The sequence below is a fragment of the Peromyscus maniculatus genome, chromosome 8 (assembly GCF_049852395.1).
Source record: "Peromyscus maniculatus bairdii isolate BWxNUB_F1_BW_parent chromosome 8, HU_Pman_BW_mat_3.1, whole genome shotgun sequence".
Taxonomy (NCBI): domain Eukaryota; kingdom Metazoa; phylum Chordata; class Mammalia; order Rodentia; family Cricetidae; genus Peromyscus; species Peromyscus maniculatus.
Window position 1 is genome coordinate 68,336,578 of NC_134859.1, and position 143,367 is coordinate 68,479,944.

General features: G+C 51.1%; 1 protein-coding gene across 1 annotated transcript; it reads left to right on the forward strand.

Moving 5' to 3' along the window:
- The first annotated feature begins 56,385 nt into the window (after positions 1-56,385).
- On the forward strand, positions 56,386-112,006 carry Tmem132e (transmembrane protein 132E). Its single transcript, XM_006990066.4, has 9 exons — positions 56,386-57,174; positions 99,494-100,424; positions 102,051-102,197; positions 102,437-102,629; positions 103,348-103,491; positions 105,977-106,182; positions 108,086-108,374; positions 109,054-109,245; positions 109,926-112,006. The coding sequence occupies exons 1-9, from the start codon at positions 57,108-57,110 to the stop codon at positions 110,976-110,978; spliced, it is 3,222 nt and encodes a 1,073-aa protein (XP_006990128.2). The 5' UTR covers positions 56,386-57,107; the 3' UTR covers positions 110,979-112,006.
- Positions 112,007-143,367: the final 31,361 nt, after the last annotated feature.

A 143,367-nucleotide genomic window follows, 5' to 3' on the forward strand; every position in this document is an offset into this window, starting at 1 on the left:
ATCTCAGCATCCTGGAACTGTCTTCAAAAGCAAATCCCACTGGAGCCCTAGCCCACAGCATGCTGCCCTCATGCCTTCAAGCTGGAGAGACATCAGTGGCCAGCTCGTCCCCTGGGTAAGGGGCCCTCGGAGAGTGGCTAGCCCTCACGGAGCTCTCGGTGCACAGGACCAGTGACTCCTGTATCCTGGAGAGGTCTGGGGACAGGGGAGTGGGGAAAAGGAGAGCCACAGCGTGCCTACGGATGGACGACAGCAGGCAGGCTGCTTCAGAGTAGAAATGAACCGGTTCTGTCTCTGCCCCCTTAGGAGCATGCCATGGTTCACCCACTGCAGAATCCCCAGCCATTCCTTCCCCGGAGTCCAGCTCTGTCCTCAGTTCTGCCCAATGGCTCTGTGTCAGACTCTGGACATGCCACCTCCAGAGTATCTGAGTCCATCAGCAGAGCGAGGCAGGGCTAGACTCAAGCTCCACAGAGCAGACTCTTACCCCATGTGCCTCCCAGCTTGCCTCTTCTCTTTGGATAGAACCCCCTGAACCACGAGCTTAAACAGATCACCCTCTTAGAAGTGCTTGCCTCACATACTTGCCACCGTGATATGAAGTCTGACTGTCACACTTGCTGGGCCCCTTGCACTGGGGTCGGGGTATACTCCCGAGCAAGCTTCACCTCCACCCTGATTGTACACCCATTGGCTGTGTGGCCACCTGGCCTGTGATTTTGCTAATTCCTAGCTGACTATACCGAGTCCCAGAAGAGAAAATGAAATTTCCCAGAAGTCAGCTGTTCTTGCTGTGGGCCCCACAGCAAGAAGGGACCCCAGAGCTCTCATGGTGCCATGGCCAGCATTCTCATTTCTCACCCCTTTCCCATCATGCTCTCCTCCACCAGCTCCTTTCCAGATCATCCCTCAACTGCCTCTTGCCTGACGTCTAGTCACTGAGTGGCCTTGAGTAAGTCGCTCTGCCTCTCTGGATCATTCCTGGTTCCTTATCTGCAAACAGAAGGCTAGCCCCAGGACTGCAAGAGGCACCCTGAGGTAAAGAGTAGATGGGAAACTCCAGGGAAGAGCCTCAGCAGTGCAGAACAAGGGCCCTACCAGGCACCCATGTACCTGCATGACTTAATCCTCCTCACCACCCCACACTGAGCTCTCTACCAAGGAACAGAGCAGAGCAGAGCTCACAACTGCCCTGAGCTCCAGTCTTAAGAGTGTGAGCCAGAAGAACCTGGGACAGTGGTAACGCAGCCACTTAATGGCACAGATGGGGAAACTGAGGCCCGGAGAATATTAAGAGCCACTATTTGTTGGGCACTTTCTAGGATTCCTGAAATCCTAGGGAGTACCCTGCTTTAAAGAGGAAACTAAGGCTCAGAGACTCCATTGACTGATTCCAGGCCGCGTGGCTATCGGGAATCACAATCAAAATGGAGGCTAAGCTTCCTCCAGAGTACTTGCCCACGCCTCCGCTCAGTGATTGTGACAGCCAGACTTTATGTCACAGTGACAAGCACTGGAGAGAACAACTTCAAAGGGGGATTACCTATTTGAGCTCACAGTTTTAGAGGGCTCTGTCCATGGTGGTGGTATCAGAACAGGCAAGGTAGAGCAAAACCTCATGACAGCCAGGAAGCAGAGCCAGAGAGAAAAGGAGAAGAGGACAAGCTACCTCAAAGGCACACCCACTGTGACTCTCCTCCAACAATTCTCTCACCTGCTAAGAATGCCATCCCCCATGAACCTGGCAGTGGCTAATACAGGGGTAAAGCACTTCCCCAAAGCTCCAACCCACCTTTGAATCCTGCTCTTTGGAAACCAAATCTTCAATGCATGAGCCTTTTGAGAGGACACTTCATATTCAAATCACAGTAGGCCAGTAGACCACAAGCCAATGCCTTTCCACCCTAGGCTGCCCCACACTAAAGGACAGACTGACCCTGAGAGCAGAGAGGCTGGAGGATGATCGAGGGTGGTGGTCTCATCCTGTGTGGACAGCACAGGACTTCTAGCTCTGTGTCAGAAAGAGGGTCTTGGGTCGGAAGAGGTCTAGAGGGGTGGTACTAGACAAAACAAGAAGATCAGGAGGTTCTGAAAATGAAGGAGCAGAAGAAAAGGAGTCAGGGAGTCCACTCCATCTCAGTCACTATGTTAGCTTTTGAGTAAGGTTCTGGGCACCCATGAGGGGTGGAGAGCAGGGGGGCAGGAAGGTAGCTTTCCTTGGGGACTCTTGATCTAGGAGACAAAGAACTGAGGCACATGGAAGTACTGAGCACTCACCCCAGTGCCAACCACCATGCACAGACCAGACACCAGACCCATTTCTTGAGCCCAGGACCTCATGATCTATAAAAAGCCCTCCGATTCTAACATGAGAGCTATGGGCTCAAAGTGAAGAGCCTGGGTTTCCTATGGCTCGCTTGTGATTTGGGGCAAGCCATTTGACCTTTCTTGGCTGACACCAGCTGGGAAGATGCTGGGAAGGGCTTGGTGAAGACGAGGTCACTGGAGGGGAAGGACTGAGCTCAGGACAGGAATGGCTGAGATGGAGACTCTTGCTGCTTTTTCCACGGTGCTGGATGCCAACACTTGCTAGCACCAACCCACTGTTAAGTGACCCAGTCAGGTCCAATTACCAGGTGCTGAGTGTCCAGATCCAGAGAGGAGACAGAAGGTCTGTTTTCCTGCTCTCATCAGGCAGAACAGGAAAGGAGTTTATTTCTAGCCCCATGCCTCAGGAAGAGCAGTTACACATCAAAGTATATCTACAAAGGCGGCTCAAGGTGGCCCAGAGACTGTAATCAAACCTCTAAAACCAAGATGAAGACTTTGCAGTGGAAGAGATGTCTTGGAGCCTATGAACCCTGCTCCTTGCTCAGTCTCAGGCTCCTCCCACTGTCTCTGCCTGTCTTTGTGTGCTTCAAGTCCTGCCTCTTGGACCTGTCCATCTGCCTCTCACCCAAGTGCCTTGTACTAGACACCACTGATTTGACACCAGAAGTAGAGATGGTTTCAGAGCCATCAGGAGGATACATCAAGGGCACACCTAACACCCAAGGACAAATGCCTTTCGATGGTCATGGGGCTTCTTCTGCAATGCAGATCTACTGGGCGGTCATGAGCCCCTACAAGCCAACTTCAGCGCACACTCTACTGCTGGCCAGACAGGAGCCAATATGGCTTTCCAAAGCTCTACCCTGCTTCTGAAGCCCCCACCGCCACATCCCCTCCTTCCACCACCTCCACACTCAAGTGAACTCTTCCATCCAATGGCCCTTCTTCTCTGGGAGCCCCATGTTGTCCCAGTGGAACACCCCCTGCCCCCATCCTCACAGTCCTGAGCCTCAGGAAGAATTGAATCTCCACTTCATTATGTGGCTACCAGCAGCTCTCCCCAGGCACGGCCATTTCTGAATCTGTTCCCTGACCACCCCTGGGAAGGATCACACTGTTTAGTAGAGCTGGGTGTGCCCAGGCTCTGCATCTCTGACAGGCTCCCGGGGATGAAGGAGCTTCTACACACTTACAAGGCCAAGTTTTGCAAGTACTTGCTTGTCATTTAGCAAACTGCCTTGGTTCCAGGTGAGGCTTGGGATGCAGCCACAAGGGGCCCAGGAGACTCCCGCTGCTTGATGCTTCTCTTCCCCAGCATGTTTTCCCAAGGTATTCACCTATCTTCTTAGGAGAGACATCCCGCAACCCCCGCCTTCCTATGAAGATCTGCTCACAAAGAACCCCAATGAAGATCTCACGGGTTCCTCTTCCCAGTAAGTGTCAGCTTTAAGAATAAAAGACAGGAGGAGACAGTGTATCCGAAAGGATGGTCCCTGGGGGTGGGGAGTGTGGAAAGACTGGCCTCCCATCTTTCACTCTAGCAAATGCAAGTTGGGGGCAAAGCCAGCCACTAGGGTCTGCACTGGGTCCCTGCTCACTCTGAGCTCTGGTGTCCCCATTCTTAGGTCCAAATTGTTGCCAGCCTTTGGGAAACCCATGAGAAAGGTCCTTAATGGAGTCCTGCCTCTGGGTGCCAGCCACCACTGTGACCCCTCTGGGAGTCCAGGACATTCCCGGGGACCTAATGGTGCCTGGGAATCCTCTCTGAGGTATAGTAAGCAGTTGGAGAGAGACAGGAACAAAGGAGGGCCTGAGGGCACAAAGAGAGGAGGGCCTGGGGTCGAAGAGCTAAAGTGGCCACAGAGAAGCACTCCACTTGCAAGCTAAATAGAGTCGCTTTATCAGGGAACAAGGTGCAGAGTGCCATAAAAATTAAAGTAATTTACTATAGCTGCCATTCTGCTCTGTTTGGGTTATGCTCAAGCCACAGCCTGGAGGGAGCGAAGTCAAGAGCATTCGTGAGGCATACAGGGCCTAGGCAGGATATGGTTGGTGTGCGTCCACCCTAGAGCAACCATCCTGCCTCCATGAAAATCAAACAGGCCCTGGTGGGCCATTTCAATGACCAGAGAGCCAGGGCAGTGGCTCCCTCTGTTGGGTGAAGCTGGACAAAGCTTAGCCTGAGAAGGAGGACCTACCCAGGCCAGGGCATGAGGCTCTGCCTCAGCTCATCCCCTACCCTTTCCATACAGACAGCATTGGGAGTCGAGGCTGGACTCAGAGACCACAGCAGAGTAGGAACATCCAAAGAGATGAGGGTTTGAATCCTTCCTGGTCTCACCAGAGAACCAGGACAAGTTACACTAACTTTCTAAAGCTTGTTCTTTTGGTTTTGTCTGTTAAATGGGGATAATTCCTCTCGACCAATGTTATTGTTTGCATCACAGGAGATTATGTCTGGTATCTGCCCCCCTGGAGGCTCAGCAGTAGTAGAAAGTCCAGGTCTATGGCAATGAGCTGTGACTGCCAACTTGCAATAACCTGGAATCACCTGTGAAGAGACTCAGTGAGGGAATTGTCTACCTTGGGTTGGTCCTGTGAGCATGGCTGTGGGAGACTGTCTTAACTGAGTTCATTGATGTGGGAAGATATGGTCCACTGTGGGTGACTCCATTCCCTAGGCAAGGAGCCCTGAGCTGTGTAAGAGTGGAGAAACAGAGCTGAGCAGAGATGGGCACGTGTGCATTCATCCCTCTCTGCTCTTGACTGTGGATATTCTGTGACTATCTCTTCTAAGTTTCTGCCTTGACTTCCCCCACAATGATGGAATATAAGCCAGAATCATAAGCAGAAACAAGCACTTTCCTCTCCTAAGTCGCTCTTTGCTGAGACGTTTTTCTTTTTAATCACGGAAATAGAAATAAGACTAGGACGAGGCCCCAAAGACAGAGCCAGGTGCCCTGTTAACAGCAGTGACAATAACAGCAACTGTGGGCATCCCCAACTGTCCATAGGCACCCAACTGTCTCATGTAGGCTTTAGAACGGTACCAAACCATGTGCAGCCAAAGAGGAAGTACAGAGGCTGAGCCACAAGCCTCAGGTCACACAACAGGGGGCCAGAGTTTGCCTAGATCCACAGTCTATGTTCTTAGCTGTTTCCTGTGGTGATATTTTATTTCTATGTTAATAAATGAAGTTGCCTGGAGACCAGAGGTCAAATAGCCATAAACAGAAGTCAGGGGGTGGTAGCACATGCCCTTAATCCAATCACATGGCAGGCAGAGTCTCTGTGTGGTCAAGCCAAGCTGGTGACACGAGCCTTTAATCCCAGTACCAACCATAGAGACCTGGAGGTCTGTATAGATAGGCAGTGACGAGGAAGTCATGTGGCTGGGCTTAGAGCCAATGAGAAGGCAGAACAGGAAGGCAATAAAAGCACAGTTTAGACTGGAAGAAGCTCTCTCTGTGGAAGCTAGTGTATGGTGGTAAGCTAAGGCTAGTCATGGCTATTCGCTCTGATCTCTTCAGCTATTACCTTTGTATTTGGCTCTGTGTTTCTTATTTAATAAGACTGTTTAGAAATTCATCTACAGTTTCCCTATGAAATAAACCCTTCCTGAGAAGCGTCCCCCATGGGCTCATGCACGTGAACTCTTGTCCCCAGCTGGTGGCAGCAGTTGCGGGGAGACACTTTAGGACACAGGCTTTGTGGGAGGAAGCACATCACTAGAGGAGCTTGGGGTATAAATCCTCTCTCCACGTCTGCTTCTCTCCTGGCTTCCTATGTGTGGTTGAGACTTGATGGCTCAGCGTCTGCTCCTGTTGTTTTCGGCCATGCTTCCCTGCCAAGATGGATTCTTATCCCTCTGGAACCATAAGCAAAAAAAAAAAAAAAAAAAAAAAAAAAAACCAAAACCTCTTTCTTATGTAAGTTGTTTTGGTTATGGTGTTTTATCACAGTGGTGGAAAAGTAACTGATATAGCCTAGAAAATAGCATTCAAAATTCCAGTCTCATCTCTGTCACTGGTAAGTCATGGAACAAAAACAACTAATGCTCTACCTAGGCCTCAGTTTCCCCACTCTCAACAAGCGGTGGCGGGGGGGGGGGGGGGGGGGGGGGGGGCGCGGGGGAGTGGACAAGTATCTCTAAAGGACAAATCTCTGATGTTGACTCATGTATTGACGGGGAGAGGCAGAGTCAAGGTGACCAGGAGGAAGAGGAGATTCGGGTCTCTCCAAAGGGGAGCGGCAAACACACGCTCTTGCATCTGGACCCTTAGCAGTCTAGATGCCCATCCCCAAGACTGCTTCAGCCTAAGGAAAGGAGAACAGCTTGAGAGGCAGCATCGGGGGGGGGGGGGGGGGACCCACAAGGAGACTAGTTCCCATTACATTTCCACTGGCCTGAGAAAGACAGAGGAACTGTCTCAGAAGGACAAAGATGGCCCTGAATTTGAAAAAAGGAGGAACACCGCTCAGCCCTGCCCCTGCAACTGATATGATCTAAAAAGTGGATGGAGCGAGGTTCTGAAGAAACCATAGCGTGCAGCAAGAGGAAGGTCCTTGGCTCCCCCTCCACCCTCAAAACCTACCTCAGTACTTGTCAACTTCTTAGGGCCTCAGGGATGGTGGCTTCTAAGTCGCATGTAGAGAATGGAGCAGTGTCTAGCCTGTGGTGGGGGAGGGGAGGGGACTCTGCAGTCATCCCCAGTCTCTGTCCCCATAAACTCCTAGTCTCCATGTGGCAGTGACCACGCCCACTTCTCAGGCTTGCCATAAGACTTGCTGTGGAGGCTATCACTCACAGCGTTCAGTCAGCTGTGCTCCAAGTATCCCCTCCCTCCGGGCTCTCAGTCTTGCGTCTATAAAAGGGAGAGTTAATAGCTTTCACTCCTCTCAGGTGCTGAGGGGACTGAGGGAGGCGATTAAGGCAATGGCAGGCAGCTCTCGGTGTGGCCAACACCTGTGCTCCCTGCCTGCCTGCTCAGCTTAGAGTCCGGTGAGTTTCTTGTAAGATTGAGCATCTGTGAGTTTGTGGAATGAATGTGGGCATGTTCCCATTACACAGATGGTGACAGTGAGTCCTAAACTCCAGGATTGCATGTCTAGTCCACTTCAGAACTCGAAGGGCTGAGAACACTGCAAAGTCAGCTGATGGGGTTGATAACATCCAACCACTCAGGGTCACCTTGACAGGCAGCCAGACATCTTCCCAGGAGCCAAGTAGGAGCAAGGTCCCTCTTAGCAACCAAATGTTATCACTGCACCGGGACAGGGGCCTTCCTTCCTCTCCCAGCTCCGCGGTTATGACCAGCTCAGCAGGAGAGTGGAGGGAGGAGTTCCGGCCAGGGAGGAGGCTGTAGATCTCTGCCTCCCATGTGGCATCGCTACAGTGGCTGCTGAGAGTCATTGGAGGCCTAACTCCCTGCAGATCAGCAAGCCCATAGATCTCTGTCAGAGACTCCGGCTCAAGGGCAGCACCATAAATCCAGCGTGGGAGAAAGCGACTGAGCCAGTACGCCAGGCACTCCCCCAGCGAGCAGGTTTCCTGGAGCTGGCCACTCTGTACAGGGTGGCCCTGGAGTGTGGTTCACAGAGCATGTTGTTCTGAGATCTGCTTCCTATCCATCAACAACCACAGAGGATTGTGTCCTCCTGCTCTGCCGGGGCTGAGACAATCGCTTGCTTCTCACCTGCCCCGGAAACCAGGAGTTTAATTCTCCCTCAGAAACGAGAGTGCACTTGCTTCTTGGATGCTTCTGTGGCTGCCCAGCTGAATATATCAGCTCAGCCAGCTTTTCTGGGCCCTGCTGCAGAAAGGAGAAAGCAGTGCCCAGCTGGTTGCAGGGCAGGAGGGGAGCCCCAGGCGGGAAAGGGTGGAGGCGGGGCCATAGATTTCTCATCCAGCAGGCTGCCTGAGCTGGAACATGCTGGCTAGGCCACGCTCTCCATATAAACATTTAGCCAGGCAGCAAATAAGTCAGAGTCAGCTCTCAATCTGTTTCGTATGCCTAATGAACAGACAAGATCCTACCCTGAGCACTCGTGCATTCCTGTGAAGGAGATCAGCCACGTCAAGGTCAACACAGAGAGAAGCTAGAGTATCGCAGACAAGTATGGCTGTGGGGAGCCTTGGAAGCATGCTGGAGGAGAGAGTAGCCGGTGGCAGGGCACTGTGTATTCGTATTCGGAGGGGTCAGGGAGGTGGCACTGAAGATGAGCTCTCAGTGCTGCAGGGGAGCAGCCACCCAAGGGGATAAAGGAACAGAGCCGATGTGCAAAGCGCTAAGGAGGAAGGAGCTTATCGTGGAGGACACAACAGAGGTGGAGGTTGCTGGAGTCACGAGTTTGGTGATTAGGACAAGAGGCTGAAAAAGTAGACAGGGTAGTTCATATACAGCATCATAGACTATAGACTGTGGTAAGTCATATGGATGGAATTGGAATGGGAAACCCCTGAAAGTTCTGGGTTGGGGAACACCATCTGTTTTAAACCAGATGCAGGTTCCTCCAGTATTTAAATTTTTTTTTAATTTTTAAAATTTCTGTATATGTATGCTTGTGTGTGCATGCATGTGTGCACACATGGAGGCCAGAAATGGGTATCAGATCCCCTGGAACTGGAGTTACATACAAAACTGCATTGTAGATCACATCTGTAACCCCAAGTGATGAAATCAGGAGATTCCTAGGGTCTCACTGGCTAGCCAGTCTAGCCAAATTAGTGAGCTCCAGGTTCAGCAAGATACCCTTTCTCAATAAACTAAGGTAGGCTGATTGAGGAAGACGCCAGAGTCAACCTTTGGCCCCCCATAAGCACACAGACATGAACACACACCTCATATATCACATATGCACAACACAACACAATTTTTTTTGAAAGATAAGACATGAAGGGCAGTGGTGGCACATGCCTTTAATTCCTGCACTTAGGAGGCAGAAGCAGGCAGATCCCTGTGAGTTCAAGGCCAGCCAGGTCTATAAAGCAAATTCCAGGACAGCCAGGGCTCTGTTACCCAGAGAAACCCTGTCTTAAGCCAGAAAGCCATTAGGCATGGTAGTATATGCCTGTAATCCTAGCACACGGGAGGCTGAGGCAAGAAGATCATAAGTTTAAGGCCACCAGCACCAGCTTGGGCTATAGAGTAAGACCTTGCCTCAAGGGAAAAAAAAAAAAAAAGAGAAAAGAACAACAAAAATTGGACAGAGTCAATACCATTCCCAACACCCAGTTGTGGTTAATATTGGTTATCAATGGGATCTAGAACCAAGAGAACAGTCTCTGAGCACATGTATTTTCTAGATTGAATTCACTGAGATGGGAAGACCCACCCTAAATATGGTGGCACTGTTCCAGAGGCTGAGATCCCAGACAATAAAAAAGGCGACATGGAGCTGAGCATGAGCCAGCATTCATTGCCCTCTCCTTCCGGACTACAGATGTGAATGCAGACAAGATGTGACTCATGACCTCATGCCCTACCCCCACCAGGATGGACTGTATCTCCTTAACCTGTGAGCCAATAAATCCTTCCTTAAGTTGTCTTTGTCGGGTACTTTACACAACTATGAGAAGAGTAATGAATATAGGCAAACCAGCTCAGACCCAGGCTACCATGGGCTTCCCAGTCCACAGCACTGGACTTCCAGGGAACAGAGGGCACATGACACGGGGCGTCTTTCTACTCGGGCTCTGCAACATGTGGCTTGCAAGTCCTGTGTCTGTCGATGCTCCACACCCACCCTCCATTCCCACGGTTCTGGGTGTGGCCAGCATGAGCTCATCTATCCCTGGCAATCCTGAGGCCATGGCTGAGTTCTGTAAGATTTCCCTACAGGAACATGATTCCTTGATGGGTTCCCAGCAGCCTGGGAGACCTGGAGCTGCTGACTGTTTAACAAAACCGTTAAATAGAGCGGGGAGTCTGTAAGGCTGTACTGAGTGCGTTAGCTGCGAAAAATTCCCCTTTAAAGTTTGCTTCCACCAGGAGCAGGAGAGATGGCTGGGCTGTTAAAGCGCATACTGATAACGTTCTTGGTAGTGGAGCAGAGTCTGAGTCCCAGCACCCACATCTGGGGCCTCACAATTGCCTATAACCCCAGCCACAGGTGACTTAGCAACTCTGGCCTCTTTAAACACCTGCTTACACATATGCACATACAACATACCTACGCACACACAAGCGCACAATAATAAAATAATTATTTTATTATTAATACAAAATAATAAAAATAAATCTTTTTTTTTTTTTTTTAAACCCACACATTTAAAAATCACCACAGCAATCTAAACATGCTACTCCCATAACGGCCCAGCTTATGATGTGAGATTCAGAAGATCCTCCCATGGCCTTCACAGGCTCTATGCTAGCCCACCCCATTTCTGCCTAAATCCTCAAGAGATGTGGCAAATCCTACTCCAGGGCCACAATGTTCTAAAGCAAACAGGCAGATCGTTTTTCCCATGTGCGTTGATAATTCAGGCTTCACACTAAGTTTTCAAACTGGATTGAAACTGGATTGGCTTGCTGGGCCAAAGTGGAAACGTCTCCCTCCAATAGACTTTAAAGGAAGCTTCTCTTAATTAATTTCCTTTGAACACAACACAAAGGTCTCACTTGACAGCAAGGCTGCTTCTTCCCATCTTGAAACTGCTTCCCATTTTGTCACTTTGGAAATAAGATCTCAACTACACAGATCTGAAGGGTCACGAGCTTGGCTGTTTCTCCCCTCCAGGCCTTGTGGCGTCTCATCATCTGGTCTGAAGAATGGCACAGCCTGACCTGGGGATCAAGGTCACAGAACAAAGGGAAACCAGAGTCACTGTGGGAACTAGCATCTTCTAGTGTGGTCCTGGCAAGGTGCCGGCCTCAGTTTTCTGGTCTCTGAGATGGGAATGATGAGGGCAGCAGCTCCTTGATGAGGCTGCTCTGAGAATTCAGTGAGATGGTGGATGTCACCTGGCCACCACCTGGTCACCACAGCACATGTTCCTGACTCTAACGAAGGTGGTGATGAGAACTATGCCAGTTTGGGTTGGAATACAAAACATTGCCCACAGGCTTTGGTACCCAACTGGTAGCATTGGTTTTGGAGAATGAGACCCTTAGGACATGGGGGTCCAGCTATACATAAAGGCCCAAAGGGCAAAACTCCCTCCAAAGTAATTGAAGCTCACAGAAGTTGGCTACAGAACACTGGATCAAATATTTCCACTTTCTCTTTAACAAAAGGACCAGTAAGGGGACCAGAGCCACAGCAGAGAAATATTGTTTCCTCAGTCATTGTTTTAATCTCATCAGGAAGTCAGGGGTTGCGGTCTGTTTCTGGGAGGCACAAGGGGTGTCTCAGCAACACCAGCTCAGTGCTGACTGGAAGGGAAGGGGACACTCAGGACAAGCCCTCAGGAGCCATCTCCACTCTCCACATCACTCCCCTGTGGGGCAGTTGGAGGGCTGAGTGTGAGCCCCCAGCACACCGGAAGTGAGAACAGGCTGTGAGCTCCTGCCTCATCCATCTGAGGAGCCTGCGATTTAATCTGCAAGTGACAGGTTGCTGCAGCTTTGAGTCACAGGGGGCCATTCTCTTGTTTGTTTATTTCCCTTTGGAAGCCTGTCTGCTCAATAATTCAATTCAACAAGCCCTGCTTAAGCCCGACCTCATTCTATGGGTTGTGCAGGGCACTGGAGGGGATGGGAAAATAAACAGAAATAAGATCTTGTTCCTGCTCTCAGGGAACTTCCTGTCTTGCCCAGGAGGAAGTTAGAAAACCATCCAGAGCCCTACTCCCCAGGGGAAGAGGATGGCCAGGATCAGAAAAGCAAAACCGACTGTTCCAAGGGCCTGGGTTTGCTCATGGGATCCTGACGTCTGGAACTCAAGTCTGTCTGCTCTAGGACAGGGTTAAAAAATTCCCCTTTTTTTTAAGAAACAAAGAAAATAAAAACAAATATTCTGCAAGGTGTATGATTGACACAGAGAGGCATGAGAGATACTCATGTGGGCCCCTGAGAGGTACCTGCTTCCTCTCTTTCTCCATCTCTGTACATTCAGAAGCCTGGTGCCAAGCAAGTCCAGGTCAGTGCTGTAACTGAGGCACCCAGGCCAGGAGAAAGTCTGCAACCTCCAGGGCAGGAGCCTGGAGACAGGCTTGGAACTCATTCTCTACAACCTGAAGAGAATACACCCCATCCTCCTTCCAAAGCCTTGGTTTCCCCACCTGTACAATGAGCTGCTAAGATGTCAGGGATGAGCTCCCAGTTCTGTTCCTGGTTGTCTTGAGGGTTCCCCCAAGGCCTCAGCATGGTGAGGCTCACTCCACCCCCACCAAAGTCAGCATGGCTCAGCTCTTATCTATATACGCCTAGTCTCTGCTTAATGTTTCTCTTTGAAGTCAGGGTTTTGAGGTTAAAAATAAATGGAGAATTACTATATTGGCTGTCCTCTGGGGCCTGCTTTTGGCTCTGACATTCTATTTCCCGTCCTTGAATCTATTTCTTGAGTGCATACTGGAAGGCAGACCTGATGCTGGCCAGTAGGGTTAGACTGATGACCACGCTCCAGGATGACCTCTCTAGCCCTCCTCACAACACCAATGTGAGAAAGATGCCGCTGTTCAAGGTGGCTCCCCTCAGAGAAGCTACTGGGAAGTATACCAAGGCAGGAGAGCTCCTGAGAGCCTTCAGTTAGCCCCAGGCAGCATAGCGTCCAAACCATTTCTGAGAAATGGCCCATTGAGACAACTCCTTCAAAACTGAGAGACCACCATTATCCCCCCCATCCCAATCCAGCAGCATGGTCATAAGGACACAAAGACGCTGTGAGTTGTTTTGGTTTAAATATGAAATGTCCTTCACAGGCTCACATTTTGAATATTTGATCCCCAGCTGGTGGCTCCATTTGAAAAAGCTATGGAAACTTGGGGAGGTAGACTCACTGGTCCTGGGAGATATGTTATCTGTAGCCACTCCTAGCCTCACTCTGTGCCTTCTGGTTTAGAATGTTGTGAACAGCCTCTGCTATGTCCCCTCTCCCCACCACCACCACCCCCGCCCCCTGCCAGGGCCATGAATTGAGCAGCTCCACTGTGCCCTTCCCACCCTCCAAAACCATGAGCCAGAATCAACCTCTCCTGCTGTGGGATCATCCTCCTGTACACTGTAAAGATTTGTCACTTGAATCAGTTTAATAAAATGCTGATTGGCCAGTAGCCAGGCAGGAAGTATAGGCAGGGCAACCAAAATAAGGATGATGGGAAGGAGAAGGGCAGAGTCAGAAGTCACTAGCCAGACACAGAGGGAGCAGGAGATGAATATGCCATGCTAATACAGCTACCACCATGTAGCAGAGCATAAGTAGGGAATATGGGTTAACTTAAGATTTAAGAGCTAGTTAGTAATAAGCCTGAGCTATTGGCCGAACATTTATAATTCATATAATGCTGTGGATGTTGCTCTGTATAAATAAAATGCTGATTGGCCAGTAGTTAGGTAGGAAGTATAGGTGGGACAAGCACAGAAGAGAATTCTGGCAACAGGAAGGCTGAGTCAGGAGACGCTGCCTGCTGCCATGAGTACCAACATGTAAGATACTGGTAAGCCATGAGCCATGTGGCAAGGTATAGATTTATAGAAATGGGTTCATTTAAGATGTAAGAACTAGATAGCTAGAAGCCTGAGCCATTAGGCCAAACAGTTTAAATAATATAAGAGTCTGTGTGTTTATTTTGTAAGTGGGCTGTTGGACTGCCGGGGCTTGGCGGGACCCAGAGAGAAACTCTCCAGCTACAATATAAGCCTCTGTGTGTTAATTTGGGAAGCAACTGCTAGGTATTTGGGAGTTGCTGTCAGGACAGAAACTTCCCCCTACACTCTTCCTTTGAGTTGTTCCCACCAAGAATTATCTCACTACACAGGGATAACTAATGTAGGCTCCCATTCCCATGTGTGGTACCATTGTAACCTTGTCCTTCTCATTCCCATTGCACAGTTGAAAAACAGAGACTCGGAACTACATTGCAATCTGCTCAAGTTCAAGTAGTTGAGCCTTCTTCCTCCTTTCCCCGAGCTGGAGAGCCTCTACAACAGTGGTTCTCAACCTTCCTAACACTGCGACCCTTTAATACTTTTTCTCATGTTGTGGTGACCCCCAACCATAAAATTATTTTCATCACCACTTCATAACTGCAATTTTGCTATTGTTATGAATCAAATATAAGCATCTGCTAGAAGGCTATCTGATATGTCACTCAACCCCCTAAAGGGGCCATGATCCACATGTTGAGAACCACTGCTCTATAATCTTTCCTAAATATCATCGTGTCTCTCCTACACTCTGCCATGGTCTAAGGAATGGGTTATTGGTCCAAGGTGGGGCCAGAGTGTTACCAAAGAGTCAGCATCCTTTTGAAGCCAGCAAGGTCACAGCAGCAGAAATCCAAAGAGGTTGAACATTTTATCTCCCTTTAGAATTCCCTGAGTCTTGAGGAGCTTTGGATGAACTTGCTTCTCTACCTGAGCTGTCTGTAAGAGGCTCAAGTGAGCTGAACTGCCAGGAAGAGACATTCTCCCACCTTTCCAGGTGTCTGCAAACAATGTGGTAAGTGAGCTTCAGGGTTCCAGATTCCATTATCTGAAGTGGGATTATGGTTACACATCTGTCTTTGAGTCATTCCTGCTTCTACAAATAACCCCAATAAAGACTCACTGGTTCGCAAAAAGAAAAAAGAAAGAAAAAGAAACCCAAAGGGGAACCTTTGAGAAGTGAGACTGAGGTCTCCATCAGCCATGCTTTCCTGTTATTTCTGCATCCTATACCAGCCAGGGCAGTATAGGATGTGGAGCATCCCTACAGTCAGCAGATCGAGGTGACTCTCTATGGCTTTGCAAATCACTAGAGCTAAGAGGGAGGGGTGTGTTGGCTGGAAAAGATCCACGTTGCTTGCCCACTGCCCTTTTATAGTACCCCACAGATGTAAGGAGCCTGCAGACCCTCCTTGCAGAGGCCCCTAAAAAATGTCTAATAATTAGCAATCCAACTGGCAGGAGTGTTGATTCTGGGTCCTCCATTTGTTAGCAACTTGGCCTGTAGTAAACTGTCATGTCTCAGTCTCAGTCTCTTCCATGGAATAATGGATAATAGTACATGACAAGACTGCTCCCTTCTTTCAAAGATTGCTGTGTGATTTTAATTCTAGTTTCTGTTTAATTCTAGTTTCTGGTTTCTGCTGTGTCACATATGCTCACAGCTGGAGTCACAGGGCTGTAAGGGACATCCCATCTTTTCTCTAAGATGAACACTTTGAACAGCTTCGTTAGGACATAGCCCACATATCACACAAATCTCCCACTTACAATGCATGGTTCAGTGGCTTTTAGTGTATCCTCAGACTTTCCCATTCATCACTGCCATCAGTTCCAGATCACTGTCATGACTCCCATAGAAATCCTCACATCCTTCGCTATCAATTCCCAGCTCCTCATCCCCTTACTCCCAGGCCAGCCCTGACCTATTGGCTTCCACAGAGCAACCTGCTTTTGTCTCTACAGACATGCTTATTCTGAACCATCATATTGTGGAGAGGGGGATGGTAGTGGTCGGCAAAACAGCTTGACCATACAGCTGCCATGACAGGCTTAGAGGCCCAGACACAGCTTCTGGCAGGCAGCACCTGGACCCAGGAAAAGCCATAAGCTGACCCCACCCAGTGGGGCCTACCTGGCCCCGGGGGAAATACCTGACATTCCAAACATTCTCTATAACCTAGACAAATATTAGCCAATCAGGGTCCTGAGCCCTGGAAATTCCCTCACCCCAACCTCTGCTATGATGAAAAAAAACCTCACCCTGCCTGGGCTCCAGACTCTCTGCTCTCACCACTGCATTGGACAAAGTCCAAGCTCTGAGCTTGAAAATAAGGGTTCTTTGCTTTTACACACAAGATTTGGTCTCTGTAGTGGTCTTTTGGGGGTCCCCATGGCCTGGGCATAACAATATAAATGGTACCATATAGTATATGAGCCTTTATGACTGGCTTCTCTCCTTTAGAATAACATTTTCAAGCTTCACCTATATCATACCTGGCATGAAACAGCTATACAGTATTTTACTATACTCCTTCAGTTGATAGATATTTGGGTTATTTTCATTTTCTTTCTTTCTGTGTATACATCTTCATGGGGGCTGTGTGTGTGTGTGTGTGTGTGTGTGTGTGTGTGTGTGTGTGCGCCTGCGGAGGCCCCAAGTTAATGTTCAGTGCCTTCCTCTATTGTTTATTGTTGTAAGGCAGGGTCTCTCACTGAACCCAGAGCTTGTCAATTGGGCTGGACTGGCTGACTAGTGAGCCTCAAGGATCCTCCTTTCTCTGCCTCCTCCACTCTGGGGATATAAACACATGCCATCAAACCAACTTATCTTGGGACCAAAGCAAGTCTTTATGTGTGTGGGGCAGGCACTCCACCGAATGAGCCATCATCCCAGCCCTTATTCCTGCCTTTGACTATCATGAATAAGGAAATGTAAATATACATGCACAAGTCTTTGTGGAGACCTGTGCCGTCATTTCTCTTAAGTGTGCACCTAGGCATAGAATTGTGGGGTGAACCATGTGAGGAACTGCCTGTGTTTTCTAAAGCATCTGTGCTATCCCACAGCCTCACCCCCAACCCTGCAGTCTCTAGCTTCACTCAGAAGGCATCTCACATGTGGTCAAAAGTAATACCACTTCCTCTTTCCTTTGTTCACAGATCTGTGCCCTTAACCCCAAGCTTTTGTTACTGTTTCATGAAATTTCTCTTGCTGCTCTTGCTCTAGATCCAGGGCAGAGCTCCTTTTCCTGGTTTATGTCACATAGTGTACAGAAGGTTCTCCCATCAAAACACTCCTTGGCACTGAGGGATCATCCTAAGGGCCACAGGACACCTCACTGGCTTGTCCTTTAAAGAGATCGGGGACCTTCTCTTGTGTTAGACACACTTCACACCCCATTGCAAACTGCTGACATCCTGCTCAGCTGTATAGTCCAGGAGCTCTTGGAAGCTCACATCCAATCAAGGAGATGTTGATGGCTTGGCACTGGGGTTACACCTTGGGTCCTGGGCATCTTGACCAGTATCCAGACTCGGTCAATAAGGCTCACCAAGCAGAGTTAGAGCACCCTTCTTGATATGGAATCCAAGCCGTGGATGTCTAAGGCTCCTCAGAACACAACAGCAGGCTGTAGAATGCTCTACAATGCAAGCCAGGGAAGATGTGAGTGATTGATGCCAATGAGAACACTGGGAATGGATTGGGAGACTCGCTCGAGGCTAGCCTTTCCCTGGCTTTGGACCCTCTTGTCTTTGGCTTTGGATCCTCTTATTTTTGGCTGAATGCTCTCTGTAGCTTGCCCAAATCTCTCAGAAGACCTCCTATGTCAGAGTCAGTTTTCTTAGAGATAACTGTGGTTAAAAACCCAACTCAAGAGAGCGGAAGCTGAAGGAGACTTCACTGATTCCTTTGATAGAGAAGTTGGCGTGGGAGCAGGGGAAACCAGTTAAGTCCCTTTCATACGAATGTGTGGCTCTGTCTGTTCTTCCTTCCTGCTGAGACAGGCTCTCTGAGGAGCCAGATAGGTGTGACAAAATAATAAGGATAGTTTTAGATTTAAATGCATCCAGTTCAGTCATCTCCAAGGAAAGGGACAGTATTCTGCCTGACTGTCTGGAGACAGACTCTCAGGCTTGGATGCTAACAGTTTTATCCCACCCTAAGCTTGAAACGAGTCCATAATCCTGGGCTTAACATTCCTTTCAATCTTCATGGAATAGAAGAGGGTAACTTCCACAGAGGTGGGGAGCTGTGTCCCCAAGCAGGAGAGCCTACTGAGTGGATAGACCCAACAAGGCTCCAAGATGTAGCTTGCCAACCTTCCCAAGAAGCATCCCAGGGCTCCCAGAGCCTGCCTCGGTGGCTTTTTGCAGCGTCTACCTTTTCTGTTTGCTGAATGCCCAGGACCTACCAGGTACCCCCACGGGTCTCCCCCTCACACCAACGCTCCAAGACAGGTCCTAGCACCACATTCTATAGAAAATGAACCGGAACTCAGAGAGGCCAAGTAGGTTACCCAAATCCACCAAACTAGAAAGTAGCAGAGTTGAGGTTCAAATTATAAATCCAAGTGGTACATCATCTCTCCTCCTCCTCCACAGTCTTGCTGGAGACCGCCAGCCAGCTGGCATTGCACTTTATCTGTCTGTACAAGTGCGTTCTCTGGGCTTGCTGACAGAGACTGGAAGTTTCTGAAGGAGGCTCTTCTGCTTCTCTGTTCCCTACCATCCTTTGGCGGGCAGGCTCTCCCTGGAAAGAGGCTGAAGCATTTGTTAGAAGGCTAATGAGCTCATACACCTGCCATTCAGTCTCCACACCTGAGAAGGCTCTGAAGGCTTGTGCAGAGGAACCGTCTCCCACCTCACAGGCTGGCAGGTGTCCCCACCAGTGTGAATGGCTTATGGGCAACAGTCCACTCCTGCAGAATAGACTCACTCAGGGTGTCTCTGGCCACCAATGGCCGTGTCCTTGGACTCTGTGCTGACAAAATGGCAGCGCAGGAGGCTTTATTTCCAAGTCTCATCAGGCAACATAAACGCCAAGCTGACTTGGTTGGAATCCCCGCTGCCCTACTTAGCAACTCTAGAAGCCTCTGTGCCTCAGTTTCCTTGTGCCTCATATTCCATCACGATGTAGCAGGAATAGTAGATCAATTCATGTAAAGTAATTCAAACAACAGTCCACATATGCCAGCTGTTATCATCCCAGGGGCACACTTGATAGAAATGTAAACACCAAATGATGGCTCAAATGTCTGCAGAAGACCCCAAAGGATTTCTAGAGGTGGATTCTGGACAAAGGCCACCTAAAAGTTCACGGAATTGACCATGAAATCCCCATATCCGTATATCCATTGTTTTTGGAGGCAGGACCTTTGGGGAGTAACAGAATTCAAAGATGTCATGAGGATGGTGGGGTTCAAACCGTGGCCTTTGGTGGCTTTAGTCCAAGGCTTTCTCTCCCTGTTCAAGGTCCTTCACTGTGTTGTGCCGCAAGAAGTTCCTTCCCAGAAGCCAACAGATGCCAAGGCCATGGTCTTGAACTTCACGGGTTCCAGAACTATTAGCTAAATAAACTTCTGGTCTTAATTACCTATGCCCTGATATTTTATGATAGCAACAGAAAATGAGCCGGAGCATACAGTAAGCTGGACCTTTGGGAGTCCTTAAGGAGGTGGGACTATTAAAACCAAGCTCAGGAAATGGAGCTCAGCCTAAGATTCCCTCGTTAGCACCCCGGCCAGCACTGCCATCATCATCGTTGTCGTCATCACCACCACCATCATCATCGTCAACACTTTGGTATTTAACGTTTGATTGCATATGGCAACTGACAAGACTTCAGGCATGTGTCACTTAGCAATGTGGATCTGGGAAATGTGTCATCAGGTAATTTTGCTGTGGGAATACTGGAGTGTACTTGCACCAAGGAAGGAGGCCTTGACATCCCCAAGAGATACAAAATTTTATGCAATAAAATCTTTAGTCTGTTGCATGTGAGGTCTGCATGTGAAGTCCGACACTGACCAAAACTTTGTTATGTGATACTTGACTGTGCCTGCAAATAATTCTGTGGTTCCTGTGCTTGCCTGGGGACAGATTATTCTCTATGATTTTTTTTTGCTCTCAACTCAGGCTGATTCCATTTTCCACCCAGTGATGTCTACAGATAATGTAGTCCCAGCTAGAAGGATGTCACCAGGAGTGAACAGAGGCTGGGGGTGCTGCTGAATGCCTTACAATGCACAGGACAGACAGCCCATGACAAAGAATGATCTGGTTTAAAATGTCCCCAGGTATGCAGCAAGAAACCCTGCCCCACACCTCTGCTATTTAAAGCATGACTTGGGTTCGGCCTGACCCAGGCACTTGCTTCTCAGGTTTATCAAGTAAAACTATCTATTGGAGAAACATGGCTTAAAATGATTCAGGCACTGTGAATACACAGAGGCTAGACTGAGCTATGAGCCACATAAACCAAATGAAAGGCATGGCACTTTTGAAAGGGAAAGATAGAGGGATCCATGGGATTAAGACTTACGGATACCTCTTAAGGTCCACATACACCATGTGAGGCACTTTATAAGATGATCTCCCATTTAATGTTAATCTTAATGGACAACCTGACAGAATCTAGAATTGCCTAGGAGACAAGCCTCTTAGCATCCCTGTGAAGAATTATCTAGATCAGGTTAGCCCTTGGGCATTGCATACCCGTGAAGGAGTTTCTAGAGTAAGTTGGGAAGACCCACCTAAACTACAGACAATACCATTCCATGGGTCAAAGGTCGCAGAAGTAATAAAAAGGAGAAAGCAAGCTGAGCATGGACTTTCATGCTTCTCCACTTCCTGACTATGAATACAATGTGAGCGGCTACCTCATATTCCCACTGTGACCTCCCCATCATGATGGACTGTACTCCCAAACTGTGGACCCAAGTAAATGGTCCCTTCCTTAGGTAGTATGGTCAGGTATTTTTGGAACAATAACAGAACAGGAGAAGTAGCTAATGTGTTTATCTCCAAAACCACTCTAGCTTTTGATTCTTAGACAGATAAAGTAAGGACCAGGCATGTAAGCATCAGTGACATTGGCAGGTAATGGACACATGTGGTGCTTCCAGAATCTACCTAATGCCACAGGAACTGAACCACATCAAGAGCAGTGACATAATGGGCCTTCTGGGAAACTTTGCCAGTGGCTGGCACCTGACCTGAGCATCTAGTTTTCCACCCAACTAGAGGCAGATCGTTTTCAGATGTGCAAAGAGTGCACTTTCCTTCTTTGCTTTCTCTTAGGAGATCAATAAACACCTTGTTTCGCCTTTCACAGAAGTCGTGTGAATTCTCTGCTATCAGCATTTGTCTCCTTTTATTAAGAGGCGCTTTCTGAGGTTAACAATAAAGTTTAGAAACATTGGCTCTTTACGATCCAAAATCTTAATGATGACATCACAGGGGTATAGTAACATAATACATATCATTTATTAAGCACCTATGGTTGGCGACACTCTCTGTGTCAGCACCTCCAATTGCCCCCACAAGGACTCTGATTTTTTTTTTTTTTTTTTGAGAACCAAGGCACAGGTGTGATCAGGCTTGAGCATAAGGCCTACCAGGCTCTATCCTGCGTCTTAGTCACAGAAGTTCTCGATACCCCCTGGAATGCCAGCATGCTCCATCATAAGCCCTCAAACATCCCATCCTGTCCTACTACTCCCTGTGTGTCAATCTGTTCCCCAGCTCTCCTCTCTCCCATCAGTAGGGCCTGCTTTCTTCCACTCCCACCTTCCCAAGCTTAGAAGCATGGCATAAGGAGCTCATGCTAGAAGTGGTTGCCTAGTGACCTGGCTCTAGGGTCAGCAGACCCTTTCTCAAAAGGGAGAAGTCTTCACTATACTCTGCTATTATTGTTCCCAAAGCTGCCATAGATAATATGTGGATAAATGCACATGGTTTTGTTCCAATAAAGCTTTATTGACATACATATATATATATATAATGATCTGGTTTAAAATGTCCCCAGTTATGCAGCTTTTTTGGGCAGCTTTGACTCCCAAGTAGAAGTTGGCCAAACCCTGACCTACATGATCTCTGGGGTCTCTCACATCCTTGATGCTCTGGAACTTCTGTATGGCTAGAAGTAGGAAAATGGTGGTTTGAGGAAGGATCCCAATAGTTGGCAAGGTTTCACTCAGCCCAAGCAGGGCCCTGATTCTTTATTGAAATTTGCAAACACATCCTAGAGAAGATACAGGAGTGATGAGCCTATGTGCACCCACCAGCCAGCTCCAATAACCATCACCATTCTTGTCAGCCCATGTCATCTGTCCCCTGACACACATCTCTTTGTTTCTGAAATACTTTAAAGCGCATCTAGACATCCTATTATTCCACCCATAAATACTTCAGTATATCTCTCTAACAGAGAAGGATTTTTTTTTTACAAAACAGCCTCAAAACCATTATCACCCTAACAAAACGAGGCATCACTCCTTATTAGTGTCTACTACCTTGCATGAGTTTAAATTCCCCTAATTGTCTCTAAAATTGCTCTCTTTTTTTAAGCTGGTGGTTTAAATCAGGATCCAAATAAAATCTACATGTTGTATTCACACAGCTTCTAAATTTTTGAATTAGTTGTCAACATGTGCAAATCTAGATTTCACATAAACACAGAGTTTCAAGCCTCTCTTGAGAAATAAAATCCTGGAAGAGCTGGTTTCTTTGCAGCCTCGGTCTCCAGGGCAGCCATGCTAGGCAGCCAGTGCCCATTGCAGTCCAAGCTGTAGACCCTGTGAGGCCTGGGAAAGCTATGAATGCCATCTACAACAGAATAGTAAATGGATCTAGCATCAAGAGGTAATTTGGAGAGTATTTTTGGTAACACAGTTGAGCACTTCTCTAGCATGAACTCTGTAACTGGTAACATTGTAATACAAGGTTAAAAGGTTAGGTGCCCCTAAAGATGTCCTCATCTTGGGACACAGTCTCTGAAGACATTAGGTGTGTGATTCCTGCTCTGGACATTCTGGGCTCCTCTATCTTGCAACAGAATTACCCGGGCCAGTTTGCAGTTCGTTTCCTCTCATCCATCCCCAGCCTCCCTCCCCATTCTTTTTCTTCCATCAAAGCAAAATCTCTACCTGTTTTTAGGAGGGCAGGGGCAGAAAGCAGGGGAATTACCTAGAGATGCAGAATGGCCTCCAGCTGGACACTGGGAGAGTTCCCCCCCTTCCCCTCTCCCTCCCCAACCAGATGCTTTAGTGCCTGATTCTCTCAGAGTCCAGAAGTTCAGGCAGAGGGAGAAGGTGCCTGCTTCACATCCCCTATGCGGCCTTGCCTTTCGATTTGTTTGTTTGGTTGGGTTTGTTTGCTTGCTTTTGGGGGGTGGTGATGCTTGGGGATTTTATTTGTGTATTTGTTTATTTTGTGGTGCTGTGGTTTTTACCCAGGGCCCTACACATACTAGGCAAGCACTTGACCACTGAGTTATAACTCCAGCCCATTAAAAAACAAACAAACAAAAGAAGATTGGGGGCCAGGGTGGGGGCAGCAAGATGGTTCTGTGAGTAAAGGTGCTTATAGCCAAACCAGCCAACTTGAGTTTGATTTTCGGGACCCATATGATAGGAGAATAAACTCCTGCAAGTTGTCCTCTGACCTCCATATGTGCACCATGGCACACATGAGTTCGAGGCCAGCCTGGTCTACAAAGTGAGTTCCAGAGAACTTGTCTTGAATGCCTTGGTCATGGGTGTCTCTCCCCAGAAATAAAAACCCTAACTAAGACAAGGAGCTTGGAAGGGACCAAGAGCAAAGCCAGTAGAAATCACTGAGACTGGACAGCGCATGCTGGCATTCCCTCTCCAGTTCCAGGGCCTTCCTCTTCCAAATGTGGGTGCAACTCTAGCTCCTGGTGTTCTTGACTGGCCCTGTCTGCCTATGCCCCGATGTGGTCTATGGACAACATCTCCCAGGGCAGGCAAGGTGCTGGGGAATGCTACAGCTGGCTCTGAGCCCATGCCCTGTGCCAGAATGTAGGACAGGTGTAGGCTGCTGGTGGTGCAGCAGCCCACCCTGGGGTGTTCAGTCACGCAGAGGAGCCCAGCTGCAGGGAAACCAGGTGGCCCGGTGGAGGAGTCAAATGTGTAAACAAGCAATTACAATAACTGTGACAAATGCTAAAATAGAAGCAGGCACCTTGGGGACACAGGACGTATCTATTTGCTTACCCAGTTATAGGCGCCCCCATCTTGTTCCAAAAATGATTTGAAAAGGCCAGTAGAGCGCGAAGTGAGAATGACGTAGATAAGGACAGGGAAATGATGGAGGCGGGACATGACGAGAGCGTGCCCAAGTTAGCACGCAAAATATTTGCCAAGAGTTCCGAGGCTTCTGCTAGAAGAAGTCAGCCACGTATTTGCACGGGAGCTTCCTAGTAGTAGTCAACGCAAAGGAAGAAATCGTTGGAGTTGTAAAATGTACAGATTTCCTGAAGAGAAAGCACAGGGGTAACTCAAGGTACACAAGCCATCCCTGAACTGGGACTCCAGAGAATTTCCACTTCACCCACATCCGCATAAAATCCTCTAGGGCTAGAGAAATGGAGGAAGACTTCCTGTGGGGTTTTCTGTACAATACTTGTAAACTTCAAATTGTTCAAAAATTTAATGTTTAAGTCTCCATTTTGGAAGTCAACCATGGTTCCAGGTACTCCCAGAATGACTTGCCTCACACAGGACAGTACTATTTCAAATTGTGCCTTCTGGAGCACCATATACACAGCACAGAGGTTCTCTGCAAACGTCAGCTGATGGACATTTAACCTTGGGTGGTCAAATTGGACAGATGAGCAACAGCTAGAAAGAAAGAGAGATGCTGGCTCAGAGCTGAGGGTTCATCCGACAGACAACCATGGCCCCTTAGGGGCATCTTAACCTGTGTCAACTGGCTAAAGTTACTTGACAATTTCATCTCTGCCTTTTGGCTTCTGTCTGTGTCTTGTCCCTGGGCAGAGACAAAATCACAGGAGAGAATTCAGAGAAACTTTGGTGGCAAGGTATGGGAGGACCATTTTGAAGAAGCCATTGAATTTTAACCTCCTTTTTCCTTTTTCCAAAACTATTAACGTAAAAATGACACAATTTTTCCAGTAAAAGCATAACGCACCATTGTGAACGTTATTCAGGACTCCTGACTTTAAGTCCCAAAGGAACGCTGGGCAACAGAAGACAGAGAAGAGGTGCCTCACTTCATCCTGAACCCTTCCACACGCCCACAGCTTTACTTCAGTCGCTGGTCCCCACACCAACCCAACAAACACAACCTTACTCAGGGCTGGACCTCACAGGACATCACAGAGTTCTTGAACAAGACTCTAGGGGTAAAAATATGTTTTTGTGAAGACACTGTACCATTTAACTCTACTTTTATAACATGAACAAATCAATCGACCTGAGATTTCAGCCACTTCCCACCTCTCAAAAAAAAAAAAAGAAAGAAAAGAAAAGAAAAATCATCCATGAGCAATGGGATGAATGAGTGATGATCTCCACCCCAAGCACCATGGGATCTACAGCATGCCTTGGGGCCAGGAGCATCTGCTCTGACTGACAGGATAAAGGAGGCCTCTCCAGGGGGGCTGACTATGCAGGCACCCTCAGGCAGACAGATTTTGGTTGTAAGGCCAAGGCAGCTTCCAAGTATCCCACAGTTGAGGATATTCTTGGAAGTGAAATGAGCTAGTCACCAAAGAACCCTCAAGTCCCCTTTGCATTTGTCCAAAGAGAAGCTGAAAGTGCTGCCGGGTTCACTGTATCCCACTACCGACTTTCATCTCAACTCCCAGTGTCAGGAATGGGGCAGAACACCTAAACACAGCAAAGATGGACTTTGGTAGGGAAGGGTAATAGGAGGACTCTGGGTCAAGTACTCTGCCTGCTTCCTATGGAAGAGGGTGCTGGGAACCCTTCCAGATGAACGGTAAGCCAAGAACCCCACCCAACCAGCTCACCGAGACCACTAACAACACCATCCTTGAGCCAAAACACCCAGCCCAAGATATTCATTTCTAACTGAGGGTCAGATCTGAAGAGATAGTTCTAACATCCGGCATTTCCATAGGAAGCACCAAGAACTTGTCCAGCACGGAAGTGCTCAGTGAGCCAGTGGCAAAGCCAGAGGCTGCAGTCTGGTAGCAGCTGCATGGGAACAGCTGGCCTCTGACCCCTGACCTTGCATCCTGCTGACTTTGGTCTCATTGCATCTTTCCAGATGCCTAAGGACAGCTGGTCAACAAAAGGTGAAAGATCATAAGAGTGACACTAATGCTCTCCTCAGCACAACTCAGGAAGCTAGAGGCACTATGAGCACTGAGATGATGGAGAGATGCTGGGAATAAACAAAGTGTAATCTCCAGGGTGAGGGAAAGCTGGACATGGAATCAAAAGAAAGGCTCCTCTATTTACCATTCCATCAATCTCAGTGTTGTTGTTATTCACACTATTGAAGAACTGGATTTTGTAGCAGATGTTTCTAAGAGTCAGACAACTGAGTAAGTTAAGTGACAATATAATATGCAAGAAAACTCCTGGGTACCAGATCCATCACAGGCAATAACATACATCTTCACCGAAACACACTGTGGTACGTCCATACACAGAACAGTTTTCAGCCTTTAAAAATTCGAGAAATTCTGACCCGGGTTTCAACCTTGAGGATATTCTAGGAAGTGAAATGAGCTAGTCACAAAAGGACCAAGCCTAGATGAGGTACTTAGCACAGTCATCATAAAGGAAGTGGAATGGTGTTTGTCAGGCTTGGAGGGAGGGCGATGAGGAGTCCTTGTTAAATGAGTGTGGCTTTCATTTGGGGAAAATGAGAAAGTTCTGGAGGTGGATGGTAGTGATGGTTGTACTTTGCACACTTAGAAGTGATTTATGGTCTGGGAATGTGGCGAAAATAAAAGTAATAAAAAATTTAGGCTTCCAGGATGATTCAGAGGGTAAAGGTGCTTGCTGCCAAGCTTGAAGACCTGCAGGAACCACACGGAAGAAGGAGAGAACTGACTGCTGCAAGTTGCCTTCTGATCTCTACACTCTTGTTGAGGCAAACGTGCACAAACACTTGCCCATGTACGCACACAAACAGAAACTGTTTAAAAGAAAGGAATTATTTGAAAGTCAAATTCTGTGTTATGTGTCTCTTACCACAATGAATATATATCTGAATATATATGTATACATATATGGCGAATCCATTTACAGTCAAGTAAGGCTAGGAAGTGAACCATAAACTTCAGAGTTAGCCAGATGTAGGTATGGATCTCAGCTGCTGGAACATTCTTTGGCAACCATAACTTCTCTTCTGTGACTGGAAGGGACAAGGAGGACTGTTTCAGAGTATAGATTACTGTGGTCATTCTGCAGACATATCAGCTCTTTGAGGTGGATAGAAAGGTACCAGGAAATCAGGCCTCGGAGAGGCTGTGTGATGTGTCTAAGCGGTATAGACACACCGGTAAGTGGTATGCCAGGGCTCAAAATGTCAGTGTACATCCACGTATACAGCAGGGCTCTGAGTCTGCATGCTATAACCCGCCAGGCACCCCATGAAGCACATCAGACTCTTACCTTAGATCTGAAGATTGGGAGGACACAAGCCCAGATGCCTGCTTTAGGGACTCCCCTTCAGGTGCTGATATAAAACGCGTTGTTTTTGAGACTGTTACCCAGCCTCTCCCAGTTTACTGCCTCTTTTATGTTTACAAGTCCTATGAATGTGCGATTGAAATAGACCAAAAAATGTGTCTCAAGAATCTTACGTGCTTGGAAAACCAAAGCAAGATGCCCTGGGTGAAGGGAGAAACCATTCCAGAAGCTGAAGTCTGAATTATGGGGACCGAGTTAAAAGCTCCATTCTAAAGGGATGTCCGGAGTCACAGCAAGCAGATGAGGTAAGGTATCACTATGAAGAGACGGATAAGGAAGTTCAGCCCAAGACAGCCACCCTACAGCTCCCAGATACCAGGGATCCTACCAGCGCAGCACACAGAGCCCCCACCCTAGGGCTCCACTCACTCAGAGTGCTGTGGGTTGGCACCAAGTCATGCAGTGTGCCAGGCTCCCTCCCTCCTCTGCATTCTGTGGATTTCTAAAGAGATGGAAAATGGTGGGGCGCTGAGGAGGATGTTGACAGAGAGTATGGGAAACAGCCGAACTTTCCTGAAACCTGGAGCCCAGGCTGTAGAAGGAAGGTGGAAGAGAACCACTTTGCTAGGTCCTCATCCCATTGGCTTCCTTAATCCTCAGCATCTCCTGTGTAAATGACAAGGAGAGAAGCTGGAAGAGAGTTAACTCATCCACGGTCACATAGCTAATTGGAGTAGGGCAAGAGCAGTGATGATCGCCAGCCCCTCCCCTCTGCATTGAGCACCTGGGAGGACCCTGAGTAGATTTAGACATGAGTTTATCCAGGACAAACCTGTCTGAAAGAGCCATTTAGGGCACATGGGAAAAGTTAATTCAGCCATGGAAACCTTAGGAATGGAAGCGGGTAAGGGGATGACTGCCGAGCCTCCACAGTGAAAACCGGAAGAGTGAGCTGACCCACCTCCTCATCCTAGGTCCTGGGTCTCTGTCCTTCCAGGTCTTGGAGATCCATGAACAGGCTGTACCCTGGGTCGTAGACATCCTGAAGATGGCATCACTGGGGCCTTTGGGGATGAGGAGGGGAGAATTAGCTTGACTGAGAGCTAGAAGGACTGAATTCTAGTCTTCTCTTGGTCATATTGAACCCGACAGTGGGCACATGACCTCCTCCAGCCAGTACGTAACGTCTCTCAGCACAATGAGGCTGGCCCAGGTGCTGTTTCAAGTCTTTTCTTTCTCTAATGCGCTTGGGTTTGCTGTTGGAGTCTGCTCACTTGTGTCAGAGAAGCTGGACTCAGCCCACTTTACAGGACAAATTCCTTAGCCTGGGGCTTCTGGTGGTTTCTGCCTACCTCTGCTAGTTACACAAAAGGGCTCTGGCCTTGTCAACAGATGGAAGAAGAAGAAGGAATGGGGGCAGAATCATCTCACCTTCTCCCTTCCTTGTGTCTCCCCACCTTCCTGAATTTTTTTTTAAGTGCCTTTACTCAGAATTCATCAAAGATTCATCAGGCTTAGGATTGGCACAAACATCTGTGGGAGGGGCAGTGCCCAGGAGTGAGGCAGAAGAACAGAAGGCTGCAGGGCTGGAGGGGCACCAGGAGAGGCACTGGGGCTCTGCCAAGGCCTCATCATCAACCTCTGAGGCCCACTAGGTGAGAGGGCCTGAAGACAGGGACGAGGCCTGCCTCCGCAGAGGGAGTCCCAGCCACCAGCCCTCCCTTCTTGGAAGCAGGAAGATCAGTGAGGTAATGGGTGGCCCATACTCTACAAGGTAGTGATTAAAACTAATGGAAGGGGGTGTTGAGGGTATAGCTCAGTGGCAGAGAGCTTGGCTAATATATATAAACTTCCGGGGTTCATCCCCAGCATCTATCTCAAACCAGACCTGGTGTCTATACACTTGTGATCCCAGCACTCTGGAGGTGGAGGAGAGAGGGTCAGAACTTCAAGGTCATTCTTGGTTACATAGGGATTGGGGATATGTAAGACTGCCTGGGATATGTAATACTGTCTCGAAAGAAATGGTTCTACAAGAAGGGGACTAAGTGCATCTGTCCCTGGCAATGGCCTCTAAGAGCCATGAGAGGGTCCATCAGAGCTCCCTCTCCTGGGTTCCAGCAGCTCCCATTACCGGCTGTCTCTTGGCTGCTGCTGAAAATTCTGTTTAAAACAAAGAGAATGGTTCGCTTTTAAAGCTCATAAGTCACCGGAGAGTCCACCCCTTTAGTTAGCAAAAGAGGAGACTGAGGCCTGGAGGAGAGAGCGATCGTAGCTGCTCAGAACAGAACTGGAACACAGGGCTCTATCTCTTAGGTGGGGACTGGTCTTCCTCTCCATGGCTGCACCTTTGTCCCAGGATTGTTTGACCCAGGCAACCAAGAGCTGCTGGCCCTACCACCAGAGGGTTTTACATCAGTGTAGCCAGATTGGAGGTGTAAAGGGCATTTTGTCTGCCCTCCAGGTCACAATGTTCTGGCTCAGATATTTCTATGGAACACAGTGGTGTCCCCCAGCCTCCAGTGGCAGCTCTCAGAGCACTGGTCCAAACTGGTCCAACTCTGATTTTTAGATGAGGGACCTGAAGCTCAGGCAAGTCTTGAATGACATCGGCACCGGGTGCCAGGTTGGATCTTCTTCCATCTCATCGCTGCACCTGGCCATATCCTGCCACAGAAATGTCACTGCCACTGCCACCTTCTCCTGGAGGTGTGACGGGTAGGAAGGAGGGGACCCTCTGCTTCACAGAGAATTTGCTACCTTTCAACAGCATGACACCCACAGAGGACCACAGCAAGGCAATAGACCATGATCATCACATTTTAATAATCACCCAGAGTTTGTTTAGCAAACAATCGTGGCCAGCAATAAAACCAAATTAAAAGCCCAACCCAGAAGATTGAGTTAAGCTCCCTGGATAGAAATAGAAGAGCTGAGGGAGGGGAGAAGAGAGAGGGGGGAGGACCAGGAGATGGTCAAGGATGACCTTAGGGGCAGGCTGGGGCCATGGTGTACTGTACCCTCACACTATGAGCCAGCAGGTCCCCACCCAGCTCTACTCCCAGCCCTAGAGGCACAAGTCTTATTTTCCTGTCTCAGGAGGATTTCTCAATGATCCTGGTGGAAGAAACAACTAAGACTCCAAAACTCTCACCCTACTGGCAGGGCCTTCCAGTCAGTCTGTGCCTTCTGTCTCTGACTTCTAGCAGATAATCAGCTTAATGAATGAATGAACAAATGTAAATGAGTGAATGAATGAGTTAAATAAAAGAATAAATAAATGGATGTAAACAAATCAGTGAATGAGTGAGTGAATATAAATGAGTGGGTGAATAAGTGACGGAGCATAAACAAATGCTACCCCATCCATTTATTCATTGTTTAAGGATTTTTTCCCCCTACTTTAAATGTGTATCAAGTACCTACAGTGCCTGGGGTAAGTCAGAGGCAAAATCCTTGCTGTCTAGGAAGTGAATGCCAAGGGGACAAATGTCACATGATTCTGGTTCCTGTGATATCTGCTCAGGGTTCCCACCGGGGCCCAGGTAGATGAAGGGCAGGAGTCACAGAGGCCTCTAGGAGGAAGTGTCTTGAAGCCGAAGTTAGGTCCTGAGGGGTGATGGAGACTGACAGAGCCTGGCCCTGGGCAGTGGTGAGTGACAGTGACAGGAGGGCAGTATGTCCACCTCAAGGAGCAACACGTGTAAAACGAAGCACCGAGGGGGCTGATGTGTTTAAAGACTGCGGAGAGTTTGGTGGGAGTGGAGACCAGAACTAGGCTGGAGGAATAAGGGGGGACGAGGGAAAGGGGGGCCCTGACTTTTGCAGGGCTGTTTGAACCATGCTGAAGACTTTGGACTTCATTCTGAGGTAGAGACTCCATGGTGAAGGTTCGGGTAGAGGGTGACGTGGTTGCAGTGTAGCTGTGATGGCTAAGCTTGATTGCCAACTTGACCAGCTTCAGGAATGCCTGAGAGACACGCCTCTGGACATGTCGGCAAAGGGGTTTCTGCAGAGGTTTAATAGAGAAGGAAAGACTCACCCTGCAAACAGGCAGAACCATCCAATGGGCTGGTGTTCTTGACTGACAAGAGCAAAGGAAGAATGAAGCTGAATACCAGCATCCATCTCTGCTTCCAAGTATGGATATGATGTGACCCATCACTTCTCGCTGACCTCTGCCCCAGTGTACTGTACCCTCACACTATGGGCCCAAACCAGCCCTTCCTGTCTTAAGCCGTTTTTGTCAGGGATTTGGTCACAGTGATAAGAAAAATAAGATAAGCAGAAATACACAGGAGTGGATCCCTGCTGTGATGAGCCTGACCATGCGGCTAGCAGGACCTTGGAATTGGTTTGTGGGAGGAATGCTGAAGAGTTTGGAGCTGCATGCTAGAGCAGCCCTAGAATGCAGGAGTCTTCAGTGTTGGGGTCAGCAAACATCATGTCTGCAGCTGTGCTGAGGTGCAGAGCTCAGAGGCCCTGCTATCCTTTGGTTTCCAACTGCGGGCAGGAGAGATAGGAAAGAATGCGGTGTCGGTAGATCAGACCACCAACTCTGCCTCTTCTAGCATGAGCTGTGCAACACCCTGGCCCTCTCTGAGCATCAGGAAAGAAATGGGCTGAAATGATGGACTAAATAAGAATACATGCATGAAAGGATGGAATGACAGCTTCTTATTTGCACTGTTACAGCTTTCTGGTCTGCACCTGCTCCATTGCAGAAGTATGTCTGGTCAGTGTTTGCTGATCCTATACCATGGGATTATGTAGATGATGCTGGCCTGAGGGAAGATGGACAGAAACAGTGCCCGACACTCTCCAGTAGATCTTCTTTCCTGCCAATGTTCCCACCCATACTCGCTCACCTCCTCCACTCTGAGACCCACCCAGACACTACCTCTTCACTGCTCAGAAAACTCAGCAGCCGCTCTGAGATGACACCGATACCACCTCTTCTGAAAGGTTCTGCTCAGCCTCTGTATGCAATACTACTCCCTGCTCTGCACACTCAATTCCCCCTTCCCTCTAAAGCAGATCCTGTGCCCAGCATCACACCCTGGCACACAGTAGGACCACATAATACATCAGTTAAAGTGTTGACCAATAGTGGTCGAGTAACCTACAAAAAGATACTTACTGTTCCTTGGGAGGCAAAGTCAAACGGGAAGACACAGGGTTGGAATCAGCCCAGGGAGGCCAGCCTCGTCCTCAAGTTCTGAGTGCTGGAGCAAGGAGAAAGGGGCTGGGTTTCCTCCAACCAGAGAGGAAGGATGATGAGGCTCCCACTGAGGAAGTATCTGGGAGAAACCATTTGTAATAGGGCACAAAGAAATTGCTGAAGGGGTGAGGATAGCCAGACCAGCGAGGCTAGGCAGCAGCCATTCCTCTAAAGCAAGGGTGTGGGTCTTTAACAAATGGAGCTAACATCCAACAGCTCTTCGCTGAGCTCCAGAACAGAAGTAATCTCTGGGTTTGCAGTTAATTTGTTCTTTTAATGGACCCATCTTGTTATCAGCTACTAAAATGGGCTCGCCCATTAGCTGCTGGCACCCAGAGAGGTTGCCGATTTCCAAGGCCCTCAGCTTTAACAAGGGTGCACACATATGTGTGGAGGCACTGGAGGAAGCAGGGCTATTCACTCACAAGTACTAGCTACACACACACACACACACACACACACACACACACACACACACACAGAGAGAGAGAGAGAGAGAGAGAGAGAGAGAGAGAGAGACAGAGACAGAGACAGAGAGAGAGACAGAGAGAGAGACAGAGAGAGAGACAGAGAGACAGAGACAGAGAGAGACAGAGACAGAGAGACAGACAGAGACAGAGACATCAGAAATACGGGAGCAGAGACTCAAGCTCAAGACATTTGAATACAAACCCCACTAAAGTCCTCAGAGATGGGCAGAAGGGAACCGATGACTCCTGTATTCAGAGACACGAGGAGCCAAAAACAGCCCTTGAGAACAATGAATCCAATCCTCTTTTCCCCTAATTTTTTAAACTGGTGTGTAGGGGTGTGTGCATATGTATGTATGACATATGCAAATACACATGGTGGCGCACGTATTTGTGCATGCATGCACATGGAAGTCAGAGATGAATATCAGGTGTCACCTTTGGTTATGCTCCACTTTACTTTTTGTGTGTGCGCATTAGTCATTTATTTTTATGTTATAAGCCGCTAGTAGCAAGTTTGGCCAGATATAGAGGTATGAAGAGATTATAGCAAGGCTTTCTTCCTTTCTCCAAAGAGAAGTTTTAATTCATTGGGAGAAGAAAAGGCTGGGGATAATGGAGAAGGAGAAAATGCTGCAGTGATTTCTTTCTTTTTTTTTTAATTTCTTTTTATTTATTCTGTGTGTCTTTCACATCATGCATCTTGATCCCATTCATTTCCCCAATCCCTTTGCATCCATCCTCCACCCCTGCAACACTCCCTCCCCTCCCCACCCTGCAAATAAAACAAAATTTAAGAGAAAAAAAGGAAAAAAATAAATATCTCACCACGGAGGCTGCAGTATGACACAGTGAGTCACACAGTTAACCCCTTTGTTCATATATCTTTACTTGCAAGTGTTCATGGCAAAGGGTTCGAGGTCTCTGGTTGCTACTACACTATCGATGCTGGGCTCTCACTGGGACTCTGCTTGGATATCCTGTTGTTGCCCCGTGCTGTGATCTTTTGCTGACCTGGAGCTCACTAACTGGCTAGCTTAGCTGGCCAGTGAGGTCCTGGAGGAATCCTGTTGCTGCCTCCCAGCACAGTACTGCATGACCGGCACATACTGCCATGCTGGCTTTTTACGTGGGTGCTGAAGATCCGAACTCAGGCCCTCATGCTGTATGGCAAGCACTCCCCCACTGAGCCATTTCCCCAGTCCCATCCCAAGTCTGTCTTGTGACAAATAGAAGGAAACCCCAGAGAAGGAAAGTGAAGATCCTGAGGCTACACAGCACTTTAATGCACAATTAGACCCAGAACCGGATTCTCCTGAGCCCAGTCCCAGGAGTCCCCAAAATGTGAACAGTAAAGGCAGGTTCCAGAACCCCAGAGATGGGGCATTCACACTCCCCTGGGGCCTCACGCTGGCTGGCTGGCGTTTTCTGTTTTCCCACTGGCCTCCTCACACAAACCTATCCGCAGCATCACAGCTCAGCTCATGGCAGTCACACTCCTGACAGGTGTGCAGTACTTTACAGTTTAGAAACTGCTGTGCTTCGTTAATATTTAGTCTCAAAGGTAGACAGAGCCAGTGTTATTTTAATCTCCATTTTCCAGATACAGAATCCAAGGTTCAGACCGGCTCGAGTTGAGGATTTGCCCAAGCTCATAGCAAGGAAAGCTAAAGCCAACATCCAAAACCAGACAGTCCCAATCCAAGTCCCAGCTCTCCCCAGTACTGCCTTGTGGTGGGGTGCTGACCCCCCAAATTCATTCCCCCAGGTAGCAATCAAAAACACAAAGCACCAAAAAACACACACATATACTTCCCCCTACACACACGTGCATGTTGAAAAAATGAGCAGGGTTGAAAAGTGTCCGCAAGCAGATGCCTCCCTGCCTCATACTCCCTCCGCCACCCAGCCAAGGCTGGCTCAAATCTGCCTACACTCTGGGCACTTAATAAGCAAAAACATCAACTCACTCAATCAATAAGCTCAGCTGTCGACAGCAAGCGAGAGCTGAGCACTCCTAAGAGCTAATAATGCTTTGAGATATAAACATGGCCATTAGCCTGGCTCCCACCCTGCCAGGCAGCCTAGCCACTCTGGCCAGAGGCATTTGCAGCCAGAGGCTGTGGCATTTTATGGTTGGCTGAACCCACTCAGCCTGCCCAGACCAAAATGGTACTCCCACCCCCCTTTCCTGAAATCCTCAGGTTCCTTGCCCGTGACCCAAGGAGGAACCCAGCTGAATCTCTCCAAAACATACAGAAACCCCAATGGTCACATCTCTGGGATTCCACACTGAACGACCATGCTGGCTTTACAACCACATAGTGCCACCCTCACGGGGCTGCCAGTGGGGGAAGTGGCACACACAGTCCTTGGGGAAACTGTCTCCAGAGAGGTCAGGCCATCTATCTATATTTGAACCTAACTATTTACTAGCTGTGGGGCTTTAGGTAAGTGACTTAATTGCTCTGTGCTTTAGCTGAATTATCTGTAATTGTAATTTCTGTGCCAGACAGATTTCCTCTCCTTCTTGAGGCAGGAGAGTGATCCCTAGGGCCATGTTCACAGGTGAGAGGAACCAGCAGAGCTGAAAGAGGAGTGAGCCAGTGAGTGGTGTCTGTACCCTTGCCTCCCATGCTCCCTTGAGGGCATACCTGCTTCTAGCCCTCTTCTGCAGTGACATCAAGCCTCAGAGCTCTGTTTAGCTGGGCCAAATAAGGATGTGAGGGATCAGCAAGCCTGCATGGCACAGGATGACAGTGACCCACCAAGACTCCAGCCCTTGCTGAGGGCAGACACCAGATCCCATTCTGGATCCCGAATCTGAGATCTGTCGGCTCCTGCCTTTGAAAGTGTCTCAGGCTCCCACGGGGAGTTGCAACATTGAAGGGTTGCTGCTACAACATGGAGAATTAGCCGCCCCCCCCGGGGGGGGGGAGGGACGGCGGCACATACTCCCCTAGCTTCCCAGGGCGGGGGATTTGTCTTTTTAGCAAGTAGAATTATTTGAATGTGATGTCAAAACAAAAGTCTTTTTTCTTCTTCTCTGAAATCTCATAGAGTTTTTATCATCCCAGTGATATCTCCTGCCTGCCCACTGCCTGTGTGTCTGCCTGTCTCTCTGCCTCTGTCACTGTCTCTGTGTCTCTTCTCGATGTCTCTCTACACCTCTATGGCTTGGGGTTCTTTGTCACTACTCACCTTTGTCTCTTTATAATTTTATCTGTCCTTCATCTTTCATTCTGCATGCGTGTGTCCATGCGTTCTGGGGAGGGGGGACAGACAGACAGAGACAGGGAGAGATTCCATCATATTCCCCAGGCTTTGTGCCTGTCAGGAGCAGGGTTCAGTCAGGACCATGGACAGAGTCTCGGGGGCTGGAGGGACCTCCTGCTCTGAGCCAAGGAGGGCAGTCCTTAGATTGGCTCCCCGGATCAATACAGGTGGAAGAGGGCTCTCAGTGGATGTGATTGGGGGAAACTGAGGACAGAATGAAGGTGAGACGATTGTGAAGGTGCCAGGCCAGGCGTGTGCCTCTTTGGTACACCGTGTATCCTGGGTGAGACAGTGAGTTGAAGTAATTTTGAGTATGCTTGTGAGGTGAGTGAGCTGTGAGTGCCCAGGACTGATGAGACAGGCATGAAGGCAGGCAAGTGGGCACCAGTTAGAAGAGCACAAGGCTAGCTTCAGGCATCCTGGCATTCTGCTCCCTGTGAACTCCTGGGAGGCCAGAAGAAGCCCTGAGGCTACCAAGCCCAAGGAACAGTAAGAAAGCCAAGCCCTTGGGACTCTATACATGGATCAGAGATGGGGAGGGAAGCAGGCTGTTCCACCAGGTTTGTGAGTAAATATCCAGAGGACTATCTCTATGTCAGTAAAACTCAGAGCATCTGCTAGGCATGGTCTGCAGGGAAAGGTGCAGTTGAACTAGGCCAGCAGAGAAGGCTGGTGAGTCTTCCCACTCATGCTCTCCCAGCCCACGGAGCACCAGCATCCTGATGCTTTGAGTTAGTTCCAGGGTGCACAGCCCACTGGCACACATGCTCGCAGATCAGCATATGGAGACTTAACTAGACACATACACACGGCTCATTGGTTCCTAAACATATGAAGCCACACACACAGTACCTGGACACATACCGCAGGCACACACCCAGCACTAGCAGATCGTTGGGGATGGGGAGGTGGCTCAGTGGGTATAGTGCCGGCTGCACAACACGAGGACCCAAGTTCAGATCTCTGGAACCGTACAAAAGCCAGGAACAACAGTGTGCATATATAATCCCGGCTTGGAAGACAAGGCTCTGTGGAGACAGTCAGAACCCTGGAGCTCACTGGCCATGCTAATCTAATGCGTGTGCTTCAAGCTCAGTGAGCGACTGTCTCAAAAAAACAAGGTGAGGAGGAACCAACAGCAACCTCTGTCCTCCATACATGTATGCATGGGTGAGCATATCCACTTACACATATACACACACCCACATGAGCACATACATATGCCACACATACACAAAAAGGCAAGTGACAGGCTGCATGCCTACACACACACACACACATACACACACACACATACACACACACACACACACACACACACACACACACACACACACACACATACACCAGCCACACTGCCACCATACCCATATCAATAGAAACAGACTCATATCAATAGAAACATCCACAGTGGCCTCCACAACGCACATGATGACAACTGGCTCACATAGCACCACCAACAAGTGTATGCAAGAATTGTGTGGAAGCCCTCAGAGACCAGTCACTGTAGATGAAACAATATCACATACACAGGGAGTGTGCAAGATCTCATACAAGAACCAAATATGCACTGCAAATAGCACATCACCTAAACACTGAAACTGGGGCATGAAAATGTTAGCCTACTTGCCTGGGGTTGCCCAGCAGGTAAGAAGGAAACAGGAGTTGGTTCCAGAGTCCTTAAGTTACAATGTTATACTCAGACACCCTGGCCACCTGCCCCCAACAACTTCTATCTAGACTCCAGGACCCTCTAGTCACATTACGGTTTGTCTTTAGGACTCCTACTCTCTCCATCCACAGGAGCCTTTTTTCTGATGGTAGCAGGAACTCTTCTCAGGCATGGATTTTTCTTAGATATCTGTGAAGTGGGAATGACTGTGTGACCCTCACAGGAGCTGGTGCAAGCATAGACATCTGCAAGAGCAGTGACTGGCTTTAGAAAAACTAAGGCAGCTCTCCACAGATGCTGATAGCAGCATCAGGGGCCTGGGTCACTCACTGAAGCTTTGGCTGTCAGGTTCCCTGCTCAGAACACCACCTGAGCCTCTGCTTTGCCTTGCTGGGAATGTTTAAAGACCCAGAGTCCTAAATAACATGCTCACGGATGGGGCAGCCTGGGAGCCATCAAGACAGAATCGCAGAAGCAAACTAGCCTGTGATTTTTCTGGCAATTAAAAACAAGTTACATCTTGGTCAGGATCGGCTGTGTTACACTGCAGTAACAAATAAACACCCCAAATCTCTGTGACTGAAGTCTACGCTGTCTTGCTCACCTCACACTTCCATCCCTTGGCAGCAAGGTACACCCCCCAAGATCATCTGTAGGCCCCAGAAAGATGGAGCAGTGAGGAGCAGTGATCCTGCATGTCACCAGGCCCGTGTGTGTGTGTGTGTGTGTGTGTGTGTGTGTGTGTGTGTGTGTGTGTGTGTGTGTGTGTGCTAACCAGCCCAAGCCTAACTCATCTTCTCTCTTACCCCACATGGTCTTCCCACATTCACAATGTCTACATATGAGCATTTGAAGCTGTGCATACATTCAACACAACTTCAATGCCTCCCTCTGGAGTAGGCACTGTTCCAGGAGCTGGGGATACTGAGATGAAAGGCCTGGTCTCTGCCTTTGGCAAGTTCTCAGTGTCAGGTGGAAGGCAGAGGAGGACCAGGCCCTGTGGGCAATTGCAGGGGTGTGTGAGAACAGAGCAGTGATGAGCCCTGCAAGTTAGGCAGAGGTAATTACGAAAACTCTCTGGGGAGGCAATCCAATGAAGGACAGGTCTTAGAATAGGTGGGAGGGGTACACCACGTGAGGAACAGCAACTAACAGCTTCCTGCAATACAGTCAGAAAGAACTCTCTTTCCAAGGAGCCAGGGACTCTACAGGGGTCCCTAGCAAAGACCAGTGAGAGACCCTTTACCAGGCCAGGCTGCTTCTGCTTCCTCTCAGCTACAGCCTAGTCCCAACATTGACGCCCAAAGCCCACCCTCTCTTCATCCTTCCAGTCTCTTCTATAAACTCTCCTCCTCCTGCAGCCAAGGGTCACCAGCCTTGAGTCAAGTCCACCCCGGGGCCAGCAGCCTCCTCTAGGAGGCTCATGGCTGCCTGTTACAGTGGGGTTAGCAGAGCTGCGGGGGCGGGGTGGGGTTGATGAACCCTATACCTTCCAATGTGTGCTGTAGCAGGTGGCTAAGGTACCAGAGGAAGCCCTTGGACTTCCTTCCGAAGAGAGTGAAAGCCACTGTTCCTAAACAGGGGAAGGAACAGACAACAGGAAGATATACGTGCTTGGCAGTGTGGGCTTTATCTGGGAATACGGAAGCAATCCTGGAAACCAGGCACTCTGGAGCAAGAAAGAAAGGGCTCATCCTACTTCCTAGCTTCACAGAAGGCAATGCTCACCCATCCTCCACCTCCTCCTGTGGACAGGGGCAGGAGCCTTACTTGAGGTCACTGTTGGAGGACCCTAGGTGAGCTTGGACCCAATCTCTAATCTACTGTGGCTGAGCCTCTGTCACTGGAGGTGAACAAAGAGCCATGACAGAAGGAGAGGGTCAGTTTCCAAGAATGCTCCCATCATGGTGGCCTGATGGATGCAGCTGAAACCCGGAGCCCCACTTCCCTTCACCCCACATTTTCCCAAACATCCTGCATGGAACTGGCAAGCTCACTGCTAGGAGGACCAGGCAACAGGGAAGCCTGGGAAGTCATGAGGTGGGGGAGACAGGATTCTGAAAGAGGCCCTGACATCCTCCCCAGCACCTTAACAAAAGTACTCTGAAGCCCACAGCTCAATCGTGGAGATCCACAGATACCCACAAACCACAGTCACTGCCGTCTCAGCCCAAGCCCTTCATAAACACCGTGAGACCACAAGGCTGTTTTAGTTTTAGTCTGTTTGTTTCTAGATTTCCTTTCCTCCCTTCCTTCCTTTCTTTTTCAAACAGGGCCTAATGTAGCCTGGACTGGCTTTCCAATCGCACACTGTGGCTGAGGATGATCCTGAACTTCTGACCATCCTGCCTCCATCTCCTGAGTGCTGGGATTACAGGAATAAGCCACCATACCTGGTTTAAGGAACGCTGGGATTCACCCAGGGCTTTGTTCATGGTAGGTGAGCACTCTACTGACTGAGCTGCAGCTCTATCCCCACAGCTGACTCTTTCTAGCTAGTTCTCCCCTGATCAAGCAAGGCAGGGTCCTGAGTCAAGGCCATCATCCACAACACAGAACAGTACCCGCCAGTCCCGTTTGCACACTCCTGTCCCTCTCTGGACCTCTGCCTCTTCCATCTCCTCCCTGGCAGGTGGGAGCTCCCTCGCTGCTCTCCATCCTGATCTCTGTCTATTTATTCCACTCTGTATCTGCCTGGATGTTAATGAGCCTTCTGTCTGGGTCTTCCCAGTTCTCTCTCTAGGTTCCTGCCTTGGTCTCCAAGTGTCCACATCTGTGCCTCTTTTTCTATCTTGTTCCCTGTTTCTATGACTCTTTCTGTGGCTCTGTCATAGACTAGACAATGAGAAAAGGCACAGCTTTACTGGGCCCAGACTTGCACTGTGAGGATGAGGAACTGGGGCCAAAGAATGAAAAAGACCTCACTTGCTTGTGAGCACACACATTGTTTCATTCAGCTATGGTTGAAAAGTGTTCTTATTTTCCCCAAACTAGGATTTTCTCATTAGTTTGTGCTGCTTCCTGGGAGAAGGAAGAGAAGCAGGGTGAGAAGGACGATGGTGAGCCCACAGCAGTGAGGCCCAGGAGGTCGAGCTCCAGACCAGCAGGGAAGGAGGCAACTCTAGAGATAGCTTATCCACCAACATGCTGTTTAGCCTTGAACATATCGCTTACCATCTTTGAACTTGTTTCTTCTTCTGTGAAATGAAGATGACATGATGGGAGCATCCCTGCCTGCTTTGCAAACCTCTGGGTGATTTCTTATTTGAGGATGAATATGGAGATGCTTTCAGATAAAAAACATAAGCCATCATGCAGGAATAGAGAACAGAGAAAGGAGAGTGACAGACGCCAGTGAGGGTGAACGAGGATGGTGGTGGTGATGGTGGTGATGGTGGTGGTGGTGGTGGTGGTGGTGGTAGTGGTGGTGGTGAATATAATGATGCTAACAATATTGGCTATGGTGATGATGGTGGTAGTGGTGTGATGATGGTGGTGGTGGTGATGATGATGGTGGTTATGGTGATAAAGGTAACCATGGTGATTATGATGGTAGTGTTAATGATGGTGATGGTATGGCAATATGACAATCATGGTAGTGGTGGCATGATGATAGTGATGGTGGTGGTGATGTGATGATAATGGTGGTAGTTATGGTGATGCGGACAGTGACGGTAATGATGATGGTGAGGCAGTCATCATGGTGACTGTGGTAATATTGGTAGTGGTGAAGGTAACACTGATGGTGGTAGCAATGGGGATGCTGTCACTGTTGGTGTTGGTGTTTACAATAACACAGTAAATCCCTGAACAAAGCACCAGTACTGAGCCAAGAAATAGTGGATATGCTTAGGGAACAGCAATTCCTCCACCACACATTGGCAACATTCCACCTGTCTGGACCAACCCAGGCCTCCCATTCCCCTCACAGCACCCCAGAGCTCAGAGCATGATTCTAGCCCCCCTGACCCATCTCCTCCAAGCTCTTCCCTGAAGGGGCTACCCTGTATCAAACTTGTATGTGTTCCTGCCTCTGCATCCTTAGCACCCTGCCCCGACTAACCCTGCACTCGACACACACTTATACACCCTTGTTCTTCTCCTCAACTCACTCTTACCCAGGCAAGAAACATGAGCACACTTACTACAGCTCTTGGTCCCTAGGAGCACCCCACAGTCCCTGCCTAGGCTTCAGTATACTCAGCTCCACGCACAGCCAGCTTCTCAAGAGGCAGCAGAACATGGCCCAGCTACTGCCACAGCAGCTCTGTCTCCGTCCTTGGGACAGGGTGATACCAAGCCAAACTCTCTGCCTCGGTTTCCCCCCATGGGAGTTACTTCTTTGTCTCTGGGACCTATGAGAAAAGTTTTCTGTAGAGCATAGATAAGGCAACATCAGCTGCTTAAGCCTTGCAGCCACCCAGCCAATCCTGATTGGGCTGCAGCCGGAGCAGAGAGGCTGTGGACAGACAGTGAGCCTTCTGTGACAAGAAACAGCCAGTTCCTCTTCTCTTCGCTCAACACAGAACCAACCAGGGGACCCAGGAGGATAAGAGGGAGGAAGGAAACAGAACAGCTAGACAACCAAAGGTCAAGTGCAGAGTCTCCCCTCTGTGCCTCCGGTCAGCCAATGACCATGGCAGAAGTCTATTGGGTAGCCTTTCTGCAGAAGCAGGCAGAGCCTGGGAGCCCCTTTCTACCCTGGCCTCCCCCAGGTCCTCCCCAGCTTCCCCCTAACTCCTCCCCTGCAGTGACCCTGTGGTTGACAGGACCTCTGGGGAATCAATCACACCAGCCGAGCAATCCCCAGCCTCTGACATTCCAATTAAACACTTCCCTCTGACCTTGGTTGCACCATCCTGTCTTACAATAACATCATCTGTCTTTGCTGGATGGATGGACAGATAGACGGGCAGACGGACAGACAGACAGATGGAGCCCAGGAGGCAGACAGAGGGGCCAGCAACCACACTGCCCCAGAGCCGGTCTCAGCACCCTGAGAACACATTTCAATCACAGGGAATTGCAGTATGCTCCAGGAGAGAGCCGTCAGCCTCCTCAGGGACAGGCATCCATCTCTGTGGAGGAGACAAACAGCCTTGGTCCCTGCCAAAGGGCACCCCACATTTATCCCACAGCCCATCCCATCAGTCATCTGTCACCGCTAACCTGAAAGTCTGGAATCCAGGTGGCAAGTGCAGGGAAGAGACGCCAAGGGCACGGGCTGATGGCCCCTGGCAAGTGGCCCTTGCCTGATAGGGGACATTCAGCCCTTCTAGAAGGCAATCTGAGAATGGAGAGAGGCCTCTGCCTCAGGACTCCAAACTGTAAGGGAGGCAGCCACATCAGGGAGGTGTTCCACCCCCGGGTACCTGCTTTCTGATGGAGAATCATCCTTGACTTGTAGAGAGCCCAGACTGAGAGATATGAGATATAAGTCCCTCTGCCAAGCACAGATGCAAAGTGCCTGCCTTTGGGATGCTGCCCCTGAAGGAGAGGCATGACCTCTGCCAGTCATGAGCAACCTTCCTGCATCCACTGGGGACCTGGAGACCCAGAGCAGCCTTTGTGATCTTTGCCCTTGGGCCAGCCTGACCTGAGTTCACATTCCTGTGTGTTCTTAAATCAGGCATCCACCCTCTATGGGTCTCCTTTTTTTACCTGAGGTGAATAAGACCTGCCTGGAGGCATGGGGGAGAAAAGCCGAGCAGACTACCTGGAACATGGGAGATCCTCGGTGGAAAACGACAGTTCTGGGTCAGGCTAATTCACAGGACTAGATTTCCAGGAATGGATTAGATGCCTCGGAGGAACCCCAAAGATTATCTGGGGGCCCAGACTGCAGGGTTGGAGACAAGACATATGATCAATCAGCCTCACATTTAAACATTAGACTCCATTATCCCAGGAGCAACCAAAAAGTTGCCTTATTCACCCCCACCTCCAAAGAACCGCTTCTGAGCTGGCGCTGTTTCCTCTGCGGTTATTTTTAGTTTGTTTTCCCAGTAATGATTCTTTTGGGTGAATTTCAGGGTTGTAGCTGTGTGCTCTCTGGGAGACGGGAGCCGTATCCATACAAAGAGAAGAAGGAAAAGGGAGGCTGTTATTCATAGTAATTCAACTAGATTTGTAAAGTTATTATTAAGCATTTGTCACCACAAAAGTCACTTTGATTTGGCTTTCCTTCGAGCTGTTCTCCCAGCCCAATTTTGTTTCTTTGCCTTACATGGGAGGCCCAGAGAGCGCAGAGGCCTGTCCAATACACCCAGACGAATCCTTGCAGGAGGGCAGAGGGCAGGATAGGCCCCTGAGGCCTTGTGTCTAGGTGAGCCTGGTGTAGAAGATGAACCAGCTCTGGCAAGCTATACAGAGCACCAGGGCCACTACCACAACACACTGCCACGCTAAGGGGAGTGCTGCCGATAGTCCCAGGGGACAATGCAGAACTGGGCAGAGACACAGTAAGGAAGGTGTCCGAGGTCGCACAGATAGCAAGCTAAGATTTGAACTTGGTAACCTGGATCCAGAGCTTGAGTTCAAATTGCACAGTCAACAGTGTCTCAGAACCATTGAGATGCCCCGGTGAGACAGGGCTGAGGTAGAAATGGGGCCCCTGGGACCACGGATACCTTTTTTTGCTATGTCCCTGAGCTTAGAATATGGATGGCTTCATCTGGCCCAAGAAAGCAGTGGGGCCTCCAAAGGAGGGTATCTGCAGGGTCCTTGTCCTCTCTGAGTTTTGGGGGGACCACTGAGGTCCCATCTCTCTCCTTCTGGAGGACTGTGAAGTGGGCTTGAGGTGTCCCAGGGGGTTCAGCTTCTGAAGTATTTATAATCAGATGTATTCTGAGCAAAAATGCTTTATTGGGGAGCCAACAGACTCGGGGTTTGAGCCCCGGCTCTGCCACTTCTAGCTATTGCAACCTAGAGCACATGGCTCTGTCCCCCTGAGCTCGGCCACCTCTTGTCTAAGTGGGGATGGTAGGTGCATGACACCCGGCGTCTAGAGACGATGCAAAGGAGTGACAGATAAAGTGCCAAACAAGGTGCCAAGCGCTTGCATCTAAACTGTTGCCTCGTGTGCCCTTCATTCATTCGCCATTCATTCATTCATTCATGCACTCATTTGATTAGTAGATGCTTAGAACCACGGCTCTACATATGAAACTGGATTCAGAGTTATGAGAGGTCCAAAGGCAGATGAAACATAGCTTTTGTCTTGAAGGGTTTTACAAGAGAATACAGGAAACTAAGATAGAGGCTGGGTGAATTCTAACTAGGGGATGGGGACTAAATCTATCTAGGGTGGAAGAAACAGCCTTTTCAGAAAAGCCACCAGAGATGGGGAGAACACAATAGTGGCCAAGCAAGGAGAGGGTGGCCAGTTGGAGGTGGGCTGTCCAGCCCTAAATGCGAGGCAGAAATTAATCCTACAGGCAAGAGGGAGCCACAGATGTCACCCAGCACAAGTAAGCCGTAGGAATGTGAGAATTAAGATGTAGGAAGGAGGTTGGGAACCTGAAGCAAGAATGTCTACCTCAGGGGAGCAGGAAGGAGATTCTGGGTTCCACTTCAGGTCTGAACCCAGACCCTCTCTGAAAGCAGGAGAGGTATCTGCAGCTCCGAGGCTTATCTTCCCCCTCCTAGCATACGAGTCCTCTAATGGCTGTCTAGACATACAGTCTGCAGTGAGGGAGCTTCTTCCCAGTCCTACTTCTGCAGCAGCCCAGGCTGAAATTCTCTCTCAAGGCAGGAAGACTTGGCTGTGCCAACCCCAGAGCCAGGGGGTGCTGGATGGACAGCCGCTTGAGACACAGGAGCAACGGAGGTTATGGTGAAACCCGAGACTCCTGCTCTTCCTCTCTCAGGATTAACCGCTACTTAGCTGCTGGGCTGGGATACGGACAGGTGTGTTTTCTGTCTCTCTGTTACACACACACACACACACACACACACACACACACACACACACACACACACGGTGTTCTCTCTGTGCGTCTCTGTCTCTTTCTCTTATACACACAGTGTTCTCTGCATGTGTCTCCTCTCTGTCCCCCTATACACACAGTGTTGTCTATCTCTGTTTTACACACACACACACACACACACACACACACACACACACACACACACACGACCACCACTTTGCCTTGGAACTAAATGAGGCTGTGCAGAGTGGGAAGGAAAGGGGGAGCCCGGAGTCCAGCCTGCCTGGCCCAAATCCAAATCCTTTCTTGGCTGGGAGCCCAGGGTGGTCCCGTGGAAGGGAGGAAGGGAGGGGACAACCAGGCATGGAATGGGGCTGGAAGGAGTGAATGTGAAGAGAAGAACAAAGTGAAGATTCTGGGAAAATGTGAGCCCCAGGGTCTTTAAACAGATGGTTCTGGGGGTACCTCATTTTGCAAAGAGGATATATGTGCTATATATTGAGGGTGGATGCATGCACACATGTTCACACATGTCACGTTGGTGCTATGTAAGCGTCCTGATGCCTTTGTCCTTCTTCGTGAAGTTCCACGTGACTGAATGTGATCATTCCAACTGTACAGTTCTCATAGGCACACACTTGTAGCAGAAATCTTAAAAGTTCTTATTAATAAAATCAAACCCGAGGCGAGTTATTGGGGTCCATACTGGTAGATCAGAGAGACAGAATAAGCCACAGCTATCTCACCTCCGCCGGATCCTCAGCTGGTCTTGTCTCCTCAGACTGGAGGCTTCTGTGTCCTCATCCCAATGGCTCTCAGCTGAACTCTGCTCAAAAGCCTGAATGCTTAACCAGCCAAAATCTTAACCAGCCAAATGCCTAACCAGCTAAAATGCCTTTAGTTTCTGGTCCTCATGCCTTATATATCTTTTTGCTTTCTACCACCACTCCCTGGGATTAAAGGCTGGCTTTCTGGGATTAAAGGCGTGTCACCATGCTTGGCTATTTCCAATGTGGCCTTGAACTCACAGAGATCCAGAGGGATTTCTGTCTCTGGAATGCTAGGATTAAAGGTGTGAGTGCCACCATTTTCTAGCCTTTGTATCTAGTGGCTGTCTGTTCTCTGACCCCAGATAAATTTATTAAGGTACACAATATTTTGGTGACACAATACCACCACATCTCCTCTCTTTTTGTCTAAAATTAAAAAAGCTTATAACTAATACAAGAAAAACTATCTTCAATAAGTATATGTAATATACAGTCAAGATTACATCAACAATGTCTAGTCCATTAACATTTGACAGATCCAGACAAAAAACTCCATTATATATATTAACAATGTCCAGTCCAGTAACATCTGATAAACTCAGACCAAAAAGTTTTCATTTTCTTATTTAAAACAAGTAGTTCCTTTTTAAAAGTAGATTCCATAATCTCCCCTTTTATCTTATCATATCCATATTTTCTCTTTTTTCTTTTCATAATAGATTCAGTAGTCTACCTTTTGTCATTTTTATATCTTCCCCTTTTTCTTCAGTGTAGATTCAATGATCTACCTATTTATCCTATTATTTCTTTATCTTTTTTCTCAGAGTAGATTCGATGATCTATCTCATATCTATATTCTCTTTTTATCTTTTTTCTCAGAGTAGATTCAATGATCTATCTCATATCTATATTCTCTTTTTCTTTTTGCTTTCTAGGGGTGAAGATATCTTTAGGGAATCTTGAAAAGAAAATTTTTGGGTTAATCATCAAGTCCTGTATCATTTGTCCAGTCTCTGCATAATAGGAAAGTTCAGGGCTTGTTTCACGTCCTTGTTCGAGTAGTCTGTCAGGCTGGATCATCTCAACTAGTCCTCTCGAAATTGTCCTGACCAGTTTGTAGTCCAAAGTCGATTTTTCCATGGTGTTAATTGGCTTAATGGCTTTATCATAGTCCATGTGGAATCATCGTTGTAGGATCCTGTCATCTGCATGCAGACTTTTTTTTTTTTTTTTTTTTTTTTTTTTTTTTGCCTCCTCTGTGGTTTGGAGCAATCATAGTCCGATAAATGTCTGTCTCTCGGAACCATGAACATTCTTCCCTAGAACAGAAAATCTTCACAACAATTTCTCCCCACCATTTGTCTTGCCAAGCTTTTCCAAACTGACCTTTGCCGATGCTTTCTTGTAACACGATGGTCCTGGCAATTCTTCTCTGAACCAGCAGCAGTAAACCCTTCGTCCCAGGTAGCAGCATCACCGCAGTCACCAACATGATGAGAAGGAGCTGGCAACGTGGAGCAGTAGCCACTGCTTCCATGGTCCCACCACTGTTTGTGACTCAGTCTGGGCCAAAGCTTCTCCCAAGCCCCCTAGGCCGGCTCAAACTCGGGATCTTCCTGCCTCTGCCTCCTTCAGCAAATCCTACCGGCGTGCATCACCACCAAAACCGGCTGAGTGTAGCTTGGGCCTGAGCTAGGGCTCACAAGGCCACAGGCAAACAGCTTTTCCATGAATTCGTAACACGAACGTTGGGCGCCAGATGTAGCAGAAATCTTAAAAGTTCTTATTAATAAAATCAAACCCGAGGCGAGTTATTGGGGTCCATACTGGTAGATCAGAGAGACAGAATAAGCCACAGCTATCTCACCTCCGCCGGATCCTCAGCTGGTCTTGTCTCCTCAGACTGGAGGCTTCTGTGTCCTCATCCCAATGGCTCTCAGCTGAACTCTGCTCAAAAGCCTGAATGCTTAACCAGCCAAAATCTTAACCAGCCAAATGCCTAACCAGCTAAAATGCCTTTAGTTTCTGGTCCTCATGCCTTATATATCTTTTTGCTTTCTACCACCACTCCCTGGGATTAAAGGCTGGCTTTCTGGGATTAAAGGCGTGTCACCATGCTTGGCTATTTCCAATGTGGCCTTGAACTCACAGAGATCCAGAGGGATTTCTGTCTCTGGAATGCTAGGATTAAAGGTGTGAGTGCCACCATTTTCTAGCCTTTGTATCTAGTGGCTGTCTGTTCTCTGACCCCAGATAAATTTATTAAGGTACACAATATTTTGGTGACACAATACCACCACACACACTTTTGCATCTGCTGGCCTCTTCAGCTTCCTGTCCCCTCCACTGAGTCCAGGGCCCCAGGCATGATGAAATTCTCAGTTCTGAGAACTGTCTGGAACCCCCAAGCTCCTGTGTTTTTTTTTTAAAAAAAAAAAAAAACTGACTTTTTTTTTCTCGTATCACCTCCTCTCTTTGCCAGGCCTTTCCATGTCAACTCACTCTTCCTTCAGCAAAGTGTCAGGCCACCTCCCCCAGGAAGCCTTCCCTCAGCTGCCTGATTCCTGAGGGCTCTGGGCTTCCCTCTGAAGTGGTACTCACTGCCAAGAACAACGAAACTCTGGGGTGCAGTGCCTTCTCTGGGTGGGTCCCTTAAGGACAGAGACCACATTTCGCATCTATCTAAGCTCTGAACACATGCTGAGGCGGAGCAGTAACAGTTCAATAACTTAGTGGCCACTGACTGAAACATCAGGCAAAGGACACCCTGTGGGGAACAACAGAGATGGCCTACATCCCTGGGTCTCCTCTCTGCAGGGGAAGTCAGACAGATCAATGCGACCCCCAAGACACGCGGCTGCAGGAAGCATGGGCTCTTAGATGATGCATGGCAAAGGACAGAGCCTGGGCAATGACTGGGAGGGCTTCACAGAGGAAGACACACCCAGAGTGAGTATTTCTTTCTTTTCTTTTCTTTTCTTTTTTTTTTTTTTTTTTTTGTTTTTTTGTTTTTCGAGACAGGGTTTCTCTGTGTAGCTTTGCGCCTTTCCTGGAACTCGCTTTGGAGACCAGGCTGGCCTCGAACTCACAGAGATCCGCCTGCCTCTGCCTCCCGAGTGCTGGGATTAAAGGCCTGCGCCACCACCCCCCAGCTAACTATTGGTATTTCAGTCCAAGATCTGAACTGAGTCAGGGCTGCACCTGGAACATTGAGATGGGGAGCCTCATGCTACCCGGGGAAGAGATGATCAACTCCCAAGTCTGTTTTGTGGCTAAGCCAGGGTCACAATGGGTTCATCAAGGAGCAGGAGCCAGGTTCGTCCTCTTGTAGGGATCCCTTGACTGTTATGTAAATACTGTGGGACTTCGGGTCCATCACTAGCTCTCTGTGCACCTTGGTTTTCTTGTCCTTAAAAATAAAAATGAGGGCTGAGGCTTGAGCTCTGTGGTAGAGCACTGGCCTGTACAAAGCTGTTCGTTCCAGTCCCAGCTTTGGGGGGCGGGGGGGGGGGGATGACAACAAAAAAGGAAGGCAGATTCTGAACTACAGTATTCAACTGGTCACATGACACTATGTTTAGTGGGGGTGGGGCTGGGGTTCACCAGGTAGCCATGACTAGCTAGGAAGGGGAACTGAGTAGGACAAAATGCTCAACACATGGGAGGGATTGGGGCTTAAAACAAGGCCAGCAGGTGAGTGATGGGGCCCGGATGTTAGGAGCCGGCGCTCTGCTTTCCCTTGCTCGTGTGGTGTCATGTACAGCTGCGGCTCTAAGATCATCGTTCTTAGTACTCCTCTTCCTCTCAAAAACACCCCAGTGTGGACCACCAGTTACAGGAGTTACAGCCGTTGTTAGGAGCTAAACTGTGAACTCTTAAAATTGACACATTGAAGCTTTGCCTCTAAGTAACAGAAGGTAGCTGTATTTGGAGACAAGGTCTCTAAACAGATGAGTAAGTTGAAATGGGGCCTTTGGCATGGGGCTCTCATTCCAAAGGACTGGTGTCCCTATTAAAATAAAAGAAACCTAGGATTCATGAACACAGAGAAGTGGCCATATGACCACACAGAAGACCTCCGTCTGCCCTCCAAAGATGCAACCCTGCCAACACCTTCATATTGGACTTCCAGCCTTCAGCAAGAGGAGAAGTAATGTGTTAATTCACCCAGCCGGTGACATTTTATTACAGAAGTTGGAAGGGACTCGGAAGTTGCCTTGCCTTACAGAACTGGAAGCAGGTCTCTGCAAGTAGCTGCTTCCATCCTCCTGAACAGAGATTAGTAATGGCCCTGGGATCTTAGCTAGGAGCCCATCAGGCAGGGGGAGGTGAGGTGCCTACAGGCCAGAGGCTGGGTGATGGTGATGATAAACCTCTGCACATGTGACCATGGGCGAGACTCCACATAGATTGAATGCTTAATTGTGAGTCAGTGCTGGGGGTGTGGAGGGGTGTGACAGGCTGAGCTGCTGTGAACGGGGCCACAGGAAACAGTGGTCCCTTGCTCCCAAGACTCCCAGAACCAACTTCCTTTGCCCCAGTGGCTTCTCTGGGCTGGAAGTTCTGTGTGTTTCTAGAAACCTCTTCGCCATAAGCACAACCAGGGAGAGACAGTAGCCTGCTGTCCATGGAGCCCAATGGAGTGAAATGATCAGACAGGCTACACATCTGATCTCCAGAATCACACATTTGGCTTGGTGCTGCTTTCTAGTCGAGTGACCCTAGTCAAGAAACGTCCCTTCTCTGACCCTCAGTTGGATATGGCAATATTAACAGTATGTATTTAACAGGGGTGTGGCAAGGACCCACATAGTGCATGCAAAATCTCAAGCACAGTGCCTGGCACATCAGGAGCACTCCTGCTATTAGGTTTCAGTGCCACTGGGTCCCAGACGTGTTTTTGGAGGCTCTCTAACTTCTACCATCTGGGCATTATCTTGCTCAGCCTATTCATTCTGAGCCCCAGCACAACACTCAATGAAAGGGATATGCTCCTGTCTGGGGAGATGGCTCAGCGGCTAAAGTGCTTGTTGTGCAAGTATGAGAACCTGAGTTCAAATCCCCATGTAAAATCTGGGAGTGGCAATGTGTATCTATAAGCCCGATGCTGGGCAGGATGGAGGCAAGTGGATTGCAGGGATCCTTGGCCAGCCAGTCTAGCTGAAACAGTGAGCTCCAGGTTCAGTGAGAGACCCTGTTTCCCAAATTAAAAAAAAAAGAAAGGAAGAAAGAAAGGAAGGAAGGAAGGAAGGAAGGAAGGAAGGAAGGAAGGAAGGAAGGAAGGAAGGAAATAATAAATAAGTCTGGAGCACTATAGAAGATGCCTAAACTTAACCTGCAGCCTACACAGGTGCATGCGCATGCGTGCGCACATACATACACACAGGGTTGAGGGGTAAGTGTATCCAATACACGTGCATACACCACACACTCACGAAGTCAAAATAGTCAATAAAATGGAATAGCAGAGTTAACAGGCTGTGGTGTTTGCAATAACAAGAACGAGGGCTAACTTAGGGAATCTGAAGAGGATTCCCAGGAGGTCCCAGGAACACCCTCTTGAGAATGCCTGCCCTGGCCTGTATCCTCTTAGTGGTGAGCATTCGGAAAGCCAGGACACACTCAAAGGCGCTCCTTAGGCAGAGAGGAAGCCATGCTGGCTTGGGACTGGGTCTTGATGAGCACTTGCACAGGGTGCTGGGGCAGAGCCGCCCTCCCTACCCTCCCCCTACTCCTTGTTATCTGTTCCAGGCATCGCAAAGGAGCTGGCAACACAGACAGCCCCAGCCACTGCCAAAGCTCCATCCAGAAAGATGCTCAGACAGGAAAAGCAAGAAAGAAACAAGATGTGCCTAGGCCAGACACACCTATGCATACCAGCCCTCTCTCCAGCCTCCGCCCCACCTGACCTCTGCCATCTAGGTCCCAGTGGCACAGCTCACCAGGAACCCATGACCAAGACCTAGATAAACCTATTTCATACCAATGTCTTCTTCCCTGAACCCCAGAATGTGGCTGCCAAGATGAGAAGTCCCCAAGCAGCAGAACTGGGCTTTTTTGGATAGTTTTCTTTCCAGATGAAGTAAACAGTTCCTCACTCCTGAGGTGGAGGAGAGGGACATGTGGCATCTGGGGACCTCACAGGCAGTTTCTGGCCCATGAAGGGTTGAAGAAAAGAACTCCACTCTGTGAGGATGACAGGACCATGGACCGGCAAGATAGCTCAGTCAGTAATGTACGAGCAACAGCATGAGGACTTGAGTGCAGATCAACGGGAAATGTGTAAGAGTTAGGCAGAGCGGAGTGTGTCGATTAACCCCCATGTAGAGGAGGCAGAGACGGCTCCTTGGTGTTTGCTGGCCAGTCAGTCTAGCCTCAACATTGAGCCCCACACTTAGTGAGAGACTGAGGATGATGATGATAATGATGATGATGAATATGATGATGGAGAGAGAGATTGAGAAAGAGACTTCACATTGACCTCTGGTTTCCATAGGCCTATGTACACCCACACAAACACACACAAAAATGGTGGTAGGGTCCCTCAGCCCTCCCGAGACAGCCTCCATCTTCTCCAAGAGTAAAAAGCAAGTATGATCAGATATCCCCACTGTCTGGCTCATACACTTAGCATCCTCTGTCCTGTCCAGAACAGAAGGTCTAGGGGAACAAGAACTAACGCTCCCTCCCTCGTGGTTGGCCCCATGACACCTGTGGGGTTGGAGACAGTCACAGTACTGTTGTGGAAGAACACAACAGTTGGGGTGGAAGAAGGGGAAACGAGTTAGAGTAAAGAGAACTCCATAATGTCCATGTCACTGGCAACCTGCCCGGCACACTATGCTATTTCCAGCTAGGGCCAGCAAAGTAGGGTGAGCCCTCAGCCTCTCTGACTCCTGAGTCAGACACAGAAGCTGTGGAGAAGGGCAACCTAGACAGCATCTTGGGCGAAGTGTGTCTCTTTCCTCTGGCCATCTCTTAAGTTCTGGGTCCCCACTGCACTGGTGAGCCGGGAAAAAGGCCTGGCTTGTATTCCTGTCTTCACAGAACCATCCCCTTGCCTCAGGAGCGAATCCTGTACTCCTCACCCCAACACCACACACACACACACACACACACACACACACACACACACACACACACACACACACACACACGAGAGAGAGAGAGAGAGAGAGAGAGAGAGAGACAGAGAGAGAGAGACAGAGAGAGAGAGACAGAGAGACAGAGAGACAGAGAGAGACAGAGGGGGGACACATGCAGCTGATTGCTGGCCTGCCTCTCCTTGGGATGGTTAATAAGCCCTTAGGTGACATTAATTGCCACCAGGCATTAGGGACCTAATGAGAATGATCTTCTTTGACTACTCCAGCACGGTCTGTCCCCAGGGCCTCCAATGAGCCTGTTAGCCCTCCCCAGTGCACCCCTGAGTCCAATCAGACAGCCATGGGGGAGGGGCCAGAAGAGGAAGGCAGGTTCCAATAGGAATCCCAAACAGGGACAATCAGGGGCTAGGAGGAAGAGGGTTCCCATAGCCATTCAAGCCCATTTCCCCCAAAATGACCCTTTCTGGAGGAAAAGGTAACTCATGGGATCTGTAGGGCTAGGACCTGAGTATGGCAGACAAGGTGTGGACAGAGCGTCCACCAACTTTGCTCTGACTTCATAGCCTCATACTCTATCTGGTATAGAAGGACGACTCAAAAGCTCCAACTTCTCATATTGGCTATGCCCATGGGATTGGAGACTGCCCCTCCCGAATAGGGCCGATTGAGATCAAACCTCTCAGGATCCCCTCATGATATCCAATAATTCTGTCAGATCACTGCTATTGATCCCATGTCCGACTGATGGTTGACTGTCGAGTCTGATTTTGGGTTGCGTTTTAATGGAAGAGGTGCGATGCTGGGAGTGAATGAACGCCCCCACACCCCTCCCTCTTCAGTTGATGACTAGGTGGAGTACAGAGGGACAGTTTCTCATATCCTTCCAAGCCCTCCAGAGGCTTGGAAAAACAACCTGTAGGCAGAGGCAAACCCCTCCTCTGCCCCCAGCGGCGCGGCGCCCCTTGCTCATCCCTGCCGGAGGAGCTCCAACCAGAGGAGCTGGGCGCGGCAGCAAAGCTGATTCCCACCGGGTGCCCTGCAGAGACCTACGCGGACTCAGAGGCTGTGGGAGGCTGCCCCCTACCCGCGCCTCGGGTAGAACCGCTGAAAACATCTCCGGCACCCGGCGGGGAGCTGGCATCCTTTGAAAAGGGACATCGGCAGCGTCTGTGGTGGCGTCTACCCAGGAGAACCGCAGTCGCAGCAGCGGGTCGGCCCCACTCGGATCCCAGCACCAACCTGAATCGCTAAGGAAAAAAAAATTTTAAATGTAAAGCGCAGCAGAACTGAACGGCGAGGCCAGCCCTGGGCTGACTCTCATTAAGGAGCCGCGCGCGCCCCCAGGCTGGGAATGCGGAATGGACACGTGGACAGACAGGGGAGCCGGAGGAGGGGGGAGTCTCCGTGGCGCGCGAGCCGTGGGCCGCGCGCTCCGGGGCCACGTGATCACGGGGAATCTGGGAGGGGAGGGAGGGAGGGAGGAGAAGGGAGCGAGCGCGCCAAGCTGGGCGCCTGCCCGCTACGGTCCGGGTGGGCGCTGAATGCCGGACCGAGGAGGAGGGTGCCGAGCATCAGTGTGTGTGTCTCTTTCTGGAATCATTTACGGAGGAGCGCCGTGGAGGCGGTGGCTACTGCTTCGGGCAACTGTGGCTCCCCCCGCCTCTTTTTTTTTTTCCCCCTGCTCCTTGATTCTTCTTCTCCCCCCACCCCACGTCCAAGGAGAGCTGGCCCCGCTGCAGGCATCTTTCTCCTCTTCGCTCGGCCTCCTAGGCACCAGCTGCTGCCTCCTCGGCCAGGGGCCGCGCAGGTGCGGATGCCTTAGCCCCCTGGCCGCGCTCCCGCTTCTCTCCATCCGCAGCCGGGACTGGAGCGGCGATCCGCTCGCCCAAACTGACTCCGAAAGAGCTACAGCCTATTCCCTGCCGCACCAAGGCAACGGGCGAGCGGGTGTCCAGGGGCAAGGCGGGGGTGATGGGGAGGACGAGGCGTCGGAGACTCTGAACCCCGGAAAAGTTCAAGGTTTGTGCAGGTCCCCCCAGGGAAGGCGAGGAGCGGTGTGAGGCAGGGCATGGCACCTCTCTGCTGAGACAGCGACATCCCACCCGAGAGGAGAGAGAGGGTAGCCCAGTGCTGCCGTGGGCTGACCACCCCTTTTCCCATCCTACAACGCTCACGGGCTGGATACTGGAGGAGACGCTCCGAGAAGAAATGGCTAGAGCTGGGGCGCCCTAGCTGGCTTTCCCGCTCCCTCGCTTCTCCAAGCCCCATCTCTATGGGGCAGCGGGTGCCTAGAGCTCCACCCTTGCTCCAGCCATCGAGCCCCAGCCCGGCCAGGCGGCGCCGAGTCGGCCTGTGCTAGCGCAGACCTGAGTCGAGACTGGAGAGAGCACGCTGGAGTCCAAGACCGAGCTCTACGAAGGGACAAACATCTGGTCACCCACCTCAGGCGTTCTATCTGGGCGTCGCCTAGGGTGGTGGCGACCTGCGTCGCCTGTCTCATCCCTGCAAGGAAACTTTTCCTTCCCCGGATGGATTAAAGTTGCCTGGATTTTCTCTTTCTTTGCAAAAGAAATCGTTCGTTTGCTCCCGACCTGGGATTTTCCGGGCTGCTGCAGGGCGCTTGGAGGAAGAAGAAAGCTGCGCTGGGTGTGGGGGGTTACCACCGAAACCAAAGCGATCCGGGCTCGCATTGGGGATCTGCACCTTCGAGCGTGTACGGATCGGAGAGGCGAGGCGAGACCAAGGGTTTCGGCACGCAGCTCTCGGCAGCCCCCGGGACGCCGGTGGCCACTGGGCCCCGGGACCGCACGTGCGGCTCCCCCCTCGCCTCTCAGATCCTGCAGGGGGCACCAGCCCCGGGAGGTGGAGACTTCTCCGGCCCGGAGCTGCGCCCCCACTGGCTCCAAGGGTGTAGCCGGTGGCGCCCGGGACGCCCCCTCCCCTCAAAGTGTCCCCAAATTGCGCTCTCTGGCCCCTGAAGCCTCAGCACAGACAGCTGGGCTCCACGGTGAGTTGGAGGCGACCGAGCCCAGCCTGAGACCAAGTCGCCGTGGACCGCTGCCCCCTAGGACCCCTCCCGCCCCCACCTCTGCCATGGCCCCAGGGATGTCGGGCCGCCACGGCGCCGCCCTGCTCTGCCTCTCCGCGCTGCTCGCCCACGGTAAGTGTCGCGGCGCAGACTCGGGGTAAAGATGCGGCGGGCGCCCCTGGAGGGGGCGGAGGGAGAATCGGAGGAAGGAGCACCCTCATCCTACTGCTCCCCTGGACTCTCCGCCAGCGCTACCAGCACGGCGTCCCCGGCTGCCGCGGGAGCCTGCTGAAGGGACCTAGGTCGGTCCAGGGGAGATTGGAGGAGGGGGTCTTTCCCGTGGTCTCTGAGTTAGAATGCAGGGTCCAACCCGAGACCCTGGGGGCGTGTCCGCCCACGGATATCTAGAGGGATGTCAAAGATCAGCTAGATTGGGTCCCCGGCACCCGGCCACGTCTCCCCGTGCAGCCCGCGAGGCTGGGGACTACTGGGACCCACGGGATCTCGGCTTCCCGGCCCTGGCGCGCAGGCGGGTGCGGGGCCGTGCGGCCCGCTGCCTGGCTTCCTGCGTCGGGCCTCGGGCAGGGACGCGCACGGTAGGGGCCCGGGAGGCTTGTGAGCTGCATCTCAATGGCCGGCCGGCTCGCGGAGCAAGGCGGGCGGGGGTCTGGGCAGCGGGCACGGGCCGGGAGACTGGCGGCGCGCGGAGGCAACGGGGCCGCGCTCCCGCGTTCTGCAATCTGTTGCGTCTGCTCCCCAGGCTCGCCCCGGGCTCCGGGCTCCGCTGGAAAGGGGTGACAGAGGGAGGGGCCTGGGGTGGCGCACCCAGGCAGTGAGACAGCGAGGATGCAGGTTGGAGACGGAGGTGGGGGGGTCTCAGAACGGCCTTCCCCACCCAGAGTGGGAACTCAGATGAGCTAGGAGGACGCTGTGGCGGCTTCCGCAAGCTGGAGATGCTCCAGGAGGCGAGGGGCGCTGACCTAGGCGGGAGGGAGGGAGCTGTGGAAGCCGGTGAGGGTATAGCCCTCTGCTGCGCCCAACATGGAAGCAACTGACCCAGGACATTTTTTTTAACCAGCAAAGGACCTGCTACCGGTGGGGGACTCTGATGCCCCGCTCTGAGGGGGTGAGCCAAGGACAGAACTGGAGTGGGCCTTGGTGGAGCTGGCCATCTGGAGGTTTTAGAGAACCCACCATGTGTGGTGGTCAGCTTTTGCTCAAATCTGTGCACTCCCTGGGAGCTTGATTGAGCCTGCTGTGAACCCACCCAAGGTCTTTAACCAGAGGCATTGCTCACTCCGACTAGGGTGCATTCTCAAGGTTGAAAGAGTAAGAAAGTATGGCTTCTAGAAATTGTAGGGACCAAGGGCGAGGAGGCAGAGGGGAACAAGCTGACCCCCCTCTGGTGGCTGGGTTCCTCCTGCTGTGGGGTGAGCTGTTTTGCTTTTGGTTCAGTGGAGATTGCTAGTCTCTTGTTTTTTCACGGGAGCAATGAGCAGGAATGAGCAATGGCTAGCAGGAATAGGGTATAGCGGGGGGACCTAGGGGTGCAGCCAGAGAAGAACCTTCATCCCTGGGAGAGATTGACAGTGGGTAAGGGTAAGACAGTTGTGTGGGCTGGTGGTGACCAGGAACTCAACCTAGCAGGCCTCTGTTTAGGAATGGCTCTTACCTCTGCTTGAGTTCCATTACCAGCTCAGCCTTGGCCCCTGGGCAGCTCAGTTGCGGTCTGTGCCCCTGCTACCCATTGCATGTTCTCTGGCCTGGCGGCAGAGATCTGTTCCCCTTCCTGGCCTGCCAGAGCTGCTTGTTTCCTAAGCCTCTGCCCTAGGCAGGCCTTCTGGAGTGTCCTGCCTGCTGTGAGCCTTCGCTAGGGCTCCATGCTGTCTCTGGGCCCAGGGTGCCCAGCAGCTCTGAGCAGGGACTGCTGTCCTTAACCTGTCTCCACACAATGCTAGCACGGTGCTTGCTTAGGACTACAGGGCTGACTTGTAGGAAGAAGACCGTGGAGGAGGTGTCGGACAGCGCCCTATTGTCCCTTACTCCCGGCTCCCTTTTCTGAGTCCTTCTCTGAGCTCTGACGTCTCTTTGTCAACCCATGCCTCAGTTTTACTTTTAAAACTTGGACATACCCCAACAAGCAAGAGCAAAAATGAAAGAAACGTGTCTTGTAAAAATGAAGCTGGTCTGAGCCCCAGGCCTTCGTCCTGCAGGACTGCCTAGGACCCCTCCTACCAGCGCTGCCCCTCCCCCCACATCCCCCCCTCCCCCCCCCCCCCCGTTTGAGGAAGGTACATGGACTTACCGTCACTTAGGTCAACTTTCAATAGGTTTTCAGGTCAGGGCTGTTCTAGGTTGCTGGGGGGCGGGGGTGGGGGTGGGGTGCGCTGCTGCTGCTGCTGCTGCTGCTGCTGCTGCTGCTGCTGCAGTATACAATGCCTGGCAGGCGACTGAGGCCACCGGGTTCTGACCACACAGCCAGACTGGAGGCCAAGCAGCCTGGGCTTCTGTCTGACTATGGCGCCATTAGGCAGGGTGACCTTGGGCTGCCTCCCTAGTGGCATGTCCCCCTCCCCCCAGCCACAGCATGTGGTCTCTGGCCCACAAGTCCCTTCCTCACATGCCGGCCAGACCAGACTGTCCAGCAGAGCCCTTGTATGGACAGAGCACCACACCCCTTCCGGGCCCAGCTCAGCCCTGCAGGGTGGGCAGAGTCCGGTGTCTGGCTCTCTCTTGCCCTGTTTCCAGTCTCGAGAACACCTCTGAAGAAGAGCTAAGAAGGTCATTTTCTAGTGTCTGTCTTTTGGGTGACAATCCTTGATTTTTAGTTTGAGCAGGAGTCTAGGGGGTCAGGGTGGTGGCTGAACCTGTTGGAGAGCTGGCTGGGTCTGCTCTCTTAGTAACCTTTACTGGCTGCCCATTGCCTATGGGACCAAAGAGCAATTCTCTGCCCAGGCATCAAGGTCCCTCCTGATCTTGCTCCAGTGTGCATCTTCCCCCACAGTGCTCCTGACCTCTCTCCTTCCTCCCTCTGTGTGCCTTACGCCCCTGCCTCACTTCCCAGGCCTCCGGAGTCGGCACTTTGCCTCCAGAAACCCTTACCCAGCCTTCAAAGCCCAGATCCAACAGCACCTCCGCCAGGGACTCTTAGACCAACCCCAGCTTATCAAGGCCCTTTCCTGAATGCTCTCCTGACACTTCCGGCCGGCTGCTCTTGTGCCCAGTTCAAAGCGGTTGTCCACAGGCCTTAAGCCCCTCGCCCCAGCCCTGTGGCTAACACACACTCTCGTGTTACCCTCATCCCCAGTCCTAACACACACACAGCAGTGGGTCAGAAGTCATGGGTAAGGGGAAGCAGGCTCAGCGGGGTAAGGACAGAAGAGGGCAGGGAAAGAGACAGGCTCTGCCTCTAGGAGAGGAAGAAGCAGGAGCAGGCCCAGGCCATACTCCTTGAGTACCTCCCAGGGGGCACACTGGGCCATGGTCTTGGGAGGCTACAGGCTGTCCGACACACCCCAAGACTTTCTCCTCACCCCTACTGTATCTATCCAGAGGACTGGGCCAGCAGCAGGCCGGGAGGAAGGCCGGTGGTGGTGGTTGTGGAGCTCTCAGCTCTGTTAATGTGTGAGGCCAGTAGGTGGGGGTGTGTTCTAAACTTGGTGGCAGAAAATGAGCTTTGCTGGAATGCAGCCTGAGGATGGCTGGGTGTTGGGCTCCAGCTACATGAGACTCTGTGGAAGGCCAGGGCTGGGACTAGGCCCTGCAAAGGCACCCATGAGGTTTCCGGGGGCAGGGGTGGGCAGGACGCTCCACAGGCTCCAACCATCAGGATATGGCCCACCAACCTGGGCAGGGTCTGGCCTTGTCAGCGTCCAACGCTGAAAGAGGAGACCCCAGGATAGCCAAATCCAGCCTTCTAGTATTCATGGATGAGGAAGTAAACATGGCAGAAAAAGGCCTGGAACTCATGCAGCAAGGTAATGCTGAACATTAAACCGTCCCTGGAGTCTAAATGGGGTTCCTGGTTTAGCCCAAAGCCCCTAGGCAGGTTTTACTACCTCTGCCATTCCCAAGATATTCTGTAAGTCCCAAGCTAGCCCACAGTGGTCAGCCATCCTGACAGTCAGTCCTAGTTAGCCTTCCCTAATACCCCTGGTCACATACCACAGGGCAGCCGATAGAACCTCAGGGCTGAGTCTCACTCCCTGCTGGACCTCCCAGCCCAGCCCCAGAGCCCAAAGATTCCCCACCTTGTTCTCCCTCAAGGAGCTTTATATCCAGATTCATCATCAGTCCAGCTTCTTAGAGGGCTGAGACTGGAGGAACCCAAATCCAAAACCTATTTGGGCCACAGAGCAAGTTCAAGGCCAGCTTGGACAACTGTCTCAGAAAAGTCAAAGAGAAATCTAGGGCACAATGCTTGTCTACCCTGTGCAGGGCCACGGGTTTGGCTCCCTCCAGTACCACAAAAAACAATTTTGTAAGGCAGTTTGGACTCAAGAGTCTGCAGGTTGTAGGGCACTCAGTATATCTTGGCCCAGGGAAGTCCTTTCCTCCTGAGTCCGTTTTCCTCCTCCGCCATTCTTAACCTCCTAGTTCTCTGCCCCCCTTCCACCCCTCCACCGGCAGCCAATGCCAGCACGTGGCTCTGATTGCCCTCCCTGCTCCTCTGCCCCATCCCTGGCAATCCTCCCTCCTTCCCTGCTGGAGCTCAACACGGAATTTTAATAAGAAATTAATGAGCCAGGTGTGTGCGTGTGTATTTTTAAGAAAATAAATGTCGTTTTCTATTTTCCTGCTCTGTCCTTTGAGCTGAAAAGCAAAGTGGGCATGCCTAGCCATCAGTTCAAGCCGTCTGTGCTCTGCCTCGCTGTGCCCACGGTTGGGCCACATACCCGCCCAAGCCAGCGCCAGTACTCAGCCAGCCACATGTTGTCAACGGAGGACAAGTGGGACTTGAGAGAGGGGTCAGGTGAGGCCAGTGGGGCAGCAGAGGCAAGCCAGCATTCAGGGTAGCCCATCACCCACGGCCTCGGAGCCCATAAGTCACTGCTGTGTCTTATCCTTTGTCCCTTTGGCTCCCCTTACACACACACACACACACACACACACACACACACACACACACACACACAAAACAACACACCAGGCCTTGTTGGCTCTCAGCACCCAGCAGGGTGAGTGGGAAATGGAAGCAATTACCTAGATAATTCAATGCTTGTTGCATGAATGAATGGATGCAAAAATGAGTAATTTTCTGAAGAAAAAAAAAAGAGGCAAGAGTAGAAAAGGAATTGAAAAAAATCTTTTGTTTTTGCTTTTTTTACTAAATTATTTAGGAAATTATCTGCTTTTAGGAAGTTCCCTTTTTTTTTTTTTTTTTTTTTTTTTAAATCAAACCTGAGCCCTGCCTGTTATATTCTCTCCCCTAAATTTTTTGGTTCATGAGAGTAGGTGAGTAGTTTGCTGTCTTCACTCAAATGGCTTTCCCAGTTCAGGTCAAAGAACTGTTAAGTTACATACTTGGCTTGTAGAACCGGTCAGCTGGTTATTTACCTGGCCCTGTCTTTGGGCCTGGGAGATTGGTGTGCCCAGGGACATCAGGATGGATGGATAGCTCTTACAATGGTCGAGATTCTCAGACATCTCCAACACTAATCCCAAACATGAACACTGTGGAACCTGAGGAGCAGGGACACAAGACTCCTTCCCACCTACCTACACTTGAGATCAGTGATCCCACTGTGTTGCCAGGTAGCCATCATGTGAAGCCTCTTCCCTGTGAGCAGTTCTGGCCATGCTAGCTCTAAAGCCAGGCTTCCTAACACTGTCCCTGGAGCTCTGTTGCCGTCAGAGACAGCAATGGCATGGGCAGAGAAAGTGGGAGCCTGTGAATCCACTAGGCTGCTTGAGAGTCCCTCTCTCCCTTGATCTCTTAGGTGTGTCCAGTTTCTTAATGACTTACACACTCTCCTCTCTCTCATGTCATTCCCTCTGACTAGGACACTCTTCCTCCTTCTCCTCAACCTAGTCTTCAAGAGAGGGCAATCCACTCCTTTCATCCAGAAAGCCACTGTCTTAATTGGAGATTCTATTGCTGTGATGAAACATCATGACCAAACAGCAAGTTAGGGAGGAAAGTGTTTATTTGGCTTACACTTCCATATTGCTGTCCGTCATCAAAGGAAGCCAGGACAGGAACCTAAATGGGGAAGGAATCTGGAGGCAGGAGCTGATACAGAGGCCATGGAGGGGTGCTTACTGGCTTGCTCTACATGGCTTGCTCAGCATGCTTTCTTATAGAACCTAGGACCACCAGCCCGGGATGGCCCTACCTACGTGAGTTGAGCACTCCCACATCAATTACTAATTAAGAAAATTCCCCCACAGGCTTGCCTATGGAGGCATTTTCTGAACTGAGGCTCCCTCCTCTCTGATAACTCTAGCTTGTGTCAAGTTGACATAAAACTAACCAGGACATGCACCCTGATTCTCAGATACCAGAGGACTCACTAACACTGCCACCCATACTGATTGGCCTGCCATTTGAATGGCACACTTCCTGGCTTCCCTGCTAGCCGTGATCATAAATGTGCCAGGATGCCATATGACCCCTTCCCTGCCATTGCCATCCCTATGTTCCCAGAGGCACCCTGGCGTGCAGTGGATATTTGATGATTGTTTAAATGAACCAGTGCACAAACCCTTGTGTATATCCATGTCTTCTGTACTCAGAAAGTATTCAGTTGGTGCTTACTTAGCAATGCATGGGGCCAGACACCACCCCAAACAGTCTTGGAGGGAAACTCCTCAGGTTGCTAGATAGCTGTCCTTGGGCGCAGTCAGGCCATAGTCAGGAGTACACATTCATCGGGTATGCTGTGCTTGTCACAGCCCAAAGTCCTGCAGGGAGTGTAGGGTGTTCGAGAGTGGCTGAGCGGTTTGTCATAGCAAAGTGAGCTCCGGCTGAATGGGGTACCCATCGCTAAGTATCAGCTTCAAGGAGTAAGGAGATGAAAGTGAGACCATCAGCATCCACAAGCCTTCACAGAGGAAGCATGGTGAAGAGCCCTGGGTAGGTGTGGCCACTTGAGAAGGTGGGAGGCCCGCAAGACTGGGGTCTGACAGAGAGAGGAGCCACCTGGCATCCCTAGAAGGCCAGATGCCAGTGTCCTCACCTCACAAGACCCCAGGGTGCCATGCAGCTTTCTCTTCCTTCTCTACATCTCATCTTTTGACTAATTATCTAACTTTACAAAAAACCCTGCTCCCTAGGACCTGGGCATGTCATGTACTGACTTGGCCTGATTTCGTACCACTGTGATTTGGGGTGTCGTAATCAAGAGGGGGAGGCTCTGCCAGCATTCAGTGACTACAGAGCCTGCTTCCTGTAAGTCTCTGAGCAACCTGCAGTGGTTCCAAGTCACCTGCTCTGGGACCTCTCTGCCTGCCTCATCACTGACCTGCAAGTGTCTTGGTGTTGGCCTAGCCTCCCACCGCCAGACACTAGCCACTGATTATCCCTGGTGCCCGCAGTCTCAGCCAGGGGGTTCATCTGTCTCCTGCCTTGTTCTTCCTCTGGTGCCATAGGTGTTTGGGGCCTTTGTCTAATGGGAAGAAACTCTTCCATTGAAAGGAAAAAATGGTCATTTTTCTCTGCTGCCAACACAGCAGAAAAATGATCTCAATTTTCTGTGGCTGTTTTCGGACAGGTAAAAACTGCCAGTAGCCAGCACGTGGGTGAGAGGGTAGGGAAGACAGGCAGTGATCGGGCTTAGCCCCCCACTGGGGCACTCACAGCCCTTCCCGGTACATTCTCTCCCCACTCCCTACCTTAGCCCCTGCTGACCACATACCTGTGTTGGGCAGCCATCGTCCTGTCTGCTGAGCACTGATGGTGCCCTTCCGTTGGTATCGGGCATTGAGTCATCCCCTGGAGTCAGCAGAGGACCCTGCTCTGTTTCCACCTGGCTATGACATTCAGAGCTTCCCTCCTCCACCCACCCTTTTTCTGTGCTCAGCATTAAACTCCCCGACTCCATCGCCCCTTATGTGATGTGGGCCAAGTTACTTAACCACTCGCTGCTTAGGCTTCTCATCTGCAAAGGGGGATCAAAGCGTTCCATTTGCGGGGTTTGTTGTGATGATTCAATGAGCTATTTCATGCCAACTCTTTCAGTAGATCGCACCCAGCACAGAGCAAACTCGCAGAAATGACGGTTGTCAATATTATCATTACTAATGTTATTAGTGTGCGCCAGGAGCCGTGTTGAGTGTGAAGATGAAGCTATCTGTCCCTGATAATCTGTTCTTTTTGTGTTTTGTTTTGTTTTTTGTTTTTTGTTTTTTTTCAAGACAGGGTTTCTCCGTGTAGTTTTGGTGCCTGTCCTGCTTCTCGCTCTGTAAACCAGGCTGGCCTCAAACTCACAGAGATCCGCCTAGCTCTGCCTCCCGAGTGCTGGGATTAAAGGCGTGCGCCATGGCCGCCTGGTGCTCATCTGTTCTTAAAGAGGTTTGAAATGCGATGTTCTAGAGAGAGGAGACCTGTCTGCAAGGATGGTCACCAAACCATTGGAGCTGCCATGGAAGGGACTGGGAACGATGCAGGGGGGGGCGGGGGAGGGGGGATTATGTAACTTAGATCATGGGAGGCATCTGGGAAGAGGTGGTTCGGGAGCCCTGGTCAGGTTCCAGAACGTTGTTCTGAAGGTGAGGCAGTCAGTGTCTCCTTCCCCAGGAAAGACAGAACCAGTGCAAAATGGCCACTGGCCTAGTGCTCAGAGCCTAGGGGTGAGGCTGCATGCTGGGAAGCAGTGTGGGAGGCTAAATGCTAGGCCTGTGCATAGCCATTCCTTACCAAGATGTTCTGTCTAGAGATCTCTCAAAGCTGTGACCTTGTGTTCCATGAAGTGCTCAGAAGCCATTGAGAGTTGTGGAGAGGGAGGATGATGCTATACAAGCAGCATTCTTAACAATGGCCGGGTCAGGGGACAAACTGCATATCTGTCCAGAGTGGAGGGAAGTTGTAGTGCTACCTACCATCTGGAATTGTGGGTCTTGACATGGGACGTGGCCATTCACGGTCATCTCTAGTACCACCTGGGATGGTGAAAAGCCCACTTTCAGAACCGGACTTGTGGGTGAGTGCTGCCTCGGTGGCTGGCTGGGGAGCTGGGAGTGCTGGATCTCTATCTACAAATGTCGGTCTGCAAATGTGCAGATGGAAGGTGGGGAGCCTGTGGCCCAAGACTCAGGACATGGACCTGTCAAGGCCCAGAGTTCCTGGAGGCACTTGCATTATAGACTCCTGGACAGCACAACACATCAGAACCCAATCCCAGAGACCCCAACTGCCCTCACAGTGTGATAGAGGCCCAGCCAGCCTCATTTCACACCCCATCCATCAGCCACAGCCAGAGGAGACATAGCTACTCAGGGCTTCTGTGAGCCTGTGGCCTGCAGGGAGGCCTCAGGACCCAGTCACACGGTGGGCAAGTATTAGGAGCATGCCACAGCACTCCAGCCTGTTCCATCCCTTCCTACCATGGGGAAGTCAGGTGGTCTGAGAGCCAGGGACTTCGGAAGATTGGTCCCCAGAGCCTCAGCTTTCCCACCTGCAGCCTGGGAGCAATGGAGCCACCTCTCAGGAAGCTGTGCAGGGGCAGAGCCCACTGTGGAAGCACCCAGAACAAACAGCAGGCACCTGCCGCAGGGCTGAGTAAACACAGGTTTCTTTTTTTTCTTTCTTGCCCAGAGTCAAGCCTCTGCCTGGCAGGAAGCACGTTCAAGATGTGCCAAAAGGCTTCCCGGAGAGCAGTTGTCTCGTGATTGGAGTTTTTGTTTTGTTCTGTTGGAGTCTTTTTTTTTTTTAAGCCTTAATGCCTCCTAGCAACTCACTGTTGGGATTTAGGACCACAGTAGCTATCTCAATGCTCTCCCCCACCCGCAGATCTCTGCAGCAGCCCAGGTCCCTGCCTCTGACTCTGCCATAGCACAAGCATGACACTTGACTGCAGGAGCCTTGACCTTCTGAGAGTCACATCCGTATCAAGCAACCCCCAAGGTGAACAGAGGGCGACCTCCACCCCCACGGTCAGGGCCCTGGTCTCCCTGATCCTGCAGCCTGAAAGCTCACAGGGACAACACAGAATGAGTCTCAGAGGACTCATTACCCTTACGTGTACGCTACATTGTCTACAATGGAAAGAAAATCTTACCCATCCTATAGCGTCCTTGAAGGTGGGTAGTTAGAGCCACATGCCCCACATGGCACCTACAGATCTTGTGACAGAGTCGTGGAGCTGCTGTTTTTACTGGTGTCACTGGCACCAGGGAACCCTCAGCAGCCAACTCACGCAGGCCTGTCCCATGGCCCGCACGCCCACTCCTGCCCCCACTACCTGCATTTTTCTTCCTCCTCTGCTGTTTTCTTTGCCCATCGGCTAGAGATGGCATGGATGATCAAACCCATCCTCCCAGGGCTTGGGGGCGGGGTTTAGGGCCCCTGACTTTATTGCCCAACAGTAGTATAGCAGAAGCCATGTGTGTCTGCTGCAAAGTAATTTTAACAATATATTCCAATCCATCTGTTCAAAAGATGGTTGTTTCCTCGTGGAAGCCCATAGGAAGCTGTGATTTGACGTTTGGAGTTCCCGTTTCCTTCTGTCGGGGTCACAGCCTCAGCCTCAGAATTCTGGCCTTCCATTCTGCCAGCAGCAGGCTCAGTTCCATTCTGAACCCCACCCTCAGGCACCCACACCAGCTCCAAACCACACATGTCTCACCCTGCTGGCTGGGTGCATCCAAGTCCTCATCCTCTCAAGAGGCACTTCCAAGGCCTACTTTTTGGGGGCCACACTAGTCCTGAACAGCTCCTCTTGATTCTTGATGAAAATCCCCTGCCCACTTAGAGCTGGCTCTGCCTTTCCCAGCTGGGGTGATTCATGGTGGCTAGGGACGGTGACCCCTCTTAGAAACAGCTGTACCTGAAGCTCCTGCACCTCACCCCGACCACTGCCGGATTCTGGACATGAAGGTCAAATGCCGCCACCCTTCTGCTCAGTGTCACCTCCCCTGACCAGGAGAGAAAACCAGAGTCCTTGGCAACAGCGCCCAAGCCTACCGGGACTGTCATTTCTCCCCACCCTGCCTCTGTCCTCTGAGCTCTAGTCACACTGGCTTCCCAGCTGTCCTTAGCGTGCCTCAGAGGCTTGGTCTTCGGGTCCCTCTGACCTTTTATCTCTCAAGTGCGTCTTACCAGCGCAACCTTCTGTGGTCACCTCTGTCCACTCCCTCAGCACTGGGATTTCTCCTACGACGTAGTACGGAGGTATGGGTCTACTTGCTAAGGGGTTGAGCCCCCAGCTGAAGGGAGGGCCCTGCCAGCAGAAAACACATTGGTTTTTTGAGCGTTGTACCCAGCCCCTGGACCAGGGCCCAGCGCAGGGATTCTGAGTCTGTAACAGGAAAGGAAGGGATCCATTGCAGGTGTGGCCCCCACCTGTCCTCTCACTCGGCCTCCCCAGAGAACTGCTGCAGAAACAAACCGGTCATTAAATAGGGGACAGGAGCCAGAGGTAGAGAAGTTATCCCTTCCTCCACTTACTCATTCACACATTCGTCTGTCAAGTCCTAGCTGTGTGATTCTAGAGAAATGGCTTGCCTTCTCTGTGCTTGGCTTCCTCATTTACATAATGGGGTACCAGCGGTAGGATCCTCGTGAAGTCATTACAGTGCACGAAGTGAGCTAATGTGGGCCCGGAAGAAGGTTTGGCTTGTGGTACGTGCTCCATAAACGGCAGCTATTGTTAACTTGATGCTGTTGAAGGCTTTCTCTGTGCTGTGCATGGAGCACACACCGAACATACATATGGCAGCCGCAGGCTGGCACAGGGCAAGTGTGCAAGGTTTGGTGCATAGCATGCAGGAAGGAGTACTCTGAGGAGGGCAGGGGTCAGGGTGTGTTTCAGCTCTGCACCACACTGGGGGACACACTACTGTACCCTGGCTTCAACCTTCTCATCTATGAATAGGGAATCCTGGGAGTCAGCGAGCCAGTGGGAGCGGAGACTCCAGAAGCAGATGGTAGGCGTCTTGTGGGCATCTCAACGAAAAAGGGGAGCTGAGGCTTGGAATGACTACTTCCTCCCTCCCTGTCTCACCCCTTGGCTTCCTCTTTCTTGGTCTGCCGCTGTTCCCTCTAGTCCCCCGCTCTGTGGTAGGGTACCATAGTCCTATAGCCCCAACCCCAAGAATCACACTCCTGCTCTAAGGCCCTGCAAGATGGTTTGCATAACACTATCCCTGGGCCTTGCCTTTAAAAGTCTTCATCTTTTCTCTGAACAGCCCCTAAATGATTTCTGTAAATTGCTCTAAGTAGGAAAAAGAGAGAGAGAGAGAGAGAGAGAGAGAGAGAGAGAGAGAGAGAGAGAGAGAGAGAGAAAAGAGAGGAAAGAAGGAAAAGAGAAAAAGAAATAGATAATAATGTCAGTGCCAGCTGCCTGATCAGAATGTCGATGCCTCTCCTGCCTCCACCTGTTCCTTCTCACGGCGTATCACAGGGCCCAAACCGTGCCTCCTCCCTCAGGCAGGAGGTGACCATCAGGCAGGAAGTAGTCCCCCTCCCACCCACCCCCACCCCCACCCCCCACCCCCACCCACCCTCCTATCCCGGCCACTCCAGATCTCTTTGGGGATGTGCGCCTCCCTTGTCAGTCTGCCACTCTTCAGGAGGAACTGCCCCTCTTGTCAGTTTAGGGGCTTCCTGGAAAAGGCAGGGCCTGCCTCTCAGAGGGATACGGATTCCCTCTAGGCAGGGATTGGGTGGGGAACATCGGGATCCCCTCTAGGGCCCGGTTTCTTCCACCATAGCTCAGACAGCACAGGCCGTTCCCGGACTGAGACCTCAGGCCCTGGTTCCCTCAAGCATGTGCTAGATGATTTGATCCTCTTTCACCCTGCAAAGCATCCCCACCCAGCACCTGCGGTGTGTCCACACCCTCAAAATGAAGCTTTGTTGATGAGGTCTGAGAGCAGCGCTATTCTATGGGTATAAAGATAAATATTTAGAGGCAGTTTGAGGTACTATGTCCATTTAGCAAAATAATAGTAGGTAGTAGGTTTACCCCTGAGGCCTATGACCTATCCAGGATGGGTTCCTGTTTCTGTTAACTGTACCACGCTTGAATTCCATCTTGTGAAGAGGAACTTAAACCCAGTAAGACTGTGGTTGGTTACTTCCTCCTGCAAACACAGCCCCTTAGAGAAGATCTAGAACCAGGCCCTACGTGTGACCTGGCTTTTCTGGGGGCAGGGCCTACAGTAGAGGCTCAGAATGGAAGCCACCCCTATGGCCTTGGACCTAGGCTCAGTCCAGACCGCACACACACACACACACACACACACACACACACACACACCCATGCCATCATGACCGCAGCTCTGTTGTGACCAGAGGGCCAGGGTAGGGGCATGCAGCTGTGGAGCAGTCTTGGCCTCCTTCTTCCAGCATCTCTCCTGTGTGCTCCGCACACTTGCTGCTGTGAGGTGTCACCATTGCCTGGTATTGCCAGCCCTGACATGATCATGTAGCCTTAAGTCCTTTTTCCTTGCCCAGGCCAGTTTCTCTGTTTGAAATGTAGTAAGATTGGACGAAATCAGTGATTTTTTTTTTTCTACAACAATTTTAGGCAGGGAAATGTATGCCATCCATGATACACACAACACATCATGACGTTTTCATACAACGCACACATACACAGATGACAGGTGACACAGAGAAAAGCCAGCATCTGGATGAAGGAAGGTAGAGAGGTTTCCTAAGGTCTCATGAGTCCCACTTTCCCCAGGACCCCTTGGCACCCCTGAAACACATCCATGAAGCCAAGAGACAGGCACTGAATCTGCTGCCGCCATGCCACTGAGAACCCACAGGGCACTGCTGGTGGGAGCATCCGCAGACCTCCATGCTCCCTTTCCCTGAGACCCCACTCTGTTTTCCAATGGAGGTGAGCCCCAGGGCGATGGGCTAGCTCCAGCACCCCTGGACACTGGATGGAGTCCAGCGGGATTCGAACCACAGGCACCAGAAAGGTTTGGGTGGTAGCAGACCCCAGTCCTGTCCACCTTCCCAGCGGGCAAACTCTTCCAGATGCCACAGGACGGCCATTCGTCATCTTCTTGTGCTCCCTTTGATGTGCCGAGCAGGAAGGAGGACTCACAGAGACAGCCTCCGCTCCCTCTCCCACTTAATTGGAACCCAATTAAGTGAATAATTGTTACAAATGTGAAATCACCTTCCACAGCTTGGGGATGTGGCCTGCACACAGCATGAGCCACAGGCCTCTCTAGAGACAGACTTGGCCTAGCACTTGGATCCCCACAGTGGGGTGTGTTGACCTCCAGAGTTCCCTTCTCTCCCTCTCCTCCAGTTGCCATAAAACTCAGCCGGGCCCTGCCCCAGCCCATGGCTGCTCCAGCAGAGTAATTCATCCACGCTTCAGCCTCTGTTCAGACATTCACCCCGCTAGATTGCCTCTATGCCAGGCATGGCTCACTAGCCGCGAGCTCATACATACCTGCTCACGGGAGCTCGCCCCTCGTAAGTGGCTCACATGCATGGGAAGTAAATCGAGGCAGAGAGATGGGTGCCACCGAGAACAATGAGAGGGACCCAACTGGAACATCGAAAGCCTTAGGCAAAAGCTTTCTAAGGAAGGGGATGTGCTCCTCCTGGGACTGTCTGCAGTCAGTCTCTCCCGACAGAGGGAGCAAGGACAGGTATATAGAGAATCAGAGCGTGGAAGACAAATGGCTCACTTTAGGGAGTGTCCTGGAAGCCCTCGCAGTGAGCACCCCACGCCTCATAGGCATTTGCTGTCATCACTCATACCTACTGTCCTCGTCACTGGTACCATGGTAGGGTGGTTTGTTTGGTGCAGGGCTCTAGGCTTTTAGGGTAGAAAGATCTCATTAGTGACAGACACAAAGCAAACAGTAAGTCCCTTTGCAACTGTGTGACGAGGACTTGGGTTGGATTGGGGTTGTCTGGGATCCGGGGTTGTCTGGATTCAGGAGCTGCTCGGTCAAAGGATGTGGATCTTGGCCACACACTAGGGTCTGCCGTCCAACTTAGTGTATGAATTTGCTCCTAGGTAATTCTTGGGGTAACCCAATGCCAGAGCAAGGCAGAGAGTGGAGAAGAGCTGGGGTGCAGAAGCCAGCATTGCATAACACTCCTGGCCCTGAGATTAGTCTAAGGGGATTCCCCAATGCTGAGAGACCCGGTGGGCAGGAGATCTGGGAGGCCGTCAGGGTCAGAGGACAGGACTTGGAGAGGAGAAGAAAGTGTGTTGTGATGGGCCTGTGCTATTGGTGTGTGTGTGTGTGTGTGTGTGTGTGTGTGTGTGTGTGTGTGTGTGTGTGTACAGGTTCGTACACATATGTGCATGTACATGTAAAATCCAAAGGTCCATGTTAGATGTTTTCCTTGTCCACTCTCTGTCTTGTTGGTCTCTTACTGGCTTTGGAGCTCACTATTGGCTAGGCTGACTGGCCTGGAAGCCTCGGGGACTCTCTGGCTCTGCCTCACCAGGGATCTCTGCTGGGATAACAGGGACGTGTCACTACACCTAGCTTTCTATATAGTCTCCATATTTACACAGTAATCAACCAATGGAAGCACCTCAGGTCAGTCCCCAGACCTGTCTTCTAATGATTTGGAGGAAAACTGTTTACATTTCCTATCTGCTTCTGTGGCCCTTATCTTTCTCACTTGGGTCTCTGTTCTGGGTGTAGGTGCTCAAGGCAGGCTTCCTAGAGCCACTGTTGGGTCTCACTGTATGTGTAGATGGGGCTATTCACTGCTTGAATTGTGTATAATGTGTCTGGTGGGCTAGCCTTGGAATGTGAATACTGACACCACAATCTGAAGATCTGAAATCCGAAATGCTCCAAACTCAGAAACATTTTGAGCACAGATGGGACACCCCCAAGTGGAAAATTCCACACCCCACCTCATTAAATAGGCCACAGTCAAAATGCAGATGCATTGGAAATAATATATATATAAAATAACCGCCAACCTACATATTTGAACAAGACATAAATGAATTTTGTGTTTACTCTTGGGTCCCATCTCTAAAATGTCTCCAACTGAAAAGAACCTGAAATTCAAGACCTTTCTGGCCCTGAGAAGTGGTTCCAGGCTCCACTTGCCAATTTCTAATAAACTATGCATAAGCAGCACACTTAAAAGATGAAGGGTCTGGGGGGAACATGAATTTGGGGTGGGATTAAACCGACATACTCTATTTGACCCATTGTAGCAGGTGTCCCTTGAGGGTCTTCTCTGAGGCGTTACTTTAGCACCCGGGCTGGCACAGGGGTCGGGGCCAAGGAGAAATAGCCAAGACCAGAGAAGAGCTGGCAGGCAGGTGAGGGACAGGCCTGGCCCTGAGCCAGCAGGGTGGAGCTGGGAATGCATAGAGCATGGGGACGCTTTTCTTGAGGCCTGGAGCGGGGGAGCCCAAGAAAACAGCTCCCATAAATCAGATTCCAAGCAAGAAAAGGAGGTGTGCAGCTGGAGAGGGGGAACTGTGAGGCCAGGCCAGGGGGTCTGTGGGAGCTGGGAAACATACATCAGCCCTGGCTCCACAGGAGCTCCTGTTGCTGTTCACTGTGGCAGAGAAAAGATTTCCAGGTTGGATGATGGGTATTGATGGACAAGCAGCCTGTCTGCCGCTGCCTCCTCCTCCTTCCTCATCCTCCTCATCTCCTCCTCTTCCTCTTCTTTCTTTATTTCTTTTTTGAGAGGTTTCTCAATGTAGCCCTGGCTGTCCTGGATCCCACTGTGTAAACTAGGAAGGATAACCCTGAACTCAGAAATTCGCCAGCCTCTGCCTCCCTAGGTCTGGAATTAAAGGCTTGCACCACCTCCTCCCGGCATGCCTCCTGTCTGCCTTCTTGAAGCATAGAATTCTGGCAGAGATAGCCAACAGGCATCCTGTGGGCAAAGTTGCCTGTCTCTTTCATAGGTGTTCAGGGGGATCCCAGTTAACTTGCCTCTTCATTAGTGAGGAGACAGAAAGTTGCTAAGAGAAGAAAACAGAGTAGCACCCCAGGCCTGGGAGGAGCCTGTTTTTCTGTTGTTCTCTCAGAGGCGGAGGCGAAACTGCAAAGATCTGGTGCAAGGTGTCCAGGGAGCCTCACTTTCCCTGCTCCCAGGGGTTGCCATTGACTTCAGAATAAGGGGACTGGGGTCTCCACCGAAGCTGTTCTGTCAGCTCTGTGGGGAGCGATAGTCTTTACCCAGAGGCCACTTTTGTCCCCAGAGCCCCAGCCCTGCTTCCAGAGGATGGAAGACTCAGAGAGGCAGCCATTCACAGGGGAGATGACCCTGGTGGCCTTGGGGGAGGGGCTGTCCTGACCACACAGGGTGACAGTGATTAAATGCACCAGCAGCTGGGCCACCGGGCCCTCCCTGCTGCTAATTTGGGTCAATTAAGCCAATTTGTCTTTGTTGACTGGATGTCCCTTCTCTGTAATGGCTTTGGCCCCTCTGGGACCTGGGAGGAAAAAAATGGGGAGGAGGAGTCTCCTGACTACAAGGCTCTTCTCTCCCTGCTCCCCGCGACACCCCAAAGCCCAGCCTGGGGCTCAGGGGGCTTCTGGAACCTTGTGACCTTCGCATTGTCCTGGGGGTGTTGTCAGCAGCCTCAGGCAGCTGCCCCAGACTTCACCTCATCCCACAGCGGAGTCATATGAACTGCTCAGAGTCAGCTCAGAAGGGAACTGAACACAGCCGTGTGGCCCCAGGCCCAGTATTCATCTGTCAGTACCTTCTGACCTCTGCACTCGCCCCAAGATGCCTACTGTGGAGTCTGGCCCTGCTGCTAGGAAAACCCCTCCCCAGGTTTCCTTGGAAACTCGCTTCTGAGGTATCAGGTTCCACCTTGCACAAAAGAAAGGGAAGAAGGCTGAAAAATTGATGGCTTCAGAGGGAAGAGCGCTGCCTGTTACTGGGCATGCTCCTGAGAGAGTTCCTGGCCGTGGGATTGGGTAACCAAAGGTCAGGGGCCAGACTGCCATACCGCCCTGTCTCCTCTTGCTGTGAGCCCTGGTATGCCTCTTCATCTCTTGGACCTCAGTTTACCCATACCGAGCTCTGCAGGTATAGGAAGATGGTTGGCCTGGGCCCCTAGAGCTCTCATATTTGAAGGGTTGGCCTAGAAGTCGTGGGGTTATGAAGGGCAGTTTTCTCTTGTTCCTTCCTAGGAAATGCAGCATTACCTCTTTCTCCACTTGGGACAAGTGAGCTGGGGAAATGCTGCCATATATAGAGACGCGTGGGGACCAAGAAGACACAGAGCTCCCTTGTGTCCCCTGAAGAAGCTGTGTCATCTCCACAGAATCAGTGGAGGCAGGGTACTGCCCAGGGCAGTGGGTCATGGAGGGGAGGGGCAGCAGTCTCTGGGGAGAGAACAACCAGGGAGCAGAGCTTGGCAGGATCGGTCCCAACCATGCACTCACGGGATTAGTCATGCCTCTGTTCCGTTCACACGCAGAGGATGGCTTTCCTTAGCCCACCCTGCGACAGGCGAAGATGGGAACAGGTCAGAGGAGGACAGAAATAAGTTGAGGTATGAATCCATCACTTGGAGTGCTCTCCCCCTAGACACAGCTCACTGGACTTGTGCTGTGTGGCATCAAGGACACCTTCCCATAAGCCGTGGCCCTCTCAGTCTAAGCTCTCTTATGTGGGCCCAGTGGTCTCCGTGGCTAAGTCCTAAGTGCTTCTATGAGCGGATGGATCTAGGTGGACAGAAGAAGTGAGGGGCTGAGGTGCAGAACGGTGGCAGCACAAGAGATCTGTGCCCCCTTCCTCCCCCCACCAAGTGCCCTCCTAAAGGCTAAGCCCATGAGGTACATCAGATGTGTGACATGCACACCTGCATAGGCATCACTACTAAGAATGTGAAGCTAAAAGCTGATAGGCTCACTGACAACTCAGAGTCCCCCAGGGACCTAAGGGAATGGCTCAGTCCCTTCTCTTATTGCTAGTGTAGACATGGAGACCCCTTTGGTTCCTAGCCAGAAGGCTGTGCCAGATGCATGCCATGGAAGCCAGCCCATGGTTCCCAGACCCAGCAGTCTCTTTGCCCATGCTGAATGGACACCCATGCTGTTCTGGGTACCCAGGGAGAAAGGGCAGTGTGTAGTGGATTGCCTGCATGGGGCCTGTCAGATGGATATATATAATGAGGCCGAGGACACATTGGCCTAGATCATGCAGGGCCCCTCACGGCTCCTCCTCCCCCAGGTATGATCATGACAAGGTCCCCCACCAGCCAGCCTTTTCCTGAGGGTGTTTCTGGGCTCCCAGGCTATGCCTTCCCATCTCCCTAAGGCTCCTTTGCAGTACTCATCCTCTGGACAATGTGCTTTCCTGGGTACCCAATCCGTGCTGAGAGCCTCAAGATACCCTTTGAATGTTCTGTAGACCCTCCCTTTACTCAGATGTCAAATGGGAGCCATAACTGTGGTCCTGCATCCCTCCCTTCCCAACCCTCTCTCCACATCTGGCTGGAGCCCACCTGGTGTCTGGAACCTGTTTCCAGGAAGTCATACCTAAAATGACAGTGAGCACCATGTACCATGTGCTCAGATGGTCCTGGGCCCTGACCTGGGGGCTTTTCATGTTTAATTCATTTATAAATGCCCTACACACACACACACACACACACACACACACACACACATAGCAGCAGCAGCAGCAGCAGCAGCAGCAGCAGCACATTACTGGTCCAGACATGGCCAGAACCTGCTCAGAGCCAAATAGCCCCTGTCAGTGTGGAGCCAGGCCAAGCTCAGCAGATAGACTCTGGAGTCTGTGCTCCTCAGAGAGCTCTCAGGAAGGGTCTCTCCTGTTACTCTTCATGTTCAGGAACTGTCACTCAGCTAGACCTGGTCAACTGCATCCTTAGAGCGCCCTCTTCAGGGTCTTTTCCCTGCAGCCTGCTCTCTGAGCTCTTTCTCACATGGTCAGGGGACCTGTCCCCACCACCTTCTGGCACCCATTACCCATGAGGAGAGGAGGAGGTGCTTCCAGCTCCCAACTGGCGACCCCGGTTGACCTGCATTCTCACTCTAACCATCACCCACTCGCTCTTCCTGACTGTATTTCTGTTGTTGTCGCTGTTTGCTTTGTGTTTTGAGAAGGGACCTCGGTGTATGGCCCAGGATGACCTAGAACTCACTGCAGTCCCCCTGCATCCATCCCAGAGTGCTAGGATTGTGGGTCGGCACTATCACACCTGGTTTCCTAGCTAATCCCTAGGTGTTCTCGCTGGAGGCTCTGCTCAGGCTTCCTGGGTGGAGCTTCTGACCCCTGCCCTATGATGAGGCAGCTCTGTTAGTTGTTTGGAGGTCTGTCCTCTCAGAGACCAGTTGTGACCTCCCTATGAACCCGCTGACACTCAGCAGGGCGTGGAAGGAAGAAATCAGAGTATATGCGCGCTCTGAGGAGAGAAAGCCCAGTGAGTTGGATAAGAGATTCCTATTTTCAGCAGCCGCCAGCGTTCCCTACCAAGTCAGTTCTGGACCAGGCCTTGGAAGCTCTCGACCTCCTCACTGTCAGCCCAAGAGGAAGATGGGAAGGTGGCTGGCACTGTGACCGGTGACTAAGCCCCAAGAGGTTAAGCAGATTACTAAAAGTCACACAGCAGGAAAGAGGCTGGACTTGGATTAGAAACCACCTTCTCTGAATGCAGAGGGGAAGCTTGATGCTCTGGGGGCCAGCTGTCCTGTGTGGCTGAGGGAACCAGGTAGCCTGGGAAGAACCAGAACATTTGGAAGTTGCAAGAGCAGGCTGTGCTGGACCTCTGCCGCCTAGAAAGCACCTACATTTCCTTATGTAGTCAGCCGTGACGTCCTAAGTGAGCAGACACAGGTCCCTTGCTCTCAACTGTTGCATGGCCACTTGAGGCCCTCAGAGCATGAACCGTGTGACAAGTGAGGGTGGGCCCCCCTGAGAAGCCGTGCTATGAATCAAGGCTGGGCGCAGCAAAGCGGCCCCTTTAGGATAGAGGCTCGACTCCCTCAGCACCCAGTCTGCCGTGGATGGGGTCGTGTAGGGAGTGTTTGAACACCAGCACCTGTCAAAGGCCTTCCTCTGCCGAAGCTAATCTGCCCCAGCCTTAGGACCCCCCAGATGGGGCCTGTGTTCCATACAAGCAGAAGGTGAAAGAGCCCTGTGCCGAGGCACAGACCCTAAGCTATGGCCTTCCCTATGGGCGGAGGGAGGGCGGGGTGACTTCCAGAGGCTCCTCCACACATCTATGAAAGATGTGTTAGTCACACATTGTCACAGAAATGCCACCTAACACATACCCTCTATACATACCCATTCTACACACTCGAGAAGTCTCATGATCTTGAAGCAAGGAAAGTCAGCGGGTGCCCAAAGCTTGGCCATAAGGGCCTGGGCTTTGTCTGCTGGACTGGGAGTTTTCTGGCTATGTTTCTTGCATGGTGTGTGTGTGTGTGTGTCCGTCCGTCCGTCCGTCCATCTGTGTCTATGTATATATCTTGTGTGTATGTGTGCATGTGTGTGTATCTGTGTGTGCTTGTGTGAAGTGTGTATGTGAGTATGTGTTGGGGGGTGTTGCTGGGGAATGAGCCAAAGGCCTCCTACAAGCTAAACAAGTTCTCTACTACTGCGCCACAATTGCATTAAAAATATTTTCTTTGTGTGTGAGCATGCACTCCCACATGCATGCCGCAGCGTATGTGTGGAAGTCGGAGGACAACTTTCAGGAGTCAGTTCTCTCTCCTTCCCCACCCCGTCCCGGGATCTGGTGGTTGAACTCAGCTTGCTGAACTTGTGCAGCAAGCACGTGTGTCTGTTGAGCTGTCTTGGAAACCTCCCAGCCCTCCTTTTACTCACTTATTTTGGAACCTCAGTAAGTTTCCCAGACTCCCTTCAACTCTCTTGACGTTCCAGGAAGGTCTTTAACTTGTGACACCCCCCCCCCTCCCGCCTCAGTCTTCTGAGTAGCTGGGATTGCAGGTCTGTGCCACCACACTGGGCTGTCCGTAGGTTACTTTTAATGGCCACTTCTTCGATCTTGTTTTGTGAGACGATGTCTCATGTAGTCCAGTCCGTGAACCTGCTGTGTATCTGAGGCCAGCAATGTATGTGTGTCCTTCGGCCTCAGCCTCTCAAGTGCTGAAGTGACAGTCCTGTACTGCCACACCTGGCTTTCCCATCCTTCATATACCTGGCCTGACTAGTGGTATAGTATATTCCTCTCTTGTTGAAAATGCCGTCTTGCAAGCCTCTATGGGTAGGTGCCCTGTGGGTGAAAATATTACCAGCTACCACCAGCCCAAAGCACTCCCCAAGTCCAGAGAGGATGGTGTTCTCTCCCACAGGCTAGGACCAGGCTGTAGCTTGTCCTGCTACGTTAGGGTCTAAAGAATTGGGAACAGTAGTGTCTCTATTGCCCAGCAGCAGAGCAGGCCAGAGGTTAGAACTGGAAAGAGCTTCAGCAGTCACCAGCAAAAGAACTGAAGACCAGGGACAGGAAAAGACATGAGTCACAAAGCAGGACTAGACAGAACAGAAGAACCACCAGTCTGGTCTTGGATTTGGTGTGCCCCAGACTCTGCCTGTCTGTCCTAGATTCGTTGTGCCCCGTGGGCTCTGCCTGCCTGCTGCCTCCCAGACTGCTAGAAAAGGGTTCTATCCTAGAACCATGTACTAACAGTGTGTCAGTCGTCCGTCACTGGCAACGAGAATGCCTCAGCTTGTGCTGTGCTGTCTGTCCTGCGGAGGCAATGAACAGAGGTGGGACTTGGATCTTTACAATGTGCTGTGTTCAGAGAGCCTGCCATCAGAGAAGGCAGCAAGTTAACATCTCTGCCAGCAGGCTTTATAGACAATTAGGGAAGGGAGTTGAGTAAAGGTAGACAGTCATTCTAGAACTTAGCCTCGCTCCTCTGGGCAGGTGGTTAGACGCATTTCTGAGACTTAAGATATGTGCCTGTGGTCGTTTGAATATAATTGGCTCCCATAATCTCATAGGCAGTGGCACTAATAGGTGTGGCTTTGTTGGAGGGGGTATGGTCTTGATGGAGGATGTGTGTCACTGTGGGGTGGGCTTTGAGGTTTTCTATGTTCTCAGTTGACATCTTGTTGCTTGTAAGACGTAAGACTCTCAGCTACTCCTCCAGCACCACATCTGCCTGCACACTGCCATGTTCCTGGCCGTGATGATAATGGACTGAACCTCTGAAGCTGTAAGCAAGCCCCCCTCAATTAAATGTTTTTCTTATAAATGTTGCCTTGGTCACGGTGTCTCTTCACAGCCGTAGAAACCCTAACAAGACAGTACTCCTCTTCCTGTCATCCCTTGTGCTTTCCTCTCCTCTGCATATCTGTGTTCATGCACTTCAAAAATACCACGTCTAGTTGGTGCCTGCTAGAATTAACCTGTACTACATACTTCAGGAGTATGTGGGCTGGTGTGAATGGGGGTCAATAGAACAAGCAAACCGTTAACGGTGTGTACATGACGCTCTCTTACTGTGGAGTACAAGTGTGTCTATACAGCAGAGACCAGGACAGCAGTGTCCCCACCCATCCTTCCTGTCCCCTAGCAGCTAGAGCAAGTAGCCAACATCATCATCTTCAGAAGAGAGAAGGCTGCTTTTTAGTCGTGACTTTACCAGCCCCAGTCGGTGGTAGAGTAAATCCATTGCCTTTAGGCCTCTGGTGGAAGTGCATGGCAGAGTAAAACCACTCCCTTTCCAAGTCAGAAGGTGAAGGGGGGCTGAAGTCCCATTAAGTGTTTCAAGGACCCTTCCCCCAGTGAGCTGAGACCCTGCTGAGCCACACCTCCGAAAGGCCCCACCATCTCCTAATAGTGCCAGGCTGAGGACTGAGTCTTTGAAATTACCACAAGACCGAAATCATAGCCACTCTGGATCCCATGAACCTCTTAATGAGCAGAAAGATTGCTGGTTCCATTTCCCTCTCCTCTCCAGCTGTACCCCATGCCCAGTCGAAGCAGAGGACTCTGAGCAGCAGCCACACAGATGGAAGATCACCCGGGCTAGGAAACTTCCTCAGTGAAGGTTCAGGGGCTCCCCATGACTGCGATCCTCCTGGGGATGGGGGGCTCAGGTGAGGCAGCCCTTGGTATTGCTAGGCAATTTTAACCTGAGAAATGACTAATCTATTTCTAACTCCAAGACTACTTCCCCGATGTCCTGTTCTCTGGCCAAGCTCAAGTAGGATTTAGGGAGATCCTAAGACATACCAGCTGGGGCTGGGGAGAGGTCAGGGTCCTTGTGGCCCCCAGACCACGGAAGCAGACTGATGTAGCAACATAGGGTGAGGGGAAGATGTTTAGATGGGAGAAAGATGGGCCCACGATTGTCCTGAAGAGGACCTCTCATCCTAGATGGGCTGCAAACACCTCTTTTCCTAAGGGACAGTTTGTTACTCTGGACCTCCAATGTGTACATCTTACACACACACACACACACACACACACACACACACACACACACACACACACACCTCCCTCAAATGTGTACATTACACACAGCCCAAATGTGTACATTACACACACACCAACAAATGTGTACATTACACATACTCCAGATGTGTACATTATACATAGACAGACAGACAGAGACAGAGAGCTCAAGTGAGTAATACTAGTTTCCTGAAGATGCCAAAAAATGCCCTCCAACTCAATAAGGTTCTCACTAACTTCTAGAGACATGCAGACCTCACAGACTAAGGACTTTGTGCCACAAAGCCACTCCCAGTTCTGTATTCCAGTTGCAAGTAGGATGTACCCAAGGTTTCCCCACTTCTGGGTCCCTTGGGTACCACGACTCATCCTTAGCTTCTGCAGCTTACTGATACAGCCTCTCAAAGAACTCAGGGCTGCTACTCACTGTATCCAGCTGCTGTGAGAATTTATAAAGAGCACAGCCAACAGTCCTATGAGCACAGAGTGACAGCCTCCCCTTTGAGTCTGGGGCACACCACTGTGCTTGCTAGGCAAGTGCTCTACCACTGAGCTAAATCCCCAACCCTCACTAGAGGCTTCTAATGGAGGGTCCCCCAAGTAGACACAATGGGTGAAGTCCCTGAGCTGTTGGTGTTCAGCCCAGACTCCAATTCCCAAAGTGCCTAGGGCCAAGTGGGTGGAACTAAAAGTTTCAGTTCTCCAGGCCTGTGGTTGGTTCTTTCCTCCAGTCAAAGTGCCCTGCCCACATCAGGATGTTGGCATAATAGGCTCAAGGGAAGGACTTTCTGTGATTGTCAAAACTCTGCTCCTCTCACCCTTCCCAGAGGAATTCCAGAGTCTGGACAGTCCCTGAGGGAACAGAGACTACGCAGACATATCTTAAATCACAGTGTCACCCTTCCCCAGGACCAGGGTCCCAGATCTGGAGCCTAGGATGTGGCTGAGCTGCTGCATCCTCTGCCCCAGGTTGAGATTGTGGCTGTGGTCGGAAGGGATACAGGGCGGAGGTCATGAGGCCCTCCTTGGCTTGATGCTACTGTCTTGTCATTACTGCTCACAAGGACCCAGGGTGGAGCTTGCACAGCACGGTTGCACTTGGGAGGTTCAACTTTGACCTTTTCTTTTTTAACCAAGCTGTAAGAGCCTCGTGCAGGCCAGGCAAGCAATCTGCCACTCAGCCCATCTGTGACCTTCGGAGTGGGACCTTCCCATGGCCCCTGAGTTGGGAGTGTTGACTGCCATCTTCTCTGCCTTCGTGTCTTCCCACAACTGAGGACCTGGTGCTTGGCAACCAGAGCCAACTGCAGGCACTTCAAACACACAGAACACAGGAGTTACCTTGTTAGGTCCAGCCTGGGGAGCAGGTGGCCTTAGCGATCAAGAGGACGTAGGAGCTTTATGTGGTCTTTTCAGAAGCTGTGGGCTTCAGGGGACCTCAAAAAATGTCTAGTTGAATGCTCCATTCAACATTTGGAGTCTGAGGGATGAGGGCAGTAGAGGTATGATGGAGCTGGCCTCATTCCTACATGGCCCTCACAGCGGGCACCACTCAAGAGTTTGGGCTTTCTGTCTCCCGAAAGATGGGGTCCGATCTGAATTGCTGTCACCTTGGGCTTCTTGGAATGGAAGAGAAAAACAATCTGTGAACTAGCTTGGCTTGTGCAGTGAGCCAGCCCCGCCGTGCAATCAGGTCAGGCTTCCTGGAGGCAGAGGCACCTCCAAACCTTTTCAAATGGAGTGTGAATTACATTAACCAGGCGTGAGGAAGTATATTCTAGGAGTTTGGGGATGTCTGGGGAGGTTCTGCATTCAGGTCTGTGCCTGAACCCCAAATATGCCCCCATTCTGGGTTTCCAGGACCCCATAGTAGAAGTAGATTGGGGCAGAAATGTGGGAGAGCAAGGTAGATCGAAACAGGGTGGAATGAGCCAGATGGGGGTACACCTTTACCCAGAGGGCAGTGGGAGTCACCTTGCATCCCATGCCAACAGAGCCCAAAGTGGGGAGCCTTGCTTCCTTGCCCAGCTGACTTCATGGGTGATGAGCTCTGGATATCTATCACAGCACACACTTCCCTAGCCTCCTGGTGGCCCCTGGGAGCAGCAGCCAGTGCCCCTCATTTCCCCCGCTGCTGTTCTGCATGCATGGGCAGGGAACGTGCTCTAGAACCAAGTACCATTCTTCTACTCAGGTGCTCAAGTGGCTGCCCAATGTTATGGCTCAATAGATAAACATTATTATTAAGGGGCTGGAACCTATAAGAAAGGTAGATCCTGTGTGAAAATCTATGATGAAGCTGGCCCTAGGAGTGAGGCTCCTCTGCAGACCCTGGGGCTCCAGGGAATGTTGGAGAACCTTCAGAATTGGTCTCAACTCCTCAGCCTGACATTCAAGGACTCGGGCCTCTTGATGTCATGCTGCCTAGGCTGCATATCTTTACCACATGCCTTCCAAACTTCCTTTTAACCCTGACCACACTTGAGACTCTCTTCTCCCTTGAAATGCCTCTGACCCCACCCAGTCCCTCAGCATCCAGAAGTCCCCGAACCCCATGTCCCTGCATTACGACATGTTTCTGGTGCTTTCTCTGTGTGGGCTGCTGGCGCCAGAGCCAGGCACTCCCGTGAAGGCTCACAGCACTTCCCACCTTTTAGCACGTTATTTATGTACTTGTCTGGCCTCCCTGTTAGCCAGCAAATTCCTTAAGGGCGGACTCTACCTTCTGTAGCCCTCTCTCCCAGCGGTTCCCAGCAGGGTCTCCGAAGAAGAGCTGAGCTGGATAAATATTTATTTGGTGAATGTCTGTGAAAGTCGGCTACAAACCCTAATATTTCACAAGGCACTCCAGGCCGGCTGCTGCATGAAATCTCAGCCACCCCCTGTCCGCCACAAGACCACCATCTATGAGAAACGGGAGACAGCAAACCAGCCTCAGCAGAGTAGAGAGGAATCACAGAGAGGTGGGTGCCGGACAGGACCTAACCCACTCCTGGGGAGGAGTCAAGGAAAGCACTGTGGAGGAGACAAGGTCCGCAAGCAGTCGAGGACAAGTGAAGCCCAGGAGGGTGGAATAACACAGCTCAGCAGACAGAAGAAATAGCAAGTGGGAGGCGTGGAGGCCTGGGAATGATGGCTGGGGGTTGCTCAGGGGTATGGGTTGGGAAAGGTGAGGTTACAGAAAGAGCAGACAGGAGATGGGTAGGGGCTGATGCTCCAGGGCACTGAGGGGACTCGGGGCATTTGTGAATGTTGCCCAGAGCACAGAAAGTCAGTAGCTTGGCAGGGAGGAAAGAGCTGCAGTGAGGGAGAAGCCCTGTGAGATCCTCGCAGGGTTTTCCTCCTCTCTGGACCCATCGTGGCGTCTGTAAAGTGGACAGTTAAAGCCAAGTTAGAGATGCTGAGAATATAGGAGCCAGCCACTTTCGGTCCATCTGCATGGTACTTAGAAAACCTGGTGCAGCAGGACTTGGCTTTGAGGGCTGGCTGGAGGAGGGTGAGCCAATCCACTCCATGAGGAATGGAAGAGTAAGGCAGGCAGGAGCTTCTTGTGGGCCAGGGTATAAGTAAAGCATGCTGTGTGGACCTCCGCATCTGATCTGGGCGGTCCCTCAACTGAGACTCCCTCAGAAGAATCTGGGCAATGTCAAGTTGACTGTTGAAGCTAGCTAGATTATCTATTTTGTTGATAAAGAGTTGAGGCTCAACCAGGAAGTGGCTGAAATCCAGTGCTATAATTTTGACTCATCCATAGGTGGACGATTTTCAAGGACTCCCATTCCCCTTCCTACATGGGAAACTGGCCCAGACCATCGACTTGTACGATGCAGCCACTGTAGACCTCTTTAGACCCTGCCTACCACCCTGTAGGAGAGAAAGAAAAGTTGGTCTACCTCGTTCTGAGGGTGATCAGTTGTCTGGATTTGCCCCTGCCTGAGAGCACTAGGTATCAAGCCTATGACAGTCTCAGGTAATCTGGGACACGTTGGTCGGTCACCTTCCTCATTCTACAAGCTGCAAACAGGTCCAAGTCCCTCTTGCAGGTGGCAAGGTCCCCTAGAGTTTCTTTGCCTTTCATGGTGCACACAGCTGGGCTTTCTGTTCCAAGCATCATGTTCTCCAGCTTCTAGTGACCTGGCCCAAACTGGGAGCGACTTGAGACTCTTGGAAAGTGAGGAGCTTAGAACTGAGGCAGGGACACCAGCCCAGGCAAAGTACAGGGGAATAACTAGGGGCAGGGAAAACAGCCTGCTGGGGCTCCCAAGGTTCACTCTCCTCCCACTTTGGCTGCCCCCAGCAGTCCTTGGCTTCTGTGCACACTCCAGAGCCCCTGGGGAGCCCCCCCACCCAGAGCTGGGCAAGTCAGATCTCATTCTGCACCTCCTCTCTAGAAGCTTGGTAGAGCTGTCTCCAGGCTGCAGTCACAGTGAGGACCAGTCTCACCCCTCAGTACCACTGTTACGACTTCCATTTCATTCATGTGCAAGGGAGCTGCTAATGACGCCCACCTGATGGGCCTTCCCTCCAGCTGTGTGTCCTTGAGCATCCCTCCTAGCCTCTCTGAACTTCATTTCGTTGGCAAGACTAAGAATGCTATTGTTCTCCCCAGGGGTTATGGTGAGGGCCAGGGATATGGCCTAATGCCTAGGACTACAGACGCAACTCTGAAGGTTAGTTAGATCCCATGTACCCTACCTCTACACAGGTAGGGCCCTGCTGTTGGCTGTAGCCCTCATCTCTGCTGAGCCTTCATCAACAGGCTGGGGGTGGGGGTGACTTGTCTCCCTAGCTCTCTCCAGAGCTTCTCTACCAAGCCCAGGCCCCTTGCTCCAGCAGCTAGCATACAAGTTCTCTCATTCTCCCTCCCTCCCCCCTCCTTCTCTCCCTTCCCTGCTCCCTGCATATCTCTCTCTCTCTCTCTCTCTCTCTCTCTCTCTCTCTCTCTCTCTCTCACACACACACACACACACACACACACACACGCACACACGCACACACGCACACACGCACACACACTTTTTTTCCTTTTCTGTTGTTTGGGGCTAATTGTTTATTAGGAGATGCATGCAGGCGGCCCACGCTGGTGGGGGGCTCAGCTTGCTCCGCTATAATTAGGATAATGCACATTAGTCATTTAGTGTAACTCGGGCGCTGCGCCCTCCCCCGCCCTCCCCCGCCGGCTCAGCTCCAGCCCAGGCATGCAGCTTTGCACAGGTACCGGTGGCCTCCTTCTTAGTCCTCCCCAGCCCTCCTCCTGCCCTGGCTCCCTCCTCCCCTCTCCTCACAGCAGCCGCTGTGCTCACCACCCTCCCTCAGGCCTTCCCACCAGCCTCTTCTCAGTCTGTCTTAGTTCAGGTCTCTTTCCCTCCCCAGGCCCCGCCTAGCCTGCTGGGTAAGTCAGAGTCCTGTAGGGGATAGTCCCAGCCCCTCCCTCAGCCTGTCCCTCCCACACTGCCCTCCTTGCTGCTGTATGCCCCTTCCTAGCTGGCCAAGGCAGGCCTTTGTCTCCAAAGGCCCTTCAGTGCCTTGTCCCCGTGGCTGGTTTCATCCCCGTGCTGGTTTGCTCTTTGTCACTTGGCACAAACCTAGACCTATTTAGGAAGAAGGGGTCTCAACTGAGGAATCGCCTACACCAGACTGGCCTGTAGGCAAGTGTGTGGGGGGGGGGGGGCATTTTCTTGACTAACAGTTGATTGGGAGGGCCAGTGATATCCCTGGGTGGGTAGTCCAGGATTGTATAAGAAAGCTGCTGAGCAAGCCACTAAGCAATGTTCTCCCAGGGCCTCTGCTTCAGTCCCTGCCTCCAGCTTCCTGCCTCAGTTTCCTCTGATGATGGGGGCTGCAACCTGAGAGGTGAAATAAACCCTTTCCTCCCCAAGCTGCCTTTGGTCACGATGTTTTATCACAGCTGGAGAAACCTAACTAAGACACTTGGCCGTCTTCCCCAGTCACTCATGTTTACTTCAGACTCCAGAAACCTTTTCCTGCAGGAGGCTCTGTCTGTGGCGGGTCACGATAGGGGTCTCAAATAGAGATGGTTGGACAGGGAGCTTTTCATGCCACGGAGACTGGCCCGGGTAGGGGCTGCAGGTAGTAAGGAGACGATTAGGGACCAAGGGCTGGTACCAGAGTCTGAAGGATTCCTTGCATCTCGAGATGTACACCCACTAACGGACCCCAGGCCCAAGACCTATAAACCCTGGACCCCACTTCCTCTATTCCTGCCCACCCCCCATCACAGAAGGGCCCTCACATGGGAGCTCACGACTGCTGGGCCTTCCACAATAGCAGCTCCAGAGCATGAGCTGAGCAGGAAGCACAAAGCCTCCTGTCTTCACAGGCCTCCGGGGGCAACCCTGGGGTCACAAATGCAGACAGACCAGCAGACGGGGGCTCTCCACACACAGACAGGCACAGGGAGACAACGGGTCACCGAACTTGCAAGGGCAGGCTCTCTCCCTGCAGCTGATCTCCCCTGCTCGGACTTCTCTCCCTGCCCTGGGCCCTTATTGCCCAGGGACAGCAACCTGTGTCGCACCTTATCTAAGTCACAGGTACTCACACCCCATTCCAGCTTCCCCCTCTCACCTTCACCTGTCCCCACCCCTCCATGAAGGGATCTCCCAGGATCCCACTACAGCAGAGACTAGAATGGACTAGCCAACTCCCAGGACCAGAGGAGAGAGCCTTTCAGTCTGGTGGCGAGGTTCTGGGCTGGCAGGCAGGGACCCAGGAAGCTCTGGTTCTGATATTGTGGTGTCTGTAGGCTGTGAGCGAGTCTGTACTCACATGCCCTATCTGGGTTGCTCTCTCACTAGTGGAAGGTTGTGGATAGCAAGAAAAAGGAGTAGCCAGTTCAGGATGGATGAACCAAGAAAGGGGATGGAAGAGAGCCTTGCAGAGGTGCTGAGGCTGTGCACATACATGTTAGCTGGTACAGCCTCCCAAGACCACCCCCTTCCTTCCTTCCTTCCTTCCTTCCTTCCTTCCTTCCTTCCTTCCTTCCTTCCTTCCTTCCTTCCTTCCTTCCTTCCTTCCTTCCTTCCTTCCTTCCTTCCTTCCTTCCTTCCTTCATACAGTGCTCCATTCAGCAGGAAACTGGTACAAGACAGGAATCAAGGAAACAGCTGGGCCTGCCCAAAGTAGGAAACCAACCCCCCACCATCAGCAAAGGAGCACTAGTGTTGGGGTTCCACATGGGAGGGAGGACATTCAGTAGTTGGGTCTTGGAGGACCCCTGGGCACTGACCCTCGAGGCCATGTGGGGATGCAGTTAATGGTGGTGATAATCACATTCAAGCATCAGCCAGGCCAGGGACAGCCAGCCTGTGGGTAGTCCTTCATTAGAATATTTGAAGCATCCTCTTGAAAGAGGTGCTGTTCTCACTCCATTTTACTGAGTGGGAGGGAACCCAAGGTGGAGTGCAGAGCCCCCCTCCTCAGGGCCACACCACAGCGGATAATGGCTGAGCCCGCTGACCACAGCCCTCGTGACCTGCATCGTCTCCTTGATGCACTTTCAATGGACAGATGGGGGCCGTGGGGCTCCTGAAAGGGTTAGATCAGCAGAGAAGGGAATCTGTCCTGCATCCCACCCCACAGGACACTCATTGAAGCCTTGGGTGGTTTTGGCGAGCATGGGTAGGGTTGGGGAGTAGGGGGTGTTAGTCTTTGGGGCTGCTTCAGGATCTAGGGGTATAGGGAGGCTGCTGATACATCTGGGAGCTCTGGGCTGCTGGAAGCTTCTCCACTCTTCCTCCCCCCCACCTACCCCGACCTGCTGAGGGAGCCAGCCTCTAGGGATGGTATCATCGTAGCACAGAAACATTCAGAAGCAACCCCACGCTAGTCACTGAGTGGGTAAGCAAAGCTGGAGCTAATTGGTTCCCGGGCTTGAGCCAGGGACCTTCACCCTAGACACAGAAAGACCCTGCCTTGGAGGAGGGGACCAGCTACCAATGCTTTATCCCTCTGAACTCCAGTTTGTCCAGAACAGGCTAGGCCTCCCTGGCTCACCCATGCGGCATAGGACAGGGACTTTCTTCTTCTCCCATGCTAGGAGGTGGAGCCTCAGAGAGCAGAGGGGCCCCGACACAGGTCACACAACAGGCCACTGGCAGGACCTCCTGGCTGGCTTCTAGGGCCCCCGACAGCTGGTAGTCCTCCCAGTCTGTGCCTCTTGGGACCCTGTGTTATGTACCTGTCACCTCTTAACTTCTCCCGTTTAACTTAACAGAAACTGACAGGACACTCACCATTGGCCACACAGTGCTCTGAGTGCTGAGGAAACCAGGTCAGCATTTCCCTCCTCATCAACACTGAGTGATGAGGAGACACAGGAAGAAATGAATGTGTGCCCCAGCTCCATCCCTGAGTTTACTCACAATGACTTTGTGAACGAGACTGTGAATCTCATTTTACAGGTGTAAGAAATGGAGGCTCAGAGAAATTAAGCAACCTGCCAAAGGTCACGCAGCTAGACGGGTCAGAGCAGTCACTTAAATATGAGTTTGTGCAGCGCCAAAGCCCCATAGGTTTTCTTTCTTTCTGTCCTTCCTTCTTTATTTTTATTCTTAAAACAGCTTCTACCACTTGTCTTCATTTAAAAAGGCATTTGTTTTCAGTTTTATAAGCCATACATGTTCACTGTAGACAACTGGGAAATTCATAAAAGGATGAAGTAAAAAAAATGGCAATCACCCAAACCCCGCCCCCCAAATAACACCATTAGCATCTTGATGCATCCCCCCTCCCTGGCTCGTCCGCATCTGCACACAAACCACATCCCTCCTCCCTGGTCCTTGGCAGCCCTTCTCAGCCTGAGCACCTTCTCTGGGTCACCTCCCCTTTGCAAACATCAGCCACACCAGATCAGGTATTTATTTTCACACATTTGCATTTTTAACCCAGCCCTCCTTTCAGACATTTTAAGTTGTTTCTTGTTTACTCTTGAGAAGCACCTCACGACGACTGCAGAGCATCTTTCTGCACTAATCCTCCCTCATGTTCCTGCTTATTACTCTCCCAAGGGAGGGTTTGCTGAGAAAAAGGTGTGAATAGTTTCAAGTCCTTTAAAATAGTGGGGGGGGGGGCATTTGTACGTGTGAGTCTGCATGTGCTTGTGTGGGGTGTGTGTGTGTGTGTGTGTGTGTGTGTGTGTGTGTGTGTGTGTGTGTGTGATTGAGGATTGAACCCTGGGCCTTGCTTGCACTAAGCTGGGCTGAGAGTGGTATCCCCAGTCCCTTGATGAGGCTAGAGTGTCTCTCAGCAGCAGGCAGTTGCCTAACACACACCAGGCCCACCAGGCTCTTTGTTTGGTCCTGACCCCTGGTGGGGGCAGGGACAGGGCACATATTTTGAAACTGCTTCCTAGACAGTTTGTGTGGTTGGCGCTGTTGCTGTGGGGTGAGGGCACACCCTGTCTCTTTAATACTTGCAAACAGGGGATGTCATTTGTTTGCTTATTCTCTGAAAGAGCCTTCTCCAAAGCAGGGTTTCCCCCAGGGCAGTCTGCCCCAGGGACACTGGTTGCCATTGGTTATTGAATTTCCTTTTGCCTGCTGGGTCATAGGTCACAGAGGGCAGAAAACAGCCTACCAAGCCAGACCCACTGCTCAGCCCTAGGAGAGCAAGCCTGGGTTCACTGCTCCCTGGGAGCAGAGCCCTCTGCCATGCCAGCTTTAACTCTCTCCAAAGCGTAGGGTTGGAGAGGGGTGGCAGGATGGTCCCTGAACGTGGGCCACATGGCCCCTAGGAAGCCAGTCACCTGCCTCAGTCATGGTTCTTGCCCCTCTCGTTTGTTCGTTCACCCATGCACGGATCCATCCACCCATGCACGGATCTGTTCACAGGTCTGACGCACAGGCTTCCTTTGGCCCTTATAGTCCAGGCACTGTGATGGGCTCTGGATGTATGTTGTCATAAATTGTCATCACTGCCGCCGCCTTTAGACCGTGAGAACCTGCCCCTTTGGTGGCCTCACCCTCTTCCAATTAAACTTCTGTGATACTAACTACATGTATCCAGGGTGCCAGTGGACACAGACGTCCAGAACTCTGTCCTCTGGGATCCCAACTGTGTCGGACTGCCTGGGTCTCAAGTTCCTATCTGCTCTGATTCTTCATTCTAGCTCCGAAGCAGGACCTGAAAGGTCCTCAGACACCAACCTTTCGTATAACCCACATGTGTATGGGTGTGCATGTGTACACACACACACACACACACACACACACAGCCATCTCCTAGCTCACAGACCAGCACCCATGAGCACAGCTGGGCTCCATTGCCTCAAACTCACCAAAGCTAATGATGCTTTTTTTTTTTCTGATTTGAAAGTGATTAGTTTTAATTTAGGGACAATTAGAGGTAGAAGCAGGAGGCATCTGATTCTGATTAGATGCAGGGAGGTGGCCAGTGTCCCCAACCCTGAGCTTCCAGGAAGATTTATTTATTCATTCGATAAAGAAAGGGAAGGAGTAGCCTCTGCACCCAGTCATCTCATATGCCTAAGGCCAGTCTGAAAGGCAGAGGGCGGGGACTCTGTCCACCCACCTCCTCCTTGCACGTGTCCCCAGCATCATAAAAGAGTATGACTACCATTTGTCAAGCATCTACTGGGGGCCTCACTGTACTGCACGAAGCCCTGTCCAACCCCTCTGTCATATCCCAGCTCAGATGCAAAGGCAGATGCATCAAAACGCAGGCTCATAGGTCTGATGGTGGAAGAGGTCAAAGGCCAATTGACATGTGACCCAGCATCCTCTGGTCCCAGGGAAATCATCACTGAAGTAGCTAATGTGGGAGTTCTTTGATGATCTATTTTGACACTGGCTCCAGAGCCAGAGCTGCAGAGACGAGAGGCAAGAAGAGCGTTGGGGGCTGGGGATTGCCAAGCCTGAGTGGAATTCATCACCCCCAGCTGCCCATCCCATGGGCAGTGGGTCCTGGTAGATAGGATGCCCTTTGTCTTTCCAGGGGTGAGGAGGAGAGACCTGGCCCAGCCCTGACAGGAAGGATCCCTTGCTAGGCATGGTCTGGAAGGGGTTGGGATTCCCTTGCTAAGCATAATCTGGAAGGGGGTGGGATGCTCCCCCCCTCCCCGAGTGTCTGTCCCTATCCCAAGTACAAAAGATGGACAGTCCCAGCATGTTTTCTTCCTCCAGCACACTTGTGTAATCCCTTCATAGAGAAAACTGAGGCTGTGAGAGGCAGAAGCAGTCAGTTCTCAAGTGTTCATTTGCCAGGAACACCATGATAAGGTGGAGCAGGTGGGTGGCTTGGGCACCTGAGACATGTCATCTCACAGTTCTAAGAGCAGACAGTGGAGATGGTGTGGGCAGAGTCTAGTGCAGTGAGGGCCTCTTCCTGTTGGCCTCTGTCTCATGTCATCTTGCCTCTGGGTATATCTGTCTGCTGTCTTCTTATAAAGACATCTTGTCACACTGGACACACAGCTTCATAATACTTATAGAGCCTCTTTAGAGATCTTATCTGCAAATAGCTGCATGCTCAGATCTTGGTGGTATGAACCAGGAAGACACAGTCCAGCTCATGACACCCATCAGAAGGACAAAAAAGACAAAGAGAATCCCCTCGTGCAGGAGATGCCAGCCAGGAAAAGAGACCCATGCATCAAAATGTGGCCAGAGGCCCCAAGCGGAAGGAAGCCACCCACACAAAGCCAGAGCCAGGCACTGTAGCTAAAACAGAAGAGCCAGGTGACCTTGGAGCCTAGGGTCATGCCAGAGAACTGCAGTGGGCATCCTGCTGGGATGGGGGGGGGGGAGCTGAGCAGACACAAGTGGGATTCTACATGTGCATGCATGCATAAGGCAGGTCACAGGCGGCTGCTGTGTGTGAGTATGCCAAGGCTGATTCCAGCTGTCCTTACCACCCTGGCTCACCCCTAAAACACTTCTCACTCTCCCACCACTGACAGGCCCTGACCTCCACCTTCATGTGGATCCCCTGCCACTACCCTACACTTGTCTGTCTTCAGCAACCTTCCAAAGCAGATAAAGGAGTCCAAATGTATGCAGTCCCAGAACTCAGGTGTCTGAGACGGAAGGATCCCAAGTTCAAAGCCAGCCTGGGTTACATAGTGAAACCCTGTCTTAAAGACACATAGAGAGACACAGAAAGACAGACAGACAGAAACAGAGAGACTGAGACTTCCAGATGTTTCATCTCCCTAGGACTGCACCTTGCCCCGTCAAGTCCAGTGTTCACAGCTGTGTACTAAATTCTCAGGGCACGTACACTCAGGCACATGTCCACTCAGGAGGCACATGTCCACTAGCTCTGAAACCGCAGCCTCTGAGTAACCTCTACTGACCCTATCAGCCCTACTTCCTGCACTCTCCAGCCACCCAAGAAAATGTCCAGAGCCTCTAGAGGCCAAGCAGCTTCCTTTTGGCTGAAGACACAGGATCCAAGCCAGAGACCAACCCTGTTCATCACAGAGGAGACCTTAGGGCCCAGCAGGATACAGTGACTTGGAGTCTCTCCTTGGTGGGGTGTGGGGTGTGGGGGGGGGGGAGGGAGAGAGAGAAAGGGAGAAGGAAGGGAGGAAGGGAAGGAGAAGGGCTGCTGTGGGCCACCAGGCCACAAACAGGAAAAAAGGCAGTGCTCTAATCAGCTTGAATAGCTGGCTCTTTGCTTAGGGCAAGTACTCCCTTTCAGATGCTTAGTGTCCCTGTCTGCAAGGTCACTGAAAGAGGATAAAAGCCACTGCAAGGCTCAGAGCCACAAGCCTTCCCCCAGGGCCCATCCAGGATCCTCTGGAGGCCTCACCAAAGGAGAAAGTCATTACCGCTCAGAGGACTTCATCCTTTCAGTGAACATAGGTTGAGGGTCTACTATGTGTCAGCCATGTCCTAAGTGCTTGAGTAATACAGGACACTCGTCGATGTCATTGTCCTGGGGGATCAAAGTTCTGGTGGGCAGAAACCGCAGATTCCTGCACAGTGCACCTAGTTAGTTGAGTGGTAGTCCTTTGAGGGAATTAGAACAAGGCAGGCTCTCTAGTTTTCTGTAACTACATTGATGGGGTGTTTTGCTTTGATTCTATGCTCAGTACCTCAAAACAAACAAACAAACAAACAAAACACAGAAATAGTGTCTGTTGCAGGCCTGCAATCCTAGCACTCCAGAAGTAGAGGCAGGAAGATCAAGAGTTCAGGGCCATCCTCCGCTGCAAAGCAAGTTCTATCAGGGCTACATGAGACCCAGCCTCAAAGGGATGGGGGCAGAGGGGGCGGGGGAGAGCTTAGGATGACTGGAGAGGTGGAGTAGATGTGACAGTCACTAGGAAGATACCCCTGACCAAACATAGGTGTTGTGTGACCAAACTTTTCCTAGGGAGATTCAACTCCACATAGGGATCTCACGACAGACCAAAGCACCGACACCACCAGAGTCGATCTTGGTGAGCCAGTGAGTTTTATTGCGGTGACTTAGAGGAGTATGGGTGAGGAGCAGAAATGACTCAAGGACAGATGGATGCATCACCCAAGTCCACCCCAGCATGGGTGACAGACAGCTCACAGAGCTGGGAACCTGGAGCACAGTGCACAGCCTGCAGGCCGCTCAACAGGTTGGAGAGAATCCTTTCCAGATGACTGTGGTCTAAACCTCTTCCTGGCAGCTCGGCTCGTTCCTGCTTCTTCCAGACGGCTGCTCTGGTCTCAGTCTTTGCAGCTTTTCTCTGAATCTTCTTAGCAGCAAGCTAAGCTTGTCTGAGTCTTGGTGGGGCAGCTTTCCCTCCCTGCCTCCCAAGATGGGCTCTCAACTTTTATTGTTTACTCTGTCAGGGGGGGGAGACCTAGAGAACCTGGTCAGTTTCAGGGAGTTCTTGAAGGTTTTTGTTTGATTTTAGTTGTTTACCTCCTGCTTAAGGAGCTCCCCTGCAGGATGGAGCGTTTTTGATGGGGGGGGGGAGGGGGGGGAGGGAGTGTTACACAACTGTAGGAAAGAGGCAGAAAGCATGCTATCAGGGGAGAGGGCTCCAGGCCAGGAAATGGCCCAGGTGGCCCCAGGCAGAAAGGGCTTCTCAGATAATGGAATACAGAAAGTGATTTGGAAGATCTGAAAGTTTGACTTTGCCAGGCTAGCCTTACCCCAGGAGGCAGAGAGGCCCTGTGACTTGTCTCCATCACTTCCTTCATACCCCTTAGAGTCCAATGCCCACTGGGTGGCCTTCACTCCCAGGCTGCTTCCAAAGGCGCCAGATGGTCAGCCATGAAGAGAGTATAGGGGGCAAATGGAGCTAAGTGCCACTAAGAAGCATCCAGGAGGCTCTTGGGGATTGTTGGTGAGGGCAGGGCCAAGGTCAGGGTTTTGACCTTCCGCCCTGCCTGACTCTCCCTGTCTGCATTCAGAACACAGCCCCACTGACCACTGCTGCTTCTCCAGGCCAGAGGGACAAGCATGGTGCTTGTCCTCACCACAACCACAGTATTCACAATGCCTTCCCAGATAGCAGTGCCTCCAATGCCTTCCCAGATAGCAGTGCCTCCCCCCTCCCGAGGGTGCTCTCCTCACTCTCAGGATTCCTGTAAGGGCTGCCGCTGACGTCATCTCTGCAATTTTAGGTGGACATAGAGGCTCAGAGTAGGAAGCCATTTGTGCAGGGGGAAGCCTTGGCCTGGAGTCTGAGCCGGTATCTGCCCACTGGCCTCCTGATGCTTGCTCTCAGAGCTGACTGGCTGCTGTGCCCTGCTGAGTCAGGCTGTCACCCTGAGTTTCCACACTGCCTAGAGGCTAGCCCTGAAGCTGCTCTGCTTGAGGGGACAAAGGAGAGGGGACAGGGACAGGCAGAAGGGCTCTCCACATCCCCACAGACACCTTCCAGACCCCATCTTGCTCTCCTCCATTCCAGCGTTTGTCCTCTTGTAGGGAGCAATGTGTCCAGCAGGGAGGAGTAGCTAGGACCGGTAGAGCCCTGGGAGCAGAGGAGGGCAGTGTGGAGGGGAAACCCCTGGCTCCCAGGGACCCGTGGCATCCCTGGAAGACCCCATGGGCTGCTGGAGACAAAACAGTGAAGTGAGATCAAGTACCCCTCGTACCACAATGGATTCCAGGACCCAGCGTGGGCCCATTGCTTTAAGTTTTGTTTTCCAATTCATTTGTTTTGAGTCAGTGTCCCTATGTAGCCCATCCTAACCTCACACTTGCCATCCTCCTGCCTCAGCTCTCCTATGTGCTGGGATTATAACCATCACATCAGATTCAGTTACCTTAATTTTTCTTTTTCCATTTTCACGTGTGTGTGTGTGTGTGTGTGTATGTGTGTGTGTGTGTGTGTGTGTGTGTGTGATATCCATGTGTGTATATGCATGTTTGCGTGTGTGCAGGCACTTGTGGAAGGGTAGTTCCTGCACACGTCCACCTTATTCACTGAGATGGGGTCTCTCAGTCAAGCCCACAACTCACCCATCAGGTTAGTCCCACTAGCCAGCTTGCTCTGAGGGTCTCATCCTTGCCTTCCAAGGCTGGAACTGGAATTCCAAGGTGGGTTGGCCTGCCCACTGAGCATGTGTACACGGGTTCTGGGGATTCGAACTCTGGTCCTCATGCTTGCACGGCAAGCACTCTAGCCACTGAGCCATCTCCCCAGCCTTACCCTAGCCTTTGAGTTAGGGAATTAGACTGCAGGTTTTAAATAGGCTAGAAACCCTGGCGCCTCACAAGAGCAGAGGACTTGGACTCCACAGCTTTTGTGAGGAATCAGTATGTATGTTTGTGAGTCTGGCAAGGTCTAAATGACATTGATGAAATAATGAATACGGATGAAATGCATGGAATGCCAAGTACTGCCTGGGGTCTGCAGTCATTCGTGATAGAGTACTTGGACCGGCTAAAGGCTCCCTTGAGGCTAGGCCCCATAAGTAACTACCACATAAGGCAAGGGATGAGAGCACCCCTCGGAGAAGGAAAATCTCACCAGGTGGAGGGTGCATCCTGGCGGGATTCCTGGAGAGGGTGGCATCGAGGCTAGACCCTGCTCGTGTAAAGAGAGAATTGGGTGAAAGAGCAAAACATGAACAAGGAGGAGCAGTAAGGGAGAGGGATGACAGTGAGATGTCCCATTACAAGGTGGGGCTAGGAAAGAGTCCCAGGGCCAAGGGGTCCCTGGTGCCACATGTCAAAGACCCTGAATGTCACAGTAAGGTACATGGTGGGTTGGGATTTTACTGTGAGAACGGGCAAGAGAATCTTTAATACCTAAACAGGTTTGTGTCATGTTGAATAAATTCCGTTTATTTTTAAATATAATTCTCAAACACAAATGGCACCTGGCTAGATCAGCATTATCACCACTTGGATTCAAGTGGAAGGAACGAGACTCAGAAAGCTTGCAGAAAGACACACAGAAGGACTTCCAACCATAGGCCTTGATCCACAGACCTTCCTTGTCCCAGGACTTGAGCAGGGAAGGACACCAAGGTCCTATCTGTGCCCAGGAAAAGGGGTAAAGTCAGAAAGGGTGAGGGGAGGAGGGAGAACCCGGTTGGGCAGTTTTAAGTCATTATCAGCACAAAATGAGGCCAGCACTGGGTAAGGGGGACAAGCCAAATGTAACATGAATTTTAAAAGGTCTTACTAATTTTAAAAAAACGGAGCCAGATATTGGGGTGAAAGCTAAAAGATCAAAGAAACAGAACAAGCCACAGCCAACCTCCCCTCACCAACTTCTCAGCTGATCCTGTTTCCATGAATCCTCAGACTGAAGGCCTCTGAGTCCTCACTCCTGAGGGTCTCAGTTGAACTGCTGCTTAGTTCCTGTTTCCTCAGGCCTTATATACTGTTCTCCACCCAGCCATGTCACTTCCTAGGATTAAAGGCGTGTGTGTGCTTTCTAAACAAACACAAAAGATCTCAAGTTCTGGGATTAAAGGCGTGTGCCACCACTGCCTGACTCTGTTCTCAGTGTGGCCTTGAACTCATGGAGATCCACATGGATCTCTGCCTTCCAAGTGATAGGATTAAGGGTGTGTGCCGCCATTCTCTGGCCTCAGTGTCTAATCTAGTGTCTGGCTCTGTCCTCTGATCCCCAGATAAGTTTATTAGGGTACACAGTATATTGGGGTGCACAATAAATCATTACATACAGCAGCGATCGAGACAAAATTGTTAGAAGCTTCCTTGGTGGTTTGTAGGAGGAGATGCATTTAGGATAAGGAGACTGAGAACAAAGTTTCCCCATTATAGAGTGTGCGGTGAAAGGGAATTAGGATAACAGACTCCGGGGATCCTACACCATTTGGGATGGCAGGTTTGAATTTTCTCCTGGGCTTTTCGGTGATAAGTGCCCTTTGCCTTCAATCCTTCATCTGTAAGATGTAAGTGACTGAGTATTTAGAGATCACAGTGCCATTCCTAAAACTGATCTGGAGAGCAAACACTTTAAGACTTGCTAAGTGCCAAATGCCAGCCTCACATACAGTGGCAAAGATCACCTAAGTCAGCCCTCCTGTGCCAGTGCAGAGTCTGAGCAATCACCTTTTGTGCACAGGACTTCGGCAGGTCCCCAAACCCACACTTTAAGGTAGCAACCCTTTACTCTTTTTGCAGGGTTTTTTTTTGGGGGGGGGGTAAGGGGGGCTTATGCCACAGCTCGTTTGGGGATCAGAGGACAACTTGCAGGAGTCAGTTCTCTCCTTCCACCATGTGGATCCAAGAGACACAACTCAGGTTGTCAGTCTGGGCAGTAAGGGCCTTTATCCACTGAGCCATCTTGAGAACCCATCATTTTGCAGGTTTTCAGGACACCAGGGGATACAACCTTACTGAAGGCTCTCTGACGATGGAGATGGGATGGATGGATTAGTGGGGGTTGGGGGTCAGTGCCATGAGGTCACCAGAGCCCTCTTCTGACCCTTCTGGACCTCTGTGTTTTCTGCCCATAGCTGCCAGCCGCTCCCACCCGGCCAGCCCCAGCCCCCCAGGACCGCAGGCCAGCCCGGTGCTGCCGGTCAGCTACCGCCTGTCGCACACGCGGCTAGCCTTCTTCCTGAAGGAGGCGCGGCCCCCGCCGCCAGCCGCAATCAACGGCTCCCTGCAGCGCTCTGAGCCCTTCGTGGTGTTCCAGACCAAGGAGCTGCCGGTCCTCAACGTGTCCCTGGGGCCCTTCAGCACCAGCCAAGTGGTGGTGCGGGAGCTTCTGCAGCCGTCCAGCACCCTGGACATCCCCGAGCGCCTGACGGTCAACTGGAAGGTGCGCGCCTTCATCGTGCGCGCCCGCGTGCCCGTCTCGCAGCCCGTGGCACAGGTGCTCTTCTATGTGGCCGGCCGCGACTGGGACGACTTTGGGGTCACCGAGCGGCTGCCCTGTGTCCGCCTGCACGCTTTCCGCGACGCACGCGAGGTGCGGAGCTCGTGTCGCCTTGGCGGGGCCTTAGCCACCTGCTTGGTGCGCGCCGAGCTGCCCCTGGCCTGGTTCGGACCCCCAGCCCCAGCCGCGCCGCCCAGCGCTCGCCGCAAGTCCCCCGACGGACTGGAGCCGGAGGCAGCGGCTGAGAGCCAGCAGGTAGAACTCTACTACACGCTGCACGCTCCCGATGCAGCGGGCGGCTGCGGGAGCGCGCGGCGCGGCCCCGGGCCCGGAGCGGCGGCGCGCGCCGAAAGCCCCACGCAGCACCCGCTGCTGCGCATAGGCAGCATCAGCCTGTTCCGGCCGCCGCCGCGTAGGGCGGTTCAGGAGCATAGGCTGGACAGCAACCTGATGATCCGACTGCCTGACAGGCCGCTCAGGCCTGGCGAGGTGCTCAGCATCCTCCTCTACCTGGCACCCAACTCCTCCTCAGCTGCCAACCCCAGCGTGGAGCACTTCACACTCAGGTAAGGGACCTGAGAATGAGAGGGGGATCCCCAGCCCAGGTCAAGTGCCTCTCCGACCCTTCAGGGCCTCAGCATCCTCCTCCTTTCTCCTCCAGAGCAGCTGTTGGTTCTGATTGTCCACACAGTTTCTCTTTTAAAATTACATTTGTTTGTTTTGTTCTGAATGAGTGAGGCCTGCCTGGTATGGCCCTCTTGTGGAGGTTAGAGGGCAACTCTCAGGAGTTGGTTTTCTCTGTCCATCATGTGGATCCCAGGGATCCAACTCAAGTCAGGCTTGATGACAAAGACCTCTACCCACCGAGCCATAGCCCCAGTTCCCAACCACAGCCTCTTTCTCTTGCTCTGTGTCACATAGAAACGATTTGCAACAGGAGTGAATATGAGCCTTTTTGCAAGCATGGCTGTGAGGACAGGCTCTGGGCTGGGAAGGTGCTCAGACACAAGCTGGTGTAGCTCACCCAAATTTCACAGATGAGTCCAGGACATAGGGTAAGGATGCCTGGCCCTTTCTGTACAGAGCACAGCCACTCACAGATGCCTGGATCATCCCATCCCCACCTGACATTTTTTTTTTTTTTTTTTCAGTAGGAAATCATGGCTTGAGTCAGGCCGGGGATTCTGAGGACATTAAATAGGCCCCACCAAACTGCTTCCCTGCACAAGCAAAATGCTTAGAAACTGAATTATCACCATCAACCTTGCAACTTCTTTCCAAACTCCTCTAAGCACACACCCACCAAGCTCACAGATTCCCACAGGGTGTCTACCTGATTCAGTGATGAAGACTTGAATGTGAATGAGTTTTGCCAGCCGTCCTGGGCTGCATTAACAGTAGTGGAGCACGTAGATGTAGGGAGGTGATCATCAACCTGCTTTTAGTCAGCAGTAATTAAGGCGCAGCCAAAGCTTATTTACTAAGGGACACATGTCATGTACATCCAGAGGAGGAGGAGACTGTGAGCTCATCCGAAGCCATGGTAAAAAGCAGTCGGAGGGTCTGGAGCGGTAGACTCAGAGGAGACCTCCACCTCTTTGCTGTCTCAAGAGCTGTCACAGTGGAGATGCAGAGATGTTGTTCTTTCCTGCCCCAGCAGAACTCAGGGCTGCTGTGTCTCGTGTCAATAAAAAGATGTGGTTCTAGGGCTGGGGGTGTAGCTCAGTGTTCACCTAGCATGCATGAAACCTGGGTTTCACTCCCAGCATCCACAAACTGGGTGACATGTTGCACACCCATGACCATGCACACAGGGTCATCTGTGGCTGCATAGAGAGTTGGAGGTCAGCCTGGGCTGTATTAGATCCTGTCGTAATAAAAGGCAGAGGGTGTGTTCTGTGGGCTTCTGTGGGTTCTAATAGGCCTCCTGAGAAGAACCTGAGGTGTGTAGACATTGTGTTACTAATGTATGACGAGACTGAGGATAGGCCAGAGCCAAGACAGAAGGGATGACAATGTCCAAAAGCTTCAGCTTTAGAGACCTGATCACCCAAATGTTAAGTGTAGACCCCATGGTAGTTCAGATCACTTGCTTCCCCCATCCCCAGCTCCAGCCTAGGGCTGGTGGCCAGGTGAACAAGCTTTGCATCAAAGCCTGACCCTCTGCCTCTTCTTCCTCACTTTTGTTCCAGGGTGAAGGCTAAGAAGGGAGTGACTCTCCTAGGCACCAAGTCTCGAAGTGGCCAGTGGCATGTGACCTCAGAGCTGCTGACTGGGGCAAAGCATTCCACAGCCACTGTGGATGTGGCCTGGGCCCAGGGCACACCCCTAGCCCCCTGGTGAGTCCGCCCTCTGTAGATAAGGCACCTGGGGGCTGGGTAGCTAGCCTCCATGGAGAAAGATGGACTTCCAGAGTGCTGGGGGGCAGTCCATTTCCAGGAATCAGGAGTGGGGTTCTGGAGTTGGGTTACTAAGGTGGGCTGAGGAGAATAGCTACTCATAAGAGGCGCATTCCTGCTAGGACTGCAGAGCCCTCCCCGTCAACCTCTGTCTCCCCCATTCCTGTTTTACCCTGAAGGGAGGGTCAGGGACCCCTGGAGATCTTGCAGCTGGACTTTGAGATGGAGAACTTCACCAGCCAGTCTGTGAAGCGGAGAATCATGTGGCACATCGATTACCGAGGCCACAGTGCCATGACTGACCTGGAGCGAGTTGTCACCGAACTGACGGTCATCCAGAGAGATGTGCAGGCCATCCTGCCCCTGGCCATGGTAAGCAGGCCTTGTCCGAGCACCCCACCCTGCTCCATGAGTTCACATGTGTGTAGTGGGACTGGGCGGGGCTGAGCATGTGTACATGTGGATGGGGTGGTGTGGGGAGCAGAGAAGGACCACTTCTGAGACAATGCCTGTGGACCTGGGCATATGCCAACCCATAGGCAGCAAGCACAGCTCTGGCCCTGGCGAAATCACCATAGACGAATTCTCTGGAAAGGGGCTGCTTAGGGGAGCTCTTCTAGATAGTGGCTGTCCCCTTAAGTTTTTGGAAGCCATCAGAGAGGAGGCACGCATCCCATCTGAGACAAAGAGGGAAGCATGCTCCAGAAGGACCCAGCTCCCATAGGAAAAAGAAGAATGAATATGGGCGGTTTGTTCAAAGGGGCAGTGGATGCAGCCAGCATAGTGGAATGGAGGGCTGGTGACCCACCCAGAGCACTGTGACTGGCCAGGAGAAGGTGCTGATGTCACTTGAGAGCTTTGGCTCAGGAGAAAGGATGTTCCTTGGAAGCAGGGAAGGACTTCGGTAGCCGATCATCTGAGGAGGAGCCTGAGGCTGGGCAGAGACAGGCCCCTGCACACATGTGCCATTTCCCCAGAGGAAATGGATATCTGGGGAGTGGCAGCAGCAGGGAACCAGGACAGTGGGCGACAGACATGTCCCTGGAGAGAAGCATGCAGCAGAGCTCCGACCACCCCTGTCTCCCTGCAGGACACAGAGATCATCAACACTGCCATCCTGACAGGCCGGACTGTGGCCATTCCCGTCAAGGTCATCGCCATTGAGGTGACTGGCCTCGTCCTGGATGTTTCTGCCCTGGTGGAGTGCCAGTCTGACAATGAGGACATCATCAAGGTGGGTCTTTGGGAGAGACCCCAAGCTCTTCCAGGTCATCCTTGAAGAGGGCATGCGTCTGCCCTGCTGCGGACCAGCAGTGGCCCCTCCTCTCTGCCATTCTAAGCAGCACCCCAATGTCTGGAACAACTCAGTCCCACATATGTGGATACCTCCATGCAGACTCATAGTCCCTCTACTAGTCCAAAGGACCACTCCATCCAGACCTGAGGAGTGTCCTGGCAGACTCCTCAGGCAGGCCAAGAGGGAATGGGCAGTGATAATATGTAACCCCAACCCAGCAAGTCACTGTTGAGCCCTGTCTAAGACAGACTCAAATACGGCAGAAGGATGGATAGATTTTCCCTGAGTCCTGGGCAGGAGGGGAACAGGGTGGAGACACACTGGAGCTAGGTAGAGAAGGCAGCTTCAGGAATAGAGGGTCCGACACGCCCCAGCACCTACAACTCCCCGTGACCCTCCCAGCTGTGACTCCCTCCCACCCCCAGATGCTCTCCAGAAACCAGCTCCATCCATCTCCTCCTTAGCCCAGGGCACAGTCCATTCATCTGACTTGATGACCCACATGGCTAACCCCCACCCAGGATATTCCTGGCTTGTTCTTTCCCTGGCTTTCAAGAGGCAAGATGGGACAGGAGGCAGTGGACAGGTGGCGATGTGATGCAGCCATGGTGCCCATGGGGTGGGCTAGCCTCTGGTAAGATGGAAGCAAGTGACTGGACAGCTGGGCCTGTCTCCTGCTTCCCTGGCTACTCCACTTAGAAGAGTGAGGGCTGGATGTACCATCCTACCACCCACTTGCTGTCTGCACTCTGCCTCTGTTTTCCCTGGGTCTAGGGAACCCGAGGAGATTTTGTCCACCCCTGTCCCAAGCATCATGTCTTCCAGGGAGATGGATCAGAATTTAGCTCCCTCCCCAGTTCCCTCTGTCCACTCCTGTGGCTGGGATGGGACCAGATTCAGCTGCTCCTGAGAGCCTTTGTGTAGTGCTTTCTCTTCCACGTTTCCCCGTCCTGTGATGGCTAAGATGCCAGCAGGAGTCAGAGGGCTCTAAATGAACTGCTGTAAATCTCTGTGAAATATGGCTTTTTAAATGGAGGCTGCTAGCCTTCAAGTGGAACTTGCCAGCCTATGCCTTCCAGGGTGGGAGAGGCACATTCCTGTTTCCCTCCACCTCACCTCTAAGGGGACACAAGGAGCCAACAGCCAAGGGTTTGGGGTCGTCCAAGGGTCCATATATATATATATATATATATATATGGATGAGACATTTCTTAGTTCTTCTATTGCTGTGCTAACATACCATGACCAAGGCAACTTATAGAAGAGTTGATTGGGAGATGTCCTAGTTTTTTATTGCCACAAAACACGATAACCATGGGGAACTTAAAAAGGAAAACATCTAATTTGGGACTAAGGTTGTAGAAGGTTAGTCCATGACCACCATGGTAGTAAGTATGGCAACAGGTAGGCTGGCCTGATACTGTAGCAGTAGCTGAAAGCTCACATATGATCCAAAGCAGGAGGCAGAGGGAGTACACTGGGAACATTGTAGCCTTTTGACACCTCAAAGCTGGCCCCACTGACACACCTCCTCCAACAGGGCCACACCTCCTAATCCTTCCCAAACAGTGCCACCAACTGGGGACCAAGTTTTCAAATACATGAGCCTGTGAGGGCCATTCTCATTCAAACCACTACGAGGTATAATCCAGCACCCCCATCACTACAGAGGCTTTGGGGTGTGGCCAGCTCACTGGTCACATGGTTACTTCTTCTCCAAGACTCATGGAGGTGCCCCAAAGTGTGTTCTGGCAGAGAGTGTCCAGGTGTGTGTCTACATGGGATCCACTCTAGGGTGTGTCAGGTGTGTGCATGAACACCCAAAGCACACTCAAGACACCTGCACCTACCCTGAAGCCTTGGCAGTGGCCCCCTGGGAAGGATTGAACACTGCTTCCAGCAACATATCCCCAGTAGGCATGTGGGTTCCACAAGGGAGCCTCTAGGCAGTGTTGCCAGCCAGGTGGGCACACATTTGCATAAATAATACATATCAGTGGCCACCATCCACCCACCTGTGCTCAGGCTTCTCTGATCCCAAATTGTCCTCCCCCATTCCCTCTCCTCCATATCTGCCAGGAACAGCCCTCCATCTGAAATTAACTAGCTGCCCACTTACCTACCAAGTCACGCTACTGTGGCGTGGAGGAGGCAGGGACCTGTTCCTTACTCCGGCTCCTCTGTCTCATCCTGCCCAGTCAAACAGCCCCTGCAGGGTGGAGAAGTCCATCTGGCAGACACCTAGTTCCAGAGCCCTAAGGATGCTGCAGTAGAGAGCAGCCCTGGGAAGCCCCTCTGCTAGCAGGCCTCTCCACTTCCTCTCCAGCAGGCTTGCTGGCCCTGCCATCAGACCCTGAACCGCCCAGCAGGAGGACCTGGAAGGCAAGCCATGCCCATGCTCTATGTTCCTGCCTTTCCCCAGGTATCCAGCAGCTGTGACTATGTGTTTGTGAGCGGGAAGGAGTCTCGAGGGTCCATGAACGCCAGAGTCACCTTCCGCTATGATGTCCTCAGTGCCCCCCTGGAAATGACAGTCTGGGTCCCCAAGCTACCTCTGCACATCGAGCTCTCAGATGCTCGCCTCAGCCAAGTGAAGGGATGGAGGGTACCTATCCTTCCTGACCGCAGGTACAGCCCCAGCACCTAGTGGAAACATGGAACAGTAGTCTGATCTGCAGGCGTGTAAGGCGTGGACACAGTCTGTGGGCAGTGATGCAAACAGCATGCTTGTATTGAGCAGCCACTGTATGCTAGACACTGGCAGGTATTTGAGATGGGGAAATAGTGTGACCAGCCAGGCTTCCAGTCCAACAGGGTGAGAAGACATGCACACATCCAAGAGCATGGTGGGAAGCTCTGTGGGCAGGAAATGAAAGGGCATGAAGGAGGGAGTCCCTCTTTCTCCAGAAATAAAGCCAAGCTTTCCTGGAAAAGCTGGTTCTTGAGCTAAGTCTTAAAGGACAAGTGGACAGGGGTCAGCTGGGGACCCATAGGACTTGTGTCCCCCAGCCAGAGATACCCACACACATAAGCAGCACACATATTCTATCCACTGGCCCCAGCGGGCCACCGAGGACAGATTCCTGGGTCCATGGGGACAGATTCACCACAGTACACAGGTATACACAAGCTCCCTGGCCAAGATGCAGGCTTCCGCACCTTAGTGCCCATCTGTGGGCCGTGTATGTGTATACTTACCATGCTCCACTCACCCATTCAGAGCTGCCCCAGCGGAGCCCAGCAGGGCTCGGTGGGAAGTCAGGGATATGGAGAGAAGCAGGGAGGGAAAGAAGAGTTGGGCTGCATTTAAAGCTGTGGTGATTCAAACGGCAGGGACAGTAGCAGAGCCCCTCCAGCCTGAATGTGCCTTTCCATTGCTGGGGCTTTTGTTAGTGTGCAGCCTCTGCTTCAGGGCTGGGGCACAGCCTGGGACTCTGCTTTGCCAAACAGCTGCAGAGCAATGCTCATGCTGGTTTGAGTGCCGAGGGTGTAGGAAGCCCTTTGGACAGGTAGCATAGGTTAAATCCTGGTTTCTGTCATTTACTAGTAGTGCAACCAACCATATGCTTATTCCACATCTCTGACTCATTTTTCTCATCTGTGAAATGGGCAATAGAATACTTGATTGGATGGCAGTGAGGATTAAATTCGTTAACACACGTAAAAGGAGGTCTTCATGTGAATGGATGTTTCAGTTGGCTAACTCTAACAAAACACTAGCAAACTTATTCTCTAGTGCACACTCCCTGTCAGGGAATCTCCTGATTGCAGCATCTTTTTCAAACAGTATAGGCCAAGGATTTCCTAAACCATTAAGACCAGGTTCCCTTTTGCTTACTGTTCTCATGTTCTCTCTCTCTCTCTCTCTCTCTCTCTCTCTCTCTCTCTCTCTCTCTCTCTCTCCCTCCCTCCATTCTCCTAGTCTAAGCAACAGGAGGGGGCTGAGGGTGTAATTCATGCAGTAGAATGCTTGCCTAGCATGCATGAAGCCCTAGGTTCAACCCCCTCCCCACCCAGTACCACATAAAACCAGGTGGGATAGCAAATACCTGTACCATCCTAGCAGTTGGGAAAGTTAAGGCAGAAGTATCAGGAAGTTCAGGGGAGAGCTTGCCTGAGGTGTGAGACCTTGCCTTTTGAAAAAGGCAAATAAATGAAAGCACCAAGAAGAAACTGGCTTTACCCCTACTCTTCGCTCAGAGATCTCCTCAGCCGACCATCCGATTCCATCACTTATCACTCATGCTCCACACATGACTGTAGGACACGTCCAGTGAGCTTGTTACAAGGATCCCCTGTGGCTCCAGGTTAAGGCTCACCACAGTGTCGTGTGCATGCTCAGTGCTGAAGAAGAGGCCACCGTCACCGTTAGGATGGGATGCCAGCTCTTGGCAGCCATGGGTTGGGAAGGCGAAGGAAGGAACATCTCCAGGTGCAGCGCAGTTACAGGGGGAGAGATTGTGTGTGAGCCAGAGAGAGCCAGGGTGGGGTGCTGTTAACCGCCCCCGGTCCTGACGTTGGCATTCCCCAGGTCAGCTCGGGAGAGCGAGGATGAGGAGGAAGAGGAAGAGGAACGGAGACAGAGTGCCAGCCGAGGCTGCACGCTGCAGTACCAGCACGCCACCCTGCAGGTCTTCACCCAGTTTCACACGACATCGTCTGAGGGCACCGACCAGGTGGTCACCATGCTAGGTCCAGACTGGCTGGTGGAGGTCACTGACCTGGTCAGTGACTTCATGCGGGTGGGTGACCCCCGAGTGGCCCACTTGGTGGACAGCAGCACGCTGGCAGGACTGGAGCCAGGCACCACCCCCTTTAAGGTAAGAAAGGGCACTGTTCAGATAGATACAAAGCGGTCGATCTGGGAACCTGGGTTACCCACAAGTAGAGAATTCGGGTGTACCCAGGACTTCACTTCTGAAAGCCACCCCAGTGACCCCCTAAGAAACACTTTCTTCCCTCTTACCTGAGGTTGCACCTTCCAAAATCAAGCTCTTTTCCACTTCTTGGGGAAGTTCTCAGCCAAGCCTCAGCAGCCTTCATAGCTCTCTGCGGGGAAAGTTGGACCAGGATCTGGGACTGCAGGTGTGGAAAGAAAATGGCTGCTGAGTCACAAGAAGGAACCTATGGGTGGTCTAAGAATTCAGCTCTGGTCTTCCTCTCCGACAGCGGGGTGACCGAGCAGAACTCAGCCATCTGTGAGCTAATTAATGACCACAGCCTACAAGCGTATTTTGTTGATAAAACAATTGATCCCGCAGCTGGACACCAGTTCCTGTGACCACTGCTCACTTCTCTCATCTGCCTCTGCGTTTCTGCCTGGCCCCCGGGGGCCTCTGACTCTGCACCGTTCCTCCTTCCAGACCTGTGGGAGAACCAGGAGTCCTGTGCTCTCTGTCCCTTCTCCCCATCAGCGCTTGGGAGTTCTCCCTGGGTGGGGGCCCTGAGCAAGGCAGCTGCTTCCCGGCCACCCCACCACCACCTCTTGCTCTGTCATAGGTTGTGTCCCCCCTGACTGAGGCTGTGCTGGGGGAGACACTGCTGACAGTGACAGAGGAGAAGGTCAGTGTCACACAACTGCAGGCCCAGGTGGTGGCCAGCCTCGCCTTGTCCCTGCGACCCAGCCCTGGGAGCAGCCACACCATCCTGGCCACCACGGCTGCGCAGCCCACCCTCAGCTTTGTTAAGCAGGTAACTGACTCCCTGAACACCCCCACCCCACCCCACCCCACCCACCCCCTGAGCATGTCAGGTGTGGAATAGGACCCGGAGGCTCCGCCCCACTCGGGGCCATCAATCTTCAGATGAGGCCTCTAGATACCCAAGGAGCTCTGTGTCTTATCACCCTGTCCTTCACAGGGGTGGGCAGGGGTCCAGTGCCCAGTTGAGGATCCTCTACTGGATTCTCAGAGGGCTCTCTCCTCAACCACCCTCCAAACTCATCTCTGGGTGGGTTTGTAGGATATCAATACCTATGTAGTATAGGTATTGGCTATAGGACAGAGGTGGAAAGGTGATGGGTGGTGTCAGGCCATAGGGGTCCCTTGTCCCCTAACCTATGATCCAGATCCCTCTCTTTTCTCTGGGCTTCATTAGTCAGACATAGAGATCTGGGCTTACCCTGGTGACTGATGAGGTAAATCCAGCCAGGTCAAGAGAAGAAGGGGGATCTTCAGGGTGGTAGGTGAGACCCGGAAACCCTACCTTGTGTTCCCCGTCCCCACAGTGCAAGGGGCCTCACATGGTACTCCAGAAGTGGTCTTGAGTACCACCTAGCACCTAGCATGGCGGGTGCTGAGCCAGGCAGAGCTGGTGGTACCCAGAGAAGACGGTAAGGCTGGCCCTGACTCCTGTCTCCTCTCCTCTTTCAGGAAGCCCTGCTGAGCCTGTGGCTCTCCTACAGTGATGGAACCACGGCACCACTCTCTTTATACAGTCCCCGGGACTACGGGCTTCTGGTGAGCAGCCTGGATGAGCGGGTGGCCACTGTGACCCAAGACAAGGCTTTCCCACTGGTGGTGGCCGAGGCAGAGGGGTCGGGAGATCTGCTCCGTGCAGAGCTCACCATCTCGGAGAGCTGCCAGAAAACCAAGCGCAAGAGTGTGCTGGCCACTACCTATGTGGGCCTGCGAGTACACTTTGGGCGGGATGACGAGGATCCCACGTATGACTACCCGGGGCCCAGCCAGCCTGGGCCTGGTGGGGGCGAGGATGAGGCCCGAGGAGCCGGTCCACCAGGCACTGCTGTCCCCGCCGGTGAGGTTCCCGGATTGGGCACTTCCGGCCCGGTGCCACCTACAGAGGACTTCTTACCGCTGCCCACCGGCTTCCTGCAGATGCCCCGGGGGCTGACGGACCTGGAGATTGGTATGTACGCACTGCTGGGGGTCTTCTGCCTCGCCATCCTTGTCTTCCTCATCAACTGCATCGTGTTCGTGCTGCGGTACCGGCACAAGCGCATCCCTCCCGAGGGCCAGACCAGCATGGACCACTCTCACCACTGGGTGTTCCTGGGCAATGGGCAGCCGCTGCGGGTGCAAGGTGAGCTGTCGCCGCCCGCGGGGAGCGCGCTGGAAACCGTGCCTGCCTGCTGCCACGGTGATCACCACAGCAGTGGCAGTTCGCAGACCAGCGTCCAGAGCCAGGTGCACGGCCGTGGGGACGGCTCCTCCGGGGGCTCGGCCAGGGACCAGACGGAGGACCCTGCCAGCTCGCCCACCTCCAAGCGCAAGAGGGTCAAGTTCACGACCTTTACCACTCTGCCCTCGGAGGAGCTGGCCTATGACTCAGTGCCTGCTGGCGAAGAGGATGAGGAGGACGAAGAGGACCTGGGTTGGGGTTGTCCAGACGTGGCCGGAACCACGCGGCCCACTCCACCCCCGGACCTGCACAATTACATGCGCAGAATCAAAGACATTGCATAGTGGTGGCCTGGGGTGGCAGGATATCCCCACACACGCGATGGCCTCTGGCTGGGACTCAGCCTGGACCCCCCCCAGCTCACAGGGACTCGGGGCAGCTGAGTGGATTTTATAGTCCCTGCCACCGCAGCTTTGGTCTGACCAGTTGTGGCCAGATCCACCTTGATCTTCTGCCCCCTGCAGGCGGAAGGCTCCTTCCAAACCCAGCGTGAAGCAGGGAGACAGTTCTCTGCCCTGTTCACTCTTTCCAAACCTCATTCCATCTTAGACATCCCCACCGCCCCCAAGATTGAGGCGCCAAGGCCAAACTTGGGGCCAGGTGGGCCCACACTGTGCCCTGCCATGCCTCTCACATCCCCAGTGGTGCCCCCCTGTGCCGGGGACCCAAATGGGGTCTTGTGTCACAGGCTGCACAAAGACTTTTTCTTAAACCGATATTCAGGGATTTCTGTCCTGCAGGGTGGGAAGTGGTGGCTGCCTGCCTTGCCAAGGATCTTGCTGCAGACAAAACATTCGGGTGGGTATTGGGGTGACAGTTGTGATGTCTGCTGGTTCCTGGGTGTCTCCCAAGCCTGGAGCCGACTGCAGAGGGGTCCAGTGCAAAGTAGACACTTTCCCATGGCTTCCTCTGCCCTTTAGCCTACGAGAGGGCCCCAGTGAGAGGGGTTTTCATATCTCTCTGGCCAAACCACACCCACACAGCAAGCGCAGTCGGTGATGTGCAGCCTGTCCCCGCAGCAAGGTCAACACTACTGCGCCTTAGCCTGGGCTCTGCTCACTCCTGCTTCCCTCCACCCCAAAGGGCAGGCAGCCACAGCCAGCGTCCCTGAGATGGAGGAGGCCACCTGGGAGTGTATTGCAAGGGCCCGTTGGGTGGGTGAAGGCAGAGAAGAGCTGCTGTTGCTCTACGCCTTCCCCATCCCCCCAGCCTCACCTCTTGGGTTCTGCCCACCACTGTGTCAGTTTTTCATAAATAAACGGAAGGCATCAGCCTAGCTTGGGGACAACAGCCCCCTTGCGAACAGACAGTGCACGGAGGCTGGCTGCGTCTAGTCCTTGTATGTTCGCCACAGGACAGCATGGGGCAACACTGGCTACCTAAGGCTGGTGACCTGCTCCTCCTTCCCTACATGAAGTGTCTCTTAAGATACTTGGGTACCATGGGGACACCCACGTGATGTAACAAAAGATCCACTGCCCTGGAAAGGTAGCCTTCAAAAAAAAATGGGTCTTCTCCAGGAGTCTTCAGTGACCAACCCAGGAAGAAAGAGCTTGCCCCGAGACTGGCTCAGGAGAGAGGTCTTGTGGGTAGAAGGGGACAGAAAGGAAAGATGTGTGACTTGGTATGCCCCGCAGAACTTCCCAGTTTCCTTTGTCTAGGGGGTGGACGTAGTCTCTCCTTATATCCACTATGGCAGGAGTATAACCTTTCTTACCTGGAGGTCAGATGGGAAAGCCTTGTTGACTATGGATCTCACTTGGAATGAATGGGCAGAGCCCCTCTGGGCTTGGGAACATTGGCAGGGTCTCCTCAGGTCCTGAGAGACTACCCCATAGCATAGGCAGCAAGCCAGGCAGGGTCACTGAACTCAAAAGATGCTGCCAGGGTAGCTGGCTAGCCCGTACACATCTGGAGAGGGAAGGACCTGTGGCAGAGGACTGGGGATGCACTAACAGCCAGGACATTTTTCGACGCACCATAGAAAGCCAGCTGGCTTTCATGGCCACCTGTCCCACAACCCGGGCAGGGCTCTGTCTCGTGCCAATGGTAGTCACTTCACCTAGCAGATGTCACAGTGGAGAGAGTCTCGGTGAGTGGATTTTTACCAGGACCAGAGTCCAACTTCTGAGGAAGGTGTGATCTGAATGGGGAGACTGGAAACTGACGTTCCCCTTGGTTACCATGTGTTTGACAACAGAGTCCATGGCAAGAGAGAGCCACCCCAAAAGCTGAGTAGAGAGTGGGTCTCAAGCTCAGGTCAGAGTTCCTCTTCAGAACACAAACATTTGGTGTGTCGGTCTACCTTGTCTAGCTCGTGGAGGACCCTGAGAGGAATGTGGAAGACTCCATCACTTTTTTTTTAACCCGTTGTGCCTAACGTTGTGCCTGGAGTTGGTAAGTGCTCAGCAAATGTTTGCTGACTAAATTAAAGTTCAAATGTCAATTCAGTGACAGTTCTTCATCCTGGGCTTGATTTTTTTTTTCCATGCTGGGGACTGAACTGAGGACTTTGCACATGTTAGGCAGTCGTCTACCACGAGCCACTCACTCATCCTTTCGTTTTTGTTTTATTTTATTTTATTTTTTTATTATTTTGAGACAGGGTCCTCACTAAGTACTAAGTAGCCCAGAATGACCTTGAACTCGCTTTGTAGGCTGAGCAGGCCTTGAACTTGCAAGCCTCCTACCTCAGCCTCCTGAGTGGCTGGTGTTATAGCCAGCATCAGCGTTAACAGACTGGGATTTCCTGGACCACCTTTTTGAGTGAGGTGTCCAAAGCATCCCCTTAGAGCCCCCAGGGAGAGAGATGAGGGGGGCACAGATGCATCCTCAGAAAGAATATCCCAGAATTGTGGGTGAAAAGTCACTAGTGTTAAACTTACTTATTACATTAATTTCCTCCTGTGTGCTGGACTCGGCCAGATGCCTGGGCTGCAGTGTGGACCAATCCTCATGGATTCCACTGCCACCTGGGAGAGCCATAGAGTTTTTCTTTGGGTGGATAAAGGAAGAGAACAGTAAAACACATTCCCAGTAGGTATGGAGTCCCAGGCTGCTGCTCAATACTGCAGCCATGCCCCTGCCCCTGCTGGCCCTAAGTCATTGACAATAAGGAAACAAGCCTCTGTGAAAGGGGTTTGGGGGGGCAGAAGGAGTGTTGTGGGGTTCCATGGGTTAGGACATCATGATCCCACATGAGGTTTAGATGGTTTCCTTTGCCTGGGTAGGAAGGATGGCAGGGCGACCAGACCATGAGACCATAGCTGCAGCAGACTGATATAGCCTGGAGTCGGGCAAGAAGAACAGAACCGGTGTACCCAGTAGTGTGCGAAAACAGGACCTGCCAACTGCTTCATCCCATGCAGAGACATTGGAGAGAAGAACAAGCAACTGCTTGGTTGTAGAGACCTCATTCCCCCGGCTCCCCAAGCTGAGGATGCTGCAGGAAGGCGCGGCCTTTGCTCGCACTCTTGCCAGCCAAGACACTAGGGTCCACAGTGGAAGCAAAGCAGGCTGAAGCCACACAGCAGGCTTTGGAACTGAGCCCCTAGCTGTGCCTGCCATCCTGTCCTGTGATTTGTGACCCCTTCTCCTCATCCCTCACACTGCCCACATTGGAGAACTCAGAAACAATCACTAGAAACCACTACGCATGACCCTGGAGGAATCCGAGCCGGAGCACGCTTGTCAGGAATGAGGCGAGGACCTTAAGTTAACAGCCACTCCGGAACAACTTAGGCACTGAACTCCTCTTTTTTTTTTTTTTATAAAAAGCTGTCTTCAACCCGCAAAATGGATGGAGACGCCATGTACAGAATGGTTATTGACGGAGGGATGCTTGAAGAATATTGGGAAGCTGGGCTCAGGAATCGGCTCACTAGCAAAATGGGATGAGTGGGTGCCAGGCACTCTGCTCCCCTTTAGACACTGTTCTGGAGGCAAGGCAATTGGTCTGGGAACCAAATGGAGAAACTACTAAGCATAAAAAAAAATGAAGGCGTCAAACCTCTTAAAAGGGGACAAACTTCCTAAGGCAGGATGTTGGGGGCTCCTGCAGCTCAGCTCTGCATGTGCTGTGAACTTCAGCTAATGTACCACCAGCTCTGGTCCTTCATTTCCCCATTTATGAAAGCATAGGTAATTACCAGGCAATAGCCACTGGCCTTTCTGAAGTGGCCCGTGGGTCTAACACTCAGATTTCTACCAAGAATGTTGGGGGAATAGAGATACCTCCCCCTCCTGCATCCTAGGTGAGGACACAGACTCGGGAAGAGCAAGGCATTTGCTCAAGGTCTCCAGCTTAGATATGCTCTAGTGAGAGCTTTGCAACGCCTCCCCCGAAGGCAACTGATGGCATTGGCAGGCATAGTGGTTAAAGCTGGAGAGGATTGCAGTGGAGGAGGTGGGGTGGGAAGGGAAGATGGATAAGGAGTCCCTGCTTGTTAGTGGGGTAAGGCTGCAGGACCTCACTTGAAGCATAAGTAGAAGACTAGTGTTGGAACCACTGTCTGAGGAGGGACACACTCCCTCTCCCCTGGGGCCCCGAGTCTCAGCTGGCTGTCATATCCAGCAACCACACAACCCTCAGAGCAGAATACCCCAGGGGCTTTCATGAGCAGGTGCCCCAATGGGGGAGCTGGTGGCACAGCATAGATACCAGTGCAAGTAGCTGAGGGTGATCTGCACGTGTCCTTTCCCTGGGGCACTGGGGCAAGAGAACCTGTGGGGATTGAATTTGAAGGCACCCCTGAGGACCCCCATTCCTGCCACAGTGGTGCAGAGTGTTTATTAGACCTTGTCACATCTCCCATACGGTGCAAGCACAGAGAAAATGGGGATAAGAAATTGTCACTAACACTTCCTGAGGGTTCACTACCTGCTCACTGCATTAGAGCTCTTGTTTCATTGACTTCCCAGCTGCCAGGTCAGCTAGGTACTGTTATAGCCATCTTAGAGATGGCCAAACTGAGGCCCGGAGAAATTACATCACTGACTTCCTGGGTAGCAGCTGTGAGCTTGGTAATTTTGACAGAGGCCAGTGTCGTACTGAAGTCCTTGGGTGTGATGGGAATCCTTACTTCACTGATGTCTATGTACTTATGAGACTGGTGCTCCTCACATGTGCAGAGAGACAAGACCCTCCCCTAAAACCCAGGGGCCAGATGTCCCTCCAGTGCCTTTGATGGTCCTCAGGCTCCAAGATTTGAAGCCCAGGTCCCACCCAGCCCTGCTTCCTTTTCCCTATCCCAAGGAAATGGCTCCTGCCTTCACAGAATCCGAAGAGGTGCATGGGGATGGTTGTGCGTACTCCACACCCAGGGCAAAGGAAGAGAGCAAATACAGAAGCAGGCAGTTGATACAGAAGGGCAGCCTGAAGCAAAGGAGACCGCATTGGGGGTCCACAGATAGCTAAAATACCACTCTAGAGACGTGAGGAGGAGGTTGTAGCCCCATTTCTTCTTGGCTCACAGCCTGGAGGAGGAACCAATGGAAGGAGGTGCTGGAGGAGGACCCATTAGGAGACTTGAAGTGGGTCAAGGGCCTGGCTTAATTATCCTGGGCATCCCAGTCTCTGGCCCACCTCTGAGAGACAGGATGTCCTCTGAGGGGCCTCCTGGTAGGCATCACCATTCTACTTAAAAAAAAAATGTTCTCAATGGGCTTCCTAAGGATTAGCTGGGGCAAGGGCTTTGGGGCTATTTCCATAGGAAGGACCTGCCAGATTGGAGACAGAACAGAGAAAGAAGAGTGAGCCAGTCCTGGGAGCTTTCCACTCCTCAGTTAGAGGAGCCAGACAGCTCATCATCTACTTTGAAAGTTGACTGACTCCATGTGACAAATCTCACCCATCAAAGGTAACCTAGAAGGTAAAAGACGAAGGGACGGAGCATCTTTACTCTTTGTCTCTGCTTCTCCTGTATATTCACCATCCCCACCCTCTTGCTGGGCACAGACTCCACTCTCCAGGAGACCGAGATGGGGAGGAGATGCCATTCATCAGAGCTGACAGGAATCTGGAATGCCGTTTCCCCCCATCTGCCCTATGCCCACACAGACACACACTTACACACTAGTGAAACTGTATCTTCCCCATACCCTCCAGGTTCAGGTCCAGATTGTCCTCTGTGGAGCTGGCTATGTGAGTGAGGCTTTGGCTAGTCCACTGTGCAGGGATTGCCTCCCAGGGGCTGAAGAGAGGAGAACATACCAGCAATGTAGCTCCTTCAGAACATCTCCAGCAATGCATGATCCTAAGCAAACTCTACTTTGAAGCCACCAGTTTAGGTGATTAAACTGAAACCTTTGATACAAGCCCCAGACGTGGGCTGCTGGTCAACAGAGCACAGGTGCAGACAGAGCAACCTCCAAAGTTGCAGATACACACACAGGTGCCTGCTCCTTGTGCATCCACAAGTGCACATACTCCTCACACGCACAAGCACACACATTCCATTTACACACAGTGCGCACACTTCTCATGCGCCCTTGTGATGCTGTGTGACTTTCCCTGGGGAGGTGTGAACAAGAGTCTACTCACCCTGAACGGGGTACCAGCGACAGACATGCCCAGCTCGGTGGGCATACTTACAGGAACATGGGTGGCTCAAAGGCAACTACTATGTCACTGAAAAGCCCACCTCAGTGTGGGTGACGACCCTCAAAAGCTCCATCCCCAGAGCTTCCCTTGCAGCCCAGCAGGCAGAAGAGTCTCTTCTTGCTTATACCAGTTACTGCTTCCATCACCTTGAGGATCTTGTAATCCTCGGAGTTTCCAGAATCTTCTAAGTTGCCTGAGATTATTCTCTCTTTGAGGAGATAATGTTTTAATATTTCAGAAATTACTGTGTGACATGTGTACGCATCCCTCACATGTGCATACAAGCCTCTTGCAAACTCCTATACAGGCTCCACTCATGTGCACAGCTTATATACTCCAGCACACTCTTCATGTGTACCCTGCACACTTTTTTAAACTTTCTTTTCATTTAATCTTTCTGTCTTTCACATCATGCATCTCGCTCGATCCCATTCATTTCCTGTCCATGTGTATCTTCCCTCTGCTCTTGCAGCCCCCCCCCCCAATAAAATTTAAGAGAAAAAGAAAAAGGTAGGAATCTTGTCGTGGAAGCTGTAGTGTGCCATAGTGAGTCACACAGTAAAGCCTTTTGTCCATGTATCTTTACTTGCAAGTGTTCGTTGCAAAGAGTCATTGGTCTGGTTTTGAGGCTTCCAGTTTCTGCTACACCATCAATGCTCGGCCCTCACTGGGACTCCTCTTGGTTATCCTGATGTTGTCCTGTGTTGTGGAGATCCTGAAGCTTTGGGTCTGCAAGACTGGTCCCTTCACCTGTTCACAGATGGGGTGGATATTGGGGTGGGGCAACCCATAACCCTGGTTCTGGGTAATTGCAGGGTTGGTCAGCCTACCAGCTCTCCCCAGTCCTCACTACCTGGGTGAGCTCTCCTGCATTGCCTTGGAGAGTTCATCCTTTGTAAGGGTGAGCAAGGTGGTGGTGGGAGGCAGTTCTGCTTTCTTGTCCTCAGGGTCACATCTCCCACACCTACACCTTTAGGACCAGCTCTACTGTGTTGCCCAGGCATGGCATAGGGGCCAGTCTCCCAAGTGCTGCAGCAGATGAGGGGCAGGGCTAGATTGCCCTGTCTTATGACCTCAGGGCCAGTTCTCCTACCTGCTTCAGGCATTGATGGGCAGGGGAGGGTGGCATCTCACTCCCTTCCATGCCGCCACATGACAGGTGAGTAATGGGGACATCTCTTCCATGCTCACAACTTCAGAGCTGGCTCACCCACACCTCCGCCAACAGGATTGGCTCTATTGATGCACACACTTCTTAATTGCACATGTGCATGGAAGCAACTGGAGCCTCACAACATTCATGCAGTACTAGGAGACAGCAGTCATTTCTCCCCTTTATCAGGGCTGAGCTGAAGTTGAGAAGGTACAGGTCACAGAATGGCCATTAGAGCTGTAAGTACAAGCCTGGGCCTAATGGAGGAGGTGGAGTAGAATCAGGCAGCATTTGAAGCTCCAGTGCTCCCCAGTATCTCCCCACAGGTTCCTCTGTGGACAGGGGCTGCAGCCCATCTGCATAAATGACCTTCAGGGGCCCCAATGTGTGCTGAGCTGGTGGAAGCAGCCCATACTTACAGCAGTAAATAAAAGCTCTCCCAGCATTCAGAAGACTGCCATTCACATGCAAGCCATCACTGAGTTAATTACAAAGATTCTTATCTGTTCATTAAAGAGACTAGAGGGCCCTCTATTTGGAAACATTGCGGTTAAAGGGACTGTGTTATTAACTCTAATGAAATGATTCACTCAGGGCTGGTGCCTGGTGAGGTGGAACCTGGGGACAGAAGCCCTTGTTTAGGGTGCCTGGTCCTTTGTACAACAGTCAGAAAGGATTCTGGGAGGAGCCCCGGGTGAGGCTGGCAGAAGGAAAGGCTGCCAGGTGGTATGGCTCAATTCACTGGGCCATGGAAGGAGCATGGTGTATTCTTCCTTGAGCTATGGTTCCCCGTCCATGAAACAGGGATAAAATACCCATCTCAGAGGGTTCTTGTGGGAATTAAATGAGTCATTCACTGTGCCAGTGTAACAGAGATTGGCTAGGCCTCCAGATCGCCTCAGCAAACATGAACTATTATTTTATGATCTTTCAAAGAAATATGCTTTTCTAAAGTGGGGTGACATGGAGGTCTAGTCTCAACATCCATCTAATGCTACTGATTTTTTATTCTTGGCATTTTGAGACAGGTCTTCCTTCTTGACCTGTGTCATCTCTCAGGGAACTTGAACAGTCTTTGAAGACTTTGGGAGTCTCTAAAAGAGAGACACAGATATTTTACTTTACTACACTGAGGGTGTGTGTGTGTGTGTGTGTGTGTGTGTGTGTGTGTGTGTGTGTGTGTAATGAATATTGTAGGCAACTCAAAACAGGGTAGCTATGAGCTGGTGTGACGTTGTCTACTTTTAAAGTATTCCTCAATATGCACTTACCCTGAGCTCCCCAACCCCTGGGATTACTCTAAAATAAGGGGACCAAACTCAGAATAGGGACAATCTGTCAGTCTTCCTAGCCCCGGTTATCTCACAGGAAGCAGAGAGCTTAGACAGGACAGGCCTGGGATGCTTGGAGCTGGGTGCTCTGATACAGTAGGCCAGCTGCTGTTTACCATGCTGCACCCCACTCAGCTCCCCTTCCCTCCCCAGCCTAGCACAGGGCTCTGAGGGCACCAATGCCTATCTGCAGGGTGAGGGACAGATAAGGCCAGGCTTTTCTCTGGGCCACATTCACAGGCTGGTGAGGACACAGCTTGATGGCTAGCTGCCATCTCTTCCAACTCCATTCTTCTTTCTTCCTCCTTTCCCAAAGCCTACATCTTAGTCCTTCTGAAGAGGTCTTTCCAGAGAGAGGGAGCTACGGCAGAAGCCAAAAGCTCTGGAACTGGCAGGTATGGGGGTGTGCTTCTTTCCTAAAACAGGGCATGACCAGGGAGTATGTGTGTTACCCACAAACCCTTCCTCCTGGGGATGAGCCTCCGGGTGGCCTGTGGCTCCTTGGCCATAGCTGTGCACAGGCTGTCAACAAAGCTCCAAGGTCCCCGAGACAGTCCCGGAAGTTGTCTTCTGCTTGTCTCCTCCAGACCCAGATGAGACCACGAACCCAGTTTCTGCTGAACTGCTCTAGGGCCCTGGGAAAATCCTAGGAAAAGTGGTGACTTTACCTCTGCCCATGGTTGCACCTCAGAGGCCTTTCCTGGCTCCTTCACCAAGACCTCCACATGACTCACCCCCCCCCCCCCCCCGCCGGCCTAGGGCCCTTCACCACACCTGCCGCCACCTGGCCTTCTGTTTAGTTAATGATCTATCCACCCATCCCAACACTGGAGTGCAACTCCCTAAAGACACTGGCCTTATTTACTCAGTGCTACATCCTACATCTGGCTTGGGGCCTGGTACACAGGAGGCACTTCATATGTGTGCTATGGACAAGGCCACACTGGGTTGGCTATGGTTGGGGATCAGGGATGAGGCCCTGCTTTTCACATGCACACGCAGGAAGAGGGACTATCATAGAATCAGCTCTACCTCCAGCCAGGGTGTACATCAAGGAGCATGCGCCCTCACTGGGTTTAATGGGAACACAACACAGCAAATTTTGGGTCCTCCACTCTTCCTCCCAGGACTGCACCATCTCCCCCATAGCCCTAGGTCTGTGACACAGCTTGGAGACTTGCTCAGGCCAAGGACAGCCCATCACCCACAGCATAGGAGTCTAGAATTGCAGTGATGGTCATCCCTAGGGTAAACAGGAGGAGGTGATACAGGAGTAAGGGTTCATGTGCAGGGGCTCCCACACTGTCAGATCATCTGGAAGGGAGGCAGGCTCGAGATGAGCTTTGAGAAGTCCACAGCCTCCCAAAATGGGGTGCAAAGGGAGTATACTATTTGCATGCGGACTTCATTCTATTCTCAGAGTGGCCCAAACTGCACTTGAGGTAGGGGATGATAGCATTCAAATTCTAGGCCCTTTTTGTCTCCTCCTCTCAGTTCCAGGCCTGAGCAGGAACCCCTCTCAAGTCACACAAGAAGGGGACTTCTTTTAAGAGTAAATAAAGCCACTCATCTCAAATTGGTTACAACCCAAATGAAATCAAACCTCCAGCCCTAGCTAGCCCACAGTGCGCTCCAGATAAAATGGAATGTGGGGTGCAGTGCTGAGTCTGTGGGAGACTGTACTTATGCCACCCTTCCGATAGGAAGGCACCCACTCTTAGTTCCCCTGTTGTGGGGGTCTATGCAGGCTGGAAGGCCTCCTGCAGGCACCTCTCTGACATGAGGACCTGATCTCCTGGCCCCCTATAATCCAGTCCCTAGGTGGTCATCATGGGAGTAGAGAGTATTAAAAGAACCCTAGGCTGGGAGAAGGTTGGTAAAGTGCTTGCACTGTGAGGACCTGAGTTCTAGCCCCATGAAAATAAATAAATAAAAATAAGGTCAGGCGTGGTGCGTGAATGGTGGTGCATACCTGTAATCCCAGCACTGGGAGGGAGAGACAGGTCCCTGGGGCTCCCTGGCTGACCAGACTAGCCTACGTGGTGAGTTTCAGGCAAATGAGAGACTCTATCTCAAATATAAACAATAAACAAGGTAGACAACATTTGAGGATTGACAGCTTAGGTTGTCCTACACTCAAGCAAGCACCTACATACACATGAAAACACACCACACACACACACACACACACACACACACACACACACACACACACACACACACACACACCGAATCCTGCCCTGACTGGCTCAGAGCCACTCACAACCTATACATCTGTCCCCTGTAAAAATTAACTTAACCTGCTTTTGTTGTTGTTGTTGTTGAGTCAGGGTCTTTTTGTGGATCTGAAGCTGACCTGGAACTCATTGTATATTCAGGTTGTTTCAAACTCTCCATCCTCCTGCCTCATTTCCAGAGTGCTGGGATTGCAGGCACAAGCCACCACTCCTGGTCTATAGCTAAACCTTTTCTCCAGCAGCCCTTCCCAGGAATGCGGATCAGGGGGAAGGAAGAAATCTAATGACCATGTGTATAGGGAAGGCCTTTGTAAGGCTCAGACTTTCTGTGGATAACATGCAGTCAGCGGAGGGAAGACTCACACTCCAGAGGGGAGAATAAACAGAGGCAGAAGAGCCTGGGGAGTTATAGAAGGGACCAAGATTCTGCTACTAAACTGAGTGAGCAAACCAGAGTCACAGAAGCCGGATACAGGGCAGACCAGCAAGGACCAAGACTTTAGATTTTATCCCGACCTAGTGTGTGCCAGCAGAGGCTCTTAAACACACCTGAACAGAGTGTCTCACTGGATTTCAGGAAGTTGGCCATGGTGGGGAGGGAAGATTGAGGATTGGGGTGGATTAGAAACCAGGCCACGGTAGTATTGACTGAGTCTGGAAACAGAAAGCCAAGGGGTTCTCTCAAGATTCCCCAGTCCCCTGTTTCAATGTTCCACTCTTTGGAGGGTTCCTTAAGGGCTAGGACTGTGTCACCAAACAGGAAGAAAGGACTTTGACACTGGGTTCTGCTGTTTGTTGAACATTGCTTTGAATCTGTATAATAGTTACCCAGTCTATAACACAGGGCTGCTTTTTGCCTTTTTCCCTGAGTGGTTATGGAGGACAGTGGTCATTTCCAGACAAGTTCAGACACAGTAAATGCTTCCTAAGTGGGACCATCAGTGTCCTGCCTTTAAATACTCCACATACTGTTAGTCTAGAATAAGCAATGAAAAGACTCCATTCCAGCACTGAGAAAAAAAAGGAAAAAAAAAAAAAAAACAACAACTAAAATCCTGAGCCTGGAGTGACTGGTAGTATAAAGAAACAGGGATTCAAAGTTAGGGCTCCTGACCACTACCCTATGCAGACCTGGCTTTCAAGAAATATGGATGTCACCCTTCACCATGCTGTCTACAGAGGTGAGCAGGGCTGGACCATTGCCATCCCTCCAATTCTGCCAGACCCAGCTTCACCTATCCTTTGTTGGAAAAGCTCTTTGCAAAATTATCATGGCCATTCCAGCCCTATGCAGGCAGTCAGCAAGGATGGGGGAGGGCCACGGCGGCAGGGAGAGATGCTAAATGTTCACCAGCCTGTCCCCTGGGCCTCAGTGTGGGGCTGAGGGATGGGCCTGTGCTCTGTCAGTGGCCCCAGTCTGCGATGGATGTGCAACCTGGTAAGATGGTGTCGGCAACACTTGGCGAGATTCATTTTCCCCGCTGCTATGGGAGAAAAATGGGTCCTGCGAGCCATCCATCTGCTCGGCGGGGAAAGTGGCAAACAGGAGAGCAGCCTTGCAGAGAGCAGTCCAGCCAGCCCAGCTCAGCAGTCTCAGAACAGGCAGGGAGGGGGAGGCAGCGCAGGGCTCATTTCCCTGGCTGCCCAGGATGGACAGGACTCGGGTGGACTAGCATGTAGGAGCCTCAGTGCAGCTACCTGCACCTACGGGAACTAAATGTTAGAAAATCACTGTCCTTGGTTCATATTTTAATCTTTCTCACCTCTGAGAAGATCTGGAGAAAAACACCTGTTTTCCCCAGTGCCCCCAAAGCCTAGCCTTTCTGTCCCTTCCACAGAAGGAACCTCAGCGCCCCCCCCCTTTATAGCACTCCTGGAATCCTACCAGAGACAGTTACATAAGCATTCCATCCATGAGTCTTCTAGACTCTTCCAATCTATACCTCTCAGCTCTCCCAGCATCTATAGCTGAATTCTGCTTTGGGGTGTAGAATAGCTTATCCCACTCCAGCCACATCGTTTCCTTTTATATTTTCTTAGGTTTATGTTTAATTTTGTGTGTGCTTGTGTGTTGGTGTGTCACATGTATATAGGTAGCCTTGGAGGCCAGAAAAGGGTTCTTGGGAGTGATGGGTGGTTGTGAGCTACCTGACATGGGTGCTAGGGACCAAACTCAGATCCTCTGAAAGAGTAGCAAGCACACTCAACCACTGCGCTATCTCATTAGTCCCTAGCCACACTGAACCCCCATCCCCTCATATCACAAATAAGGAGGCACCCAGTGCAGACAGGACTGGGATGGAACATGTCTAAAAACAAAGCTCCCTATTTGCCTGCCACAAGTCTACTACGCCCCAGCAGGTACTGTCAACTACACATGTCAAATGCAATGTGTTTCCAGGAAAGAGACTAAGTCACAGGTGTTCCTCCATTTACAGTGGCGTTAAGCCCATCACAAGCTGAAAACATCATAAAATGAAAATGCATTTAATCCACCAAATGCTATGCCTCAGCACACCACGTGGGGGAGGGTGCCTAGTGTCCCCTGATGATCTCATGACTAACCGGGAGCATTGGCCCACCGCTTCTGTTCAGCATCTTGACAGTCCCACTTCATGTCTCTGGATTGAGCGAAGATTAAAATTCAAAATATAGTTTCAAGTTGGGGTTGCAGCTCAGTTGACACTTGCCTAGCATGTACAAGGTCTGGATTAGTTCCCCAGACTCTGTAAGTCAGGTACATAGCACATACCTATAGTCTGAGCACTTGGAAGGTGAGGCCAGAGGATCAGGAGCCCAAGGCCAGCCTCAGCTATAGAGTAAGTTCAAGGCCAGCCTGGGATACATGAGATATTGTTTCAGAAAGAGACAGAGACAGCCAGAGGCTTAGACAGAGAAAGATAGTGCCTTTCCAATAGTACCTCATCTAGACTATCAAGAAGTCAGAACACTGAATGGCAAACCACCAGAAGTAGTGGACTATCTTTAGAGACCAAGTGAGTTTGACTAATCCAAAGTCAATGTTACAACAAGTTTAACATAAAGTTCTTTCTCATCTCCTAGTCATGATTCTAGAATAGAATAGCCCTTGAAACCAGAGCAGGTTTAAAGAACACCACACTGCATGTGGTCAGGAAGAATCTGGGGACAGAAAGCAGAAGTGAGATAGAAATAGGAGATACAAAGCTTAATTGGTGTGACTTCAGCCGGACTTGAATTGGCCGGCCTCCCAGCAGTAACTGCCACTCATCTGCTACAATTGACCAAGACCTGGCTGTTTGTTACATGACTGCACTCCTAAGTTCATTATCGTGGTTTAGCCTGAGCAGCTCCATATTGGTTTGGTCTATTGGGCTAGTACAGGAGCTCGGTACAAATCAATGGCTTCCTACAAATTACATTTGCCAGCTCCTCCTTTTGGCTCTCCCCACCACTGGCTGTCCTCCCCACCACCATCTCTTCCCTAAAGAACCTTTTTCAAATCCTTACCAATAGCCCTTCCCTTTGTGGTCTGCAAGCATCAGTGTGCTTTTGTGCCGTTGGACATATAGGGAAACTGATGCAGAGATGAACCTGGCCTTGACCAAGAAGTCAAAGCAGGGGCTAGGATTGACTCCATTCCAAAATCTCAGAAGCAATCTTTTCCATATTATTTTAGCACTCTCTCTCTTTCTCTGTCTCTCTCTCTCTGTCTGTCTCTCTGTTTGTCTCTCTGTTTGTCTCTCTGTCTGTCTCTCTGTCTCTCTGTCTCTCTCTGTCTCTCTCTCTCTCTCTCTGTGTGTGTGTGTGTGTGTGTGTGATGAGAGAGAGAGAGAGAGAGAGAGAGAGAGAGAGAGAGAGAGAGAGAGAGAGAGAGAGAGAGAGCACTTATGTGTGTGACTACAAGCAAGCATGTGCCACAATCCCAGTGTGCAGGTCAGAAGACAACCTCTAGAATTAGTTCTCACTTTCCACCTTGCTTCAGGCAGGTACTCTTTTTCTACATATACCAGCCTAGCTGGCCTGGGCACTTCTAAAGATTCTCTATGCCATCTCACACTATCTCATCTGGCTTTTACATAGGTTCTGGGAACTCCCAATTCAGGTCCTCAGGCTTGAGCTGTAAGAACTCTACTAAGTCTCAGCTCCAGCACCAACATGAGGCCCCTGCTGTCTCCTTTATCACTAACAGAGTCAGGGCTTACCCCAGCACTCACTCTGTCTCCCTACACATGCGCTGCCAGAGTATCCATTGACTCCTCCTCCCTGTCCCCCCTGCCTGGCTTTCCCCACTTCAGCCTCTTTCTAGCCTGTTTCTGATCTGATCCCATCCTTTCCGAGGGGACTGAGTAGAGATCAAGCATTTGCCGCCTAGGGACAGGATCCTTGCACAGCTCTGGGCTTCCTCCCTCAGACATCAGGCTAACTCTGCAGACTCTAGGGAACAGGGAAGACAAGGCTACATGGTAGCTGTTGTGTATTTATATTCCTCAGAATTAAAACATTCACTTCTGGAGGAGGAAGGGAGGGTTGAGGTCACCACAACATGAACTGCATTAAAGGGTCGCGGTTTCATTACCTAATGAAACCTATAGGATTCCCAAGGCCTCTCTGTGGTGATACTTTATGTATGCTCTAACAAAGCCTGGCTGAGGATCAGAGGGCAAAGCCAGCCATTAGCCATAGAGGCCAGGCAATGATGTCATGCACCTTTAATCCCAGCATTTGGGGTCTTATGCCTTTGACCCCAGGACTTGGGAGGCACACACGCCTTTAATCCCAATACTAGGAAGGTTGAGACAGGAAGTGATATGGCTGGGCAGAGAAAGGAATATTAGGTGGGAGGAGATAGGAGCTCCTTCTTTTCAGCTGAGGAGTTGGTGAGGTGAGTGGTGGCTGTGGCTTTGTTCCTTTGTCCCTCTGATCTTTCAGCACTTACCCGATATCTGGCTCTGGTTTTCTATTAAGACCAACTAGGATTCATGCTACACCTCTCTCTCTCCAAAGATACATAAGCAGTGAACATTTGCATGGGGTGGAGGAGACTCTACCATGGAGCTACCTACAAGTTGGGCAGGTAACACCAGGGAACAGCTTCCATTGGTCCTTGTCAAGGCTCACTGAGACCTTCCAGATAAACTGTCCATAATGCTCCACAGAGGCCACATTGCCATTCCCTACAGTAGCGGTCTTCAACTTTCCTAATGCCGCGACCCTTTAATGCAGTTCATGTTGTGATGACCTCAACCATAAAATTATTTTTGTTGCTACTTCATAACTGCAATTTTGCTACTATTATGAATCATACTCTAAATATTCGATCTGCAGGATACCTGATATGTGACCCCTGTGAAAGGGTCACTCAACGCCCCCAAAAGGGTAGTGACCCACGGGTTCTTAAGAACCTTCCCAGAGTGTGTGTGTCCCCCGAGTGGCCAAGTGGGGAAAGCACCTGGTCTTTTGCTGTTCCAGGAGGCTAGGCCCAGCATCAGGAAGGAGTGGAGCCACTTCTCAGGCCTCCCTCAGCTAGGGTGTTAGTGGAGCCAGCAGGGCCATTACTTACTGAGCCAATCTCTTTCTCTGATGCTGACCCACCCCCACTCTCTCCTCCAGAGAACAAAATTAAAAGAGATTTGTCCTCAAGCAGCGACAGCTCATCTTGCTTGCTCCTGCTCCAGATCAGCAGCCTTCCTAGGCTATGGCTCAGGCTTTCTCTGCAGGAGCAGCAAGTGGGAGTCATTCGTCCCCGGCCTCCGTGGGTCCTCCAGTTCTCAGCAACCCTCCCCTGCTTGCCCTCTCCACTAACTTCCCCTGCCCTGCTTTCTCTGGGGGGACATTTTACAGGGATTCCATTGAAAACTTCAGCGACATTCCTGTCCCCCGTTTTTAAAGTTCTCAGCCTGAGCGTGAGCCTCATTTGTTTCCATTATCGTTCAACAAGTGGCTGGATTTATCTCCTCTACGTTGAGGCCCCTAGATTGTTCCAAGCTGAATTATGGAGCTTTGCTGGGAAGCCTCATATTGAATGCATCCCTGAGGCTGTTGCCCTCAGGGAGAAGGTCTGCTGCTCGCCTTTCTGCCCTGCCCACCTGCCCCAGGGCAGCAGTAAGCTATAGGAGGACACAGGCCATTTAAATTAGTGTCTTCCCCTCCCTGAGCATGGCACACAGTGTGAGCGGAAAAAGAACTCACTTCGGCTACAGTCTCTGATACCACCGTATGCCAAATACGAGGTGCTAACCAAGAATGGGGTAGCTAAGGGAGCACACAGATACAGAAACAAACAAAATTGTCCCTGTAACTATGGATACAGGGTAAGTGTCTCCCCTTAGCATGGTACTCCATACATCTACACTGACCACAGATGGGCTGAGCTACTGTACAGACAAGGGGCCTAGCTCCCCTTGGCCTCCTGCCCATTCCCATCATCATCCAGGGCACTGGGACCAGAGGAAATCAAGACTCAGTACCAGCGGTGCTCCTTGAGAGGAGAAGAGAGGATTGTGGGAAAATCTCTTTTGGCTTTTTTTTTTTTCATCTTTCTATAGAGAATGAAAAGCTAGCAACAAGGGAAAAGTGAAAATGAACCATACTCATAACCACCTGCTCCCTTTGCACTCGTTAGTGAAAAACTGTTGCCCCACCGCGTCAACACTGTGATGGCTAGTCTTGGTTGTCAACTTGACCACATCTATGGCAACTGAAACATGAGCTTTTGGGCATCCCTGTGAGGGATCTTCTTGATCTGATTATTTAAAGCAGGAAGACTCACCCTGAATGTGGGTGGCATCTTCTAGCAGCAGTCCATCTTCTAAATACAAAAGAAGGAAGCTTTGCTTTTTTGCCTGCTTGCCTTCACTCTCGAGGTCAAGTTCATCTACCTTGATGCTGCAGCATTCCCCCACTGATAATAAAATCAACCTACTCAGTATTCCAGGAATAACTCTAGGAACCCTCCAGGCCTTCAATGCCAGGCTGAGACTGCTAAGACATCTTGCCTCATGGACTGAGCAACTATTCTCAGAATCTCAGCCTCTCCAGTAAAAGAATGCGATTGTCACTACGCAGACCACATCCTGTAAAGCAATCTAAAAAATTCCCTCTGTGTGTGTGTGTGTGTGTGTGTGTGTGTGTGTGTGTGTGTGTGTGCTCATCCTATGTGTTCTGTTCATTTCTAGAACCTGGACTGATACAGATCGACTTCTGTATTAATTATTTTCCTGTTGCTGTGATGAAACACCGTGACCAAAAGCAATCTGTGGAAGAGTTGGATTTTGGCTATGGTTCCACAGGGATGGTCCGTGATCACAGGTAGACATGGCAGCAAGCCGCACATAGGACAGTAAGAGGAAGAAGCTGAGAGGTCACATCTTCTCTGCACAGAGCAGAGAGCAAGCTGGAAGTGGGGTGGGGCTGTGAACTCTCGAAGCCTGTGGTACTTCCTCCAACAGAGCTGCATCACCTCCCCAAACAGTGTCACCAGCTAGGGACCTTGTGTTGAAATACCTGAGCCTATGGGGAATAATTTCATCCAAATGACCACAGAGACAGACTCATTACGGAAAATGACTGAAGCCTTCCAGCAAAATTCACAGCCCTGCAAGGGAATCTTGCCAGCCCCTTCTGAGGCCTTTCCAGCAGCTGCAGCAGAAGTAGGTGCTTGGCCAAATCCCATTTACAGAAAGCCTCAACTCAAAGAACCCCATTAAAAGGAGACCCAGGAAACAGGGACCCCTGGCCAGGGTCAGTAGATTCTTAAAGGACAAGCTAATATGTCACATGGTCTCTATTAAAATCTCTCCATCCTTTCAGGGCAAAAGCAGCCTTACACAGCACTGAAGAAATGGGTGGGAGTGTATTCCATTAGGGCTTTGTTTGTAAAGAGGCAGCCATCTGCTGGAATGCTTACATACACATATATACATCACACACACACACACACACACACACACACACACACACACACACACACACACACACACCTTCAGTAACATGCAGAGCTCTTAGGTCCAGCTCTGCCATGATACAATTCAGTATCCTAAGCATTATATTCCAGGGAACAGTTCTCTCCAACTTTGGGTCTAGGTTCTTAAAGTCAAGACCACTGAATTCAAATGCAGAAAGGAAAAAAAAAAAAAAAGAAGAAATAAAGAAAGCTGTGGGGACCTACTGCTGGTGACATCAGCTCCACTCCAGCATGTGGAGAGGGTCTGAGCCGCAGAAGCCCAGAGGCAAGAAATAAGAGTAATGAATTAGCTTTTCAAATCCTCACTTGCTCATAGCAGGAATGCAATCCAGTCTTGAAAAACAAAGCATCATTTTCGAGTAATGCCAAGTGTCCATTTTCTGGCTGCCTTCCTGCTCTAATGAGTGGTTCTGGAAGTATTCACAGGTTATCAAATTATTATTTGTAGCACTGCTCCCCTTGACATGGCAGCCAAGGAACATTTTGGAGCATTAGCAATTCATATATCATATGGGATGTGCATAGGTCTATAGGTCTAGATGTAGGAAACAGGATTTACTACAGCAACCAAAAAATCCTACTTCCAATGCAAGAGTTAGGAACATTTTCATCTTACTGAAATATTTAATAATATTTAAAAGTCTTTAAATTTTTTAAATAAAATGCCAGCTGTATATAAATGACTTTTACTTAGTTGGTTTATATTAATTCCTTGTAATATAAATTATGCCATTTAATTTTAATAATTCATTTTGAATCCTGTTTTGAAATCACATGTGAGAGTTCTGATTTTTTTTACCATTACTTGAACTTAAGTACTTAATAAAAACATATTCAAATTTTAGACACAGGATAAATGATATTTTATTCTCTTATACTTTGTCTGAGGGACCCACTGCAGTTTTATTGTCTGCATATGGACCATCAGGAACTTGGAATGTGTTTAGTTTGCACTGAGATATGTTGTGAATATAAAGGATTACCATAGTCAAGAAATCTGGTGCTTAAAAAAGACATTCAGGCTGGAGAGATGGCTCAGCAGTGAGGAGAGCTTGCTGCTCTTGCAGAGGACCAGAGTTCAGTTCCCAGCACCCAAGTAGTATGGCTTACAATAGCTTGGAACTCCAGCTCCAGGGGATCAGACACCCTCTTCTGACTCCCGTAGGCACCACTGCTTAACTGCACATAGACATACCCAAATAAAAATACATCTTCAAAAATAGTAATGTTTTTATATTGGGACTGCCATGATGGTTTATTATGTATTTGCTATACAAGCATGAGAATCTAAGTCCAAATATTCAGAACTCATATAAAGCCAGATGTGGTAGCATGTGCCTGCAATCCCAACACTCCTACATAAAGAAGAAAAGTACACACAGGAAAATCTGTGAAAATTTCTAGCCACCTAACCTGGCATACACTGAACAGAAGAATCCCTCCACAAACATGGTAGAAGTTAAGTGCTGGCACCCAACATTGTCCTCAGAACTACACACACTCACCTGTTTCTCTCTCCTTGTCTGTCTGTGTCTGTCTGTCTGTCTGTCTCTCTCTCTCTCTCATACACACACACACACACACCTTTTTTTCTCTCTCTCACCTGTATTCTCTCCCCCCAACACACACAAAAGATAATAATAATCTTCATATTGGCTGGGCACCGTGGTACATGCCTATAATCCTAACACTTAGGAGATAAAGGCAGGAGGATCAGGAGTTCAAAGTCATCCTCAGCTACATAGTAAGTTCCAAACTAGTCTGGGAGACATGGAGCCTTATCTCAAAATAATGATAACAACAATAATAATCTTTGAGTTGATGACCTGCAGAAATGACATTTCAGACTTTCCGATTGACTCAGGACATTGCTAAAACTAATCCAGGTGTTCCTTTTGACTATTTCAACTTGACAATTAGCTTCATTTGTGACATGTCCCCAGACAAGCTTACTTTAGAATGAATAATCATATACTATTAGTGCAACACAAAGCAGATGAAAATCACAATTTTAATTACAGACTTGGCATTATGAGGTCAGTATATGATCATCTAAGCAGTGTGCATGTTTATTTCAGGTGATTCCTAGCAATGACTTGATCTAAATTTCTCATGATTCTGATGTCATTCAGCTTGGCTGAGTGAGAGGTTTAATTTGCATGCAGTAAAACGTTTTCCTTCTACGTTTTTGGATGAGTGCAAATACATTCTACAGCATCCGGGTTTAGATAAGAACACCCACCACCCCAGACTACTTCCTCATAATCCTTTGCAGTTAAACTAAACTTCCACAGGCAACTAATTTTCTGGGGTTTTCCACTGTTGTGGAGAGCTTTTATTTTTTTGTTTGTTTGTCTGTCTGTAGTATGAGGGCCTGAACCTATGGTCTCAAGAGCACTAGGAAAGGGAGTTTATCATTATGCTACATTCCCCAGAACTCTTCCACTTTTGTTTTGGTTGGTTGGTTTTGATTTTTCCGTTTGGTTCTTTGTTTTTCAAGACAGCGTTTCTCTGTGTAGTTCTGGCTGTCCTGGAACTCCCTCTGTAGAACAGGCTGGCCTCAAACTCAGAGATCTGAGTGTCTCTGCCTCATGAGTGCTGGGATTGAAAGTGTGCACCACCATGCCTGGCTTCCAGCCCTTTTCTTATCTTCTATTTTGAGACAGGGTTTTGCCCAAGCTGGCCTTGAACTTGCCTTCTTCCTGTCTCAGCCTCTTAAATGGGTGTGAGGACAGGTTCACACCCTCAGGCCTGACCCTACTTTTCTGCTTCTTATTCCCATAGATTCGCTTTGCCTTTTCTTGAGCTCTGTGCGAGCAGGATCACGCATTATCTATCCTTCTGAGTCTAGCTTCTTCCATAAGTCTGTTTCATTACTCATCTAGACACAATTCCCCCTGCCAGGACACTCATGGGAGAACGTTCACGCAGGTGTCTTCTGTAGAGGTAGCTGCTACCACAGCTTTATACATGCTTTTTAGTACTTGCAAGAGTGGATGATAAACAGATTTTGTTTAATAGTCTCTTCACTGAATGAATAGCTTTTAGACATTTAGACATATGGTCTGTGGGTATCTCTTTTACACTTTTGACGTGTGTACACTTGGATGGCCTAGAAGGGCAAGGAAAGAGGCCATCGCTGTAGCAGAGCCTCTGTTTCAACCCAGGAGCCTGGCCAATACCTCCCAGCTGCCTGAGGAGCCAAGAGTGGACTAAGAAGCTGGACACCAATGAAATAGGACAAAGGAAGGGTCTTCCAGGCCAGCTGAAACAGGCGTAGGTTATGTGACTGGCAGATCCATGTGTGGCGGCCAATTTTGATTATCAAGTGACAAGATCTAGAATGACCGTAGAGACACGGGCATGCCTGTGAAGGATTGTCTAGATTGGGTTAAATGGACCGGGAAGACCTAGCCTGTATGTGGGTGGCATCATTCCATGGGCTGGGATCCTGGACTGAATTTACAGGAGAAAAGAGCTGGACCCCAGTATTCATCCCTCTGCTTCCTGACTATTGGCGCAAAGCTGACTAAATGCCTCTTGTTCCTGGAGCTGTGAGACAAATAACCTTCCTCCACCCAGTCGCTTTCACCGAGTATTGCCACAGCAGTAAGACAAGCACCAATACACCACACACACCTTTGTTCACTCGTGGGTTCCGGTTTTGTTGTTTGGCTTTGTTTGTTTTGGGGACACAGTCTCTCTGTAGCCTTAGGTGGTCTCAGACTCATGGTGAGCCTCCTGCCTCGGCTTCCTCAGGCCTAAGATTGTAGATGTGTACTACCATACCCAGCTTGCTTGCTTATTTATTTGCTTGCCTATTTATTTGTTTGTTTGTTTCTGTGCTGGGGCTTGAACTCAGAGCCTGATACAGGCTAAGCAAGCACTCTACCACAGAGCTACATCCAGGCCTTGACAAATCCTTTTCAAGCACCAAGTATGTGGGCCCAGTATGCTGCATTTTAGAGTCACTGTGACAAAAATAAATAAGTCAATAGGATACCTTCTCCTCTGACCTCATGGAGCTCACAGATTGGTAAAAAGAGACAGATATTAATGAAATAGGCATACTCATGATGCCAGCCCTGGGCCCCCTGGGGACAGTCATTCCTGTGCCTGCCTCCCCGACACTGCACATGCTCCCCCCCCCCATCTCTCTTTCTCTCTTACCATGTCACACCTTTCCTGGAGTCTCCCTTCTGAATCTGAGCCCATCTGTCCTTATTGCCAGCATGCACCCTCTGGAGTGGGCATCTCTGCCTCTGTACCTCCTCCCACCAAGAAGTCTGAGGAATGTGGAGGGGAAGGAAGTGGTGATATGCCCTCACTGCCCCTGAGTCTCAGCTCCACCACCTCCACTCACAGCTCCTGACTGTGGGTCCAAAGAAGTCCCCCACCTGAGTGCTGGCGGCCTTGTTTGCCTAGGGGAAGTGTGCAAGCATTTCCTGGGGGTTCAGTGAGAGATGACCCATAGTGTCAGGTGACAGATGATGCTGAGCAATAGCTTTCTCTCTGCCCGTCTGTTTGGGAAGCCTGGGAACTAACTGCTTGACAAGCGGGTTACCCACCCTTCACTGGATTCATGGTTTCTTGTGTTCAGGGACGGTGGGGAACCTCAGTATAGAGAAGTAGCTAGGACAAGAATGAGAAGTGGCAGAGGAAGCGGAAGCCTGGGGTCCTGTGTGGCTCCCATCAGCAAGGTAGCTGAGGGTGGTAAAGAGGTGCCTGCTGTTGGCAGCATCCCGGCTTGGAGTGAGCTGCTATGGTGATCATGTATGGGGACAGAACAGGCTCACAGCAGCTGGGATCCAGGTGGGCCCTGCCAGGAACGGATCCAGCGTGCTGGACCACTGCCCAGTGCTGCTTCCCAAATCCCATCTTCTCCCAATTCCCAGAGTGTGGCCGTCACTCTGCCAAGCATCCTGGCAGCCTCTGGCAACTCCGCTTCCAGAGAAACCCAGGAACCTGGGACGTTGCCCAACCAGCCACCAGTGGGCTGAGATGTCCCTACCTGAGCCCGGACAGCAAAGTCCCTTATCCATTCCATCACAGAGCTCCTGGCTTTACTGCAAACACTCCTAGCATAAAGTTCCCACCTAAGACCCAGCAGCAACCCCCTCCCAGACAAGTCTTAACCTTGAACCCACTGCTCATCATTGACTCCTTCCACGTAGGCTGGCGCTTGACTATGTTCTCATCCAGTACATGATGATAATAACAAGTTTTCTCCTCCTCTCTCCCACAGCTCTGTGATTGTAAATGAGGCCATGCAGGAAATGCACTGCACATGTGGCCATCAAGCTGTGTGACTCCAGCCACATTGTTGCTCCTTTCTGTGCCCTAGGCAACATTAAGAAGACACTAACACAATGCCCAACTGCCACCCAAGCCCATTCCCATCAGAGAAACGGGATTGAGTATCTCTGGAGGGTACTGCTTGGAATGGATGCCACATTCTCTTTGCTTCTCTTTAAAGAATGTCCCAGCCTGTATCCCCACCTATCTCCATCCATCCTCCAGGGAGTCTAGGGAGAATCCCTGCACCTAGAGGGTATCCCTGTCCTGAGAGATAAATCTCCCTACCAGATACCAGCTCGGACCCCAGCAGCAGGCCTCGCTGGGTCTAGCCTTCTTCCCTCGCTGGCCTGTGCTCTTGGCAACTGCAGTTTGCACATCTTGCCCAGCCTGCCTCTCCTCCTCCTGACTTTCCTTCCCTGTCCCTACACTTTTGCCAGGTGCCCCCTAATCGACCCTCCCTTCTCCACACCCCTGCCCTGCTGGCATTCAGGTCTTAACTGCACTGTGAGAATCCAAATGATTCCACAGAACTGTGATCTGTTCTGTGGGGGTGGGGGAGTGGGAATGCAATCATCTTGTGTTGCAAGTAGTGTCCAGATGACTGGTTTATGGATCTGTCTGTAAGCGCGTCTCAGCATCACTTATGTCCTCTGCTTGTACTCTGGTAGGGATTCCTGAGAGCCTGTTATGGTTGGTAGGGACAGAGCCCTGAGCCCTGGGCCTTGTGAGCAGAGCCAACCCTGGCACTCTCAGATGAGAGATTACCTTCCCTCCGGGTACATAATAATAGCTAACTTCTTTGAGTCTGACAGGTGCCAGGGACAGGGCTTGGCTTTATAAGCACCAGCTTCTAGAACCATCATGGTCTGGTGTACTGGAGTAAAAGGGTCTCCTTACCATGCTAGACATAGGCAGGAACATGGTTGGTGGGGGTGGAGCTAGTTAGTCCCAGGCCACCTGACTTTAAGTTCCTGTCCTTCACTGGCCGCTCTCTCCCATGACCACTGCTGAGGAGGAGCCATCAGTGGTGACTGGAAATGCTAAAGGGAAGGTGGCTTTGGACCAGCGTGAGCCTAGGTGTATTAGCTGGAAAGAAAAGCATCTGGAGCCAGGAGAGCCACATGCCAAAGCAGCCAGACCCAGAAGTGCCTATCAAGTTCAGTGACACCATTCTTTTAGGCGTTTATGACCTCCAGGAGAGTACATTCCCAGGGGGTTGTGCGAACTCATTGATGTCACCCCTTCTTTGCAAGTGAGAGGCGGAGGCACGCAGGAGCCACCCCTCCCCAGTGGCCTGGCAGTCAGTGCTGGCCTGGGACAGCAGTCCAGGCCTCTCACGCTGGGACCCCTGTTCTTTTGCCTCACCTCCTCTTCTTTCTTTCACGGGTCTTCCCCCCTCTCCCCACCTGTTGGTAAAGGCACTGATAGACGCTGCCAAGCCTCGGCAACCCCAGGACTCCTCCCCACTACACCCCCACACCCCTTCTCCCCCTGCCTCCACTTACTCTCGCCAACACCTCTACTCCCCACAAAGAGGGTGCCTCTTCCATCAGTGCGAGGCCCCAGGGTCACTTCACTGTCCTGTACACAGTGGTCAGGCCACTGCAGAGCTCAGAACAGCCACCCAATTCCACCTGCTAGGCACTAGTGCCCCGTTGCACAGTCCTCCGCACACAAAGACGGTAATCGCCACGAAGAAGGGTCCCCAGTGTAGAGAAGAAAATGAGAAGAAAATGCCAGGTCCTCTGTGATCGACCCTCCCTTCCCCACACCCCTCCCCTGCTGGCGTTCAGTTCCTAACGGCGCTACATGAATGCAAATGATTCCACAGAACTGTGACCTGCTCTGGGGGGAATTCGACCATCTTCTGTTGCAGGAAGCGACCAGATGACCGATTTATGGATCTGTGCGTATGTGCATCTCAGCATCACTTATTTGCTGCTCTAGGGGAGGTGCTCTGAATTCTCCTTTGAATGGTTAACATCCTACAGGGTCTCTCAGCAATTCCTGAGTTAAGTACATTGATTGACACATGTTCACTGTATTTCTGTATGGAGTGCTTGACTGTACTTCCCTAAGCTGTTCTGAAACGCTCCCCAGGTGGTGGCCAGTTTTCTCTTAAAGGGTTTCACCCACAGTCTGAGAACAAAGGGTCCTTGGTCTTCCCAGCTGCATGCAACCCCTGGATCTCCAAAGGGGACTCTGGAGGTCAGCAGTGGGGACCCCAAGTCCTCTGATGGGTTCCTCGGTCAGCCATTCATCAGAAGGGGTTTAGTGAGCATCTGCTCTGTGTTGTTGCTGAGTAGAGGACTGTCTGAGGCTCCTCCCTCACCTTCTGTTGACCTTCCCCCTGGTGTCACTAAGGTCGCAACTCTAGAAGTCCCGCGTGCTGCTTATTTTGTGGGTCTGAGACAAGCGAGGGTCATCTGGGAAAGGGGAAACTCAGTTGAGAAAATGGCTCCTCCAGATTGTCTTGCAGGGCATCTTCTTGACTAACGATTGATGTAGAAAGATGCTGTCCACTGGGAACAGTGGCACCACTGGACAGCTGGTCCTGGGTTGTTGGATAAAGCAGACTGAGCAAGCTATGAAGAGCAAGCCAGTAAGCAGCACTCCTCCACTGCCTCTGCATCAGTTACTGCCTCCAAATTCCTGCCCTGCTCAAGTTCCTGCCTTGGCTTCCCTCAAGGATACCCTGTGATTGGGACATGGACACCAAATAGACTCTTTCCTCTGCAAGCTCTTTTGGGCCATGGTCTTTAACACAGCAACAGTAACTTATCTAAGACAGCCTGGGTTCCAATTCCTGCCCCGCCCAACACATCTCCTCATGGGAACAAGGCTTCCACAGAACTCAGGGGACCTGGCCTATCTTTAGGGAGGGAACTTCAGAACTTTCAGTAGGAGTAGGGGAGGGGAGGGGGGTAAGAAGGGCTAGAGGTAGGGACCCTCATTCTTGATTTCTGGCTTTGTATTTGACCTTACATGTAGAGATGATTTCAATCTCCTTCCGGTCTGGACCCGACTTTTGCCAGTCTATAATGAGAATAACAACTCTGGCCTCACTTAGCTCTTCATGTTTGGGAGAGTGTGATTATTAATTGATTGCCACATGCATAAGATCCAGCATTTATTGAGCATTTTATGTGTGCTAACCAAGAACAAGGTCCCCACCCCACCACTACCGAGAGTTTGAAGTTCCCTTAGCAGTTCCTATGGAAGACAAAAGCCAGGATCACTCAAGAGCAGATGGGACAGGAGGATGAGGCTAGTGACAAAGGCCTCCCCATCCTCCATCATCAGAGTCCTGTGTCCAGTTTGTATCCACCTTGGAGTAGTGACAAGGACAGTGAGGGGACCCAGTACTCCTGTGGCTGTGGCTTGAGGCTCCAGGCTGCCTGGGGGATAGAGTCCAGAGGCACTCTCCTGGGGGGCCCCCCTTCAGAATGCTTGCCTGTCTGCCCTCTGGGCTTCGCCTGCCAGCAGGGCACAGAAGGAAGGATTCAGAGAGCTCCATGGAGCCTTGGCCAAGGGCTGCAGAGGCTCCAGTGGCCTTGCAAATGGAGAAATATACAGACAGGAGGGCAGACTAGGCTTCCCAGGAGACCTCCGCCTTCCTCCCTGATAGGTCCAGCCCAGGTGGTTCTGGAAGACAGCCAGAGCAGGAAGGCTCGAGACTGTCTGGGGCCACTGGCTGGGATCAGGAAGCACTCAGAGGGTCAGAGCCCAAGGGGGTGGGACTTATGTGGGTTACAGCCTATTGCAGGCCAGGTACTTTGCTAACAATAACGAGTGACAGTCACCCTGTCCCCACACTTTGAATCCACTGTTCATTTAATCCCTTCAGCCATCCTTGCAAGACAGCCTATGATCAGTATCTTATAAACAGGAAACTCAAGGGTGGAGCAGTTAGCTTGTCCATGCTGGGTGCTGCACATAATGTTCCACGGTATGAAGAACATTTTAAAGACAAGATCTCAAATTCACTATCCCTCTGCCTCCATCTCCAAATATTGGGATTATAGGCATGTACCACCACATCTGACTCTAAGGGGCTCTGTATCATCATTATCTAGATGGTGAGATGCTGCCTCAGAGAGATTAAGAAAGTTTCAAGAGGTCACACAACCAGGAAGCAGGGTACTATGAAATGAACCACAAGTGTTTCTGTAAAAGCCTGGGATCCTGATCACCATGTCACATTGCATTCAAATCCCATACCCAGAGACAGAGGTATATTATCACCAATTGCATTTTCCAGAGAAAGAAACCAAAGCTCCAGAGGGCAGTGTGACTAGGCCAGAGCACCCTACTAGTGGTCAGGAACACCTTAACCAGGACCAGGTCTCCAGCAGTGTGGAGGCCATGTCCTCCCGAGACCAGGTTTACCAATTTCAAGCTCCCTGCCCCCAGCTCCGTCCTATGACAGCTCTGCTTAATAAAGACTAGCTGCTTATTCAGGCACAGGGGTCTCAAAAAAGGGTCTCAGGTCTCTGGAGGTCTGTACCACACTGCACTAGAGGTCTGAATTAGGGCTGGGGACACTTGGTTGGCTGGTTGCTGGGAGGTACTGTAGGAGAGGCTTTGATGGGCCCAATCTCTGAGAAGCTCCAGATTCTACCCAGGGCCCAAGAACTTCCCTGTGACCCTTAACTTTTGGGAGTCTCCTGAAACCCTTGGTCCTGTACCTCTCAGCTAGGGAGTGTCTCCTGTTCCCTGCTCCAGTGATGAGTAGCCTGGAGCAGCAGGCTTCTCTACTCTGGACTCAACTTCTGCAGAGGATACAGAGGGCCCTCCCTCAAGGACCTGTATCCATGAGTGTCCTCATCCAGAGCAGCAGCTAGGGCTCAGTCCTAGAACCCTCGGGCACTAGAGGAGACACAGGTTGAAGGCCCAGAGCTCAAAACAATGACACAGAGGAGAGATAAATGGCAGAGGCAGGGAGAGGGAGACAGAGAGACACAGAGACGGGAGCTTCCTGGGGGTGAATTAGAGAGTCCCACTGATGGCGAACAAGGCACAGAGACAGGAAGTGCACAGATCCACATGCACAGCTTGAGGAAACACGAGGAGGGGAGGAGCAAGGGCATGGGCAAAGGTTGGTGAGGAGCCAGAGAGAAAGCAGGGCCCTAGGAGAGACCCAGAGGCCCTAGGCGGGCAGAAGGGGAAGGATGGAATGCAGGGCTGGGAGGAGGGATCAGCGATTCAGGCCTTTGCAGGGCAGGGAGGAGGCTTGGGCGGCTCCGGCATATGGCTTCTGATCTCCCGAAGGCACGAGAGCATAACCATTCATCTCTATAAATAATTTTACCCGCCGAGCCTTCTAAATGGCTTCTCTGTGTCTGTGAAAGCTTTTAAACCCCATTTGCTTAGTAAACACGCAGGAAGCAGACAAAAGCTCTTCCCTGGCAGTGAGGGGGCTGGAAGACCAATTAGACTGAGGAGTAATTAAAAGGAAGCAGAGTGCCAGCTGTGGCTGCTGGGGTCCCCTGGCCCTTCATCCCTCCTGGACTTCACTCTTCTCCTCTGGAGAGGGACACACTCTGGGCATCTCAGCCACATGCCTGGTCTGCCCGTGAGTGAGCCTGAAGGAAGATGAGCCCTCGGTGTTCCTAAGGAATGAGGAAGTTCTTCTTGGTCTCTTGCCGAGTCTCCGTGTTATTCTATGCCGTCCAGCCTTTAGACAGGACGGTTTGCTCCCATTGCAGAGATCTGAGGAGACTGGGCTGCTTTCTAAATAAGGCATTTCACATCCCTATGTCTATACACTGGTGTTCAAGATTAGCCCCAAACCCTTCTTCCAAGCAAGACTGCTCTGAGGGTCCCAGCTAGCTTTCTTCCATTTCTTTCTAAATCTTACATGAGGGACTGACTTGTCCATTATTTTTAGCTCTGTGTTAACAGAGCCCAAGACAATGTTGACTATGTGGGTTTCCCACCCCTGACCAAACAACAGCTGCATGGGACCATTTGCTAACCATTTATACACTCCTTCCGGCCCTGGCCCTGGTCCTTGAGTCACCCAAAGTAGAACCAGCCCTTGGTCCCTGTTAAGTGTGCTCAGGTCAGATTCCGGACTCTGTCCAATTCACCGAGATCCCCTTGGATGTGGATTCTACCCCCAGCTTGTTCACTGCCCCCTCTGCCTCTGAGCAGCAGCTCTGGGTGCAATAGAGCATTGTGGGGCACTCTTGAGTGCTTGGCACCCTGAGTGCTTGCTCTGGGGACCAGGGACTCTAGTGAGCTTTTTCTTCAAAGCTTATGCTTCATGGCCTACCCTGGCTCCTGAGCTGCATACTGCCACCCCCTACCTGTCCTTACTGCACACAGCTGATGGCTGTGCTGGGAGCCCGCTGGGGTCTAGCCACATGGGGTGACACAGATGTATAGTGACTCCAAGAGCTCATGAGTTGAAAGCATGATCTCCAGATGGTGATGCTGTTGGGAGGTGGTGGGTTCTTGAAGGCACTAACTTCATCAACAGATCATGCATTAATGAACTCATAGCTGAATGAGCTGTTAAGAAATGGGTCTAGTTGGAGGAAGTGGTTGCTGGAGCCTGGTTTTGAAGGATCTCTCTTGTCTCCACCCTTCTTCCTGTCTTGTATTCTCTGCTTCCTGGCCACCATGAGGTGAGCAGCTCTCCCCCATCTGTGTTCCCTTCCATGGTTCTCTGCTTCATCTCAGGCCAACGGGGAACTGGGGAGCCAAATCACCATGGACAGAGACTGCTAAACCCATGAGCCCAAATAAACCTTTCCCCTTCAAGATGACTTTCTTGAAGATTTTGTCCCTAATACATGAGTTATATCCCTGAATGGACAATACATATGGATTTGCCAGAATCACACCTGTCATCCCAGCTACTCGGGAGACTGAGGAAGGAGGTTTGAATGCTCAGGATCAGCTAGGATAACTTAGCAAATCCCTGTCTCAAAATAAAAATTATAAGAGGGCTGGGGATGTAGTTCAGTGGTAGGAGTACTTGCCTAGCTTGCGGTAGTTAATTCCCAGTATGGGGTGGGGAGGTAGTCACGTGGTGAGTATCATCAACTTGACAGAGTCTAGAATCACCTGGTAGATGGGCCTCTGGGCATACCTGTGGGGGATTTTCTTGATTATGTGAATCGATGTGGGAAGACCCATCTTAATTATGGGCAGGACCAGTCCCTGGCAGGTCTGTGTAAAATGGAGAAAGCAAGCCAAACATTCACTGATCACCTTCTTCTTTCTGACTCTTCATGTGATGTGACCAGCTGCTTCAAACTCCCTCAGTATTGACTTCCCCTGCCATGATGGACTGCGTCCTTCTGAAAGCCGGAATAAGTCCGTTGTCCCTTAGGCTGCTTCAGTGAAGGATTTTTGTTGTTTGTCGTCGTTTTGTTTTCTCACAACAGGAAGAGAAACTGAGATAGCTTATGTCCCTATACTTCCAGGGTGCAGATGGGGAAACCGGGGCCAGACAGAGGTGGCAGCATTCACGTTTGCATCTGCTCTGCCCCCTCGCTCAGTTACTCAGTGCGTCAATGCTGGGCATTGGGTGTGGGCGTAGGGGTAAACGAGGGTGAAGAATGGTATACCATTCCTCTGGCTAGGGCCTGGTCCCCTTGCAGGCTCAGGTTACCCAGCAACCCTGAGATCTGCTTCCGCCTGCATCCACTTGTGTTCCCTCACCTTTGTACGCAGCCCTGTGGTTCTGTTAGCTTTCATTGCTCCTTTATTAATTGGCTTGCCTGTCCTCGGGATTATTTGATTGCCACTTAATTGCTTGATGACAGCAAGGTTTATTTTTGTTCTTTTTCTCTCTTAGAAAGGGGGCGGATGCTGAAGAATGGGCCAGGCTGGCTGCTCAGGGCTGTCTCATTCCCCAACAGGGTCCTGCTGTCCCTTCCCATCTGCTACCCTAAACAGGAGGGAAGTGGAACCCCCTGAGGCTGCTCCAGCTCTAAGCCCCAGACAAGGGCTTTGGGAGCTTTTGAGGCAAGGAGAGTTGGGTGCTCACAGGCTCTTTAAACTGCTGTTGGTGAAGCTGTGCCCTCAGCCAGCCAGCTGGGTGAGGCCTGAGCAGGACATCTATTGTGCCTCTGTGAGAACCACCAGGGTAAGGG

Bases quoted from the DNA above. Each gene is read 5' to 3' on its own strand.
- Tmem132e (XM_006990066.4), top strand. From the start codon at position 57,108: ATGGCCCCAGGGATGTCGGGCCGCCACGGCGCCGCCCTGCTCTGCCTC. The intron at 103,492-105,976 runs GTGGGTCTTTGG...GCCTTTCCCCAG, and splicing joins ACAATGAGGACATCATCAAG to GTATCCAGCAGCTGTGACTA. The intron at 108,375-109,053 runs GTAAGAAAGGGC...GCTCTGTCATAG, and splicing joins CAGGCACCACCCCCTTTAAG to GTTGTGTCCCCCCTGACTGA.